The 144,179-nt window shown below is 41.2% G+C and overlaps 7 protein-coding genes across 13 annotated transcripts; 5 read left to right on the forward strand and 2 right to left on the reverse strand.

Annotated features, from left to right (window-relative positions):
* Nucleotides 1-6,032: 6,032 nt before the first annotated feature.
* LOC115051806 (lysozyme C) lies at nt 6,033-7,758 on the forward strand. Its single transcript, XM_029515476.1, has 4 exons — nt 6,033-6,159; nt 6,722-6,877; nt 7,502-7,580; nt 7,692-7,758. The coding sequence occupies exons 1-4, from the start codon at nt 6,033-6,035 to the stop codon at nt 7,756-7,758; spliced, it is 429 nt and encodes a 142-aa protein (XP_029371336.1).
* A 1,852-nt stretch (nt 7,759-9,610) lies between these two features.
* Nucleotides 9,611-39,972, reverse strand: mbd2 (methyl-CpG binding domain protein 2). 3 transcript variants are annotated; one of them, XM_029515121.1, is made up of 7 exons: nt 39,512-39,972; nt 35,937-36,096; nt 29,143-29,283; nt 27,950-28,040; nt 27,695-27,872; nt 21,496-21,627; nt 9,611-13,584 (listed from the first exon to the last, which is right to left on the reverse strand). In XM_029515121.1, exons 1-6 carry the CDS (start codon nt 39,622-39,624, stop codon nt 21,510-21,512), a joined length of 801 nt encoding a protein of 266 aa, XP_029370981.1. In that variant the 5' UTR covers nt 39,625-39,972; the 3' UTR covers nt 9,611-13,584; nt 21,496-21,509. The 3 variants fall into 3 exon arrangements, with proteins under 3 accessions (XP_029370981.1, XP_029370980.1, XP_029370979.1); XM_029515120.1 differs by having other exon boundaries at nt 21,501-21,627; nt 27,950-28,043; XM_029515119.1 differs by having other exon boundaries at nt 27,950-28,043.
* Nucleotides 39,973-43,846: 3,874 nt separating this feature from the next.
* Nucleotides 43,847-58,015, forward strand: c12h18orf54 (chromosome 12 C18orf54 homolog). Of its 5 annotated transcripts, none has more exons than XM_029516229.1 (14): nt 43,847-44,016; nt 44,964-45,099; nt 45,494-45,650; nt 45,895-46,062; nt 47,516-47,660; nt 47,755-47,818; nt 47,936-48,134; nt 50,824-50,894; nt 51,252-51,357; nt 53,132-53,263; nt 55,050-55,113; nt 55,197-55,446; nt 55,531-55,583; nt 56,798-58,015. In XM_029516229.1, the coding sequence occupies exons 1-14, from the start codon at nt 43,901-43,903 to the stop codon at nt 56,937-56,939; spliced, it is 1,803 nt and encodes a 600-aa protein (XP_029372089.1). In that variant the 5' UTR covers nt 43,847-43,900; the 3' UTR covers nt 56,940-58,015. The 5 variants fall into 5 exon arrangements, with proteins under 5 accessions (XP_029372089.1, XP_029372091.1, XP_029372088.1 ...); XM_029516231.1 differs by having other exon boundaries at nt 55,197-55,442; nt 55,528-55,583; XM_029516228.1 differs by having other exon boundaries at nt 43,848-44,016; nt 55,200-55,446; nt 55,528-55,583.
* Nucleotides 58,016-58,383: 368 nt separating this feature from the next.
* On the reverse strand, nt 58,384-60,733 carry spag16 (sperm associated antigen 16). Its single transcript, XM_029516395.1, has 3 exons — nt 59,774-60,733; nt 59,145-59,249; nt 58,384-59,067 (listed from the first exon to the last, which is right to left on the reverse strand). The coding sequence occupies exons 1-3, from the start codon at nt 60,731-60,733 to the stop codon at nt 58,384-58,386; spliced, it is 1,749 nt and encodes a 582-aa protein (XP_029372255.1).
* Nucleotides 60,734-62,644: 1,911 nt separating this feature from the next.
* Nucleotides 62,645-90,191, forward strand: wdr91 (WD repeat domain 91). The gene is made up of 18 exons (XM_029516548.1): nt 62,645-62,783; nt 65,683-65,819; nt 65,911-66,090; nt 66,185-66,392; nt 71,796-71,878; nt 72,797-72,906; nt 76,950-77,085; nt 79,853-80,041; nt 83,099-83,286; nt 83,443-83,497; nt 83,638-83,733; nt 84,183-84,277; nt 84,744-84,897; nt 85,002-85,110; nt 85,381-85,493; nt 87,141-87,248; nt 88,886-88,975; nt 89,866-90,191. The coding sequence occupies exons 2-18, from the start codon at nt 65,697-65,699 to the stop codon at nt 90,028-90,030; spliced, it is 2,202 nt and encodes a 733-aa protein (XP_029372408.1). The 5' UTR covers nt 62,645-62,783; nt 65,683-65,696; the 3' UTR covers nt 90,031-90,191.
* A 1,140-nt stretch (nt 90,192-91,331) lies between these two features.
* On the forward strand, nt 91,332-94,836 carry ccdc82 (coiled-coil domain containing 82). The gene is made up of 2 exons (XM_029515899.1): nt 91,332-92,167; nt 92,305-94,836. The coding sequence occupies exons 1-2, from the start codon at nt 91,595-91,597 to the stop codon at nt 92,464-92,466; spliced, it is 735 nt and encodes a 244-aa protein (XP_029371759.1). The 5' UTR covers nt 91,332-91,594; the 3' UTR covers nt 92,467-94,836.
* A 1,410-nt stretch (nt 94,837-96,246) lies between these two features.
* On the forward strand, nt 96,247-100,110 carry thap1 (THAP domain containing, apoptosis associated protein 1). The gene is made up of 3 exons (XM_029516242.1): nt 96,247-96,404; nt 97,585-97,777; nt 98,664-100,110. Exons 1-3 carry the CDS (start codon nt 96,334-96,336, stop codon nt 99,054-99,056), a joined length of 657 nt encoding a protein of 218 aa, XP_029372102.1. The 5' UTR covers nt 96,247-96,333; the 3' UTR covers nt 99,057-100,110.
* Nucleotides 100,111-144,179: the final 44,069 nt, after the last annotated feature.

Raw genomic sequence — 144,179 nt, forward strand, 5'->3', positions numbered from 1 at the left:
CACACACACATCAAAGGACCTGCAGGACTGCAGGAAGAACAGGTGGTGCAGGAAGAACAGGTGGCTCTGCCCCTTTCTATAGAGTGCGTCGGTGTTGGGGGACCTGTCCAGCTTGTCATCCACAAGGACCCATAGATATTTGTAGGTGTGCACCACTTCAATGCCAATTAGAACGTAGTTGTGTTAGTTTAGAAGAAAGGAGACGAAAGTTAATAGTTCATGATTGTGTAACTGATTTAGCAGCTAAAAAATTAATAATTTCATTTTGTGGACATAGGATAAAATACAGTAAATTGTAACTGTATTTTTGCTCTTTTTCTTAGCTCTTACGGTGTTTCCTCTGTGTTCACTCAAGTGCACGAAGTCTTAACAAGGGATGCTACACATGATTCTTACATAAGTGCCTGATTCCTCCAGATTAGAGAGGGTATGGTGGAGCATGTAAAGGACAGCATCATCCACTCCAATGTGTTCTTTCTATACAAACTGCAGGCGATCAGGTCGATCTTTGACCTCAGTCCTCAGCAGACTAGAATCAGCCGCTCCAGGGTTTTCATGATGTGCGATGTAAGGGCCACTGGTCTGTCGTCGTTTAGTTCAGCCGGATATTTTATTTTAGGTACCTGCACAATACAACATGTTTTCCACAGAGCTGGGACCCGCCCAAACTGTAGACTCAGGTTGAAGATCGTCTGCAGAGGTTGACACAGTTGGGCAGCACAGTCTTTAAGCAGCCTCGGACACACACCATCTGGGCCATTTGCCTTCCCAGAGCAAAGTCTCCCAAGCTCCAACTTCACCCACGTCTCAGTGACAGACAAGGGTGGAGGCACAGGTGTGACAACAGGAGTAGCTGCAGCAGTGGAGATGGACACGTATAGGTGGAGGGGAAGGAGGAGCTGTGGTGGAGAAACACACATGTGGAAGAGAAGGTGTTGCAGTGGAGATGGATACATGTGGAGTAGAAGGAGCAGCAGTGAAAGCGGGTGTGGCCACAGTGTCAAATCTGTTGAAGAACTGATTAAGTTCATTGGCTCTCTCCACATCACCCACTATTGGCTGTCTTCTTGTTGTAGCCAGAGATGGTGTTGTTACTTTTTGTAGATTTCTTTCAATTTTCTTTTTGTATTCCACCTTTGCCATCTTCAATCTCCTCTTCAACTCATGTTGCACCTGTTTGAGCTGTTCTTCGTCACCATCTCTAAAAGCTTCCTTTTTCTGGTTGAGGATTGTTGTAATGTCACTTGTGATCCAAGGTTTGTTTTTGAGGAAACATCGTACAGTCTTTGTTGGTAGGACTGTATCTCTACAGAAGTTGATATGCTCAGTATAACAATCAACCTGACTGTCAATGTCCATACTGTTCTTGTCTGTTTCCAGCAGCACATTCCAATCTGTGCATTTAAAGCAGTCCCTTAGAGCATCACAAGCCTCAGGTATCCATTTCCTGACTGTGAGGATAGTTGTAAGCTGACTCAACATACATAGCAGTTTGTAGCAGTTCTGCAGATAAAGCAGGCTTTGATCTGACCAGCCCAGTGGTGGTAAGGAAGTAGCTCTGTAAACATCTTTGACATTGGTATATGGTAGATCAAGTGTTTTACTTTCTCTGGTAGGACAGTTAACAAACTGTGTAAATCCAGTCAGGTGGGAGGACAGTTTCACATGGTTGAAATCTCCAGAAGTGCCTCAGGATGTTTAGTCTGTATTCGGGCAACAGTTTCATGGATAACTTCACATGGAACTTCAGCAGTCACCTTGGGTGGAGGGTTAGGGTTAGGGTTTTGAAGGTTCTAACTCTCCTCTTGTTTCAGAGCACTTGCCCTTCCTCATGTATCACCTGTGTGTCTACCCTGATTACCGATTGTCTCCACCTGTTCCCCATTTCCCTCCATGTGGTTAAATAGTCTGTGTTCCCCTTGTCTTGTACCAGACCAGCACCCGAGCCCCTTATCCATGCCCACAGCCACAGCGAAGTATCGGAGAAGTACCAGCGCTCCCTGACACTGAACGGGCCGGAAGCCTGAGGCTCGACATCCGAACAACCTCCATTCTTACCCACGACAGGGGAGACTGAACTCATGCAACTGCAAAGAACTGTTTACCATAACTCGCATCACCGAAACTCTGGAACTGCACACTCACGGACATGAAGAGTGCATGTACTTTACCTTTTCAGTCACCATCGCAGACACTGATTCTTGGCTATCCCTGGCTGTGCAGATACAACCTTCACATTAACTGGAGAACTGGAGAGATCTTAGGATGGGGGGGGGAGACTGTGCTGTACATTGAGTACAACCTGAACCAGAGGAATAACTTGTCTATTAACCATTTTTCTCTCCGTGTTGCCACAGACTCAGAGACTGACCGAAAATCCATGCCTCCCTGTTACCACCACCTCCAGCAGTTTTTTGGTTTTGCTAACTTTAACAGGCAGGTCATCAGAGGCTTCAGTGCAATAGTGGCTCTACTGCATGCACTCATCTCCTCAAAGGTACAATTCTCCTGGACACCAGAGGCTGCTTTCCAGAACCTGAAGACCCGCTTCACCATGGCCCCGATCCTCACAATACCGGACCCCTGGTGGCAATTCGTGGCAGAGGTGAATGCGTCCGAGGGGATCGGGGCCGTCCTCTTGCAGCGGTCAGAGCAGGATGGGGAGATTTTCTGTCAGACTGTCCAGGGCGGAGCGGAACTATGACATCGGCAACCAGGAGTTGTTGGCAGTTAAGGTCGCTTTGGAGGAGTGGAGACATTGGTTGGAGGCAGCTGAGCACCTGTTCATTGTCTGGACTGATCACGAAAACCTGGAATACATACGCAAAGCCAAGAGACTCAATTCTCGCCAGGCCAGGTGGGCACTGTTCTTTCAAGGTTTCTTTTTCTCTTTCTTACAGGCCGGGGTCCCGGAACGTCAAGCCTGACACCTTGTCATGTCTCTACAACCCTGAACCTGTTGCCAAAGATCTAGAGCCTATCCTTCCACTGACCCGTGTGGTTGCATGTTCTCCACATGCCTGCATTGGTTTCCTCCCACATAAGACGACATATTTAGGTTAATTGGTGACTCTAAATTGTCTGTAGGTCTGAGTGTGAGTGGTTGTTGGTCTGTCTGTCTCTGTGTGTTGGCCCTGCGATTAACTGGTGAACCAGTGCAGGGTGTACCCCGCCCTGATCCCAGTGTGAGCTTGGATTAACTCCAGACCTTGAAATGGATAAGCGGTAGAAGATGAGTATAAAGAAATGTACACTTTCAGGTGGTTTACAAATTTTAAGTTGCAAACTTCGTCATTGGCTGCCTAGAAAAACTAATATTCATATGTGTAAGGTTTGAGGTTACTTCAGATTATGCCAAGAACCCAAAGTCCTCAGCAGATCAGTGTCAGAACTCCTTGAAATATCACCCCAAACGCATATTAGAGCAAGACGTCTCTGTGAGTTTCCATACCTGGATGAAGTAAAAATGTTTTTCTTTTTTTCCCTGGCAGTAATGCAGCTGGTCCAGAGTTTAGTTATTTTCAAAACTCTTGCCCTAAACTGTCATGTTTGCTGTTTCATCATTCTGGACAGGCCTCTATTGCAACAGGATCTCTACAAGCAAAGGTTTATTGAGCAAAACAGTCAAAGATTCTGAGGTAGTTTATCACACCACCCCTTTTTATTGTTGCCTTATAAAACCAAAGTCTTTGGAAAATTCTGGTTAACAGCCCAAAAGCATCAACATAAAATACCCCAACAAAGCACACCAAGTCGGCTGCTGTTAAGTCATTAGATGGATAAAGTTATTTTTGATCAAAGTGCAGTTACCCAATGATTTGATATGCTCTATTGTACTTAGGACGTCTGGATTTGGATCCAGTTTCATGAAATGGGTTGAGAAAATATGGAATCTACTACTGTAGACATTGAAATGGAAGAAGCTACGTTGGGTATACAGGAACCCTGCTACAAGGAAAAGATTTTGGGAGTCTATTAAAATGTAAATAATTAGAAAATGTAATCTATTCACAAATGTAATAAGTGAGCTAACCATAGATCATACAAATAACCAGCTGCCAGTGTTGGCAGTTGTACAGAAATATCCAGAGACAATGACACTACAACTTATAAAGTAGGGATATAACTGAAAGGGCAACAGATTCTTCTACAAAAGATTTTATGATGACTGTTAAAGAACAAAAAAAGTTGTAATACAAAGGGGTAATGAAAAACTGAAGTGGGGAATATTAAGGGAAATTAAAGTAAGTGCATAAAATTAAAATTATATAGACTTTCTACAGCAAATAAGAGAAATTAACTGCTTGAATAAACATGCTTTCTAGTTATACAGTAAATCTAACAAACCCTGCATTGTTTTGGGGGGCTTCTGGGAAACACTGGGAATGATATCTACCAAAATTAATGATGAAACTATCTCATTTGAATTGGTTACTGAAAATAAGTCAATTATACAAATGTGAATAATGGATTCTGTAACCACATGTAATTTATGGTCGGACAAAATGGCATCACAACAGACAGCAAGAAGGTTCTGAATTTGACCCCTGCGCCTGGGGCATTACGTGTTGAAATTAATTTCTTCTACCACTTCTTCTACCACTTATCCATTCCCAGCTCACACTGGGTGAGGGCGGGGTACACCCTGGACAGATTGCCAGTCCATCGCAAGGCCAACATGCAGACATGGACCAAGACGAATAACCAATCACACTTATACTCTTGCCTATGTGGAATTTAGAGTCACCAATCAAGAATAATTCCTTTTTTACATGCAACAGTTTGGAAAGCATATTTACACTTTCCATTTCCCATTCTTCTTGTCGTCCGCATGCTCCTGTGACGTTTCAACACAGTCAATCACCATCTGCATATTTCTAACCTTCCTGATATTACTGCTTTCAGCAGACCTGAGCCCTGCTACGAATATTCATATAAAAATATTCACTTTTCACTTACTTCCTGAATTGTCATCATCAAGTTACAATTCAAATTCATAATTTTTGAAGAATTTGATTTATTTTAGATTTTTTTTTTTTTTTTTTTTGGTAGTACATCAACAGCTAGTTGTATACTGCTCTCTATAAATATTATTTGTATCGTCTCATTCTGTAGTTGTGGTCCATACAACTCATCATGAACACTCCGGATTACTAGTAATGGTGCACAGTTCAGGTAAAATCAGAACTATATTCTGCTGGAAAGTGCAAAGGTTTCATCCACTTTGCACTTTCATCATGTTGTGTCACACACTGTTTGCTATGATTGTTTGAACAGTCATAGCAAACAATCATAACCCTAACCATTATGGAACACTTTTCTTTCAATAGTTCAGTCACACTCTGAACTTTCTATTCCAGCTTTGTTTTAAGATAAGATGCACTATGATGACCGTCATTGTTGTCTTCCTTTTTGTTAAGGAGAATACTCAGAACAATAGTTGGCAAATATCTATTTATTTGTGCTGAACACAAAGTATATCAGAGGCTGGTGGGAATGTCTTTTGTTTTGCAGGTATTTGAACATAAAGTATTGGTTACGTTTAGATTTTGAACTAAGGATGGTGGCCTGGAGACCATTCATGCCTGCAAAATATATTCCATCAAGCAATTGAGTTATTTGCTTGGAGGCCCAAGTAACTGGCATGTGAGCAGCCTGAACTACAGCATGAAAGCACCTAACAGCATGCACAGCCAACAGAATATTTTTTGGGCCAGATGCCAAGGTTTTATCAATTAACTTCCAGTTACTTTTTTTTTTAAGATTCTCCAGCAAAGGGCGTGTGCGTGTGTGTGTGTGTGTGTTCGTTCCAGGGAAGACGTGAGACCAGCATGCTTTATGGGAAGAAGAAAGTGTGATAGTTCTGCCTGACCTTTACCTTGTCAGTCCTTCACCTCTGTAGAAAGACATCACTAACAAAGTCCTGGCAAATAAACAGCTTCAGCCAACAAATCTGTCAGCAGTTTTTCCACTACAAAAGGACCATCAGCAGCAGCAGCTGTAGAGACATTTGATCCAACAGAGAATCTATCATGAAGAGCCTGGTATTCTTCGTCTTTGTGGCTTTAGCCAGTGCTAGACACTACGAACGGTGCGAATGGGCCCGAATCCTAAAGAGCAATGGGATGGATGACTACCAGCGAATCAGCCTAGCTGACTGTGAGTACATGCCTGTCAGTCTTATTCTATACCTTTAAATGTCTTTGCCGCTCAGGGATAAAAAAAAAAAAAAAGTTGACCTTGACTTTGACAGCAACGCTTTACATGCACCAAAGCCAGCCATTAATTTCCTTTTAGTTCAGTAGGCTCAAATGTTATCTTGAGAAACAAATGATGGGATATAAACCTGTTAACCATAACATTATGAGCCTCTGCCTCACATTGTGTAGGCTCTCTTTCCACTTAAAAGTTCCTTCAGACCGGGCCACCGTATTCCATTGTTCTGTGGTCCGGCTGTGATGCTCAATTGTGAGTGACACATTGGTTAATGGCTTCACTAATTTGAGCTACAATAGGTCTTCTGCTCGATCAGAGCACAAAGGCCAACTTTCACTCCAATCACTTTTAATTAAAAAAGGTATGAAAATTTATGTGGATGACATTGCTATTCTTTCACATTTTCAACAAGTTAAACAAAAATGATACAATGTGTTCATTAACTTTAGAGGTGATGGTAGGAAGGCCTTTCAGCTCCTCTGGGTTTGTTCTCTTTCTTCTGCAGGGGTCTGCCTTACTACACATGAATCAAGCTTAAACACCAGAGCAATTAACCACAACTCAGATGGCTCCACTGACTATGGTATATTCCAGATCAACAGCCGCTGGTGGTGTGACAATGGAAAACGCACTGCAAATGGATGCAACATCAGTTGTAATGGTCTGTGATGAACTTCCACAAACAAAAATTTCACTACCCTGAGACATCTTAATATCTTCACAACCTGTATACCTTACCTAGTGGATGTTGCATTTAACAATAATTAGGGAGAAACAAACTCTGTTGTATTGCAGGAAGTGAAGGTGGCTACTTCTTCACAGTTTGCTCTTTTTCTTTGCCATTCAAATGACAAAAAATAAATCTTGTATTACATTCCAAACTTTGAAGTTATGGACTTCAAACACTGAACCCTTGTGGATCCTAAACAGCCAGTCAGTATAATCAATCAAGGCCAGTTTGTGTTGATAGTAATGTTGACACTATTGATTCAGTTATTACCATGGATATCAGTTAGCACCTTTCAGACTACATTAGCGGCACTATTCTTGGACATGAGTGGAGTGGGGCCTTATGAGGCCTGAAAATAATAGCAGTTACACAACAAATAGAAACTAATCATTAGTAAACAAAATGAAGCAATGTTTTTGTTGTGGGGGAGATGTTAGTACAATATTGTCCGTCAAACAGTATCAGTATCTCTGTCAAGGAGAGCTTTTTCGCCTTTTATATTGTTCAAGCTGTTTCATTAATCCATTGAAGTCCAGATTTTCGTTTTCTTCACAGAACTTCTGAGTGATAATGTCAGAGTGGCAATCGATTGTGCCAAACGTGTTGTTAGGGACCCACGAGGCATCAGAGCCTGGTAAGACCTGATCAAGTGACTCCCAGATATGGACTCTGATGAATAACCACGCCTGGAGAGATGACTGAACTCTCTGCCTGTTTGTTTTTTATTTTTTTTTTTTTTTTCCAGGGTGGCCTGGGAGAATCGTTGTGAAGGCCGGGACCTGAGCCAATATCTTCGAGGATGTAATGTGTAATCATCAAGTGGAACCAGCAACTCTGTTCTTCAGCTGCACTTAAGCTTAGGTTTTAAATGACTTTCAAGTGTCAGCAAAATACGAGTGAAGCTACAAACAGCACCTTCACATCAAGTGAATTTAAAGCTTTGCTTTGAAGGTACTTTCTTTGAACCTTAGCTCTGTGTTAAATGAGAGAATTAGAGTAATTTCAGCCTGTACCTCTTGTTATTCGGTTTATCAAACCCAGAATAAAAAGATAATTTCCACTAATAAATGCTTGAATGTTGAAATGTAGTGTTACATAAGACCCGTTTGGCCTAAGGTGGTCACTGACAAGGTTCCACAACACATGTAGGCCCTCAATATACTACAACTTCATAAAGCAGATAAAACTCAAGCAAATTCAGAAAACGTGCTCATAAAGTTGACAGTATACAAGCTGCAAATGTCCGACACATTACCAATATGACACAAAACTACATAACAAAATAACAAATAAAAAAAAGATGAGGCAGTGCAATAAATGTAACAACCTGGGTTTGAGTCCAACCTGCTTCTCTAAGGCTTACATTATAGGAGTAAAAAGTAGTAAATTTAAAAAGTGAAGGACCCAAATGGGTCTGTTGCAGTGAGCTGGGTCAAAGCGAAGGAAACCAGCAGAGCAGACCCACTCCAGTGAACCGCACTCTGCATAGTTTCACATACTAACAGCTTTACGCTGAGGGGAAAAGAAAGTCCTAACTCAAGGTCTGCTAATTAGCTTCTTCTGGAAGTCCGTCTGGTCCTATTCAGTGGTGGGAATTACACTAGCTTTCTGAGATGTTCGGAAAGGTTTGACAACTACATGGTGGTCAGGCTACATTAATTGTACAACAAGTAAAATATGAGGACAAGCATTTTCTACTTTTGTACTGCTAAGATTTATTCATGTATGTATTCAAGGGAGTTGAATACTAATAATTATTATAGCGTTATAATAGTTGCTGGTGCTGTTTTGAGTTCTTCCTCAAAGACCGGTGTATGTTGAGTCTCACTGAATAAACATCTTCCTGGATATGCTCCAAAAATGTAGGTAACAAAACCTGGCAGCAGATTATTGTCCAAGTTTCCAAGTGACGTATTTAGGGCTGAGATGTGTGTGTAAATTCATCATTAGTAATCGGATCATCATTAGCAGCAGTAGCTTCATGCTTCCAGTTTAACCTCCGCTGGTGTTTTCTGATTCCAATCACAAGCAGAGCTGCTGTTAAAGAATGGAATCAGGATTTTCTGGACAAGGCAGAGAGGGAGAGAGCATCTGGCAAGGAAGCAGGAATTTAAATGTGTAGTTGCAGTGATCAGAAACTGGCATCATAGAGCCATTAGCAGATGCAAATGAGGGCAGAGCTGGCAGGGTGATTTGTCTCGCTCTTTCTTTCGCACAGACACATAAATATTCACCGCATTCATAGTGAACACAAACACATACAGAATCCAACATCTGGACTGAGAACCGTTTCTGCCAGACAGAATAAGATCCTGATGATTTTGATGTTCTCAGTGTCTCACCAGTAGAAGAGCTGGATGTTTTTTGTATAGTAAAGGATGTTGATGGGAGGTCCTTTAGAAATCAGGAATGTTTCATATTTATATTATATGATTATATTATATTTATAATCAAAAATAATCTTTTTAAGTCCCCTTTCATCTAATTAAATGTTACCTCAATGGGAAAAGCTTCAGGATTTAAAAAAAGAGAAGAAATAGTTTTATTACAAGTAACCTGGAGCTGAACTCCAGCCGGATGGTGGAGGGCAAGATGAGAATATTCATGTCAATTTTAATAAGAAGAAGAATTGAAGAAATTTTATTTATATAGCACATTTCCTGCCAAAGACAACTATACAAAGCAAATACACAAGTACAAAAATATAAAAATATATAAATAAATAGAGCAGTGCAATGTACATTTATACACAAACACAAAAAAAACAATAAAAAAAGTGAATTAGTGACTTGGGACTGGCCTATGGAAAACAAAGTGCGAAAAGGAACATCTTGAATCTGGTTTTGAAAGTACAGAGAGATTTCCACTTTTTGGGGGCATGATAACTAAATGCTGATTTGCCTGATTTGGTTTTGATCCTGGGGACGAAAAGGAGACCATTGGATGCTGACCTGAGATGTCTTGATGGTGTGTATGGATTGAGCAATGCTGTGATGTACTTCAAATTCATTTAGTGCTTTATAGACAAGAGAATTTTAAAATAGGTTTTTGCCAGAATAGGGAGCCAGTGCAGAGTCTTCATTACTGGGGTGATGTGAGTATATTTTTTTGGACCTGGTCAGAATGCATGCAGCAGTGTTCTGGATGAGTTGTAGACATTTGATTGATTAAGTTGCAGGAACATGTGGTTCTGTTCATGTCCTTAATGCAAACAATTGATGTATCTACCAGACTAAAATCGTCAGTAGAGAGAAAGATGTAGAATTGCATGTCGTCCGCATAATTATAGTATTGTATATTATTTTTCTTGAAAATCTGACCGAGGGGAAGCAGGTAGAGGTTGAATAGGAGTGGACCAAGTATTGAGCCCTGTGGAACGCCACAGGTTGGGGGAACTGTCAGATGATAAATGGTTGATGGATATGAAGAAATATCTATCCAGTAGGTATGTGGATAGCCCGCTTAAAACGGGACGAGACAGTCCTACCCAGTTGTAAAGTCCATTCAGAAGGATATGATGGTCAAGGGTGTCAAATGCTGCGCTAAGATCCAGGAGTACTAGGACTGAAAGTTTATCGTCAATGTTGATATGGAGATTGTTCGGGACGTTAATAAGAGCAGTTTCTGTGCTGTGATGGGATGTGAAGCCGGACTATAAAGCATCGAACAGGTCATTTGTTAATAGATATGTATTTAACTGATTGTAAACAATTTTTTCAAATATCTTACTGAGAAATGGGAGGTTTGAGATTGGCCTATTGTTGTTGAGAGGTAGCGGATCTAACTTATGCTTTTTTTAAAGTGGTTTTATGACAGCTGTTTTTAAGGCACTGGGGAGAACTCCAGACTGGAGGGAGCAGTTAACAATTTGTAGGATTGTTTTGTCTAGGGAACTAAAAACAGATTTGAAGAAGGAGGTAGGAAATGGGTCCAGACAGCAGGTGGAAGACTTGAGCTCATGAACAGCATCTCCAAGTGATGAGAGATCTACAGGAATGAAATGAGTTAAACTACAGCTTGTGCTTTGTAGAGTATTTAGCACATTATCAACAGGGTTCAGAGAGCTAATGTTTCTGATGGTGGTGATTTTGTGACAAAAAAAATGCAGCAAATTCATTACATTTCAGGGTAGAAAGTCGGTTTGCGTGAGTTGAGGATGGAGGATTCATGAACTGAGCAATAGTGAAAAACAGTACTTTTTTGTTTTTTAGATTGTTGTTTATGTTTGAGAAAAACAGTTGTCAGGCTGTTCTTGTGGCCGTGTTGTATTTCGCTAGGTTGTCTTTGTAAATGTCTTGGTGAATATGAAGTTAGATTTTTCTCCATCTGAGCTCAGCCTGTCTACTTTGCTTTTTCAGCTGTTTTACAGCATTGTCATTTAACCAGGGAGTTTTCTGTTTACCAGCTGCCAGTTTTGATTTCAAAGGTGCAATATGAGGAAAGTTTGTAACAGGACATCAGAAGAGGTTGGTGTGCACAGTAATGAGTTGAGCTCAGACTTGGATTTTTGATTGTCTGTATCCTTGTAAGTATATGGGGGGTGAATGAGGCATGGCAAAGGATGCAGAAATTATCTGATACTCAGATTTTCTTAATTGTGTCTATGGAGATATTGAGACCTTGTCCAATAATTAGGCCGAGAGTGTGACCTCGATTATGGGTGGGACCAGATACGTACTGGAAGAAGTCAAAAGCCTACAGCAGGTTTATGAATTTGCTAGAGTTATGATCATTAGGGTTATTGGTGTGGATATTGAAATCACCAGGAATTACTGATGTGATCACAGTCTATGGAAATTTCAGATAACAGTTCAGAAAATTCTTCAATAAAACCATGTTTACATTTTGGTGGGCAGTAGATGATGATGGAGAGAACAGACCTTATAGTACATGAATCATAAAGGTAAGCATTTCAAAAGTGGAGAACGTACCCAGATTTACAGGACTGTAGTTAAAATGATTCTTGAAAACCACAGCCTGTCCACCACCGTGGCCAGAGAGTTCAATCAATTGAGTGTGCTCATTGTAGCTTAGCCAAGTTTCTGCCAGAAATAAAAAGCCCCAATTATTGGCGAAAACAATGTCATTAAGAATGAAGGACTTGTTAGAGAGTGATCATGCATTTATCAGTGCCATTTTAACACTAATGTCACAGAGAGCAACAGTCTTTTGGTCACCCTCTAAATCTGTGAGGTCTGGCAGGTCTGGTAGTTAGTAAGGTGGAAAATGTTCAAGCTGACGCTAGTCACTTCATCCTTTATGCCAGAAGAGGTGGCGGTATTTACTCCTGACCACAAGGGGGAGCTAGTAATGCTAGCAAGTGGACTGTCACAACAGAACTGGAAGTTGGTGTGTCTTTAGGTAAAGGCAACAGTGAAATTCAGTGTTTTTCAACCTCCATTCCATTTACAGGCCTTGAAAGAGTCATGCATGCAATTACATCCTCAAGACTGGACTTCTCTGACCCTCTGTGTGCCTGAAGAAGCCAGCCTTGTCTTGCCTGCAACTGCTCCAGAAAGCTGTGTCTCGACGCATGACAGGGCCCAGCTTGAACAGGTTCAGATTTTTCACTCCTTCAGTTTCCAGTTCATTACAGAGTAGATTTCAAGGTTCCCTTGTCTGTTTTAAAACCCTCAGTGGTTCACCTCCACTCCACATTGCAGGCCTCTTGATCTCCACACTACATCTAGGCCCCTCAGATCATTAAACATGGACCACCTTAGATTGTGCAATTTAAACTACTTTAGGAACAGTCTGCCTGTTGTCATCATCTCTGTCTCCATTTAGCTGGAGCTGGAGGCTTTGCACGTGAAGCTTTCCAGCTACATAGTGAGTGTGTAGAATACTGATAATCATCAGACACAATCAAAATAAAAACTGTATCAGGTTTTACATAAAGGATCATCAATAAATTGTGAATATAATCATTTATTTACGCCAAGAAATGTACATGTTCTCTTAAGCTACAAAATTTGTCTTAAATAAGCAGTTGCTGTATTTTATATCAATGTAAATCTCATTATTTAATTAAAACCCCTGAAAAGATCCGTAAAAGCAATGGCAGTCCAACACCACAAACAACCAAACTCATTGAGAGCACATTGAAATTAAGAAGTTAGAGTTAGCAAAAGCCGTCCAGCAGTTTGCACCTGAATTTGGGTTTAATGAGGGCATTACTGTGTTCTTTTTTATCATTATTATCAGCATTTTATAAAAAGAAAAATAGGTTATACCTGAATTTGAAAAAAGTGAGACAAGGTAAGTGCTTGTTGTAAAGTTTGCATCGGTTATATATCACAGAGAGAGATTCAAGGCTTCAGTTGCTGAACTGAGCTGGTCAACCCGCCATTTATTGCTGCTGTAGTTCCTGTGGTACAGTTTACTTTGCTGCTGCATTTGTCTTTTGCTGGTGGTTTTACTGTTGCTGATCATTTTAATTGCTTTGGCTACTGTCAATCTGCAAAGTGTGATGTCATCCTGAAAAAAAGGTATCCTTAACAGCAAGGCCAGGACAAACCCCCACTTAACACAGCGGATCAATGCAGGTGATGCTTGAGTCTGTGGGTGGTCTGTTTCTGGTTTTTGTCTGGATTAAGATGAAGATGTTGATAAGCCTGAGGCTGGTGATCACAGGAACTCTGCAGAGACAGACAGAAACGAAGAGTTATTGTTGAGCCCGTCTGGGGAGTTGTTGTTTGTTTACAGGAAAGTATACAAATAGACCTCAGATGTGGCTCAAGCATCTGCAACTGTCTCTGACAATAACAGTGCCCTTTCTGCAAAATAAGGCCAATGCTGATGAGCCCTAAACCTGCAAACCAGCTTTTCACCATGAGAGAGCGACCCCACTGGTTGGAAAACTTTATGAGTTTATGGTCTTAGTCTTGAAGTCTAACAAGATGAATACAGATTCATTCATCTTCCATGGTTTCTGGGTCACAGGGGCTGCTGGAGCTAATCCCAGCTCACACTGGGCGAGGGCGGGGTCACATACTCACACCCAGACCAGTTAACCCAAACATGGACAGGAGGAAACCACAGTACCCGGTGGAAACATGGAGACTCCACACAAAAAGGTCCCTGGACCAGGAATCGGGCATGCAACCTTCTTATTGTGGGGCAACAAATGCTAACCACTATTTCAATACAAGTTCATTTTCTTAATTTTTTCAAATGATGGTGATATTTAGAGGAAAATAGACCATTAAGCATAGTGTGCATGGGGGGACAGACTGTGAGACAGGTCAGATTTAGGCCTCACTCCTCCTCAGCTCCACTCCAACTGTGGTTTCTTCTGGTTTTAAAAAAAGTAAGCTGGCTGGTAGCCAAAAAAATAAATAAATAAATAAATAAATTGGCGAGTCAAAAGCCTAAAGGATGTGTCAGTCAACCAGCGTCCCTTAGTCTTATCATTTGTTTTCTCTTAAATTGAATTTCTCAAGTACGCGTTAAACTTGGTCCAACATTATGGAATTCTGTCAAATGATTTGGGTAGATGAAACCACAGAGGGGCAAGTAGTATGAATGTAGTAGAATGTAGTATGTCCAGTCAGACTGTCACACTTATAAAATATGTATGTTAATAATGATTCAGGCCCATTTTAACATCATCTGCTAAGAAATAAGATGTGAATATAATCTGCCTCCTTCCACCACTGACCTTTAATGGACTCCTTAAACTGGTAATAATGAAAGCCACTTAATAAAAACCCTCTACAGCACAATCCCTCTCTATAATGTTCCTCCACCTCCTGAGGAACAATAAACATCAGTCTCTGGACACAAAATGTCTAATTAATGTGAAGATCTGCCATGCTAATTATTAGCTTCTCCATTAACCCTTCTAACCCTCCTCCCTCCTGCTGCATTAACAAGGAAAACAGGCGCACAATTAGGACTGCTACCCTGATATATATATATATATATATATATATATATATATATATATATATATATATATATATATCTGAAAGAGAAACAAGTCATCCTTTTTTTCTCCTGACTGAGAAAATATGCCCTAACTATGTTCATCTCATATACTAAATTGTACTGTTTTGTAGTTTTGTAGCCTTTCTTACATCATTTGAATGCATTTTGAACCCTTCATCTTAGATAGCATTGTGTTGTTTTGAAATTTTCTTTTCTATTCCAAATCCTTTTCAATCGGTTGTATACATTGTGTATACAATTTGGAATCCCTTCTATCAGTTTGGAATATTTCCCATTTGAATCCTTCTTTAGAACTAAATTCAATCCCTGGATAAGGCATTTTAAACATCCCTATACTTTTTTAAACACTTTTTGAATCCTTATTTGATTAATTTTGATCTCCTTTGCTTCTTTCCAATTTGAATTCCACTTTACATTCCCCCTCCTACAATTGGTATTCTTTTTGCCATATATATATACATATATATACATATATATATATATATATATATATATATATACCATTTTGAATACACAATTGTTTCAAACCAGTCTTTTCACTATCCTTCACCATGCCATTTGAATCCGTCTTTCTTTCTTATATGTAAATACCCATTACATATAAGAGACCATTATTTATGGATCCCTTTCCATCACTCCATTTGAACTGAAGCCAATAAATATTGAATTGTTATTTTAATTGCCTCCTTGTATTATCCCTTGGCCTTGCAATTGGAAAACGCAGGTGTTAAATCCAAAAAGACTTTCTACATTTTTGTGTTTTACTGTCAAGATAGTTCGATATCTAGATGTTTTTTTCTTCAGTGTTTTAGAATTTTAGTGTTTCAATATGATAATCATTGGCTCAGTTTTTAATTACTCCCTAATAATTAGAAAATCCTGATAATCTGCTTCTTAATCGAGGCAATTCAAATGACTGACAGAACACACATTCATAAGAGTGCACACACATTCTGTCTCTGCGTTCACTAATTAACAGCAGCTGAAAAATGCTGCAGGAGTCTGAATCAGCTCCTCTGGAAATTACAAGAAACAACCAAGTTGACAAGATGCTTTCTCAGCCAGCGGTGTGAAGCTTCAGTCTCAAGCAGATGGAAACAAAGCAGATTCCATATGTTTAAAAGAACACTCAAATGTTTAGTGAAATCCTCCTCTTGGTGGATCGATATCAGTGTTGTGTAGGAATGGTGTCGGGTTTTCATGGACCATTTTTCCTTTTGCTTTTGTACTTAGAATTGGAATTGTTATTAAATTCAATAGAAGAAAACCTATTGGTTTTTCCCAAAAGATTAGTGTACAAGAATTCTTGGTTAGATAGATTTGCATATTATAATTCAGTACAATCCTGTGTGTGTTTGTGTGTGTGCGTGTATGTGTGTGCTAATTTGAAGCAGGAAAGTGTTTGAGGCATATCTTGATTTCTAATTCCATCTGTTTGGCCTGTGGAATTGTCCTGCAATTGTCCTGTTCGATCAATCAATCATTGTTGTTTTCTGCAAAAGGTGAGAGAATCCATTTACATGGCCATCTGGTTAACATGAGGGGAAAGAAACAAAAACAATTCATTAAAAATACTGTAAATTAGAATTACAACAGAGTTCCTCACCTCTTGAATAAAGTCAACAGGCAGATTTTCACACTCTGTTCAGTGTTAAAAATAACCGATTAGTGTTGAGTTACAATTACCTTCATGATTTATTTAAAAGACAATCTAACTTAAAATAAATGACCATGAATCACAGACAGGGAGCGTCACAGTAAACACAGAAACCCTCTCTGAATTATTGCTAACTTTGTCCAAAGAACTCTCGACTGCTCTGTCTTGTGTTTCCATCAATGTCTTATTGTGTAGTTTTTCATGTGTGTGACTTTCACCTTAAAGACCAGATACAAAAAGGAAGGCAAAGAAAGGTGCTTATTTCACCATAAATACACACAATTAAGATTAGTTTATTTAGAAATAAGGATTTTAAAACTACAGAGCAGAAGAGTTTGACTGAATGTTGCTGTTTTACTGTAAGAGACTGTAGACCGACGCACTGATGAGGTGTGTATCTCATACATCATACAGTGTAACTACACATTATTCACTTACATACATGTGCATTAACCATTTACAAACTAACCGCAGGTTATTAATAAAAGATTTCTGATTCACTTTCTGGTAACTGCTGGGCTGTTATATTATAAAAACAGGAAAGGTCTGAGGCCCTGACTGGGCTGTTGTCTGCCAGTATAATCAGGCAACATAGTATCAAAACCAAGTACATCTTTGCAGGTACTTGCAATTACTTTTATTGGACTTAATAATTATTAATTTATAATATTGTCATCTTAGCAAATGTTGTAACTACTTCTTACTTGACAGTATTTACCTGACTGATAAAGACCAGATTAGGATTTTCCATCCATCAATTATCTTGTACACAGATACACAGACTGGATAGGCCAGAATTCTATCACCATTCAAACAAACATTCAGAGTCCAGGCTCAAGATTTGCATTCATAACCTTCTTGCTGTCCAATGATAGTACTCACTGTGCCTCATTGGGTTTTACCTGAAAGATAAATCATTAGTCATTCTCTATGTGGTCTCTCAGCAATAACACATTTAATTCTAAAGGTGAATGTATAAAATCATGGCTGATTTTGCCAGAAATGTAATTTAAACAATTATAATCAACTGTGCACAAGAGATGCAGTGCTGATCATGATGGTCATGTCCAAGACCTCCATCTATTTGATTTCAGAGATATCTACTGAAATTAGCACTAGTTAGCTCAGTCCTGTCCCGTCTTGTAAAACCAGAGACAAAGTAATACCACACATGGCTATGATGGTAGTAACTTGATATTTCATATTAAGTTTTTAGGAACAAAAGGGGAGTGATGCACAAGTCTCTAACCATAGAGTCAGTAAGGCTGAAACAGAAAATCAGATAGCAAAATATAAATAAAGTACCCTGATGAAGTACTTTATACTTTATAATGTGATGAAGACTTGGACCTTAGTAAAGGGTTTTAATGTTACTGCTGCTGAAAACAGACAGAAAGCATTTTTAGCTCACAGAGCAGGAAACAAACTGAGCAGTGGGCTTTCTGGTTGTTTCAACAGCACAGACACACACATTCTGGCCACTGTCCTCTCTCTGGTCCAGCTATAAAAACCCATTAGTAATCACTACTCAACTCTCAGCAGCTCTTTTCACCCAAACGACTTCCATCCAGCCAATCTGCATAAATCTGCATTAATGGACAATTTTCTCTTCGCAGAAAACAAATGTGCTTAAAACCCTCCTTGTCGGTCAGCTTTTAGAGGAATCATCAGAGAGCGGACACACACACACACACACACACACAACTGTAGTTTCAGTGGGTACAATATCACAGATAAACTTAAATGAGGGCTCTTAAGATTATTGCTCAGGGACGCTGACAAATAAATCCAACATTTTTAGGTATAAATCAACCTTTGTAAATCTGTAAAATAAAGTGCCAAGTACAAACTTCAACTAAGTGTCAACCCATCATGACATCACTCATTGGTTTGTAAACTGCTTCTTTGCAGCCTTCAGTTTGTAATTTGGCCAGCAGCTATCTTGATTTTTTGAAAGCAGAAATTTGAGTTGAGGAGGACTGAGGACTGGATCTGACCTGCTCTGTACTCTGTCCTGACTGTTAGATGGGTTTCCAAGTGTGCTACAGTGTATAAGTCTATTTTAGACCTGAAGACTTAACACTAGAGACTAAGACTATGAATTTATTAGGAAAACGTTTACAGAGCTAATAAATCAAGTGAGAACTAGAGACCTTTTCAGATAGACTTCACTACTCACAGGCCATGAGACATGCCAACAGACTGTGTCCCCTCACCAGACAGTACATAACCCTACAGCTCTTTGACAGATAGTCACCTGCCAACACAATAAACCGGACATGATCTCATTCATGTGTACACTACTTAAGAACCTCACTGAGAATGTTGGGTAACATCTAAGTAGAGAACGTTAACGTATACATTTTTTGCTCTGCTTCATTTTGTTTATGCCTATTTCTCTTGGTTTTTAGGATGATGTTTGTGGGTTCGATTGTCTGGCCTAGGTCCCCTCTGTATGGAGTTTACGTGAGTGTGACTGTGAAGGATTTCTTGTCTCTGTATGACAGCGTGTGCTGCAAGTGGGTTTCACCATGTCTGTACGTCTCTATGTGTTGGCCCTGTAATGGATTGGAGAGCTCTCCTGGGTGTAGCCCCCCCTCACCTGTAACATTGGCTGGGATTGGCTCCAGCACCCCAAATGACCCTTAAGGATAAGCGTTAGATTGTTACATTCAAGATTTACTGTCTCACTCATTTTCTGACTTCTTTTTGCAACTAGTGGAGTCACCACCTGATACTCATTAGGTTAAATGAAGGTTTAAGGCTCTTTAGGATTTGCTTCACTTTTACTGACCCAGAATCTACATCCAATTTTGCAGACAGTTTATGGTCTGATCGGGCAACATAGGGCCTCTGGGAACTCCAGCTTCCTCACACAGCAAACAAGTTCAGCATGTTCAACAGATTCATTGGTTGCTCTATATTACCCGTAGTTTTGAATGCGATCTTGTCTGCTTGTATGTTTTCCTGCAGTCCACCCAATGTTACCACGGATTAGGTGCAGTCCCCCACCACATGGATAAGCAGTATTGATAATAGATACAGTACATGGATGCGTTCCTGCTCCAGTGTATGCACCAGTTTTATATAATCATCCCCAATCTTTCCCCTAGCACCACTGACCCACACCAGGACAAACTGCACTCTGCTCTTTGATTATCTTACATCAAGAGTTGAACTGAACCGGACTCTGACATATGTTACACTGATACAGGATGCAGTAATCAGAAGAGATTTCACTTTCTCTGAGGGGGAAAAATCCTTCAGATCTCAAACTCTGCAACAAAATGTTCATAGTGAAAGCTGTCTGGTGTACTGTGCTACCCTGGATAAACAGTGAAGAAATAGAAGGATGATGGATGGATGTGTGAATTTGTGAAAGTAAATGATTGTGAATGAAGTGAATGATTTAATCTGGTTTTCTTTATGGGCTCTGCAGAGTGAAATACAACCAATAACCAAACAAAGTGTAATACAACACGTGCCTATACCCAGATCTGATTAGTACACACAACATGCCCACAACCCATCAATCACACACAGACATGCACACAGTCTGTTAGTCTGCTCCATGGCTGACTTTCAATCAGATGCATAGAATCCCATCAGCATTCACAAGAAGTCACATACACATACACCTACATGCAACACACACGCACACAAACACACAGACAGATAAACAGACGAGGATTCTGTCAGAGCACATTGGTTCTGTCTCTGCATTGTTCAAGACACTGGAACTGCAGCACAGATATTTAGTCAATCATTCCACATCAGCCATTCTTCAGTGATTTATAGTTCAGTACCATAGTAAGTTTCTGTATGTACAGCCCTATCAAGAGCAGACACAGAAAGACTGGTTCAGGTCACTAGTAAAGTAGCTAACTAGTTCAGTAGTAAAGTAGTTTAACAATAGAGCTGTTGAGCAGTTTAGTGAATACTTAGCTTTATACTTCAGTGCTTCATTTAACTACTTGGCGGTTTTGTAGTTTAGCAGTTCGACAGGAATGTTTATTAGTTTAGTACAAGTCATCACTAAGTCAGTGGTTTCCTGATTCCATTTTAGCCGTAGTAATCCCACATAAGCACAAACACTTCCAGATATCAAACATTACTTTTAGAGCCTCATATCTCTGTGATGGTTTGAGCAGTTTTGTTGTCTTTAAACTAGGGAATCAGTTCTTTCCCAATTTTTTTCTGTGTTTATCACTTACAGTACTTCAGTAAAAGATGTTTGGTAAGATTTAGATAAATTGGACCCAAGCTGACCCACACAATGGTTTGTGAATTGCTGTTTTGTGGCCTCCAGGTTGGAATTTGATCATCAGTGAGGTTTTTTTTAAACCAGAAGAAACCATATTAGGAAAAGGCTGAGCTGAGAAGGACTGAGGTCTGGAACTGAGCTACTCTGCACTCCGAAAAATTAGTGAAGCTGTAAATTCACTCTGCCCATGTATTTCTGGATTACATGTGTGAGAAACAAACTCTAATAGCAGGCAGTGATTGTGTGAGAACAGGAAGTGTGCCGGAAGACGCATGCACACTTGTTAAACCATTCCATCACTTCATACTGGCTTTTATTATTCCCTTTTACTCTGACAGAGCTTTCATCTTTTTATGTCTTATTGTGTTTGTGATGATGTGCACCTCATCTCACCTGCCTAAAAGCGGTTATGTTACCATGACAACTGGCTAATGTCAGTGATCATTTCTGTGGTCCTATTGGCACCTTATCTGCACAAAGGAGAGGGGCCCTATAACATGTTTGCCACTTGTTTCCTCAGACTGCAGATAGATGAGAAGTCATGTTATTCAACCTGTAAAAGGAAATGTAAAATTCTTATGGAACAGCTGTTTGCTTTGTACAGCAGACACCTTGACAAGAACATGCTGCAGTAGAACCCATGAACATTGATTAAAAAAAAAAAAAAGAGTCCCCTGCCTCACGTTCTGTCTTCAGGTCATCTTCCACTCCAACAGCTCACGGGTGTTTTCGGCGGCCCGCGCCAAACCATCAGCCATCAGTGCCTCCTCCAGACTCCTCCTGGCCTGGAACACTTTCACCTCCTGCTCCCTGCACACACACACAAATGTGGGAGAGGAAGCCTTATTCTATGTCCTATTCAGTCAAACTTAACAGACCAAACCTGCACCTAAGTCTTACTGATCAATAGTGGAGCCCTTTAACCCCCTAACTCCGACTGTCGCAAAAATTTGCGTTACATTGCGTTACATTACAGAAACAGCCGAGATAGCGTTTGTATTCCCCCAATGCCGGTTTGTTCATATTCAATACGTACCTGTTTTGTTTCCTGTCAAATGTTATGATTCATTCATTTTAAGTTTGAAATGAGTTTAAGTTTGAGTTCTGTTTAAAATTAGACTATAAAATAGTTATAATAGTTGGTGCTATATATTCAGGACACTGTAAATGATTTTGTGGCATCACTGAAACTATCTCCATCTCCTCCTAAAATCTGTTTTACTACTTTTTCATTACTATTTACCATCATGGCCTATTGTTACAAATTTGCAACACACCCAAATTTCTATCAATTTCATGTGCTATAGTCAAATTAGCAATCTCCACTTAATTTAGCATCTCCTTGAAAGCAAAAACATATTAATTTTTAGCATACTTGTATATAAATTCAGGTGTTAAAGGATTAATCCTCAGCAATAACTTCCTCCATTAATCTGAATCAATTTGACATATTTATCTCAAATGATACAGCCAGCATTTAAAGTTTGTCCCACAGATGGTACTTGGGGAGAGGATGTGGTGGCTTTTAAGTCTGAAAGCAGAAATAAGGTCACAAGATACACAATAAGACCAACAGAATGTGGACCGGATTGGACCAAGTGCACTTGGTATGAGCCGTTCTATCTTAGTTTGGTCCCAACAATGAGAAATATTGATTCTAAAGAGGGCAGCACAGCAGCATAGTGGTTAGCGCTGTTGCCTCACACTAAGAAGGTCATGGGCCCCTCCTGTGAGAACCCTGCATGCACTCTCCATGCCCATGGTGGCCTTCTCCAGGCGCTCCACATTCCTCCCACTGTCCAAACACATGCATGTCTAGTTTGACTGATGATTCTAAATTGCCCTTAGTATTGAGTGTGAGTGGTTGTTCGTCTCTGTCTGTCTGTATGTGTTGGCCGTGTGATAGACTGGCAACCTGTCCATGGTGTGCCCTGCCATCGTTTGGAACATTGGCCGGGATTGGACAAGAAACAGAGGAGTGAGAACTGTTGTAGCAACAATTGACGATCAGGTGATAGTAAAGGCATACTCAACACTTCTGCTTCAAATATAGTTCCATGTTGATGCTTGTATTGACAGCTGCAGACACCACAGATTGTAGTTTTTTTAGTTTACTATTTTCTAGTCAATTTGGAGGAGCACGTGTGTAATTGATGGTGGGTAAAGGGACATCTGCAAATAACAAATCAAAACAGATTTATTTATATAGCACCAAATCATAACAAAGTTACATCAAGGCACTTTACATATAGAGCAGGTCTAGACCGAACTCTTTATAAAAGGATTTAAAGAGACCCAACAGATCCCCTGATGAGCAAGCAAGCATTTGGTGAAAGTGGCAAGCAAAAACTTCCTTTAAGAGGCAGAAACTTCGGGCAGAACCAGGCTCAGAGGGGATGGCCATCCGCCTCAACTGGTTGGTTTGAGAGAGGGAGAGAGAGAGAGAGCGGCAAGGAGGAAGGGAAAGTTGGGTAGAGTAGGGAGAGAATGAGAGCAGGAGGAGGGTATATTCAAAACAGGTGTAGGCATATGATGCTGAATGAAGTTCATAGAAATTATGCTGTATGGAATTCATACATAAACACCAGTATAACAGAAGTATAATACCCACAGGACAGAAAATTAAAAATTAATGTTTTCACCCAGGTGTTCTATTCACATCAACGCTGGCTGGAGCTGGAGCCAATAAATACTTCAATCCTGGTCTGAATGCTGATTGCGGGTTTTTTCCTTTTACGACAAAAGCTTAATGTCGAAGCAGGTTTTTTGATCAGGGGTAAAAGAGATTGAATCCTCACTTGCACATATGGTGGGAGAAACTTCATGTGCTTTGGCTGTTGGTCAGCCCAACATCAGCATCCTCAGGCACCACCTCTAATTGATCACAATGAAAAAGGATAAATAAGCAGGTTAACCTCAGATACAGTCTAGCATGTTAGCAGGTGAGCGCAGACTCCTCCTCACAGAGGAGACACCGGCTTTTCAAAGCAGACGCGTTTGCTTCTGCTTGCTCACAGACCAAGAAAAGATGTCTGCTGCCTTTTGCCAAGGGCTGTGTGGTGGGGGAGGTGGTGGTGAGGAGTCTGTAGCAGTAGACGAAGAGAGGGAGAGAAGATGAAAAGGTGGAGGAGGGAGAGGAGTAAGAGCGATTTAAGATGACAAGCACATTCAGCTGGAGGAGGAAGGAAGAGAATTGGAAATTAATGGAGGGGAGAGATAAGAAAAGGAGGAGGTAGGCTGGAGGGAGGGAGGAGATATGGGAGGGAAAGGGAGAATGAAGGGAAGAAAGAAGGTAATATTCAAGAAAGGAAAAACAGAGGAAGGAAAGCATGGAAGACAAGGAAAAAAATCTAATGGGGAAAGGAATGAGTAAAGCAGGAAAGGGGCATATATTTAGGGAGCAGAAGGGAAAGGACGCAATGACAAAGAAATTGAAAGAAAACAGTGAGAAAAAAATTGGGAGTGAAGATAAAGTAAGAGCAGGTGAAAGAAAGAACAAAATGTAGACAACAAAAAGCATGAGAGAGAGAATGAGGAATGCAAGAGAATGGGTGAATGAAAACAAGGGGAGAAAAGGGAAATCAGGTGGTTAAAGTATGGAGAGGAGAGGAGAGAAGGATGCAGTGATGTATTCCAGTGATTCTGCAGTAATGGCTTCAGCCAGCTGTTCTCTGCTCAGTTTTGCACTGGACACAGACAAACAGACAGACACAGAAACAGAAACAGACACACACACACACACAGTCTGAATGTGCCCCCACAGTGCCCCCTGCTGTTAGACTAATGTTGTTCTCTAGATTACAAAAAGAAGGGGGGATTATCAAATGACAAACTTCATTTCCCTTTGACTTGTGTGGAGACAGATTATCAACATAATCTCTGGAAAGGGTAAAGAGTGTGGGACTGTTTCATGTAAATGAAGTGAGTTCATACAATGCTGATTACCTCCATCAGCTCCTGGTGAATCCCTCTGCCAATCAAAGAATATTGGGCTTTTAAATGTCTTGTCTGCCAATGTTCCATTGCTGGCCCAATGGCAGTAAGTCATTCTATGTCAGCCAGAAACGATTGATTTGCCTGGGCTGAAGAGAAAAGCAACTATAGTTTGTGGAGATGACTATTACTACAACGGAAAAACCTCTGAAGAATCCAAGGAAACTTACGAATAGGAAAGATAACAAATTAGGTCAAAGCCTAGTTTGAGGCTGGACAGCCACTATATTGTTATTTTGACAGATCTATGGTCGTACTGTGATTTTAGTTGATTATGATGAATGACAGACAAAATTAGAATTGAATGTGGGGCCTGAAGTACCCATGGAGGGAAATACAGACTTGGACTGCTTGCAGGGCAATTTTCACGACTCTCTTCAACTTAAAGAGTGTAAGAATATTAGTAATTTAACTCAGAAGCTGAAACTGCGCAAAACAAAAAAGTGTATGTATATGCATTAGGGCTTTCAGTGTTCAATCACGGTCAATTAAAAGGTCTAAATTCATTTAATTGCGTTAGGTTTTTTAGTGGTTAGCGTTGTCGCCACAGACGGTTGTGGGTTTTCTGTGTGGAGTTTGCATGTTCTCCCCGTGCCTGCATGGGTTTCCTCCAGGTACTCCAGTTTCCTCCCGCCATCCAAAGACATCATATTTGCTTTAATTGGTGACTCTAAATTTACCATAGGTCTGAGTGTGAGTGGTTGTCTGTCTGTGTGTTGGCCCTGTGATGGACTGGCAACCTGTCCAGGGTGTACCCTGCCCTCATCCGGAACGTTGGCTGGGATTAGCTCCAGCACACACCGCAACCCAGAAACAGAAAAGCAGTAGAAGATGGATGGATGGACAATCACATTCTATTTTATCCCTTTGCTGCAGGCTTCACTTGCTGTCTCCCCGTCAATAGCTTCCTGCTTCCTGACGCTAGCCTATGATTATTCAAATAAAAAATTTCAATCATTTAATAGCCCTAAAATTTATGTAAAAACTATAAGCAATATTTAGATGCATATTTAGATGACATAAGCATAAAAAACTGATGAAACTGACTACTCAGGTTGAGGCTGAACTGAAAGTAGAGCCTAAAGCCCTATATAGCCTGCATTCTGAGCTGTACAAACAAAAGTGGCCAATATATATGTGAATATACCCAAATGTTAAAGACCTGATCCATAAGACCATATTCTGAGGTAGTCTGTCCCACATGTTGACACAATCTTTAAGCAAACAATACATACTGTCTAACAACTTTTTGAAAGATTTGGTGTTCCTGAAACTGGCCAGGGAACAGACCAAGCAAGGGGCATTGTGATTTCTTCCTAAAACATACCCCACTGCTTCCAGCCGGTTGGAAACAAATTGTTTGGAAATGATGAATGTATTTAGAGCTTAAGTGAGATCTGATTACAGAGGGCCGATGGACATTCCTAAGACAGATTTTAATGCCATGTCTACACCATAAAAGCTGAACTGACAGAGGTAAATGTGACCTGTAGCTAACATGCTAATGTTCCTGTATGTTAACACCCAATGTGACACAGGACATTTAAAGCTTGTGAACTGGACACTAGTGCACGTCTATTTTTAGACTGATTCAACTGCTGCTGTTTCCTTTCTTTCAGCTACCCTGCATGACTGTGGTAGTATCTACTTTTCTTCATCCTCTTCCTCCTCTGTCTTCATGCTTCATTACTCTTTATCTCTCATTGTCTGTCTCTTCTCTCTTCACCCTCTCATCCTCCTCTCTCCCCACAGCTGATTACTCTCCCTAGTGAGCACACATCAGTCATCTGCTCTGCTCCGATCTGTCACGTGCTGGAGAGGCAGACACTCTTTTATTCCCTTCAGGGTTTCATCAGAAGGTTGGAGGGAGAGGATGCCACATGTTTTATGCGTTTCTGTGACAAGTCAGCTCACACATCTCATCACTTTTTAACTAAACACTATAACACACAACTTATAACAAGTACATCAACCTGAGTAAATTTCAACCATAGCTTCTTCATCTCCTCGATGCCGTAATAGACTGGAAACCTGTGCAGGGTGTACCTAGTTTTCATGCAGAATCTTAGCTGGGATTGTCTCCAGCACCCCCCATTGACCCCGACAGATAAGCAGAATAGAGTAGATGAGTTCCCCTGGATGACCATGATATATGTATACATGAGAGAGAGGGGAATGACCTGCAGCATAGCTAACTTAGATAACATGCGCACTGACAACTGAACTATCTCCACTGCCCTTGATGACCAGTTTTCAATGGAAACGTGCTTATTGCTGCTGGTGAACTTGGAAACACGTTGAAGCTACAACTTTTCACTTGTTAGCAACCTAACTGGAGCGTGAGGTCTGTTGAAAAATCTGCTGGCTCAGTAAACTCTGGCCGTGTTTTTTCATGGGACCCATGACAAATTCCAGTGCTGATTGGCAATGATTTCTTAAGTTATTTATCTTGGAGAAGCATTTTCTTTATTGTGACAGTGACTGAGAGAGAGACAGGAGAAACAGAGAGAGAGAGGTGGGAGGGGTGCTGAAATCAGCAAAAGGCTACATGTTGGATTCCCTTCTTGGCAACTGCAGTTAGGACAAAGCCCACGTGGTATGCACTCTAACAGTGCATCTTAATGTTTTGGGTTTTTTTATGTGGAAGGTTTATTTATTTAATATCTAACATTTCATATGACTCCTCAAATAAACAGTAAACTCTCCCACACACAGATCGGCTGCTCTTCAACATTCAAGTAAGATGCCAAGACACATTTTTTTTCTGAGTTAATGTGTTGAGCACTGTCATAAAATGCACTACCCAAAGAATACAGAAGTGAAAATTTTACTGTTAAGTGGAAAACAACTGAAGGGAAAATGAGCCGAGGCCTGTGTTTCTCACCGGATGTGGTCGTCTGTAACAGTGAAAGCCTTGCAAAGCGGCTGGGACGTATTCAGCCAGATGGCTGGGTTCTTCTCTGCAGCTACGGAAGTCTGTCCTGTGATCGGAGAAGAATTCATATGCAGAGCGCTGGCAATGGCTGACAGAAGAGTGTCATCACTGGAGTCTGGACCAACACCTGCTGACAGAGAGGTCGGAGGTCAGAGGTTATGACTAGAGGAACGGTGTACATTTAAGTTGGTACTGGGGACTCACTCTGCAGTCCCTTGGGCAAGTCCATGGCTCTCAGAACTTCCTCTGTGACATCTGAGGACCGAAGACCTTTCAACCTCTTCTCCCAGAACAGCTGCTGACGGACAGAGATAATGACTGCTAAGTGTTCATGACACACCACCAAAGAATAAAAATAAAGTAAAAATATTTTACATAAGATACGCACACATTAACAAATAATGGAAGTCACACATTCTTCTGTGTACACTTTTTTTTAGATTGAGAGTAGATAAAGAAAGTAGATACAGATACATAAAATTGCAAAACAAAGAGGAGACACTGAATTTAAAAACACATTGTCATACTCTATTAAGTAACATGTTGCAGAATTCACTTTTTACTGTCACTGTTTTTATAGTTAGTAGATTAATAAAGGACATACCCTGGGGTACCCTAATTACTAAAGTTAACCCCGAATAAACCTTAAGTCGTGCAAGACTAAGCAGATACAAACAAATTCTAGATTAGATTAGATTAGTTTCTATGTCTGTGATGGACTGGTGACCTGTCCAGGCTGTACCCTGCCCTCACCCAATGTGAGCTGGGATTGGCTCCAGCACCCCATGTGACCCGGAAATGGATAAGCAGTCAAAAATAGATGCATGAATGAATGAATGTTTCTTTGTTGTTGCAAGAGCAAGATTGCATGTGGGATAAATAAATCATTTTTTAATTTGGTATTGTATTCAGACAGAGACAGTATTTCTGGAAAATAATACAATCTACATTATTAGACTATGGAATAATGAATTGTGATGAAAAGGAAAAAAAATCACTCTTTCAGTCTTTCACTCACTTACTCCCTGAATCACACATACTAAAATGAGCATTCAAACTGTATTAATGTTTTACTTCATCAATAACTGAAGAGACACATTTTTTGCATATTATGAGGCAATGCGTTGTAGGTTTGTTAGAGTCAAATATAATAGTGGACTGTAAATATGTAAACTGGGAAATTTGAAGCTCAGATCCTGTGTCTGTGTCAAGCTCTTCCCATGATGCCTCAGCATCCTCTAGTGGTTATAGTCACCATGACAGTCAGCTGATTTTTTTCCAAGTCACCATTTGCTGTGTAACAGCCTGAGTTTATACTAAGGAATTACCATGGCAACACCCATAATGTTTGTGGTTTTGTGTGTGTGTGTGTGTCTGTTTATGCATGTGCCTCTCACCTGTCTGGGCTGCTCCGTTGCTCTCTGCAGGTCTGTCTTCACTTTGTTGCCGGGATGGCTTGTAACTTTAGTAACAGGTTGTTTGAAGATGGACGCTGTCTGTCTGATTGGCAGAGCTGTGTTAAGATCTGGTTTTCCTCCCTGGAAGACAAAGAGAGTTCACAACATTTTTCTTTGCTTTCAAATTTCCTCCCTTGTTTTGTCGCTTCTTCACCCCTTCTTTTCCCTTCCTCTTATATTCCTTCTTTCCCTGTTCTTTACTTCCTTCATTTCTTTCCTTGTTCCATTCCTCCTTCATGCTCTATTTCACCTTCCAAAACAGAGTGATAATGGACTGCAAACTTGCGTTCGTATATGTGTGCTAGTTGATCTAAAGGGTTAATTCTTAGTTGAGGTTTTTACAGACAACAGGAAGTATGTGTGTTTGCGTGTGTATATGTGTGTGTGTTCATACATCAAAGCAATGATGTGTGAAGAACAGCAGCACAATTAAAATTGCAAGTTGTATCAATACAGAACGTGAGCAGTTTCTCCTTTCAAACTCATGGGGGCCAGGCCACGCTCGCCATAAAAACTACACAAGAATGCATGAGTCAAAAAAAGTTCAGTGTTTCTACCAGATCAGGCCTCAAAGAGAGGAGAACATGTATGCATACAAGCACACACAGGAGGTTTATGTGGGGTTTTTGTCTCTGACTGCTGCTATTGGTAAATAATCATTAATGACAGACATTTACCGCTGCCGAGGTCTAAGCCATGCAACCTTTGTATAAGACACTGAGCCCCAATGCAAACATCCAGCATGCAGAGGGCTTTGTCTGTTCAGGTAGAAAACTACTACTCCCTTAGGCAACTAGCCACTCCAGCACTCCAGCTTCAGGGTGCTGGTGTTATCTCTCTTACTCTATCATGACTCACCGAGACACTGACAGAGAAGGTCCATAGAGGGTCCCAAAAACATTTTGGCTACCAGGAACTAATGGGTAAATGCAAGCCCTGGTTTACTTCCTGTTCCCCAGAGGCGGAACCTGTATACTTTAATGATCCTATGATCTTTCTTTCATCTACCTCTATTGTGTGTGTGTGTGTGTGTGTGTGTGTGTGTGTGTGTGTGAGTGTGTGTGAGTGTGTGTGTGAGTGTTTGTGTGTTTGTGTGCTTTTCTGTGTGTACAGGAGGGTGTTATCTCTGGTAGAAAGACTACAGAGTACGGACAAAGCAACACATACACATATGCATACGTTTACATGAGGCATGCAAGCAGACATACTTATCCCAATAAACATCAGTCTGATCTGTGTGGGAGGAGCTTATTATGGGAGCCTGAGTGAAAGTGCAGCTTGAACCATGGCAACAGAAAATCCTTGTTACAGTCAGACTAAAACGATATAAATGGATGGCTCAAACACAGATCTGGGGCCTCATTTATAAAGCTGTGCGTAGGATCGTACATAAGCCCAAAAGCCAAAATTTGCATACGCCAGAGAATATTCAGATTTCCAAAATCCTGCATCCACACACTTAAAGCAAACTTTCCTTTATAAATCACAGACTGACTACAAGTATGCGCACCTGTATCGGCTTCATTCCATGCCCTGTAGATGCCCATTTTGACCATAAATGGTCAATGCGAAGCACCTCCTGCATATAAAATAAGACTCAGATACAAGTGTTATGTCTTGTTGGAAATGATGACAGATGCAGGAAGAAAAGGTAAAAAAAAAAAAAGAAATTTTTCTGAGGCGGAAGTGGAGACACTTGTCGGTGAGGTGGAGGCCCAAAAAGCCGTCCTGTTTGGAGGTCACAGCACTGGAATCACAAACCAAAGGAAGCAAAGTGAATGACAACAGGTTGCTGCAGCTATGAGCACCATTAGAAGACCCTGACACACAAATTAGACCAGATCAAAATATTCACCAAAGAACAATGACACAGTGGCATCAAAATGAGACATGTCCAAGTGAAAACACTGAGAGGACTCAGACTAATAAAAACTACCAGGGGGCACACACAAACAGTATTAAAAAGTCTTGTTCTGTCATTCACCTACACATCACTCTCCTCCTCCATAATCAATGTTTCTCAGATGACCTGCTGAACTGTCAATCTGTTGCATGAAGAGCTGTGTTAGGTCAGAGTCAATTCAAGAAAGGGACAAGACAAAATGCTCCTCTGTTCCACAGACATAGGAGGGTCCTTTCAACACAGCCCTCCCGCAATTGGGATTTGGCACCATATAAATACATTTGACTTTGTTTTTGATTTTATGTGACCAGAATACCACCAACTGTAAGTCCAGGTGCTATTGGTTACTGTATGACATGTGACCCAGGTCTACAAAAACCTCTGTGTGTTTCTCTGTGTCTTCTTCTGAGGCTCTCGCTTAATTTGTGCCGACTTGGGCCCCTCTCTCTTGGTTCCTGGATCCTCTCTTGGCTTGAATCCTATGAGACCTCTCTTGGATTAGCTCCCCGACTCAGAGGTTGGCCCTGACCTCCTTTGCAACTCTTCACTCTTCGGGATTAACCCTCCCCCATTTTTACTTTGGCACCTCAGAACTATTCAGCTGGCTTGAACAAAAAACTACATAAGACATGTGGCCCCAGCAGCCATCTTGTTTAGTTTCATTGTCTCACTGTCACACACACACACAAACACACTCAGAGTTTCTCACCTACATCCGTTAGCCAACTGGGGAGACCTAAACCACCCCTCAGGATCCAGGCCAGCTGACTCTCTTGTGTCACCTCAAAGTACAGTTGGAAATGGAAGAGCACGTAGAGCGATTGTCCAGGTCTCAAACTTACTTCAAATCATCAGAGCACGAGCAATCATGCCGGACCACAGAGTTGGAAACAGTAGGGGAAAAACTTTAGACCCTTCGGTCAAAATATTGCACAGTCCAGCCAGAGCATGAGACCCTGTGGTCAAAATATGATGCACTGAGGTCAGAACATGACAGCCTGCGGTCAACATATGACGGTCTGCGTTCAAAACATGAAGCCCTGCAGGCAGAACATGAAGCCTGGTGGCAAAAGATAGCCCTGGAATAGGATTAACCGGAAGCTCAGTGAAGTATAGAGATGGGATTACTCACTCTGGACAGCACTAGAAGTGGCCCATCCTGGTGTGTGGCTTTCCCACCCAGGTGACACTATTATGTGCTGCTGGGGGAACTCGAAATGAACAGGGAAAGGGGGACTGTCCCACAACAGGAGCTGGGACTAACGACAGCACTACCAGATTCAGATCCATACTACTCCCAGTCCTCAGGTTTGCACCTGATGACAATAGACTCCTATGTAGCGCTAGGAGATCCCTGACCTGGCCTTTGAAGGAGGTGAGGTACCCACGAGCTACCTTGGGTCAGACAAGGCAGGCACATGCCTTCTCGGCACTAAGACCGGCCCGGGCAGGAGAACAGATGGGGCACTGCATCCACCTGGGCAGCCATAAAATAGGGGAAAACCCCACCTCTACCAAGAACCAAGAAAGGTAAGTAAACAGGACCAGAGGACACAAAGACCTTTGATGCACTGAAGTGGACCGCATTAGCCCTCGGCAAACCAATTCAGGTTGAGCCATGTAGCGTAAGTCTTACTAGCCACTAAGGATGCAACAATACTCAATATTTCATTGAACCATTCAATACGCCCTGTTCAGTTCAATACACAAAGGCAAACAATGGTATTTCGGTCCCAATCCCAACATACATGTGACATGCTTTCTTATGCCCAAGACAGGCTATGTGTGTATTGCGTAGACAGCCTTCACCCTTATCTTGAACCTCGACCAAGATGTCGCCAGGACATCCTGACTCTCATATTGACGCATGAACAGAGACAAGGTCTTTGGACCCTGTCCTTCTCCTACAATGACGAGTGAACGGGAAAATACCATCCTCTTACAAGTCTGTGGTGTGGAATCATTTTGAATTTAGCGTTGACTACAATGACAAACAAGAGCACGGTGTGCAAGCATTGCTTTGCAGTTGTTGAACTATTTTGAATTGATGCTGGAACTTAATGTCATTTTCACATTTGTTGATTGTTGATTATTTGTAGCAGTTAAGTAGTTTCTAATTACGGTGGCTACAATGTTTGCTGTTTATTTTTAATTGGATACTGCTCTGTTTTTTATGGAAGGGTGTTACATTTTTAGAATAAAGTGAATTGACTACATCTGTGCTTGCTTTTGATTATTTTTACATGCAATATATTGCCTTTTCTATAGTGTAGTTTTATATAAAGATATTGAAACCGTACCGTTACCGTGGCCCAAAAACCCTGATGCATACTGAACCGTGGGAAAACAGTTGCATTCCTACCAGCTACAGTCAGAATCAGTCCCACATCACCTCTTGGGTGTGGGTAGACATCACCTTCTACCCATCTAAGAGATGACTGTTGTACATCCCATCCACGTGTGCAGTCTGGACAATGAGCCTTTGCTGATTGGCCAGGTCCCCTTAGACCAGGTGGCCACCCCTCATTGATTGCAGCAAGGGGTTCATTTGGGCCCAGGTGGCAGAGCCCGAACGTTTCCTACGGGCCAAGTTGCTGCTATTCAGGGACCTCAAGAGTCACAGCCCAAGCTCCTGCCCTTCCTTGAACCATGTTCCAGATGTTTCAATCCTAGCAACCCTCTTCAGGACCACAGCTCATTTCTTTGCTAGCTGAAGATAGAGAATCCTTCTCTTTACTGCCCCTATTTGTACCTCAATGGCCATCTGGTCACTGAGGTAAGCATGGTGCTTTGGTTGGAGAAATTGACCATCAGCCGCAAACTATACGAGGAGTTGTGCCGGCGATCTTTCCCTTTGGGTCAACCTGTTCAGCCACCGTGTTCCCTTCAGAAGGCATTGTAGGGGAAAGACAAGGTCTAGAGGCCTTGTCTCTGTTCGTGCGTCAATATGAGAATAAGGTCATCAGGACCTGTTCTGGTGCCTAAAAAGTCAAAACAATAAGTAGAAGACATCTAGGTACCAGGAAAGATAACTACACCACACACAGACACATAGTGCTGCACAGTCACTATGGTTGAAGTTCAAGATAAGGGTGAAGGCTATCCACACAACACACAAGTAACCTGTCTTAGGTATAAGAAGCATGTCACATGTCACTTTCTGGTGGTTCTGTCTCTGACTACTTTGTTAGTAGGGCTGATGTGAATAAAGAGATTCTCCATATGACACCTGTGTCAGGACAAGCTGATTTCATCTTTTCCACCTCAACAGCATTGGATGTATGTCGCTTGGAGACCAGAGAAAAGACCAGAGTAGCACAACCCCTCACAGATCTCCTACATTAGGACGAACCCTTTCAATGGAGTCAACCCCAGACCCAATTATTTAGACAAATGAAGGAAAAACTTTCCTCGGGCCCCTGCTTGGCTTATCCAGACCATGACAAACCGTTTGACTTGCCCATTGTCTATTGTGCTCTGGCACAAAAGCAATCAACTTCTATAACTATGAGAAAGCACTCCTCGCCACTGTGCGGTCGGTGGAACACCTCTGCAACTACATAAGTGGCCAGTAAGTGGTCACTGAGACCTGATACCAGCCAGTTATCTTCCTGAACAGCCAGAAACTTCAAGAGGGCCAGGTTTCAAATGTGGCATTGCCTAGCCGAGTCCCTACGTGGATGGGTGCTCATTCCATCATGATAAACAAGTGAGGACCAGGGTCTGTATCTTTTGGGTGGGTGTTGAAAATCAGAAGTCAACCTACTACAAGCTAAGGTCTCAAAATAGCCAATATGCGTAGGTGGCAGCCATGTTGATCGTCCTTCAGCAGGCGTCCCATTTCACACAGCTGGTAATATGCTCATACTCCAACTTGTGTGCCTAGGACATAACCAGATGACGCTGATCTGGTTGTGATGCAAGACCAAGACCTGGTGATCACACACCCCAGGGGAAAAAGAGGATTAAGAAGTCTTGATTGGGTTTTGCCCCCACAGGGGAAAATGTAGGGACTCCCAAGAAGTATTTCCCCAGCTGGTCAAGGCCTTTTGAGATAGTGGGGAAGCTTGCTCCTGTAGCATATTGTATCAGGATTACCAAACCAAGCAAAAACCGATCCAACAAATGGGTCCACGCTAACCAGATCACACTGTAAAAGCCCCCCAATATCTGTCTGCTCCCCCAGCAGACAGATATTGGGGGTTCCCCTGAAAACCGAGAATGTTAACACCAAAGTGCTGCATGCATAATACATGCACACACTAACACAAACCCGTACCAATCAGCTCCTGAGATAAAGATATTTTACCACACAGCTCACTTGGATCGTGGGCATCCTCCTCATCCTTCAAGCCAGCGGTACCCGAGTGAGAGTCAAATCTGTACATCTCTCTCTGCTCTCTCTCCTTTGATCCTTCTTATTTTTCTCTTCCGTTTTCTTTTCTCAGGGAGTGGAACATAATTGGACCATAATTTCACCTGTTAAAAGGTGCGCACTGATTGGTTTTACTGAGCTGGCATCTAATCCAGCGTGGTGGAATGGAGCAGGTCCACATCTACAGGTGTTACCAAGGGCATTGATTCCCCACAGTGTTACACTCCCCTATTTCTCTCACCTCCTCTATTTCCTTCCTCTCTTGCATTCCCGAAACAGATATGTGGTTGAAGATGAATGAATGAATGAATTCACCTGGCCAATTATAGCTTTCTCTTTGTGAGCAAAAACTTCCCGGTGCATTTGGTAAATTATTACACAATAGATGTGATAATCTGATAATCCAATAATAAATAATAGGACCCCTGCCCAACAGATGTGATCTGTCTGACTTACTTTGGCCAAGCTGAGTGGGTCGTGTCGAAGCCTCTGTTTGTTTTTCTGCAGTTTTCCAGGCATCATCTTTCCCGTCCGGAAATCAAAACATCCAAGATCCACTGTGTTACCGAGGTAACGGGACAACTGTGGCTTACTCCTGAACTTCTTCCCTGTAGGACTGAAGGAAGGAAGGACGAGAAGACAGTGAGACAAATATATTTTGGTAAATTGTGGCTTCGGCAAAACCATGCACATCATGTAATTGCCAGGGAGATAAACACATCTTACCAGACCAGAAGTTAATGTGAGACCAAAATCAGACCACTTGACCTTGGAGTTGTATTATTATGAATGGTAATCAGGTGGCAATGGTGATGTCACCCATTTGTTGCCTCCAATTTATGACTTGGTCGTTGGCCATCTTAGAAACCATATTTGGAGAATAAGGTGGAGCTGAGGAGGAGTGAGGGCTCGATCTGACCTGCTCTGCGCTCTACCTTTATTGTCAGGCATGTCGCCATGTGTGGTACAGTCTGTAAGTCACACAATAGCCACGCACTAATACATATGAGACATTTGAAAAAATTTAAAACCAAGTTGTATTGAAAAAGACTAGGGACATTAGACCACAAACTCATTAGGCAAACATTTACTGACCTAATAAATCAAGTGAGAAACAGGGCCATTTTCCTATAGACCTCCACAGAATCTGACTTCTCCATTAGAGTCGCCCCTCTCTGTGTTTTCATGTTGCCATCCCTGATGGTGGAAGGAATCACCACCACCAAGAGGAGCTGGGGCAACAGCTGGAGGCAACAGGCCTTTCACAAGCCACTTCCTGCACTTGGGTTGATGTGGTAGTCAAAAAAAAATAAATCCAAAAACCTACTAGTGTAACATTGCCCCCTCACACTTTATCTTCACTACCAAGCTAGTGCCGAATACCTACATGCATGAACAATTGGCAGTGGATGTAATCAAGAATCACATCTGTTAGAATTTTAATTTCAAAATAATAATTTTTTTCACAAAAGAAACAGCAGTACTTCCTGTCAGTGCAACAGAAAATCAGTCAGCTATGACATCACAGCTGACACTCGCAGCAACTGTCAGACATTTCCGCATTCACTGCTCTGCACACCCACATATACCTACTGCAATACTTTTATCAGTTTATCAAGTCCATAACCTGAACCTAAGTCTGATTTTAACCAAACTGCAACACCAAGCCTGAAACCTTAAGCAATGGAAGACAGAGTAGTCCTCACAAAGACACAAGAACAAAAGAAGTCAGAGTAATTTAGTTGTGTTCTACATCTTGGTCAGCAACAACGTTGCATGATTGTACGGCTTTGAAAGGAGACAATGTTTTTGATGAACAGCATTTGTTAAAAAAAATGGAGGCAGCAGCAGACACCTCAGCGGGGTGTTGCTGCTGTTCCAGTAAGTCTGCCTGCTGACCGGTTTCCTTACTGGAAGTGATGAGTCATATTACAAAGCAAACTGAAAGTAAAGCAAAGTCTCAGCTCTGAACTGCTGATCTGTTCTTCTCCTTCATTTTTCAGGGTCCAGGATAAGAGCAGGACTCTCTGACTCTGAGCTGGAGCCTCAATTGCTGATTAGCAAGAATGCAGCCTCTCCCATCAACACAGTACACTGAGTAAAGACATATAATCAGAACAAAAGGAAGTCTGATCTGCTGTTGGACTTACTCAAACTACTGCTGGACCAACTGGCTAAACTCTAATGTGAAAACTTAAAGCTGAACTGATGCAATAACCATGATCACCATTTTTTTATTTATCTCCACACTTATATAATAAACAGTGAGAGAGACGTGAAGCGGTGTTATTACAGAGAAAAACTCTGACTCACTATGTAAAACTAATACTTTAACTTTCATGAAGGAAAAAAACATAAAAAACAATAATAATATTAAGATTGTGTTGTGATTAATAGCTATTTCTGCACTGCATTTTCACTGGAACAACATTAAAATGATGATGAATGATGAAATAATAATGCTTTTTGTTCGGGTATGTACCAAACATGATTTGTAAGCTGGGGCATCTCTTTATGACACATTTCACCTTGATCAAAAAAACTGCAGCCCCTGAAATTCGTATATTGCACTTGGCTAAGCTGCAATTTAAATATTACCTCAGTTAATCATGTTGTTGTTCTGGAAATGTGTATATATCATGATTTATACTCACAAATGACAAGAAAGGAACACTGAATACTACATTTTGTGATGACATTGCCTTATTGTGGTCCTCACCATGAGTGACTTAGTGATTCAAATGACAGTCACTGAATTACTTTGTCAAAATATCTTTATTAGCTATTTCACAAGGTTTATTGATTTAATAATGTTATGCCAATGTCTTTTCTCTGGCAGATCATTGGTTGCTTCTCATTTTTGTTTGCCCAGATGTGGTATAAATCTTGTATGATGGCTGGTTACATGTGTATTTGTGACAGGTCTGCCTAAGCAGAGCAGTATTTGTCTGTATGTGTGTGGTGTAGGTGGGGCTGATCACCAACACATTGCTGCTGGCTCAGGACAGTACTGTTGCAGTCATTTGGTATTAATCCTCTGTGGCAAAATATCTCCAGGTGGTGCGATTGGAGTGGAGTGGTTGTGATCTTAGGCTGTAGCCTGTCAGTGTGTGTCACTGGTTCTTTTTACATTTCCTACTGAAGGCAGCCTACCAATCAAAATATAGATCACACACATGTGGAGGAAGGGCTTAGGTGCTTTATCAATGTCTTTTTGTCAATTTTGTCACTCCAGAAGTTGCAGCTGTTAGTTGCATAAACACATTAATAAATCCAGAGATTGGCCTTGTAGCTGATTGACACTTCGTAATGTGTTATTAGGTGTCTATAAATTTGTAAAAAAAAATGCTATTCAACAAATTTGTAGAGGAGCAATTTTTGATAAATTCTTATATATTTTGTTACGTTTGTTACTCTACAGCATCATGTGTTGTCCTGCCTATCTGAACACCATTATACACTCCTAAATTACTTGACTTTCATCAGAAGGTGATGGACAATACAGTGGGTGCGCACTGTCGATTCCATCTCAAGGTTGGGCTGCAGTTTAGGCACTGGGTGCGTCCTAGTTGTACGTTTTCTGTCAAATTTTAATCTAAAAACAAAAAAAGAGTTGGACTGCAGTGGAAAAACAAGCAGCGGTTGTTTAGAGTGGCCTTTACCATATCACAGATATAATATAGTTCAATTGCTCAGAGACATTTGCTTTAGAAGGATGTGTCACTCATTCATAAACAGAAATAAAAGCAGACCCAGGGTCAGTGTCCCTACAGGAAGAAGACTTCACTCAGGGTCCAGGTTGTCCTTACATCACTCAGTGACCCTGATGTTGCCCTGTCATGTTGACTCTGAAACTCTAGTGGACAGAAGCTACAATGTAACTTCTCTGAGTACAACTGATCACTTCACAAAATGTGAGCGGCATAACAGAACAGCGCTGGTGTCAGTCGGTCTGATGTGGCAATGATGCAGTCGATCGCCAGTTTCCAATGAGACCGATCGGTGACTGATCGATGAGTGTGACGGAGTACCTGTAGTAGTAGACATCGCTCTTCCCTGCGCTCAGTCCTGACTTCCTGATCACTTCTTCTTTCTTCCAGCCGGGTGGCAGAGCTGGACATTCCGTCCTCTTCCTCTCCATCATCACACACTTATCGATCCCACGATTAAGCCTCGATCAGAACAATCTATCACTCTGTAAACACGATCGAGACCTTTTGGACAAACAGCGTGGTGGTATAGCCTGCAAAGCAGCAGCCCGGGCGGACCGACGTCACGGATGTTACGTGAAAGGCGACTCTCCCTCCCTCCGCCCCGACTCTCCCTGACCGTGGAAGCAGTAGTCTGGGGAAAAATCAAATGTAAACAGAGTCACGGTTCAGACTGAGAGCTAAAACTGTCTACACGTCCGGTTTTAGTTAAGTTTTCCTCCAGAGGACCAAGAGTTCCTCTGACTTCAATCGAACTGAACTGAACTCAACCAACGGTAGGTTGTGACGTCTGATATAGCGCCCGCCCCCCCCCCCCACACTCACACGCTCACACACTCACTCACTCACACACTCACACACTCACACAAAAAAAAAAAAAAAAAAAAAAAACAAAACGCGCGCGCACACACATGCACACGCAAAGGTCGTCTGTAAGAGATGATGCCTCACTCTGTTAACTGATTCAGTACGTCGGAAATATGGAAGCCGAGGCAGCGTTTAAGAACGATTCTTGAAGTTTTAGGCTTTTCATGGTACCATAATATTTCAAATATAATTTTTTTAATTTTAAATTATTTGAATGCAAACAAAGTACTCAACAGATTAGCCAATACTGAGAGGTAAGAAAATATTTCTTAACTCCCCACATGGATATCCGCTTTGTTGTTTGTTTGCTTTATTTCTTCATTCATTCATTCATCTTCTACTGTTTTTCCGTTTCCGGGTCACGGGGGTGCTGGAGCCAGTCATTCTTCACACTGCCCAGGGTACACTCTGGACAGATCGTCAGTCCATCACAGGGCCAACACACAGACAGAGACCAACAACCACTCACACTCACACAATTTAGAGTCACCACTTGACCCAAACATGATGATGGTGGGAGGAAACCCACCCACACATTTGGAGAACATGCAACCACTATGCTGCCTTGCTGCCCTGTTTTATTCTTTGTTCATTTAAATATGAAATTAAATATAGTATTTTGGTTTAATTTTTAAAAATGATTTACACCTTTCTTGTGATTTCAAGGATTCAAGCAAAGCAAAGCAACTGTAACTGTGTATGTCAGACTAACCAAACTTTGGATCATGTAGTAAAACAGACTCAAGGTACCTAAAGAGTTTCAAGGATAGTGAGACATTACAGCAGGAGCAGGTGTGAAAATTTGTTCTCTCAGTTGTTGTGTTTCCATTAATGCTGATTGGAGCTGGCGCTGATGAATTCCTGTGATCTGATCAGGTCTGAATGCTGATTGTAACCTTTTCCATTTATTGCAAAAGCCCAATATTAGCAGGTCCAAGCAGGTTTTTTTTTTTTTATTTGTCCATTTGAAAAGGGTCTAAAGACTCGTCTCACTGAATATCACATGGTCAACCAGAAGGCTAAACCTTGGTAGAATTTAGACACCAACATTAGTAGATTTGTTAATGATAAGGTCATCAAATATTCTGGGTAGAAACAGCCATGTAAGGTAATACAACATAATAAGCCAGTGCTGGAATGAACAGTCCAATTTTTTTTTTTTTTTTTGCTTTGAAGACCAGACCTAAGCAGGTATATATAAAAGTATATTATATTTAGGACTCCTTTTAATAAGATTTTTGTTTCTAAAAGTGTAAAATGAAATATAAGTCAGCCAATCATGTTTTCCACCACTTGTCACAGCCAATGTTACATAGTTTGCAATCAAACTACATAAAAAATCCATGCTATACAATAGCATGAATTTTAGTATAACCCATAATATGAATTTGAATGCTTCATTATGTTTTAGTGATGTTATATGTCTTGGAATGATTAGCAGGAAGAAACTGGTTTTCTTTATTTTCTTTGAAGATGTTTCGCTGCTCATCCAAAAGGCTTCTTCAGTACTTCCTAAGAACTGATAAAAGCATCCAAGATTAAGATGACCTGGATCATTGAGAACCTTCACAGACACATGATGTTGTGTGTTTTTGTTTCTTTGCAGCTTCCAGAACCAGAGCTCCATTCTGGGTAGCAGATCTGGAGGATGATAATTCTCTCAAGACATGTTCATTGGCGAGACAACCATATCATGGTGCTATTTCATTTCATAATATGAAATTAACTTTTACCAACAACATAAAGAAACAGATTTGGTTAAATTAATTTAAGAGATCCAAACTTATAAAACAATTTTTTAGTTTAAGAAAACTATGGATCAAGATAAAACTGGTCTTATACAATTGGTTAAAAATGGACAGTAAAGCGGGCTGTACTCACAGATGGGATATTATATGTTTACCAATATTTTCTACAGTGTCATCAAACATAGTTTATTTAACCCACGTGAATCTTGAAAGAACCCACTGTGTGGCATTCTTGAAAATCTATAATACTTTTCAGGATCTGAAGACAATGGAAACTTTTTGATTGGATTATTATTGTCAACTTAAAGTCAGGATTCAGGAACATCCATCCATCCATCTTCTGCAGCTTTTTGGTTTCTGAGTCGTTAGGGGTACTGGAGCCAATCCCAGCTCACTCTGGGTGAGGGGTGGGGTACATTCTGAACAGGTCGCCAGTCCATCGTAGGGCTGGATTCAGGAAAACAGGATCAAAAATATTCTGTACGTGCACAATTCAAATATAAATATTTTCTATGAATGTGCAAACATGCCTTTCTTCAGTTTCTCGTGCAAGTTTTTGTACAGGTTTACAAATCCAAAGTAGTTTAAACATCAATTTTTTTTTGAGCCTCACGTTTCTGGTGTCTGCACTTGAAGACAGAGTTATCACTAGTGTTTTTTTTTCCTTCAGGCCTCTGCTTCAGTCCACCAGTGACATCACAAGCACTGGGTTAAAGAGGCCTGCTGCCACCATGAATCCTGGAAATACATTTGAAAGAACCGCAGATATGGTGATATCTGCCCTAGGATTTTCATATAGGTTATTTGAAATACCTCTGGAGCTTAAGCTCCAGACGATTCACAGTAAAATGAGCGGGCCTGAGCAGAATCAATCAATGACGATGACTGAACCATGCAGCCAGTTTGGAGCATATGTTTATGGTCCCTTAATATATCTTTGCATGATCTTGACTTCCTCTGACATTGTTAAAACCTTAACATTAACGTTTCATGCCATTCTCGCTAGGAATATTAGTGATTCAATCTTTTAAATGTTTCACTCCAGAAATGTTCTTGATGCGATCCCTAGGTTTTAAAACATCTGTTAAGCCATCATTAACAATGATTGATCAAATTTTTATTCTGGATTGACAATGAATGCTTACCTTTTATTTTTTTTTTTTCTTTCTCCGCATATTTTTACTAGTGTTAACTAGTGTTAACGCTATGGATAATGAATTTGAGTCTTTTTTTTTTTTTTTATCAAAGCTGAGTTCCAAATACATTTTTTTTTCTTGAGGAAATATCACATTAACAAAGATTTACTCAAGTACTTTTTACAAAAGATTTTTTATGTTGCGGTTCACAATATAGCTGGGAAAGGTTTTTAATTTACAATGACTTTTGATTAAACAAAAAAAGTTACAAATTCCCCTGACCCCCTCCTTAAACCAAACCTTTATCTCCCCACCCACCCACCCACCCAATCCGACACCAAGTAAAATTGAGGCAGGTATCGGCGATACTGATATTTTAGAAGAAAAAAAAAAGGTATAAATAACTAATTTATGTTTAGAAAATCAACATAAAAAGAAAAGTTGTTGTTGTTTAATTGAAAGTTATAGATTCATAATAAATACAAGAGATCCGTTTATTTGTTGCTATTGTGTAATTATGAATTATGAACATCAGACGCAACGCTGACTGAGAGTGAGAGGGCAGTGCGCAGTGCTGCGATGCATTTATACTGCCACATCACGCGTGCGGCGGAAGAACAAGTAGTCCTTATCAACTGGCTATCATTTAGATCCTGATAGTGTCGTTACTTGTTAATGATAAACCACACATTTGTATCCAAGTTAATAAAAGAAAGAAAATATTGTAACATGAGAAACAGTTCTAGAACATAAATGTATTAAGACTTCAGTATCGATCTGCACGCCACTACTTATACTTTATTCTCATTTTTCAACACAAGTTTATTTAGGTTCTGCTCCAGCATCAAGAGGCCCCGCTACCAAACTTTATGCATTTTTCTAATTCTTCCCAGGTTTACCCTCGTGGTTCCCCTCATACATTCAGCTCTTGCCGGTGCACTGCTCAGCTCAGGCATTGGATGGCGGTATCCGAGGTGCCGGTCGGTCAGTTGGTCTCCAGCCGTGTGGAGCTAATGTCCTTCAGGTTCCGAGGGGCCAGGAGATGTGTAAAGGATCACCGACCTTCGAAGCAGCGGTAGGATTCAGAGAATTCGGTGCTAAGGTCTTTTCGGACATTGACGCAGAGGCGCTAACTGTTCGCTAGCTTTTTCCTGGGAGTTTTGAAGCGCCTACTCGGCGCAGAGGGAGCCGGACAGGAAATACATATGAAATGAGGGAATTTGAAACAAACATGTAGGCGTGTTGCTTCCTTTTGACACGGACACACACACATCTGAAGGAGCATTTGGTTATCATCGCCTGCCTTTAGTCCGGTCGAACTACCAAGTTAAGTTTAACACCAGAAGTGCGTTTAACTTACTTTTTCGGAGTTGTGAAAGTGTGTCTGGATGTTTTCAGATATCTTTTAGGCATGGTCTGTGCACCAATTCACATTAAAGTCCAAGACAGCAGTCAGTTAAAATAGCCAGACCTCTACAGCATTGTTTACTTGTGTTTTGGTTGTTGTTCAGCTAGCTGTAGTAGTTCAGGACAGCTAACTGGTGGTTAGGCTAAAGCCACAATTAGCATAGTGACATTAGTCAGTGTTAAAACGTTGGAATAACTTGAGTACGACCTCGAAGTTATTTTTTAAAAGCAAAGCTTAGACAATATCCATTGTGCATGTATTTTGAGATACTTTGTTAAAATAAGTGTGCGTCTTTACAACTCTTCATCCAAAGCATTGGAAAAAAATCTGACGAAGCTGCCTGGTTATACTGAACTATGTGCGCCATCACACTGGATGGCCTGGATAGAAACATTCTGATAGTTGTTATTCAGAAGCTCTTCCTAAGACAGTCCATCGAGTCAGAAATGTGGTTGGACACTCATGGATATTCACCTCTCTGCTTGAGTTGTAGTTTTCATCCTTCTTCTTTGGATGTGGAACTTAAAGGGACTCTTTCCAAAGTGACCAAGTTACTTCCAATTAGTAGTGTATAATTTCAGAATGTACTTATAGTCGTACTTCCTGTTTTGCAGCATGGAGGATGGCAGCCTGGTTGGTGCCCCTCTGTCTCCAGAGTCCACGGTCACCTCCCTGCTGTCAAGCTCAGGTCATCTGAGGAGCAGCCTGAGGGCACCTGAACACAGCACCTCTTTCAGATACAGAAACAAGGTTCACTCTTCTCCCACTCTTTATACCTATGGGTTCATTTTTCATGCTATTTAATGTTGGTGCTCTGTGGAGTATATCTGCCTTTTTTGCATTCTCGTCTGTTCTGTTCCGCAGGATTATTCTTTTATTAATGAACCAGTTTACGATGAAATTGGTTGAAGGATCAGGCGGGAGGCCATCAAACCTTAGAGCAGTTGTGAATCAGTGAATGATCTTTGTGAAGGGCCCTGCTAGTTTCTTAATGATTTCAGTGTTTTGTGCAAAAGCCTTGGAACTGCTTCATACTGAAAGTCCTGCAGTGTTGCTTTCTGACATAATGTCTTGCTGTTCAAGTTTTGGTCTAGACAAGCCCCCAATGTCTGTTCACTGATTAATTGTGGAAATTATTTTACAGGAGTATGAATCGGCCTCAGCAGCATTGGAAGCCTACATTGCAGACTTTGAGAAAATTAGTCAAAATAGCTGCCCATTCATAGGAAAACTAGTTCAGCCAGACAATCTCTTATCCACACCGAGCAGAACCCGAGTGGGGACACTCAGAAACCGAGATGGTAGGTCACCATGGGTGTCAGGTGTGATCCTGTTTTAATCAAATCAATCAAGTATGGACACACCTTCCAATTCAAATGAATAGGAAACTGTATGTGTCATAAATTCTTCCGTAATCAAAACACTTAATCACATACCTGTGTTTGTCTGATTCATCTTACTAAAGTAGGTTTGTTTTATTTTTAGACAAGTAGTCTGTTAGCCTTTCTTTTACTGTACATATGTTTTGTTTGTTTCCACTGCTAGTTCTCAAGGAGAGTTTAACTGAAAGAGAGCTGGACTTCCTGGACCTCCCAGTCAGCTCCCTCCATCATGCCAGCAACCGAGACAGACTCTCCATGACCACAGATGAGTTGCTGTCTATCCCTCATGATGGCTCAATGCCTGTTACCCACACCTCTGCCTTTATCCAAGGTCTGTAAATGCATCGCCTACACCTTTGCCTTCATCTAAGGCACATTTGTCAAACTCACGGGCCACATCCGACCCGGGATACAGTCATATCCAGCCTGCAAGATCGTTTCAATTGACGAATTTTTAATAGCCCGGCTGTGTTAGGCGCCCGTAACACTTATACTACAAATCCCATAATGCAACAGCTGCTGTGCAAAACAATAGGCTGCATGCGAGAACCTTAATTTCAGCTTCCCTAGAGACACACCAGGGCAGCACGGGCAGTGGCTAGCGTTGTTGCCTCGCAATAAGAAGAACGTGGGTTCAGTTCCCAGGCATGCATGTTCTCCCCATATCTCCCCATGTGCTCCTGGTACTCCGGTTTCCTCCCACCGGCCAAAGACATCATGTTTAGGTTAACTGGTGATTCTAAATTGCCCGTAGGTCTGAGTGGTGTGTGAGTGGTTGTTGGTCTCTGTCTCTGTATGTTGGCCCTGTTGACCCTGCCCTTGCCCAGTGTGACTCCCCGTGACCTGATAATGGATAAGCAGTTGAGAATGAATAAATGAATGAATGACACACAAATCAGGCATCTGCGGATATTTTTAATTGTGTACAAAATGTGTCTTGTTTGTGGAGTTAATGTGGCTTTAATTTCAGAATTTAAAAATTTTAATTTTTATTTATGTTTTCACTCCAGAACATCCTACATTAACCCAAATATCAACATAGAGATACTTTATCCAGGGGTAATTTTTGACATTCTAAACAAAAAAATGTAGTAGGATTACACTTTTGTTCTCCAGATAAAATATTTTCAAATAGAAGAATCCCACAAAGGGAATAAAAAAAAATTAAATAAAAAAAAGAAGTCCAGCATGAGATACAGTATGTGAACCTAACAGTACACTTAGCAATGCATCAAACACTGCACACTCTTTTAGATCTACACCACTGATATGTAAGTAATTGGCCTCTAATCAGTTTCCCACACATGCCTTGTTTTCATTTTCTTTTCTTGATGCTACATTTTTGCACTTTCGACCATTTAACTCTACAATATGTGAAGGTGCAGCTCAGGAGGAGTGAGGACTGTTGATAGCTGCTCTAGGCCTTCTGCAGGTGACCATTTCTGGCAGTAGCAGTGCCAAATATGGAGAAAGATAGAGAGATGCAGTTGTGTTTCAGCTGCATCTCTCTTGTGTTATGACTCGTAACTTATACAATGTCTGGAAGAGTTGGTGCTCAAGGAGGCCATATGTTGGATTTAGTAGAATTTGTATTAGGACATAATAATTTTTGCAGCACCTGTTTAACTAAAATGTTTTATATTTCTTACCATTAGCAAATGGTTTGCTCATTTATGCTAAGCTCTTTACTTTCCTGTTTGGACTTATTGAATTTTTAATGAATTAAAAAAATTATTAAATTAATTATTTTTTTGTAAGTCTGTCTTCTGTGTTTACTGGTCCAGGCCTCCTTTCTCAGTCTGCGTCTTCTCGGCAGCACTGTTCCTTCTCAACTCCGGGACATAAAATCTGTACTGGACTCAGCAGGAGCAACATGTCCAGACAGAACCACCAACACCCTCACCTCGGTTGGGGCCCCGGGAGTGACAGGTTCACATTGCTGGCATCTATCCTGTGTTGCAGACGATCAGGTTTATTACAAAAAGTCTCCCTCATTCACAAATCTCTCCCCCTCGTTTTGCAGTGGAAGACCAGGAGCAGACACAACTAAAACACTTGATGACATATGCTCTGTGAGCAGTTTCAAGGTGACTGTCATTCACACTCTTGTCTCAATGTATGGTTTGTACATTTCATGATTTAGTTTTCAAGTCTGTGTAAAGCTGTATCTTCTTCTCATTGTTCCTTTTCTCTGTTCTTTTCAGTCTGGACGTAGAGCAGCAGGGTCAGAATGGACAGAGCCATCCTCGTTGCGATTTTGTCCAGACCAGTTCACTAGCAGCAAGGCAGACATGGAGCACTCTGGAATGAGTGATATGCCTGACCTGAAGTATGACTCCAATGTGGAAGCCTGGATCCAGTGTTGTGACCGCAGCAAGGTGTACAAGCTGTCTGATGACCACGGTAAGGAACCTATGAGGAAACTGTTGTTTAGTTCCCATGATATGGTCCTCCATATTATTAAATCATGGTCAAATATTAACACAATATTTAAATAAGGCGAATCAGCAGCATGTAAATGTCTTTACATGGGTCTTTGAGAAACCCCTCCCCAAGGCTTCAATCATAGCAAAGCAACAGTAACTGCGTATCAGATTCAAGGTATCCAAAGAGTTTCAAGGATGGTGAGACATTACAGCAGGAGCAGGTGTGAAAATTAGTTCTCAGTTGTTGTGTTTCCATTAATGCTGATTTGAACTGGAGCTGATAAATTCCTGTGATCTGATCAGGTCTGAATGCTGATTGTAACCTTTTCCATTGATTACAAAAGGCCAATATTAGCAGGTCCAAGCAGGATTTTTTTTTATTTATTTATTTTTTTGTCCATTTGAAAAGGGTCTAAAGACTCACTGAATATCACATGGTCTAACCAGAAGGCTAAACCTTGGTAGAATTTGGACACCAACGTTAGTAGATTTGTTAATGATAAGCTCATCAAATATTCTGGGTAGAAACAGCCATGTAAGGTAATGCAACATAATAAGCCAGTGTTGGAATGAACAGTCCAATTTTTTTTTGCTTTTAAGACCAGAACTAAGCAGGTATACATGAAACTATATTATATTTAGGACTCCTTTTAATAAGATTCTTGTGTCTAAAAGTGTAAAATGAGATATGTCAGCCATGTATGTTTTCCACCACTTGTCACAGCCAATGTTACATAGTTTGCAATCAAACTACATAAAAAATACATGCTATACAATAGCATGAATTTTAGTATAACCCAAAATATGAATTTGAAATTGAATTTGAATGCAACATAATAGGCCAGTGTTGGAATGAACAGTCCATTTTTTTTTTTCCTTTTAAGACCAGAGCTAAGCAGGTCTACATGAAACTATGTTATATTTAGGACTCCTTTTAATAAGATCCTTGTGTCTTGTAAGAATGACCATAATCACGGCTAGATGATAACAGCAATGTCTGTTGTGCAATGTCAACGCAATGCGTTCTTTAGCTCGGTCGAGCTGTCTGTGTTATCCTCAGATAACGGCGAATTGAAAAATCCCTCGGCGGCAGCGCGGAAGACCATAGAAGACGATTGTTCTATGCTAGCTTCAGGTAACAAGGTGTGCTGGTCTTCTCAGCACGTGGATCAGCCGCTCGCGCGGCAGTCCGTGCTGAGTTTGAGGAGGGGGGGAAGCAAAGCGATAAAAACAGTCTGCGCTTGTCCCATGAGTTGAAGACTGTGACCCAGGATTTTGTGGTGGCAGGATCCAAATGTTTGGTGTTGCTCCCTTCGGTGATCCGGTTGAGACGAAAGCTGGGACAGCTCCCTCCTGCAACTGGGGCATGGGAAAAAGCGAAGATGGAGAGCCACGGAGCGTCTTAATTACCTGTGTGACGTCACTGAGGACCTCTGCTGAGGGCGCTTGTGTCCAATCAATGCCCTCCTGTTCAAACTCAGAACCACATCCCAGGGGTGGATCCTGGCGTCATGGCGCCATTTGCAAACAGGCAGACAACTCTGGCCCAGGTTTTTGGAGGGACATGTAGCCCTCTCTATTGTTCCTATCAGAGCACATGGGAGGCGATCCCAACAGGTCTTTTATTGATATGTCGCCAACACAAGGCGGCCATCCTCCACATCAACCAGCAACAACCAACACTGATGACAAAATGGCGCCTTATATATATATATATATATATATATATATATATATATATATATATGAGAAGGAAGAATCCATTTACCATTCTGACACCATTCTGACACACTCACATTCTCCTGACATACACTTTCTCTTTCCTAGTTACCCACATAATCTTAATCCTATCTACATTGCGATATTAACAAATATACCCTCATCCACAATCCCAATACATTACAATAATCAAATACCCCTTCTTCCAATACCCCCACACTTAATCGCATTTGGGTGCTCCAGAACTATAAAAATGGTGCCTGTTGCATGGGGAAGCCTTTTGCCCGAACACCCTGGATACAGAGACTGTTGATTACCATTTCTCATACACACTCCCGATTCCCAAGTACTTATGGCACAACATATATATTAAATTGTCTCACTACTTCATCCTCGTTGGGTTGAGAGAGAGATAGGGACAGAGGGAGGGAGAGAAAGAGAGAGAGACTGACTTAGCTCTCTTCAATTACCACACAAATGCACATCAAATTTCATGTCCCTCTCTTGCAGGTAGAACCATGTGGCCATCACAGCACCTACCAGCACAGTTACAATTTTAAAAGGACAACAAATATAGAAAGCAGTCAATAAATATGATAATGTTATGTATATATCAAGTGTGCAAAAATGCAATGTGCAAACTGTGTGTATGATGTAACTTTGTTATGATTTGTCGCTATATAAATAAATCTGAATTGATTTGAGCTGTCTTGTGCAAATCCAATAAAGTGCAAATGCTTTACCGAAGTGCGTGTGTGATTATTAAAATGCATATATCACCCCGCCTCAAACTCCCAACAACGAGGTGCTCTTTGCTACATATCAAAAAATGTTCCATAATTTACAAAGAGACTAAAGAAAAAAAATCATGGATTTTAGTATAATCCATAGTATGCATTTGACTGTTTTATTATGTTTGTTAGTGATAAGTATTTCTTTCCTTGCAGCTTCCAGAACCAAAGCTCCATCCTGGATAGCAGAGCTGGAGGATGATGATTCTATCAAGACATGTTCACAGGTGAGACAACCACATTATCATTTCATTAACCCTCAGCTTAACATATAATAATAAAAGGGTTAGGGTTAGGGTTAGGGTTAGCCCTAACCCTAACCCTATTCCTCCAAGAACACACACTTGGCGACATTATCAAGGGCAGAAACAGGCTAGGGGGGTAGCCATCTGCCTCGACCGGTTGGGTTGAGGGAGAGAGGAGGGTAAGGGGTCAAGAGAGAACGAGAGCAGAAGTAGAACATTTTTTTTCTCATTTCACAAGAGGTGTTGAGACTTCTTCATGCAGCTGTATAGTTACCAATGTCAAGAATAGCTTTGAAGCTAAGTACTTTGAGTGATACACTGTGTGTTCCATGTCGTCAGGTCAATAGCCAGCAGACTCTCGGAGATCTGAAGCTTCAGTTTGCGGAACAGATTTTGCTGCTAGTAGAGAAGAAAAGCTCTGACATCAAGGATACTATGCTCAGAGGTAAAATACATACATTTTGTTGATGTTTTGCCCATCACCACATGTTGGTCAGACTAGCCAGCAGCAACAATGTGACAAATCATAACAGACCATTCCATAAATTCAAAAAGACAAATGGTGGCACTATTAATTTTCCATGGTGATGGCATTCTCTGTCTCATTTGTCATACATTTTCTATGAATCTAGCAAAACAGACAAAGTTTTTTTTTTTTTTTTTTTTTTTTCAAACAAACATTTCTCAGGTCTCTATGCAAGATGCAATGGCACAAAGGAATTTAATCTTCGGCAGCACCATGATCATGATCACAAAATCCTACACAACCATGACTCTTCTCACTGTCCAAAGACATTGAAATTTAAATTCACATACATACAATTCCCAGACAAGTTATGAAATTAGTTCTTTAAACATTTTTCTAGGCCTGAATTGGTCAATTCATTGATATATTCATTCATCAAAATCCAGCACTGCTGCACTCGCTACATGAACTTTATGTTCTTAGTGTTAAATGATAAACAAGTACAAAACTTGGTGGTTGGAATGTCGAACCGCCAAGTGAAGTTAGCAAGTTTAAGTGGGATATTCATGCGAAGAAATGCCAGACAAGTTTGATTTTAATGATATGTGGCTTTCAAAAGATAAATATTAGTCAAAATAAGAGAGAGGCTGGCACTCACCATGCTGCATGAAAACTTTGTTGTTGCCAGCAAAGGGGCAGTGGCTTTGGATATCTATGCTAAACAGAAAAAGCATCAAGACAACCTAAATTTGCCCCACAGACCAACAATGTTGGCACATCTCTCACACTTGGTTTAGCCAAGCCAGATGTTACCTGTTCTACAAGCATGGCAAGCATTAGTATAGCTACATGATCTCAATCAATTTATTGCTGCATCCAATGATCTCTTGGGAGCTAAAGAGCCTAATTTCTCTACCAGGTTTCCCAACTCTCACACTTTCATTCTCAATCTCACACCAAAAACAATGGCGTTGTATATCTGCCACCATTAGTGAGCACACAGTGAGACTTGTACCTAAAACAACAGGCACTCGGCGCACTCTCTCACAGCATCTATTTTCACTCAGCACTTCCTGTGTGCTCGAGTCTCTCACAGCATATGTATATGAACCACAATGCCTGGAAAATCCAGACAGGGATGGGAGGAAGCGGCCTGACTGACTGTTTAGCATTCAATCATACTAGTTAGGGCATATCCTTAAATCCCTGCATGTGTTAGCAGCTGTATACTTTTTTTAAACCACTATAGGTAATTCAGCCCAATATATCTGTGTGCAAGTGATTTAGTTGATGCCATCATAATCTCACTCTAGCTAGCTGGCAACCCTGCTGTACTTTAATCACTATATGGGCTAACTATGTAAATCTACCAAATTAAGTCATGGAAATTAGGCAAAATATGAAAGTCTAAATTTTTGTGTGTAAAAGTCAGTGTTGACTGCGGAAAATTGCCCTGAAAATTAAAGCTTGAAGTTTGCAGGCCACTGTTTAATATATGTTGCTGGCCACCATCCCTGCTACTTTGTAGCAAATATTTCCTATAACTCTGGATAAATAGGCACAAGCTTCTTGAAAAACTTACCTTTGTGCAACGATATAGATATAAATTCCCAACTGTGGAATCAGAAAGGCTACAAAACCAAGGAGGAAACTTCTTGTTATATTACAGACCTCTGATTTGTGTGTATATATATATATATATATGTGTGTGTGTGTGTGTGTGTGTGTTTGTTTGTGTTTTTATTTCTGTCAGACAACAGGATTGAATCTCTGATTCAGAAAGCAGACCAGGTATTGAACTCTCTGTCTCTGAGATGTGAAAGAGCAGACAGTCTTTCAGGTTCAAGTGAGACCAGCACATCTAATAAGCAGAAACAGAGCTCAGGTACGGAAATCTCTGTTTTATCCTTATGTGTGTCAGAGTTGAGTCCACAAAGCTTGTTTTGCCCATAATAACAGTCATTGAAAAAATGAAAATGCTCATTGTTGCTTTAAGTGAATTTTTTCATTGTGTGTTAGGAACAGTTGTAATGGAGACCATTTGCAAAAATGCTATTTGGCTATTGTTATCACAGAATAAACAGCAGGTCACTCCATTCTTGGCCTCATCTTCAGTCATCATTGGTTACAAGGCAAGAGTTTAGCTTAAAGCTCTGAGCAGCTGCCACTCCAGGGCAGTAGGCTCCAGTGAGTAGCCCACAGTCCCACTAGAAATTAGCTGTTCAATTAAAATCTTCATTAGATGTGAAATGACTATACTAGAAGCAAAGTCAAAGTTAACTGTTGGGGACAGCTCTCAGTGAGTAAAGGAAACAAGTTATATGCTGAGCTCAAACTTTCCTCTGCACTAATCAGAGGTGGAAAGCGTACTGAAAATGTGTACTCAAGAATAAGTACTGTTACATTTATTAAATTGTACTCAATTACAAGCAAAAGTACTGGTGTTAACAAAAATACTTAAGTAAAAGCAGAACATACTCTTCTCAAAAACTAGTATGAATTACTTTGACCGATGGATGTTTTATTGCGTGGTCACTAGATTTGATTAATCTGTCTAAAATATCCCCATTCAAAGCACATTGCTGTGACAATGTATAGAAAAATTACATTTGTAAACAAATGTAGATATAAAGCAGGAATTTTGCTTGACAAAAATGTTTTTGAACCTGCACAGAACCAGTTTAACAGAGTCTATCCGGCTTTCTTTGGTGTGACTATTATAAGGAGCGTTAAGAGTGTAAACACATGGCACACACTGACACACATGAATAGCTCACTGACTCCACAAGTCACACCATTCCAATCAGCCTCAATTTATCCAACTGTAATACTGTTGAAGGACCTCAATAAGCAGAAATAATAAATTAGAATTACATAAATACCTGCATGCAAAATTTTGCACAAAACTGCAAGAGATTAGAGTGAAGTGGATGTATCTGTAAAGGGTTAGGCCTGACGCTTATCATACGAATACATTTTCTTTCAGGTATCTTGAAGAAAGAGAAAAAGGGGCCCCTTGCTCGTTAGCCTATGTTGCACGTCTCAGTTGTTGCCTCCATCCCCTTGCTTGGCAAGCAGGAAAGAGCTGATGTCCGTGTGATGTCCAACACTGCAGGTCCCAAGGGCCAATCAGATATACAATCAGATTCTGGTGCACAAGCTGTAGAGAATTTTTAAGTTATTTCATTCACTTATTTTTACTCTGTAATTGCAGTTATTTCAAATGCAGCAAAGTATACTCAAGTAAAAGTAAAATTACAGATTTTTTTTTAAATTACTCAAAAATGTAAAAATTACACAGAACTCTTACTCAGTTAAAGTAACAAGAGTAAATGTCATTCATTACTTTCCACCCCTGGCACTAATTAGTGAACAGCTCTGCTCCTTTCAGACACCCGTGCTAACATGACCTCTTGTCTTTGGTGTTATTTTGCTGCCCTTTCTCGGCTACTTGTTGACAGTTGACATTATTGTTATAATTACAGAAAACTGCAGTGGAAGCATTAATCTCTGTTCTCCTGTAAATGCTGAAAATGAACATAGTTGCTTTCTATTTCAAGCAATAAAAACTCAGTAACATTATTGTTTACATCGTTGTTTTTGGTTTGCACACATTTTCAACCACCATGCCTGATTCTTGTTTAAATATCAGTGTTGCTGTTCTTCTTTAGTGAGGCCAATGGACACTGAGGAGCTTCTGCTCACGTCGCCCTCGCACTATCCTTCATTTACTCTGTAAGACTGATTTATTCTCATGCTGTTCAATCTGATGCACATTGACTGAACCTGTGCTTATAGTTGCCTATATATTCAACCAGCAGGGACTCAGCCGCAGCAGCAGCAGGGGCCAGCACAGAACCCCAGAGTGAATCCAGGGATCAAGTAGTCCAGAATTTGAACTGCTGTTCCCATGCAAACAGCATGGAGAAGCAGCCTGGTCCAGTGGAGGCTCTGAAACAGATGCTGTTCCGATTGCAGGCAGTGGAGGTGAAGCTTCAGGGACAACAGCATGTGGCATCAGTAGCTACAGCTGACTGGCGACAGGCAGAGGAGACTCCAATGGAGCAGGTAGTCAGCCATTGTTTGAGATTTCAGGAACACACCACAGAACTCTTCAAGACAACATTATCTCCCCCCTCTGTGTTCCAGAAGACTGAAAGCGAAGTTGAGCTGGAGAATTATTCTGGTGGCCCATCCCTGCACAGGTAATAAAGTCTGAATGCACACATTTGATTTCTCACATCCAGTCCATTAACAGGTCCAGCCTTGAAAAAGACACCTTGGTGTCCATCAACTGAGCAGTCAAATTATTTTGCAATCCAAATGCTTTTGCTGATTTCTTTATTTTGCCTATGAAAAATAAAATTTTGTGTTAATACTCAGCTCAGTTTGCTGCAAAGAAATAAATGTTTGAAAGAAAATATCCCAAAACTGGATGAAGACCACAAAGAAAAGCTTAAAGACAACAGAAATGGTGGAGTAGTGGAGTAGTGGGGTCATAAGTGCCACAAATGCACTGCATACACTGGCCAAAAAACATTCTCTCATCACTGCTCTCTCCATAATGTCAGCAAACTACAAATTGTGTGCCATGTTTTCCCTTTCTTGTCATTGTGTCAGCGCGTTTTACTCATCAGTTGATTGTTCTGACTTTTTCCAAGCTTTCTACCAAGTAGGGGTATGTTTTCTGACTGCTTTTGGTTTGATTAAAAGAGATTAGAGCAGAGGAAGGTTTATCTGGTCGGAAGGCTTGGGGCAGTACTGAGTCCTTTCATGACATCACAAATTTTCATTAGTCCTGACAGTTAGTTTTATTGCTCAGTTTCTGAATACAGACGGTGAGCATTTCTTTGTGGATTGAGACATTTGAGACTTGAATAAAATAACAATATTATATAACTTACACTTGGCTACACAGGTGGTCAAGTGGTTTGAATTAAGGCATAAAACTCCTAATATATATATATATTCAAATACCACACAGAGGTTTTATACTGTATGGACCTTTAGAAATTTTTAGAAATGTTTCTTCTAATTATTCCAAGTTTTTATTGTAATAATTGTATTTATATAGCACCTTTTAACAATGAAAGTTATCTTAAGGCACTTGCTAAAAAGGAGCAGACCTTCTTAATGTGAAACTTTTTATGGACAAGACCTAACATCTCCTACCAGGAACAAAGATTTAGTGACAGTGGCAAGGAAAAACTTCCTTTTAGAGACACAAACCTTAAATAGAACCACTCTCAGGGTGAATATTTACGAAAAACAAAGATCGGATTTGTTCACATGAAAATGGCATTTTATGTGATATTTTAGTTTTAAGAGAATATTTTTTTACTATTATGGATGGTCTGAACCAATACACAAAGTTTAATGTGTCAGAAAAGGGATTTCTGATTGATATTTCCTTTCCTAGAGCTCTGCATCACTTGAACCGTCTGAAACTCCTGGTTGAAGAACCCAGTGAGAAACACAGAGAGGAGAAGGATGAAGATGAAAGATGCCACTCCTCTACTTCCACTGAGAGACTGATCTGTAGTCAGCAGAAACCTACCTGAGTCTGAAAGTCATGGCCCTACCTGTCATTGCTGTAACATGTTGTGCCCTTTGAAAAAAGTTGTCAGTGGGCATGAATGAATGTGTCTGTCCTGCATTAGTGCTCAAACTAAATACAGAGACCGCAGCTAACTTACATGAATTGCCTTTTGAAAAGTGAACAAAACTGTAACATTAGGAAATTGACAGAGCATGAAAACGATGTAAGTGAAACTCTCATTTGATGTTTTAACTGAAAATGATTTCAGCAGCTGCAATGCTATGTCACAACATTTATATTTTTTTCATCTGTTTGCTGAAGCAGATGTGGCATGGAAGTGAGAAATAGAGATGGTTGAAGAGGGAATGTTTTAAGTTCTGTCAGTGAGGCTAGCAGGTTCTTCTAAGCTACACACATCTAACACCTGTCTGTAGTGGTGCCATCTTTCTCATCTGACTTTTGAAAGATGAAAGATGGTGAAAAGAAACACATCAAGAAATACATGCAGGTCACCATTCGTTAGGCTGCTGACACACTTTCCAACTGGCTATTATGACTAATCATGACCAAATGCTTTGGTCTAACAACAACAGTCGGGTGTGTGTTCAGGTGGTCTCTCTGTCATATTCTTGTGAACACCATCTTTGGGTAACACCACCAGGAAACGTCCTCAAATTCATTTTGGCCAAGGAAGGTGTGACCCCTCCAACACTTTAACCATAACTTAAGACACACGTATAGTGGCAAAATGTCATCGAATGCCTCATAATTTCTATGATTCTGGACAAAGAAATGCAACCTGAAACAGGCAACTGTGAAGTGCTATCAAGTTCTGTACAAGTACAGTCTTGAGTCATCCACTAAGTATAAGAAGTTTTTTAAATGAATTTTAATTAATATAAAAGCATCTGATTATTGACCAAAAAGTATTTCTGCTCACATTTTGTATAAAACAGATGATTGCATTGTTTCCTGTACAGGTGACCACAATATGACAAGATATTTATTTTCTCCCAGTTCAGTATTTGATCGTCAGTGTCTTTATTTCATTTTAACAGAGTTGTCCCATGTTGGCGCACATTAAAACGTCTTGCTTTGCTTCCTGTTAGCTTGTATTTAATTTCTTGAGGTTGTTTTGCCTATTTCAGCAGACTGGACCTCAAAAGAGTGGTCTTATTTGTCCTCAACTGGTGTCTTTGCTGATACCAAAACACGTGCATGTCTGGAGTCTTCATACTTGCTGTGTTTTCATATTTTTGAAGCTTAAGTTGGTCGTGTATCTGCAAGGAGGTTTTCATAAGTACTAGGCAGAAACAAGAAAAGCATCTGTTGATCTACGTGTATTTAGTATGTAGCTTTCGGTCCTCAAACCGAATGAAAGATAAGGCTGCAGACATCATCGGGGTACAATTTTTCAGTCTGTCTTGATAAAGCTTCTCCAGAACCAGTTCATCTGAAACTTGGTTTCAGTTCAATTTTTCCACTTCCACATTCACATTCTGTTCTGACCACATATTTATCAGCCCGTCATTCCCTGAGGACATCACAGTCTCTCCCGTGTGGTCAAACGTCACACTCTGCACAACATCTCTGTGTCCTGCCAGTCTGTTGATCGCACAGGAATCCACCTCCACCAGTCTGACAGAACTGTCGCTGCAGGCAACTGCCAGCATCTTCCCCGACGGGCTGAACACCACCTGGTTGGTACTGAAGGGCCCAGCATCTACAGTGGCTACTGCTGATGCGAGCTTTCTTACATCCCACAGGTTGACGACACCCTGGTAGTCACAGGAAGCGAAAACGTCACCAGCCAGACTCACAGCAGCGTGGTTGCATGGATGAAGATGTCCGTTGATAGAGGTTGTGCTGACACCTAGACGGGTGTCCCACAGTGTGAGAGTTTTGTCAGAAGAACAGGTGAGGAGGAGGTCGGAGAAGGGCAGGAAGCACACGCTGTTAACCGAGGCGGTGTGGCCACGCAGCGTGAGCCCGCGGCATTGGCTGTTCAGGTCCCACACCCTGGCAGTTTTGTCGGCAGAGCAGGAAGCCAGAAAGTGACCACAAGAATGGAAGGAGCAGCTCCAGGTGGGCTGGCTGTGAATGGACAGGGTACACACGCAGCAGCCCTTCGAGAAGTCCCAGAGCCGCACCTGCAAGAGGGGTGAACCGACAGTGCAGGACAGGGGCAGCAGACTCTGATCTGTAGCCATGATTAAGATGAACTTACTGTTGTGTCTCCACTGGTTGTTGCTAGTTTTGATCCATCAGGGTGGAAACAGCAGCCTGACAACCAATCAGAGTGACCCTCACCTGTGAGCAGCATCTGACCAACCTGGCCAATCAGAACACATGTGACATCGCATGACAGCTCAGTGGCCAGGTGGCTTCACCGCGGATGTTTAATGGGTTGTTATCAGCTTCAGCATACGTTGTTTTCCTTCATGCGTAAGTTAATGAAGATCAACTCATATTTTATGAGCGACTAACAGAAAAGGAAGTCACTCCAAATGGTTCACTTTCCTTCCTACTCTGTCTCATGGATTAATCGTTTGTCCTTGCACAGTTTATAATTTTATTTATTTTTTTTTTTTTTTTATTTCGGGGAAGTTGCATTATGAAATCTCTTTTTAGTTTTTTTTCTGATCCGTTAACTAATTTTATTTCCTGGAATTTCATCTGGTAGTCTCTCATTTAGTCCCATATCCTTTGTCATTTTCTCTCTCAAGGCTTCTGTTAAAGCCTAGTTAAGTTAATCAGTTAAATTATAATTTGTCTTTTTATATGTCATATTTCACACTCTCATCTCATTGCTTGCATCAAATGTGACTTGTTTTGGCCTACCTTCTCTCCTTTGGCCGGCAGCACCCACAGCCTCCAGCTGCAGTCGTCACTAGCTGAGGCAAGGATTAATTTTTGTGGATGGAGACTGACACAACTGATGGGGAGCTTGTGGGCACTGATGGAGTACGACAAGCTGAAAGAAGTTGGATTTTTCTTTGTTGGAGGTTTTTCCTTGGCTGGGTTCTGTCTGACCTGGTTGTGGCAGAAAGGAAACTGTGAAAGCTTTAGATTTCTAGTTTGGATGCTCTTTACTTTATGATTGCTGTCATTCCCTTTGATGCCTCTGTCTTTCTTGGTGTGGGTTTTTTCCTGATTCTGTTGTGCCTGTGAGATGCTTTGAAGTCTCTCCTTTTCTAAACTGATCAACATTTTCTGCCTCAGAGCAGTTTGGTATTTATCATCCAGCTGTCTGAGAACAAGTTTAAAGGACTCCAGACTTTTTTCGATCTGTTTAAAGTCCTCAATCAACCTGTTTTTATCCTCTGCAACTTTTTGGTACTGCAGCTGGTGGAAATGTCTCTCCCTCTGCATCTTCACCAGGCTTTCCCCTGCTGCCAACATTTCCTCTCTAAGCTTGCGTGTTTCCTTGCAGACCCTCTCCTGCTCCATCTGGAGGACCTGCCTGTGTGTCAGGGCGTCAGGGATGAAGAATGGGGCTGTGGTTGTTGTCTCAGGCATCAGAGACTTTGTCAGGGGTCTCTGTTCTGAGCTGTACCACTCTGCCTCAAAGCTGTTCAGAGTTTCCCTCAGGGCAGCTCTGCGGAGGAAGTTCCTCAGGAAGTCGTCCACCACCTCTGGGATGAAGGGGATAGTTTTTAGTCGGGGTTCTTCAGACTTTTTTCTGGTGGCTGTGGAGGATGCAACCTCCCTCAGAGTCTCCTCAAAGTCCTCATCATCAACGTCCCACCTCTCCTCCTCCTCCATAGAGAAAACTTTGATCTCCTCCGTTGCAGTTTCTTTCTTCTGCGCCGACATTTTGTCTCCCTCTGAGCTTCTTGTTTACCGGTTGCTATGGTTACTCCACACAGCACATATGACCATTAGTTTCACTCTGCTATTACTATAGAAACCCTGTGACACTCATTTAAATGTTAATTAAACTGAGGTCAGTTTCCTGTTTATTCCAGAGAATATTAATTGTGTTTTGATGTATTCCGTTTTATGCTGTGTAACCTGTGCTGCTAATTAGTCTATTATTTAAATGACATTTTTAACTCCTTAGTGAACATTCATGGGCTTCTGCCACTTGTAGAGCACAGAGATGCAGAATGTGTTTAAAAATACGAAAGAAGATTAATATATAGGCTGATCCATTTCCAGCTTTTACTGTTTCTAAACCAGTAGCATCACAGTGTGTCATTTCTGACTTTTGGACCAGAAGTGTAAGCCAGGAGCAATCCAACCTAACATAGATGCTGCTGAACCAGATGAACTGTGTAGAGAGCTGGAAGGTGAAATAAATGGCTTTCTTACACTGTGATAAATGAAACATACATTTTCAGTACTCATTAATGTCTAGCAGCTGGGATTGGGTCCAACACCCCCTGCATCCCTGATGGATAAGCGGTTGAAAAATAAATTAATGGTGAAATGTTAATGATGCTGATGTGTACATCAGTTGCAAGCATATTAGTGCACCTGTGAAGTGTGGCCATGAAGTACATTTTCAGGCCTGATGTGTCACATCCTGGTTACTTTGCTTCTTTGTCCTATTGTGAAAAATGATCAGAGGGCAGCCAGTAGTGATGGTTGCATAGGTGTTCGGAAAACAAAGGAAGCAAACTGTTTATTGACTGTTCACACATGACATTGTGGTTGAGATCCCATTTGTTGTTGTTTGTGTGTGTGTGTGTGTGAGAAAGTTTTAGTTTTTGAAAAAGTATTGTAACACCCGTGGTGCTCAAAGACTAAAACTCTAATGAAGCAAATATTTTCTTGTGGATTTACAGTTATTCTGGAGAAGAAGTTGGGCTGACAAATTCTGTAACATAAAGTCCAGTTGAGAAAACACCTAATAGCAAATCCATTCATCTAATCCATTCATTTCAGCTTTAACCATTAGCTATTAAAATGTGTCATGGTAAATTATTTAGCACAGAGCTAAAAAAAACTAATCAAAAGCATGATGGCCTTTAGTTTGGTTGGCGCACTCAGTCCTCTCCTTTACCTCTTGTCTGAAGAAACATTGTTATTAGAGTTAGAGAGCCTTTCCTGATTTTAAGAAATCTTTTATAGATTTTACAGTGTCTTATGTTCAGTAGTTCTGTAGTTATGCTTTTATGCATTTAAGCTTGTGCATAAACCAAACTTGGTCCCTTCATCATTATTTAGGGTTTTTTGTTTGTTTTTTTTTGCAAAGCAGAAGAGGAGTTGAGTAAGGAATCAAGTGTGACGCGCAACCAGTAAACTTCAGATTGATGACCTGACTGGCTTATTGGTTGTGTCAGGGTGAAGCAAGTCTGATATTTATGCAGGTTCTCTGTTTGTCATAGTGATGTGGGTGTTTGAAAACAATCCAGCTTTGAGAGCCAGGTCTTTGATGTGAACGACGGGAGCTCTTGATTGGGAGCCGAATTTTTCTTCTAATTTTTCTGTTAGCTATTAAAATGTGTCACAGTAAATTATTTATCAGGGAAACTACCTCCTCCTAATTGTCTTTATCTTGCAGATTAAAATCAGTTGCAGTTTCCACATCTCGCTCACAAATTCTACATCTTTATATGTAGGAAGTGACACGTAATCTCTAAAGAATTTGCACTGACGTCAGCTCTGTGTGAACCTGTATTAGCAGTATATTGACGTGTGAAACAGAAGGAGGCGCTGTGTGATCACTGCAGCCATTTCACATGACCGGAAGTCGTCACATGGCTGTCAGGTGGCAAGCACAACAGGAAGGGATTTTTCTGCTATGGATGTGTGCTATGGAATATCACCTATGAGCCAGACTCCAGCGCTTCTCTTCTGGTCTGGATCCAAGTAACGTCCTTTCGTTCACTGTGGCTCCAACATCGTCAACACGCCTGAGGTGAGTACTGTTAGATCCCCGGTGAGAAGACTCACAACGGCCACCAAAAGCGTGAGAAATAAGACTCGGGTCGACGCAGAGAGACGTCAGTAGAGGAAGACAAACCGGGGCATTTGTGTCATTTCACGTTTGAAAAGACGCATTTAAGTGGCAGAAACGTAACTGAACGATGTAAGGAATGGGGGTCAGTAATGAATAACACTGCAAACACCCTTCAGATGAGTAGTTGTTACCTCATCTACAGTATATTAAGTGAAAATGATGTTTCCCAGATGTTCTCTCTTGTCTTCATAATGAAATGCGTGTGTGTCAGTCCAGGTTTCAAAGTAGCCATAGGTCTTTAAACATTATAGTGTCTTAAGAAAAAGAGTAGGACTTCCATGATACACAAAATGAAAACACAGATAGTCGTCCAGCTTGACCATACTAAACCCAATGCCAGTTATTCCAAACCAGGGTCACCAACCACATTTGATATTGTCAAGAGTAAAGTACAAAATTGTCTTTATTGCCCCAACAGCAGCATTACAAGGCCAAATGAATGTACAGGGTACCACAATGGAAACAAACTCCAAATAGCTGTGATTGGCTGGATGGCCGTTCAATCAATCAAAATTGGTAAATGATTTTCGTTTGACGCAAAACTGGATGAATGTGACTAGCACACAGCTAAAAAAAAACTTAAGACAGTCAGGCACCCAAAGGCCTGTTGAATAGATATGTCTTCAAGTGCTTTTAACAGAGGCCCACCTTGTAAATCTGAAGGAATGGCATTCCACACCACCAGTTCAAAAGCATGATGGCCTTTAGTTTGGTATGCGCACTCAGTCTTCTCCTTTACCTCTTGTCTGAAGAAACATTATTAGAGTTAGAGAGCCTTTCCTGATTTTAAGAAATCTTTTTATAGATTTTACAGTGTCTTATGTTCAGTAGTTCTGTAGTTGTGCTTTTATGCATTTAAGCTTGTGCATAAACCAAACTTGGTCCCTTCGTCATTATTTAGTTTATTATTTTTTTTATTTTATTTTATTTTCTTCTGCAAAGCAGAAGAGGAGTTGAGACAGGAATCAAGTGTGACGCACAACCAGTAAACTTCAGATGGATGACCTGACTGGCCTATTGGTCGTGTCAGGGTGAAGCAAGTCTGACATTTATGCAGGTTCTCTGTTTGTCATAGTGATGTGGTGTCCAGCTTTGAGAGCCAGGTCTTTGATGTGAATGATGGGAGCTCTTGATTGGGAGCCGATTTGTTCATCAAATTTTTCTGTTAAAGCCATGTGTGATTGGCTAAGATGTGTCTTCATGCCCTTGCTGAGCAAAAAGGGGAGGGGAAGGGTTAAAGACACACACACAGCAGCGGGTCAGAGAACTGATTTAGATAAATCATCTGATTCATAACTGTTTCTGGTCAGGGAACCAGTTCACTCGAATCATCTGGGGGCCCTATGGCAGATGGTTCGGTTTGGTGCCTGGGCTCTTCTGGGGCCTCATCACTGGCCTTTGTCTCCTGGCGCTGTGTGGTGATGGGTCCAATGGCGGCTTCTCCCAGTCCATGGAAGATTTTCTTCTCTTGCAGTGTCTTTGCTCTGTGTGCATCAGGGATATGGGTCCCCTTCAGGGGCATTGCCAAGGTTCCCGAGTAGTTCTCTTCGGGTTGTGGGGTGCCTCCGGTTCACCTGGGTTTGGGTTGTGAGATTTTGGTGGTTGGTGTGGATGACTAGGTGGTGGATGGGGTGTGTTGGAGGTGTGTGGCCCACCGGTACTGCTCTGATGTGCGCTTGCTTGGGCAGTTAAGTGGTGTTCGCCATAACCCACCTGGAACATTGAGGGCTGCAGCATGCCGCGTGGCTGTAGTGGCTCTTTGGAATTGGTGTTTCATGTGCTCCCACACAGAGGGTAGCAGGCATGGGGAGCCAGGCCTCTGACCCAACTCTCGACCCTGGTGATGGTCTCACTCATATTATAGGAATGCTCACGCATTGTGTGGTTTCACTTGCCAGCTCAGGTTGGGTCACATCATGAAGAATTGATGAAGCTGCTTAAAATGGGCTGAGCTGTTCTGTTATTCCATCACTACATACACCATCTTTGACTTGGCTCCACTTTTGGGACGCCTTCCCCTACCTGGACTTCTATCTCCACACAGATCTACATAGAAACCCTCTGAACTCTCTTAATCCTGAGTTAGGTGTGAGGAAAATCACATCATCCGCCTGCTTCCATTCTCCTGTCTATCCTTCTGCATCTTGCCTGTCCTTTGTTCCCCCTATTTTCATGGTGGTGTAGCACTGCCCTCCCTGCTTCACACATACACACAAAAAAGAACAGTTTTCATTGACTCTGCCAACTCGCGTTATGAAACCAGTTCACCCGAATCATCTGATTCAGAAATGTTAGTCCACTGACCTGGCGACTTGCCTTGTGTACTTAACAGCAGCCAACCAGAGACTCATGGGATCCATGTTAATGGAGACCTAAGACTGGTGATTTGTGATTCAGTATGAAAATTTGAATAATTTACCCAGGTGAATCGGGAACCAAATGAGCACACAAACAGAGAGGAGTCTCATCATACCAGTCCACTTAAACTCCTTAAAGTGTTGCACTTGAGCGGTCCCAATGGATTATTCAGCCTCGGTTCATGAATACAGCAACAATTTTAGCCATTTACCATGCAAACAGGTATATGTGCAGAATGTAACAGGGTTTGGCTACTTCCTGAAGCTGCATCTTCTTTCCGTGTTGCATCACAAGCCATTCAAAATGGAAAAATAAGTGTTCCAGTTATGTTACAGATGTGTATGTTTAACAGAAGACACCAGTATTCTGATTTGTACTGTATGTATTTATGAAATTATTGCATTATTCATATGGTTATGTGTTATCTTGTACTCGGCAGGGTCAGAGGTCACCATGGGCTCAGCTGTGGAGAGGACAGATGAACATGTGAGGGAGTATCTGATCTACCGCGGTTTTACCAGCACTCTGAAACAACTGGACAGTGAGATCAAAGTTGACAAGGAGAAAGGCTTCAGGGTACAAAGGAACATTTTATCTTGATGATTTTATTAATTGGTTGATGCTAATTTAAGAAAGGTTTTGAGTTAAAAAGATCCTTTTCCTGCAGGTGGATAAGATCATTGAGCAGCTTCAGCAGTTCATCCAGAACTTCGACCTGTTTGGTCTGAAGGAATACTGGCTTTACCTGGACAGGCGTCTGTTCTGTAGACTGGAAGATGTCTACAGATCCACCGTCAACAAACTGAGAACCAGCCTGTACAGATACTACATCATCAACACTATCCAGGTAACATCAAGCAGAGAAATGAGGTAGGTCATACTGTGTGCTTGAGAAAGAGAACTAAGGTTGAAACCATTCCTCCAATCTTCTCTCCCTCTAGAAAGGAAACCTGGAAAAGACTCAGGAATTCTTCCAGAAGCAGGCATTGGAGCTTCAGGGTCAGGCTGAGTGGCGTGATTGGTTCATCCTGCCTTTTATGCCTGCCCCTGAGCAGAACCCAGCCTTCTCCCCTTACTTCTCCCGCCAGTGGGCCGACACATTCTTGGTGTCTCTGCACAACTTTCTGTCAGTGCTCTTCCAATGTATGCATATCCTTATGTACGAAAAATTTTATAGCTGGAATAGATATCATAGAAAATATGTTTTTATTATCTTTAGGGCACATAGGGCAGGGCGAAAGTTTGTTGTTAGGAAGTTAGTCAATAAGTCTGGTCCATTTTTATTTTTATTTTTTTTTATATATTTTTTTTTTGTCGCACAAGTTTGTTTACTCTAAATTCAAAACTAGCATAGCTAGTGACTGCTGTAAATAGGGCAGCTGACAACAAGGGAAAGAACATGTGACAGGAGGCAAAGTCTCCAAAGGTGCTGCCATGGGCTAGCAATCCATGGTAGCAGTGGTTTAGCAGCCTTTTCACAACCAACGCAAGCTACAAGTCAGATAAGGAAAATACCCCAAGGGTCAGCGAGAGCAGGGTTGGAAGATGACTCACAGGCAGACTACGTGGTAACAGACACTGAAACGGATAAGACTACGAGTTGGACATGTGACTCAATGAATGATAGGGGCACAGACCTATTCTCTAGGACTAGAAGTATAGTATAGCAGAATAGTTTGAAGGGCAAAGTGATCATGGCTGGAGAAAATAAAAATGGTAGAGTAGAGGGAAAGAAGCTCCAGGTTTGTCCTTGTGGTTGGCAGAAAGTAACATCAGTTAGAGGCCTTAGAGTGCATCAGGGAAGAAAGAGATGTGTGGGAAAGGAAGGGCAGTGTGGCTGCATTGATCAGGACTTTTTAAGAAGTCAGTTGAATAAGTCAGATGAAATTCAGCGACAGGTAGAAACCACAGTTCGAAGGATATCAACAACACAGCCACAGAGGTGGAGGAGGAGGTTATAAGAATCGATGCAGCTGATAATATGGTGAATATAGAGAATAGAGAAATATGGAGCAGCTCAAGTTAAATAACCTAGAACAAATAGTAGCAAAGAATGGGAGACAGTCAACAGAGACTTAATAATACAATACAATAATTCAGAGCAGACTAGGAGGAAATGCAAGCGATTAGAGAAGATGGGACACATAATTTACTCTTATGGTGTAAAGAGCAAAGAGAAATGGAGAAATTAGTTAAAGGAAGAAGACAATTAAGAAAGCAGTGGAAAAGAGCTACAGAGGAAGAGAGAGAGGGAATTAATGTGTGCAAGAGGAATTGAGAAGTAGACTAGCAATACTCAGAAGGGCTGAATATCTTAGGAAAAAGAAAGAATATGTGAGGACAGCATTTTACAGGGACCTACTCAAGTTTGTTAAAGGATTGTTTAACCGGGAAAAGGGAGGCCAGCTTAAACCAACAAAGATAGAAGTAGAAGAGTACCTTAGGAATACATATTCAGATTCTGAGCAGAATAGAGTAGTAGGGCTTCCACCTGACATGCCACCATTAGGGGAGATAGATCAGGAAATGGATGTTAGTCCACCTAGGTGGAAGGAGGTGGAGGAGGTAGTCAGGTGTGCGAAGGCTTCTTCAGCCCCAGGGCCAAATGGAGTCCCCTACCGGGTTTATAAAAGTGCACCTGATATCCTAAAGATTTTGTGGAGGCAATTAAGAATAGTTTGGAAGAAACAGTCTATTCCCAGAGCATGGCGTAGGGCAGGAGGTGTTCTTATTCCAAAGGAGAAGGAGTCTTCAGACCTGAGTCAGTTCGGTATGATCTCTCTCCTGAATGTAGAGGGGAAGATTTTCTTTAGTGTAGTTGCATGGAGACTAGCAAGTTATTTAGAAAGGAATAGCTTAATAGATACTTCAGTACAGAAGGCAGGAATACCAGGTGTTTAGAGCACACTAGCATGATTTGGCATTAGATTCAGGCAGCCAAGAGTGAGAAAAGAGACTTGCGTGTGATATTCTTGGACTTAGCAAATGCATTTGGGTCAGTGCCACATAGCCTTATTTGAGAGGTGTTTCATTATTTTAGAGTGCCTGGAGCAGTTGTTAATTTAGTAAGAGCATATTTTCAAGATATCAGACTATGTTTAAGCCGGCAGTATGGGATGCGCCTTACACCAATTAGGGCATATATGGATGATATGACGTTGATAACTACATTGGTGCCATGTATGAAAAGAGTACTTGAGAGACTTAAAAACTTAAAGTGGGGTAGTATGAGAATCAAGCCTAGTAAGTCTAGAAGTATCTCAATAAGTAGAGTGAGATTAAGTGATTGAAAGTTTGCAATAGATGAAGAGGAAATTCCAATAATTAGGGAAAAACCAGTAAAGAAACTATGTAGGTGGTACAAGGCAGATTTGCATGACGGAGAACAGGTAGTGCAGTTTAGGAAGGATGTTGCTGAGGTACTGGACAGAATAGATAAATCAGGACTTCCAGGAAAGTTGAAGCTGTGGTGTTTGCAGTTTGGATTATTTCCCAGGTTGATGTGGCCACTGTCGGTATATGAAATTCCAATATCTGCTGCAGAGAAAATGGAAGAACTAGTAAGCTTTTACATTAGGAAGTGGCTCAGTGTTCAGAGATGTTTAAGAACTGTGGCACTGTATGGGAAAGGCATACTTCAGCTCCCACTATCTAGTCTAGTGAAGGAGTTTAAATGTACTAAGGTTAGGACAGAGCTCTTGTTATCAACCAAGGGGAGTAAGTGGAATCCAAGAATGGCAGTGCAGGAAGCGAAAGCAACTCTTAGGCATACAGAGATTGTGGGTAATGTACAAATAGGCCAGGGAGGCTTGGGGCTTGGCCCAGGTAAATTGGTGTGGAGTAGAGTAGGTCCCAAAGAGAAGAGGAAGCTCATTGTAGAGCAGGTTCGTAGACAGGAGGAAATATTAAGGAGTGCAAGGGCAGTGGCTCAGGCTAAGCAGGGACAGTGGTTGAACTGGGAAGGTGTAGAGAAGAAAGAGCTGTGGAGTATGGAGGAAAGTAGTATTAGATTTTTGATAGGGGCAACATATGATGCACAGTCATGGAAAAAATTATTAGACCACCCTTGTTTTCTTCAATTTCTTGTTCATTTTAATGTCTGGTACAACTAAAGGTACATTTGTTTGGACAAATATAATAACAACAAAAATAGCTCATAAGAGTTTAAGAGCTGATATCTAGCCATTCCCATGTTTTCTTGATAATAACCAAAATCACTTAAGTTCTAGCGTCAATAGCTATGGCATTGTACTGCCAAAAACAGTGCTTTTAGGCATTCTATGTTTTCTTTTCTGCCTCTTTTAGTCACATGATACACATAGGAGTTAGTACTTGATTGCATAACCATTGTTTTTGATGACTGGAGCCATACGTCTTGGCATGCGCTCCACCAGCTTCTGACAATGTTCTGCTGTCACAGCAGCCCGTTCCTGTTGCACAAATTCAAACAAATTTGCTTTGTTTTTGGGCTTATGGTTCTCCATTTTGAGTTTGATTAATTTCCACAGGTTTTCCATTGGATTCAGATCTGGTAATTGAGCAGGCCAAGGCATGGTTTGAATGTTCTGGTTCTCCATCCAGTCTTTAACTGACCTTGCCGTGTGGCAAGGGGCATTGTCTTGTTGGAAAGACCTGGTTCATTCGCCCTTCACACAATTGCATTTGCCCTGTGCAACCCATACTGAAACAACCCCAGATCATCACTGATCCAAACCCATGTTTTACTGTAGGGGCAAGACAGTCTGGTTTGTAGGCTTCTCCAGGCTTCCTCCTAACCAGTAAGATGGCTGGAGTGGGCATCAACTCAAAATTGGATTAATCACTGAAGAGAACCTTTGCCCAGTCATCAATGGTCCAATGCTTGCTTTTGATCCCTAGCAAAGAGTAACCGGGCCTTATGCTGCCTTTCGTTGATGTATGGCTTCCTCCGTGCCCTGTATGACTTCAGACCAGCTTCAAGAAGTCGGTTTTGAACTGTCCTCGCTGAACAAGCCACGTCTTGACAGTGGCCACTCATTTTTAAGGTCCCTGGAGGTCTGACAACGATTCCTGACACAGGAACGGATAAGTTTATGGTCATCTGGTGGGGTAGAAAGACGTATCCTGCCTCGACCAGCTAGCAATTTGGTAGTACCATGTTCGGCTTATTTTTTGTTGGTGTAATGAACGGCTGTCTTGGAGATCTTCAGTGTTTTGGCCACCTGTCTCTCACTCATGCCAATTTCCAGCAGTGCCAAGATGGCTGCTTTTGTGGCTTCACTTAATTCTTTTGTTTCAGGCATTATGTGAGAACTGACAACTTCTGAGTTGCGCCACAGCTTGAATGTAAGCAGGAAACCACTCCAGGCCTTTGCATGTGCAATGCTGCTGATGACATGACATGGCCTCTCTTATATACCCTGGGAATACAATTCACCTTAAGAATTTCAAATAGGACATAAAGTATTTTGTAATCAGCTGCATTTTAGTCGTGCGCATTGTATTCTTCAGGTAGTATACCTTTAGTGATACCAGGCATTAAAATAAACAAGAAATTGAAGAAAACAAGGGTGGTCTAATAATTTTTTCCATGACTGTATTGCCAACTCCCAGAACCTAAAACTCTAAAGCACATCTTGTCAGGTTGTAAGGTTAGTCTGTCACAAGGATGGTATACGTGGCAACATAACCAGGTTTTGAAAAGCTTAGCTGCAGGTATTGAAGATACACGGAGGCACGCAAATTTAGGAGGATCTAAGACAAAGAGAGTGGCAATTCAGACAGACAGACTCTTGGGAGAAGCAGAGGAAGTGCAATTAAGTGGAGGGTGTGGCCTGTTTGAGCCTCTTTGAGACCATGCGGTTAGTCCAGGTGAGTTGGCATTGGTTTGATTTGGTTTGAGTATAGGACTGTTCAGGTGAGTTTGGTTGCTGAATCTGCTAGTGTAGTTTGTCCTCCACCTCCTGCACCCTCTATACTTTCATGCCCCCTACCCGAACCAGGTCTGTATCCCATCCCTACATTTATGTCCACCGCTTCTATTTCTCCCCCCGACCCGAACCAGGGTCTGTATCCCATCCCTACTTTTCTCTCCACATCTTCTATTTCTCCCCCCTACCCGAACCTGGGTCTGTATCCCCACCCCGCTTTCACTGGTGCAGTTGGTGAGAGGTCAGAGTAGTTGATGGTAGTGCTGTTTGAGATAGTTGTCTTTGTGTGAGGAGTGGTGATGGCTGGCATTAGGGGGGTGACTCTGGGATGCCAGTCATCACTGTTTAGCCTCCTGGAGGTGTCGTGGGCCTAACTAGACAAAACACTAGTGAAAGGAGGTTCCCACCTGATGACCTCAAGGACATGATGGCTCTCACTGCTCACTGGCTTAGTTAGATATTAGGACAGGATGAAAGTTTGTTGTTAGGGAGTTAGTCAATGAGTCTGGTCCTTTTTATTTTGGGTTGCACAAGTTTCTTATTTTTACTCTAAATTAATGTGTCTGAAAGAGGCTGTGACACTGAGTGACCATGTCTGTCTGTCATTTGAAAATTGATTCTCTGGTCCTTAACTGGTTTCCACCTCAGCCTGTGCTGCTGAGTTTTGATGCTGAAGTCCAGAAGACAACAGGCCTGACAGAAGAGAACGAGCAGCTCCGACAGATGGTGAGAGAAAAACATAAACTTGCAACAGGTTTTAGGTAGTTAAAGACATAATTTTTGTAAAAGTAGTAAAATTTTATATTTAATCTTGGTTTCTGTAATTGTTTTTAATGTTTCAACATGTTATTTACTAAACCACTTGCGTACATGATCAGGTTTTCAAATATTTCCAAGATTAGAGCTAGCTGGGTAAGTGCCATACCTAAAATTTAAGTTGGTAAAAGATCCAACATAAAAACAAATCAATTCAAGTCCTTTCATATATATATAGCTCATTAAATCTAATGCTGTGCCCAACTTTAGAGGCTCCATCATTTGAAGGATGTGGTTTATAAAATAAGATGGTTGTGGTGTAGGCTACAAAAGCTAAGCCAAAGAGACTTTTGGCTCGATTTTCACTGTGTCATCAGCTGTTTGCGTCCTTACTGTTGCTTCAAAAAGCATGGCTCCTGTTGCCTTGGGTTGGGATTTTGCTTGATTAAGTCTTGAGAGCAGGCGATAATGATTTTATTTAAGAGTGTAGTCCTCAGCCTCTCTGTTGGTGTTAAGTGCTGCCATATTCTATTCATTACTGGTGCCCAGTGAAGTTGGCCCTAAGGCTCCAATTGTTGAAACTTTCATACATATTTGTCAGCCACATATGAAAGAGCCAACTGTGACACAATTGGTCTTCAAAAGCAACCGCCAACGGATGCAACTAATGCATTAGGATAAATTTATTTGTTTCATAGACTAGTAAAAACTTCCACTCTGAGGTCCTGTAGGCTCATCCGGATTCACCCAGTCCATCTTTCCATTCCAAGAAGCTTTATGAAAAGTTCTGGAACAATTTGAACTATCCTGTGGTTAGGTGGTGGATAGGTCGATGGATACGCTGTCTTGGAGTTATATCTAACCCCTCTCTCATCATATCTCGTCTAGCTGTTTGCCCTGCAGACAGAGAGTCGGGACCAGAGGGACGGAGATGAGATGGTCCACCACAAACTGCCAGCGTATGTTCAGAACATGGACCGTCTGGGAGACACTGAGCTGTGAGACACTAACACCATTGTCTTTACTGTTGACTGATTACAACTAAGATGGTTGCCATTCTGTTAGTTTTTAAATACCCTTTCTGTTGAATCTTTAAAAGACTGTCAACAAGATGTGCTTTTAGCTAAATTTATTTATTGATGGGGAAAAGTTGACATGATTGTAACATGCCTCCCCCATGAGCCTGGCTCCCCCGTGTGCACCCAATATGGCTGCCATGCTTCAAGTGAAGTGGATGAGATGATCAGGTTTAAACTGAGATCTGATCATTAGTGTTAGCAGTTACATAAATAACAAACTGTATGAAGTGTTGAGTTACAGATGGCAGCTGTCTTAACTCTTCTACCTAAAAAGTATTTCAAATGATCATTCTGAACAACAATTCTGTCTTCTCATTTTAGCGTTTGTCGTCCTTTTTTTTTTTTTCTTTTTCTTTTTTTTTTCCAAGCAGAGGTCATGAACATTTCTAACACATGCATGCTAAGCTCTTCCTCTTTACCTCCCTGAACTGACTGGCTGCATTTGTTTTACTTGGAATTTATTTTATTTTATCACATCATTATGACTTTTAATGTCTTATCAAATAGAACTATTTGTAGGCTGGATTTTCAACTCAGTCGTAGGCAACCTCCTGCTAACTGAAGGTTGGTAAAGTTTTAGCTGATGCTAAGATCATCTGAGTTCTGAGCTTTATGTCAGAGTTTGAGAGTGAAGTAGAGTAATCAATATCAAATGATGTGTGAAACTGAAATATGTTTACTGTGTAATGAACCAAAGTATTGATGTTTTTGGCATTGATTGCGCTCTGTAGAACAGCTGTATCATGAAAACATTAGTGACTTAAGAGGGAAAGAATGTGAGGATTTTTTTGAGTTTTAAGAAACTGTTACTCATAGACTTCATATCTTAATCTGATAATCACATTTGGAAAAAAATTTACGCACTTTGGAGTGGAGTGTTTGCTTTAGTGTATTTATTATCTGTACATTCATATAAATGATCTATTTTAAAGGCCTTTAACTAAGTTATTGTCATTGCTACTATATTTATCCTGTTTTTACACTGTGTGCTGTGATGCGGTTGATGTTGCCAAATAAACAATTCACCTGATGAATTGTTGTTTCTTGTCAGTTCGATCCACTTTTGGTTTTTCACACGCTGACAAAATACAATGAGATATTGACCAGAACAAACACGAACATTTCTATTAAATGTGCTGAGGGCACGGGAGAATAGCAGTTAGTGCTGTTGCCATAGCAAGAAAGTTGTGGGTTCGATTCCCAAGCTTGGGCTCCTCTGTGAGGAGTTTGCTTGTTCTCCCCGTGTTTGTGAGGTTTCTTCTGGGAAACTCAGGTTTCCTCCCACAGTCCAAAGACATGCATGTCTAGGTTGGTTGATGACTCTGAACTGTCGGTAGGTCTGAGAATGCGAGTGGTTGTTGGTCTCTCTCTCTCTCTCTGTGTTGTCCCTTCTATGGACTGGTGACCTGTCCAGGGTGTACCCTGCCCTTGCCTAGTGTGGGCTGGCATTGGCACCAGCATCCTCCACAACACAGAAACAGATTAGCTGTAGAAAATGAATGAATAACAGCCAAGCCATCTGTAGCCTCCCACTAGGCTTCAAATATTTTTTTCCCATAAATATATTTACAGGGATAACCAGCAAGTAAAACCTTTAGGACCTCAGGGTATACAGAGCTTAATGAGCAGAAACTGCAAATTCAAAAGGACCTGTTTACAATTTGTGCAGCAATGATGAATGTAGTTCTGGTTAAAAGCATAGAATGTGTCAAACCCCGCCCCCCAAAAAAAACCTAGACAGACACACACACACACACACACACACACACACACACACACACACACACACACACACACACACACACACACACACACCCACATATACACACATACGTGTGTGTTAATATCTTTTTCCTTTCTCTGTATGTGCTTATCAAATAGACCATATGCAAAGTTGACATACACGCTGGGTCTGAAAAGTGAAGCCAAAGTTTATAAGCCTTAAACCTGCATTCTATCTAATGGACATCTTGGGCGACTCTACTGGTTGTTAAAGAAGTTAGATTGTGTTGAAGTGTATGGGAAAATGGCTCTAATGGGTTTATACTTACCCATATATTCTGGGTTCTCATTTAGGAATTTCAAACTTTCATCCTGTCTGGTTTGAAGCTGTCAGTGGAATTGTACAGTAGAAGAAGTTAAATCAGGCAGTTATTTCTTAAATGGTAAAATAGAACTGGATGAAGTTACTAATGTCATCAACTTACGATTGATATTAGCTACCAGCTATTTGAGAAAATTTCCCTTTATATACTTGTATCAATTCCTATCAGCATCAACCATATAGAGTTTGGTGTCATCAGAATAGCAATTATAAATAATGTTATTCTGTCCCTCCAACAAATGGCACTTGCTGGCATGACTTATCTTTAAATATCCTTAGAACTCATGACCTCCTATGTTTTAAAGTATCTTTGGACAGCAAGTATTCAATATTATAGATAAGATACATAATCATGTTTGAATTTTTAACATATGAATATGCACTCCTTTCTGTGTGGAGTTTCGCATGTTCTCCCCGTGCCTGCGTGAGTTTCTTCTGGGTACTCCAGTTTACTCCCACCATCTAAAGACATGCATGTTTGGGTCGATTGGTGATTCTAAATTGTCTGTAGGTCTGATTGTGAGTGGTTATTTGTCTCTGTCTCTGTGTGTTGGCCCTGTGATGGACTGGTGACCCCACGAACCGGAAATGGATAAGTGGTAGAAGATAGATGAATGAATGAGGACGCAGACAAAATAAATTCCCTAAACAAGATAGATGAACTAGATGAAAAGTCACCAGAATTTAAAAAAGTTCATGACTATCTGCAAGAAATTAAATTAAGACATTTCACTTTGACCTACATATCCTGATATTGATGATGATGCTAGAAGGGAAGTCAGAGGCTCTGAATTGTCAGAGCAAGAAGTTACCAATATCTCTGGAAAGCACAAATCTTTGAGAAAATTTTTATGGTAATTCATGTTAAATATATTTAATCTGGAAATGTTGAACACACAGATGTTGAAGTTGTCTTAACTCTTCTGTTACTCCTGTAGCCTCACAGTCTGCTTTAACTTCAGTAACTGCGTATTTATCTGTGTGTTTGAAAATAGATGCGCAAAGAGCCTGTAGTCCCATTAAGTATACAATATAACAATGGCAGTGACCTTAGATGAAGATCTGGTTGGGGCTAACATAAAATCCAACATGTCACTACTAAGGTAAGTGACATGTCCTGTACATTATGAAATCTACTGCTACATAGCATTGGAATTGGCTCCAGCAGCCCCTGCGACCCGGAAACGGATAAGCAGTAGAAGATGAATGAATGATAAACAGTTTTCTGTGCCAACTTGGTGCTGACTTAGCAAACAAATCATGTTGAATGCAACTTAGACATCAATTAAAGCTTCAGAACCACTGATGATGTCACTTAAATGAAAACATGAAACAAAAGTTATATGTCAGTAACACTTTTGACATGGTTTTCCACTGACTGGTACTTCTCTGACTTCTGAGTTTTCTTTAAAACTGGTTTCATGCCCATTTCACTGAGCACCATCAGGTTTTTGTCTTGAGCAACGAACTAATGAAGTGCGCATAACTGTAGTAAATGAACATGCAAATAAGAATTAGAATTTGTGCAACAGTACAACACAGGTTCTATACTACGCAAGCTCATTATCAAGGACACCAATATACCTTAAACTAAGTCTCCTCAGTGCAAAAGCCTTGCAATTCATTTTGTCAACTCAAAAGAAACATCTTTCCTCAACTTTGCTGTTAGGCTCTCGCTTGTTTTTATTCTGCTGTTGGATCCAGTTGAAATGTTAGGAGTCATGAATGTTCTGTTCTGTTGAGGTCTTATTTTACCATGCTGATTCATGCTCTGCTTTGCTCCTTTCAATTCCTGAAATTTTTGTTTCGTACTCACTCAGTAGATTTGACTCTTTGTTGTCATCTTCCATCCCCTTAGGGACTTGGTGTCAAGCCAGCGAGCCACCAGTACCACCACCACACCTTCCAGAAACTTCTTCTTTACATTACTCCCGCAGGGCCGACGCACACCAGGGAAACCAGCTCAGATTACTGCTGGGTCTTCACCAAGCCAGGTAGATGAACAGTTTGGTTCAGACCTGCTCTTTGTAAAGTGCTTTGATGTAACTATGTTATGTATACTCTGTTATGCGCTTTATTTATACATTTTATTTGATTTAATTTAATAAGAAGGCTCATGGGTCAAATTCAACCCCAGACCTTTGTGGTTAGGACTAAGGTCACTTTCACACCAGAGCTGTTTGGTCTGCTTTAAATGACCAGAGTTGGTTGCCTTGGATAGTCTGCTTCATTTGGGCAGGTGTGAAAGCTCTGGTCCAGCTCATATGCAATGTAAATGCTCAGCAGACCAAACACAGGACCAAATGTACGTAGTGACGCTATATGCAGTGCATCTTGGGTAGAGGAAGTACAGCGGGCTCTTGCAAATTAAACAAATTATTTTCTATAGGTTTACTAAAATCATGTATTCTGTGCTAAAATCCAACATATCTTATTTGTATTTATAATATAGCTTGATTCTGCATCTCTATTTACAGCTCATTAGTCCTTACCTGAATGGTGACTGCTGACATTAGCAGTTGTTAGCTAGCTTAGCTCAATCATCTGAACAACAATAACCCATAAATTCACAATTTGGTATATTTAAATAAAATCAACCACAACGACCAACAGTCACAGTCCTTAAACTCTGAGCTAATATGCTAGATTGTCAAAGTCAGAAAAATAATAGCTTCAATCCCTGACAAGCTACAATAGCATTATAGTAACGGTTGCGCTCACTATTATGTAGTTAGGTAACATCGAAGCATTCCCTGAAATTAAGTAACTATGGCTGTTGCTATCAAATATTTTAGTAATCAAGTATTCTACTGAAAATTCTATCGATTGATCAAGTAATCAAATAAAAAATATTTTTGATTTATTGATTGATTTGATTTTTTAATTAGAAAACAATTATAAATATACATGAGAAAATAAGGCATTTCACTTAATAATGAACAATTCGTTTCCTTTTTTAGACAATCAACATTTATCTTTATCATTGCTTTCGTCGTTGTTTTCCTCCTTGGAGGCAGAGCGATGTCAGCACGTTGTGTTCTGTAAAAATTAAACGATTCCTCAAGGCAGAGGAAATTCCTCAATAATATTTTGTAATTGCGGTACTCAAATTATTTGAGGAATCGTTTCGGCACTAAATGTAATGAAGCACAATACAAGATGGTCAGTCCACCCCAGTTTGTAATCAGTGAGGTTTACATACCTTGCCCGCTGTCTGTGTAGCAACACTAACAAAATGTAGTCTCTCATCAGTCTTTAACTCCGGTGCCATTTCTCTTTCATTCGTGCAATTGTAAGAGCGAAATGGTCTTTGCCTCGCTGCCTTGCCTGGTGGTCATACTGCATGGCTTGCAGAGCCATGTGCGATAGATAAAGAAGAGAAATAAAATCCCCAAAACAGCTAACTTAAAATGCTGCTCCATGTTTACTGTTTGTTTTTCCGGGTTGGGAGGGATTTCCCCTCCTACTACCTCCAATTGACAAGCATCCCTTTCAACCGCATGATGCCGCTTTTGGTGCACTTCAGAAAGCAGAACTGACACAACCAATAAATGCAACAATGTTATGGCTTTCAGCCCCTCAATCAAACCGAGTCTGCTTGGTCAGGTGTGAAAACGACCTAAGGGTGCTTTCAGACCTATAGTTCGATTGCTTTAGTCGCTACAATGTAGCAAACATACGTTCGTATAGTTTGGTTTCACATATGCATATTTCTAAATGAACCAAAACAGACCGCAAAGACAGCTTCCGCATAGAAAAACGCTCCACTTTCAAGAAGTTAGCATGGAGTGACAGCTTTGCTATTACATTGTATGTGTCAGTAATTTTCTGCAAACAATTCAGCTCGAACATGAGTTGCGGCGGCGACTTAAACAATGTGATGATGCTTTGGAGTCGCCAATGGTGCATTGCAGGCCACTTCAAAGAGAAGAGACTGCTCCTGAATGACCATTTCATCATTAGCTGGTGATGAATAAACAAATAGGTCGACCATGGGGCCAACAGGAAATTAAATGAACAATTTTACCAACAATTCAGTATCCCCAATACCCTCAACGCATTAAAACTGGACCATTTTGGTCCAATTTGTTTCGGTTGCTTTCACACCAGAGACACCACACCAAAGTTATGGAGATGAAATGGTCAAATGGACAGGCTAATTTGGTGTGCACCAAAGTGCCATGGTTGCATTCACACGGACGCAAACGTACCAAACTAATTTCTTTCACACTAAATGCTATTGGTGTGAAAGCACCCTAAGTCTCAATGGTAAGCACTCTACTAGTGATTTACTCTTGTGCTGTAATGACTAGGGGGTTGAGTATGAAGGTCCAATTCATCCACTCATTAATATTCACAGCTGCCAATCATGACTTGACACACCCAGCTTTAATATGAAATTACTAATTAAAAAACAGAAAAAACACAATTTACCTTAACTGACAGAAAGACATAAAATATATTTGTCTTCTTTAAACCCCCACCCCCAACGGAGCAATGGGGGTTTTTCCTGTACTGCAGCCAACCAATGGACTGGAGATGTTTTGACTTCATTATTATGGACTTGCTATGCCATTTATCCCATTTATCTTTACAGAGATGTATTGGTTTATTCAGACACCTGTTGGCGAAAACACTGATATTTCAGTTGTGTTTGCCACATGAGCTTGTCATCTCCTCTGGCAGCCATGTTGGTTCTCATCTCTGTGATCTTTGACCTGAGAACACCATCTGCATCTGAAATGTATTTATCTTTTCTAGTTTGCAAAATCAAAAGAGACAGTCCAGAATAAAGAGGTGAAACCAGCTGCCAGCCACACACCGAGTAGCGACTCTGCAAGCTCCCAGTCAACTCAACAGTCAGCAAACCAGCTGGCACATCCCAGACACAAAAAAATCCAGGATCATGAGAAGGAGAGGAAGGAGCTTTTCTCCAAACCACTACAACAGGTACTTGATGAATGATTCCAGTTCCGGAATGACTGATTGCTGTCAGACCTCGCATATTATCAACAAATTAGATGCCTTTGCCTTTCTACTCAGTTTTATGAATAGAATTGGTGACCAGGTTCATATAGGACCAGACATGTTACAAACATATCACAGCCAATATTTAGACCAGATGGACTACACACAATGATGGTGGATTTATGCTTGTGATTATGTCCAGCCATTAGTTCCATTGTGCTCCAAGGTTACAGCATAGGATATGCCATAGCAATGTGGACTCCATACACACCCTCAAACTTAACTCTTTTTTGGATGGGTCAGGGGTTAAAGGTAGAGTGATACATTGCTAAATTAATTTCAGTTGTTCAACAATTCAATGAGTCTACAACCATGTTGGTATGCAATCAAAGGTGAAGATGTCTCATAGGAACTCAAGCTGGTGGATTCAACCCTATGAATTCAACTGGATAGGGGAGAGACAAAAAAATAGATGTCATCTGAATTATGCAAGTATGATGTCTGGGCAACAAGTAGTTGCAAATGTTTGTAGGTGTAAGTAGTAAGAAGAAAAGTGGGAAATAGCAAAGAAAGTAAGCCGACCAATGGGAGATGCAGATGCAGATGAGGTGGTCAAATCAAATCAAATCAGATATATTTGTGCAGCACCAAATCATAACAAAGTTACATCAAGGCACTTTACATATAGAGCAGGTCTCTAAAATTATTTAAAAAGACCCAACAGATCCCTCCATGAGCAAGCACTTGGTGACAGTGGCAAGGAAAAACTTCCTTTAAGAGGCAGAAACGTCGGACAGAACCAGGCTCGGGGGGGGCAGCTATCTGCCTCGACTGGTTCAGTTGGGGGCGGGTGTATTCAATACAGGTGTAGGCAGGAACATGATGCTGTATGTAGTTCATGAAGATATGGGAGCAGCAGGCATTGCGGGAACATGAGATGGCAATGATTCACCACTTGCAGAATGAGGACAGGGAGGGAGAGGAGAGGGAGAGAGGTGCTCAGTGCGACCTGCAGCAGCCTAGGCCTATAGCAGCATAGATAAAGAGTAAGTGAACTTTAATTTTTTAACTATAAGCTCTGTCATATAGAAATGTTTTAAACATCTGCCCCATGAACCAATACTGGAAGTTGGTCCCAGAGAAGAGGAGCCTGATAGCTGAAAGATTTGCCTCCAGATTTACTCGGAGGCAGAATGGCCTACTAGGACAGTAAGGAACTATGAGTTCTCTGAGATATGATGGAGCTTGGCCATTAAGAGCTTTATAGTTTAACAGAAGGATTTTAAATTCCATTTTAATTTTACTGCCAGCCAATGAAGAGCAGCTAACACAGTAGAGATGTGCTCTCTTTTCCTAGTTCCTGTTAATATTTGTGCAGCAGCGTTCTGAATCAACTGAAGGCCTTTCAGAGATTTGTTTGGATATCCAGATAGTAATGAGTTACAGTAATCCAGCCTAGAAGTAACAAATGCATGGACTAGTTTTTTGCATCCTTTTGAGACAGAATGTTTCTGATTTTCCTAATGTTTCTCAGGTGGAAGAAAGCTGCTCTACTTTATGTGAGGGACAAAGGACATGTCCTGGTCAAAAGTTACTCCAAGGTTTCTTACAGTGGAGCTGGAAGCCAAACTTATGCCATCCAGACTGATTAGATGATTAGATAGGTGTTCTCTGAGGTGCTTAGAGCCAAGTACATTAACTTCAGTTTTGTCTGAATTTAGAAGTAAAAATTTACAGGCCATCCAGACTTTTATGTCTGGATGACTTTTATGACGTCTGAAGTCTGACTATCTGACTAACTTCATTTGGCCTCATCAATAAATACAGCTGAGTGTTGTCTGCATAACAGTGGAAACAGATGCTGTGTTTCCTGATAATGTTGGAAGCTAATAAAGGAAGCAAATAAAGAGTGAAGAGGATTGGTCCAAGGGCCGAACAATTTAGAGTCACCAATTAACCAAAACATGATGTCTTTGGACGGTGGGAGGAGTTCCAGGAGGAAACCCACGTAAGCACAGAGAGAACAAACTACACACTGAAAGGCCCCAGGCCAGGAACCGAACCCGCAGCCTTCTTCTTATAAGGCAACAGTGCTAATCACTATGCTGCCATCCTGCCTCTCTGATTTGTAAACTATCTACATGGTTTTAAAATCTAACTGCGAGCCAGAGTAAAAATTTTAAAACTGGTGTAATGTGCTCAGATCTCTTTACTATGACTAAAACTCTCGCAGCAGCGTTTTGGATGAGCTGCAGCTGTTTAATGTTCTTTTTGGACAGGCAGGACCATTGCAGGAACTGAGTCTACAGCAGATGAACGCATGGATGATCTTCTGGTTTTTTTGGGTGACAAAACTTTTAATTCTGCTGATTTTTTTTTTTTTTTTTTTTTTTGAGTTGGTAAAAAGCTGTTGGTGACAACTTTGATATTGCTGTTGAAAGTCAGAGTGTCATAAACTGCAATGGTCCTTCTGCAGGAAGTTCATGACAGGATGTTCACGCAACCTGTCCATTAAAGACAAAGGTTGAATTCAAACATTTCAGCAGAGACATCCCATTTAACAACAGGAGGAACCAACATTTTAACAAACGAAGCATGCTCAGAGCAAGTTTGCTGTTATTAGCTGTCTAAGTCAGGCCATAGGAACTTAAGGAGGAGTTGTCCAGTGAGAGGCTAAACCAAACTTCACAGTGGTGAGGTTGGTAGGTGCTGGTGCTGTTTGCTAATGCAATTTCCAAGACTAATGTAAACTAAATGTTCACGCAACCTGTCCATTAAAGACAAAGGTTGAATTCAAACATTTCAGCAGAGACATCCCATTTAACAACAGGAGGAACCAACATTTTAACAAACGAAGCATGCTCAGAGCAAGTTTGCTGTTATTAGCTGTCTAAGTCAGGCCATAGGAACTTAAGGAGGAGTTGTCCAGTGAGAGGCTAAACCAAACTTCACAGTGGTGAGGTTGGTAGGTGCTGGTGCTGTTTGCTAATGCAATTTCCAAGACTAATGTAAATTTTACACCAATTCCTTCTTCTTTAGACACCAGAGAAGAAGGGGGAAACAGGAGAGGCAGACTCTCCTGCAGAGACCTTCAGTGATCTTCCTGACTCCTGCAGTAAGACCTGTGGAGGAGGAACAGAGGGGGGAGGTCTGTCACCTGAACAGCCCTTCATCAAACTCAGCCAGGAGGAATATGGGGAACATCACTCCTCCATCATGCACTGCAGGTGTGTCTTGAGCACTCCAAGTTCACTGGTATAACCAATTATGAGTCTGCTTTTTGTGTGAACAAGACAGCAAATTGAAGGGTTTTTCTTAAATACAGGTGAACCTGAGTGAACCTTCAATTCATTGTAATGAAAACAAACCTTTTGCCCTCTCAGGGTAGACTGTTCTGGTCGCCGTGTTGCCAGTTTGGATGTAGATGGAGTCATCAAGGTGAATCTCTATCATTTTTTGATGAGCTTGTACAGATGTTTTTTATAGTTTTAGCGTTTAGTTATATGAAAAAGAAAAAGACTAATTACATGCATAACTAACTGAAACACCAATGAAGCCTTTTTCCTCCTCTTCCTCAGGTGTGGTCATTCAACCCAATTATACAGACCAAAGCCACGATCATGTCCAAGTCTCCTCTTCTGTCTCTGGAGTGGGCTACCAAACCTGACAGACTGGTATGAACAACAGACGGCTCGTCACATGACTATGGAGACATTAAGGTCTAATGTTTCCCTTCAGTTCAATGGACCCACATCATACATAACAGTATCTTTTAACATTTTATTAAGACCTGATAACAGAAAGAGCAGTTACGTGATGATATTTCATTAAAATAACAGTTTTTTAATTAAATGAATGCACTGAATATGTGAGGTATTCTATTGATAATGTAAAATAATTAAAATAACCTCCTATTTTTGTTTGCCCAAACCAGTCACCTGTATCATACACAAATTTTCAGTGTGTGGATTTTAGAAATTACCTACACTGTTGCATTATAAAAACTATCAAAACCAACACATTATGTGACTACATTTAGAATTAAGACTTAAATAGTTACAGTGAAGACATTCACCTGTAAATTAAATTCATAACTTGTGTATTTGTATGTGTGTTTGGTTAGTTGTTACTAGGCAGCGGCGTTGGCACAGTGCGGCTGTATGATACTGAAGCTAAGAAGAATCTTTATGAGATGAACATTGATGAAACTCACCCACGGTACTGTATGAAAGACGTACATGGAGAATCAACATAATCAACATAAAGCTCATGTCTGTGTGGTAATGCTCCTAAAAATATTGCTTAGATTCCTATCTAACTGGTAGTGATCAGTTATTGCAATATCAAGATGCTAATATTTCCGAACATGCTAAAACCCAGCCTAATGATTTTTAAGATTATTTGCTCATAATGCAAAGTGTGTCACCACCTTATTGTCCTAGGTGAATAGTTGAAACATTAATGCATCCATTATTGCAATTCACCCTGCATGACCATGACGGTTCATTCAATAGCTGTCGAGAAATCCACAGCTGCCATCGTTGCCAATAAGCGTAAAGTAGTTGGTGGTTTAATGAATATATGCTGGAAATTACCTGATCCCTCCAGTTTTACAGCTTGTCGCTTGATATTTGTTTTTGAACTCCACATTCAGATAATAATGTGACATCTCTCTGTCTCTCAGTATCTTGTCTTTAGCCTGCAGTCCCAGTGGTTCATCATTTGTTTGTTCAGCGGCAGCTCTTAGTCGATCTGGAAGTGTTGAGTCTGTATCTCGGCTTCCTATCCCAATATCTGGACAACTGCTGCTCTGGGACACCAAGACTGTTAAACAACAGGTATTGTCACTTTGCGATGGCAAACTGGTTCTTCACCTCCACATCGTGCACCATTTGAAGCACACCTGCTCGTGGATTAACCCTTACTTCATTCTGTCTCTCAGCTACAGTTCTCTTTAGAACCAGAACCTGTAGCCATTAATTGCACGGCCTTCAACCACAATGGGAACCTGCTGGTGACCGGTGCAGCAGATGGAGTCATCAGATTGTTTGGTTAGTGGATTCATTTAATCTGAGGACTATTTTAAAGAGGCTCTTTACAGAAAGCTTCAAGTGATCACAAGAAGTTCCTGTTTCTGTCTAAAGTCCATCATGTTCATTCTGAGTCCTTATTCAGTATTTAACTGAACCAGTTCAGTTCAACAGTGATGTGAAGTCCTATACATATTATACTGTATATGTGTGTGACCATAGTTTTACTTGTTTTAATGGCTAATCAATAAGTGAGCAATCCTATGAATTCTCTCTCTGTCTCTGATGTAGACATGCAACGCTATGAAAGTGCCATGAGCTGGAGAGCTCATGATGGAGAAGTTTACAGTGTAGAGTTCAGCTACGATGAAAACACCGTGTTCAGCATCGGAGAAGATGGCAAGGTGTGTATGTATTTTATGCAGGATCCATCATCTTTGACAGAAAGTCTGCAGATCCTAAGAGCATCTATCAAGTCTAAAAACAGTGAACAGTGAATAAACCTTTGTTCCATCAGCTCACTTCGTCCAAAGTAGATGTCTGAGAAAAGAAGTTCCTTTTTAGTCGCTTCTACAAGGCTAACTGGTGCATGAACCATTTTTTCAAGAGAAAATATTCAGCGAGTCAGTAATCTCAGCTTGAAGCTAAGACTTGAAGTGATGTTTGAAGACGGAGGGATTTTACTGACAGAATGGACTTCAATAAGTTGTTGTATCACAGAGGGAGAGGTTCCTTGCCTCACAGTGATCATAGAACTATCCATCCATCTTCTACTACTTTTTCCGTTTCTGGGTTTTGGGGCTGCTGGAGCCAATCCCAGCTCACACTGGGCGAGGGGTGGGGTACACCCTAGACAGGTTGCCAGTCCATCACAGGGCCACCACACAGAGACAAACAACTACTCACGCTCACATTTACATCTACAGTCACCACCAGATAACCTAGACATACATGTCTTTGGATGGTGGGAGGAAACCCACACAGACATGGGCAGAAAATGCAATCTCCGCACAGAAAGGACCCAGGCCGGGAACCAAACCCATTACCTTCTTACTGTGGGGAGCCAGTGCTAATCACTACGCCGCCATGCTGCCCATCATAGGTTGGAGTTTATTTACAGATGGAAGTCAGGAACTACAGATCAGTGGGTGTGAACCGATTGATCTCAGTCAGTGGTGTTCAGCAGAGCACTAGTATCCAGCGTAGCTCTGTCATCTCTTTCTAAATTTCATTGATCATGTTGCAATTGGGGCAGCACGGCAATTAGTGGTTAGCGCTGTTGCCCCACAACAAGAAGGTCGCGGGTGCCCCTTTCCTGTGTGGTACTCTGGGTACTTCCAGGTACGCCGGTTTCCTCCCACTGTCCAAAGACATGCATGTCTAGGTTGATTGATAAGTCATAATTGCCCGTAGGTCTTAGTGTGAGTGGTTGTTTGTCTCTGTCTTTCGGCCCTGCGATGGACTGGTGAACTGTCCAGGGTATGCCCTGACCTCACCCAGTGTGAGCAGGGATCGGCACCAGCACCCCCTGTGACCCGGAAACAGATAAGCGGTAAAAGATGAATGAATGAAAATGTTGTATTCCTTGCTCAGTCATGCTGTCTTATCTGAATGACTATGCCTCTCAATTTCTTTAGCAGACTACTATCACATCCTCTTGGCTGGGCTGTTAGTATGCACTCAGTCAATGAGTCAAACCTCTGGCTCTCAACCAGCAATAGAAAATTCATGTCACGCCACTTGTGGATGCTCGCTTTAAGTTCACTCATGGCTAATGGCAACATAGTAGTCGCTGACACAACAATCAGCTTATTTAATTGTCTTATTAGGACTTTTCCCTCACCTCAATTTGCAAGTGAACTCTCTGACCCCTACTTATGTTACTCAGGCACAACTCCACAGGAGTTCTGCTCAGCCCTCACAGTCAGCAGATGGGCCTGTGTAAAATACAACCTCAGCCACAGGAGATTTGTCCAAATGTCATCCTCAAAGTGTGTGTGTGTGTGTGTTTCCATGTGTCTGTACGTGCATATGTGTGTCTGTTTGTTCAGGTTATCCAGTGGAACATCCATCGCTGTGGAGTGAAGCAATCGGAGCAGGCATTGGCTCAGGATGCTACTGGGCCCTTTGTCCTGTCAGGGTACAGTGGATACAAGCAGGTATGTAGTGTGTAGTTTTTTTATATAAGATATGATAATAAAATCCTTTATTAATACCTTAGTGGGGAAATTATCGCGTTACAGCAACGTCTGATGTAAGAGAGAGAATAGAAGTGCGCAGGAGTAACTAGGATAGCCAGATGAGATAGAAAAGAAGGTAATCATACAAACAGAGGATATATAAATAAATATAAAAAAACAGAATTTTTACCAAGAGATATGTACCATATTTTGCGGACCATAAGGCGCAATGTCAATGAACGGGTCTGTTTTCATACATAAGGCGCACCGGGTTATAAGGCACATGATAAAACGTATATAAAGCGAAACAAAACAGTCAGGTAAGTGGAACTTGACTCACCTCATTCACAATAACTCAGAATATTTTTCAGTCGTGGCAAATACAGAAAAATTCACTAATTTTAAATCATTCGTCTTCCACAAATCCATCAAATTTCTAATATGGATTTGAAACTTGGGTTTACGTTAAAAACCCACCGTTGGCTAGACATCTAATTATAGTAAGGTAACACTAACTAAATGTTGGATGGTGGTTGGTTCCCAGCACTACATAATTAGTGATCTAGCGTTGTCTGACGTTGCAACCCATATCCAACCAAGGACCAACGTTAATACAACGTCCCTGTGTCAGCTGGGAATGCGCTGACAATCGCTTACCAAAGGTTGTTCAGCAGAAATCATTCCACAAAGTTCTGTGTCAGTTCTCTATATTCTCTTTAGTCCCCATCAGCGATGGGGCCGACTGTCGCAGAGTCATTGGAGATCTTCTGCAGGGGGTGGGTGGGCGAGTTGTGAAAGAAGTCTGCAGTGTAAAGGGTGAAGAGAAACAGAGCCAGGACTATTACCTGCGGGGCCCCTGTACTGCAGATGACATGCAGTCCTGTGCCCTGACATACTGTGGACGGTTTGTTAGGTAGTCCAGGATCCAGCATGTGAGGAAAAAGTCCACTCCCTTAGTGTTCCAGCTTGTCCCTCAGTAGTGCAGGTTGAACTGTGTTAAAAGCACTGCAGAAATCAAGATCCTTACAGTGCTTCCAGGCTTCTCCAGGAAAGAGCTTGATTTTGGAGGAAGATGACAGCATCCTTTACCCTGATGCCAGATTCCTAGGCAAAGTATAGTGGGTCCATCGATGGGCTCACTAGAGGACAGAGGTGCATCAGGTACAGCATCTCCAGGGTCTTCATTAGGTGAGATGTAAGGGCCAGCAGCCTGTAGCTGTTGAGGTCCTTGGGATGTAGAGTCTTGGGGTCAAATACCGCACAGGGTGTTTTCCACATTTATGGGACTTTCTCCAGCATCGGGCTCAGGTACAACATGTGCTCAACAATTTTGCTTAGCTGGTCTGCATAGGTCTTGAGGAGCCAGGGGCTAATACCATCTGAACCCACAGCCTTCTTAGTCTTCAACCTCCTGAGCTGATTCCTCACCTAGGGTGCTTTGAGGGTCAAGCGGGAACAGTGGGTGTTGATGGTGAGGTAGAAGTGTGAAAGGGTGTCACGCGCTGTTGAGGAGGGATGCTAGTTATTTGTGTGTTGATATGGTTCTTAGGCCTCTCCAGACTCCACTGATGATATTCTGTTACAACTGATCCTCCAGCTTTCTCATTCTTTCCTAGGTTCAGGTTCCTCGGGGTCGACTCTTCGCCTTTGACTCTGAAGGACAACATGTCCTGACCTGTTCTAGCTCTGGAGGACTCATATACAGAGTAAATAACTCAGCTTTACCTTCAACATCAGTCCACTTCTCATTCAAACATCTAGTCATACATTAAATATTCTTTAATGTTTCTATTTGTATCTACACTTTTCGCAATAGCCTTTTATTTGTTTGTATATTTTCCGTTCTCTAATTTGTATTTTATATTTTAAATTTAGCATTATGTTTTGATTTTGTGATGTTTAGGTCAGTATTATGCAGAAAAGGTGAATCAGGAAAAAATTTGATTTTGTTTTCTGTCTGTCTGGAGGGTGGGGAAGTGGAATGGGAAGGGAAGGTAGCAGTTAATATAGATTTTAAAGATAAGGAGCAGTGTTGGGTGGTTTTAATTAAAGGAGCCAATCTGCGTTAAAGCAGAGAAGCCATCCCACAACAAAAATGGGCATCTGTGACTACATTCATCCCCCTCCAACAGTGCTGTCCTTTATTTTCCTTCAAATAGATTTGACAACCATTCACACTATTAAGGTGACTCAAAAAGTGAAGAGTGGCTTTAGTCAGCATTCAGACTGAGGTCAAATGACTGACAGTAGACACATGTATCTATCTGGTTATGAGAGTCTGCATGGCAGCCAACGGCTTATTTTTTCTCCCCTGTAACATTTTGTGCTCTGTGTAAATATAAAGGTAAATTCCGGCTTTTTGTGCAAATATGAAGTAAAATGATCATATGTGGTGCAATGTTTTAGTGGTTAAATCAACTTGAATATTTATATTTGTACAAATTATCACATACTCTCACATATATTTTAGGGTTTTCTTTTTAGTTGATTGTAATTCTTTTTGTTCATTCAGTTAGTTTTATTTATTTTTGTTTCAAACTTCATGCAATCATTGGTGTTTATTTGTTAACTAATTCTGCTTCTCTTGCTCTTTCAGCTGACCAATGGGGTACCAGCCCTGGAGAGTGTGTTGTCACTGGGCGGACACAAAGCACCAGTGGTGACGGTTGATTGGTGTTCTGCAGTGGACTGTGGCACCTGCCTGACAGCCTCTATGGATGGGAAGATCAAACTGAGCACACTGCTTGCACAGAAGCCATGATTGAAGAGAAGACTCAGAGACCATCAGACATTTCAGTTTGCCCTGCTCCTGATCGGAGATGTTTCCAGAATGTGTTAAATAGTTAAACATTTTCAAAGTGTGATACAAACAGGAAAAACTCAGAAATCTGTTATGAATTCATATGAACATTAAAATCACAGTTAAAGTTCAAGCAGAGAGTAGGTTTCTTTTAAAAGCTGTGTTCAAGAGAGGTGATAGATCCACAACAGTCCATTAGACTCAGAGCCTGAGTGCCAGTCCAATATAAGTTCACCCACTGGTCTGTTAGTGGCTGTTTTTATGCCTGAAGTTTATAATCTAGCTAACATCATCACTCTCTCTCTCTTTTTAAGGAGAATAAATCATGTGTGGAGGAGAAATGTAGCTATAGAGGAGTGACGACTGGCTTTGATCTGGTCTGTACTCTAATCTGACTGTGTGTCATGCTTTACCATGCTTGTCGTCAAAATGGGGCCATAATTTAAAAAAAATTAATATAATGTTCTGTAGTAGAAGACTTGAAAATAGAGAGACCATAACATTATAGAAAAACTATTTACTGAGGAAATTTATTGACAAAGATATAGGAATATTTTTACATCAACTTAAATGTTTTATGCAACTTCAAGATTTGCTTCATTTTTCAGTCAAGGAATGGTGTCAGGCAGTTTCTTTCTTTCATTATAAAGTTAAGTGTCTCCACCAGTGTTTGAGTCAAGAATATCTGGCTCGCTCCTAAAATCCCCTCTATCATATTTAGTGGGATTCTGTTTATGATTTCCTGCCCTTTGTTGTGGAGCAGGTTGTGAGTAGAAGATTTATCAGAGCTGGTCCTGAATACCAGCAGACTCCTGCAGCTGAGAAGGAGAGTGATGAGATAGACCAGTGAGACTGAACCACAGACTAAATCTACTGCAAAACTGAAACAATGAGCGGTTTTCACATGCGCCTGGATAGATTTCTTCTTCCTTTTTTTTTTCAATTTCTTTCTGAGTAGAAGGAAGATTAAGTCCAAGGAGTAATCGACACACAATCTGACCCTTAAAATAGTTTTGTCACAACTAAAGTACAGTCCAAAGCTTAGTAGATAATTAAGGATTTGTCAGATGAGGTGTAGGTGTTGACATGTTTCTGGCACATATCTTTGTATAATGCAGGCACAAATCATGACAGCATTATACCAGGAATGACAGAGAATGTTGGTAAAATGGGAAATGTTGATTTTAATGTGACCAATGAAAACTGGGGGTGGCGGTAAAGTTACATCTTGGACGCTCGCGGCCTAAAACGTCACAGAAGAAGACGACGAAGCAACGTAGAAGAAGAAGCTGGATCTAGAATCACCCTCAACTAACTGCGTTAGAATTAAAATCTCCGATATGTCAAAGACGTAGGTTGGTATTCTTGCTTTAACGCGAACGCTCAGAAGTTGGGGTGAATGGACGTCTAAGGAAGAGAGCGGCGCGATGTTTTGTTTTTAACACAGACGCTAACGGTTGTCGCCGTGACGCGCAGACATTCGCGTTAGCTTGTTTACGCTCGGTCTGGTCCCGTTTTGTGTTTGATGTCACTGGCCCTGGTCCCGCGTGCAGACATGGAGAGTTTGTACAAGCGGAAAATGTTCGCGTCGATGCGGAAAACTAAGGTGGATGCATCGAAGAAGCGGCAGATCGGCCTCCCCGCGTCGATACTGGACGACAGTGACGAAGGCTCCTTCTCCTCCTCTTCCTCCGGTTCCCAGTCCGACTTCCAGAGCTCCCCCGAAGACAGCGAGCAGGAGTACCGCGATCGGAGCGAGTCCGGGGCGACCTCGAGCGACGACAGCCGCTCCGTGACACGCAGGAAGCGTTCGTTCCTGGGGGGCGACGACAGCTCGTCGGCCTCCAGCCCCGGCGAAGAAGACAGCGAAGAGGAGGATGACGAGGAAAAAGACCGGAGCCAGCCGAAGAGGTTGGTGCAGCCCCGGAAGCGGAGCAGGCTGCAGCGGCAGGACGAGTCTGACTCGGACCACGCGGAAGAGAAGCTGAGAGAGGAGACCGAAAAAGCGAAGAGGAGGCAAAGACACAACAAACTGCTGGCGCTGTCCCGAAGGATGAAGGCCCGCATCCCGAGTCGAAGGAGGAGACGCTTAAAGCAGGTACATCTCTTGAGTCAAACCACACACTGTCACCTCGCTTACTAAAAGTTTCTCAGGGATCAGAGTTTACCTGATCATCATGGGTACTTTTCAGATGATGACAGCAGTCAAATCCTTAAATGTGTTTGTGTTGTCAGGGAGCTGGAGAGGGTGATGAGGAAGAGTCTCAAGAAGGTAAGGATGAGGCTGCTGGTGATGGAGGAGCAAACAGCAAGAAAGAGGCTGAAGCAGACCAAGAGGAGGAGGATGAGGAAGCTGAGGAGAAGGACAAAGAGGAGCAGGAGGAAGTGAAGAAATAGATTTACACAGTCATCAACAGATGGAGAGCTTTCATGTGAAGAACAAAAAAGTTCACTATTGTACATTTTCTTCTTCTTTGGTAGAAAGCAAACACACTCTAAATAGCTGTTTATAAGGATTTCATGGTCATATCTTGGTCCTACAGCAACAGACATTAGTATTAATGGATTTGGATGGCCTCAGTGAAGTGATATTCATGGCTGATGGATCTAAAGCAACTCAGCGCTGACGTGTCAGTATTCATCACTATCACTGATCCCTATTGTTGATTCCATGAAGGCAATACCTTTGCATTTACTTATGCTGCATTCATGTGACGTGGAATGCTTGGTGTAGATGATAAACATTCCCATGTTTAATTGTAAACCTCAATGTTTTCAGGCTTATCCAGATAGTTGTGTGACTTCAGTCAAGCAAGGGTTAAAATTCTATGCATTGACAACAAAACTGTTTGGCTGTTGTGATGCCAGTGGATCACCAGCGGCATCTCAGAAGGCTGAAAATGATGTCACTCATGACAAATGAAATTCTCCTGTTCAAACCATAACTTGGAGAAAATTTCTGTTCCTGATTAAGAGGAAGTCACAGTTAATGGGCTGTGTCCAAAATGAAGACAGAAGTCCTTGAACATGAAATCTCTAATACAAGAGTCGGCTCTTGCTGCGACCAAGTCCAATGACACTGATTTTTGGATGGACAATGCTCACAAAGGTTTATGGATGCTGTGGCACTTAAGACATTCAATATGTAACCCAACTTACAGCATTGACATTCTTCTTCATTGCACTTTCTACCTTCTTTTTTTCCTTTTGAATAAGAGATTAAATGAGACTCAGCTGCCAAGCAGATGTTTTGTTTTTTCAGACTTGTGAAAGACACCTTCAGACAGTTTAAATGCTTCTGTGTTTTCTTGTACACATTTTTGTATTGGTTTCAGTCTAAAGGTAGTGTTTCATTCTATCTTTATGAATAACTATTATCAACTATTATGACAATAGGCATACACTACTGCATGAGTCCTTGTCCCATTTGGACATGTTGGGCGGGCTGTTTTTTCTGATGTGGTACATGTTTCTAATTGATGCTGTGTTGCATAAACCAAATGGTGGAAACAGTTGAGGTGATAGAATAAGTTTGTTGTGCTTGGGCTCTGGGTCAGGGTTTTCCTGCACAGTCTCCACAAAGCAGTACTATGAGAGTAATGAGAACATAGATCTATCCTCAGTGGTTGTGCTTATTTCATTACCCTACACTTTAAACAACAACACCTGATGATTGATCAATCTTGATGTTGGTATTGACACATTGCTGTCAGGCCTAAACATAAGCTTGTTGAACTGAGCAGTCACGTTGATTACAAGATGACTGTTCTCAGTCATGTTTTCATTTAATTTTGATGATAATTTTTCAGTCTGAGGAATAAACTGTGTTTCTGTTTTGTATAGTTAGAAGCTTTATATTTTGGGTTTTTCATTGGATAAGACAAACCATTTGACCTCCCCCTGACGCTGACAGTCATTTTCACTAAATAACAATATCTTAAACAGATAATCAAATATAATTAACAGGTCAAATAATCATAGTTAAAATAACTTACCATCCAAAAGCGTGGATTTTTATATATGTTAGATGGGGCTGCACAATTTGCATATAAATGACATTGGGATTATTATTGGCAAATACTGCTATTGTGGTTTTCAATTTCAGTTGGTATGGTATTCTCTTGATTTTAATTTCCTCCGACAAAAGAAAGACAAAGATTGTGATTTTTATTGCGTTAAGTACCAAACATCTTTTTCATCTGGAGAATATTGTGTATAGGTGGGGACTTCTCTCTACCACCACGTTGGTGCTACACAGCAGCAATGTGGTGGGATTTCCCTTCAAAATGAGCATAATCTGTGGTTTATGCTGATGTCAGCCTGTTGTTGAAGCTATTCCAAATTTACAAAGCCCAAAGCCCTCGTTTTTTTTCTGCAACACTGAAAATACTTTCCTGTGAAATGGATCTTTGCTGGTGGAAAAGATGCACTAAAACTGTCAAAATAAGGTTTAGAATGAAAATGAGGGATAATCATCTTTCTGTTGAGTTCACATATGTTGAACCAGGGATTCTGTAAATGTCTAAGTTTATATTTTATAATCCAAAGTTTGATTTGGTCAAACACTTTTGTAAATGTTAAGGTCTAAATGTGACAGAAGACAATGTGTGTCTGTTATATATAATTAATGGGGGCATCAAGCAGAAAGTTTATTTGTGATCGTTGTTCTATTTCTTTATTTCTTTCTGAAGTCTATTAATTATGCTTTTGTATTCTTACATGTAAATTGAACACATAATGTCCTCAATAAGGAGTTTTCTCTTTTTATGCTCTTTTCTTCTTTTGTTTTAATCCTCCCTTTCTTCTGAACTTCTACGTCACTATGATGGTGTGTTAAAGGAAACTTTTACCAAATGGATGAAAGACCACAACATGACAAGTGAGCTGCCAATGTGCAGCTACTGAAAGTGAATCTATACACAGTGTTAAGTCTTGTGGCCTTTTATTGCTTTTCTCAACTAGTTAACTCAGTGTGTTGTACAGTATCATGATGATACAAACAAACCTGACGCCATAGTTATCAATGCTGTGTATTATCTTGCTATTCAGTGTGTCTTTGGACAGTTGATGCTGTGTGCTACTCTTCAGGCCAGACTGCTCTGTTGGAAACAGCTGTTTTATAAATAAAAATGCTTTTGACAGATTTGTTGAAAGTTGTACATTTAAATTTTACAAAAACGTCAAAACATATAATTTATACTTTATATATAGCTCCTGTGTTAAAGAATACATCTAACTACAAATGAAGCAACTTTTTTGAATCAAATCAAATTTATTTGTACAGTGCCAAATCTAACAGTTACATCAAAGAACTTAACACACAGAGCAGGTCTAAACCAAACTCTTTATGGAGTTGCTGGAGAGATCCACCATAGCCCTCTACAAGCAAGCACTTGGTGACAGTGGCAAGGTTTCAACCAGTGGTCCAAATCCAGTCCTGGAGGGCCACGGTCCTGCATGTTTCAGATGTTTCCTGCACCAACACATCTGATTCAAATGATCAGCTCATCATCAAATTCTGAAGTGTGATCGGGAGCCACTCATTTGAATCAGGTGTGTAGGAGCAGGAAACATCTAAAACATGCAGGACAGTGGCCCTCCAGGACTGGATTTGGAGACCTCTAGTTTAAACTTTCAGAGACACAACCAGGCTCAGAGAGGGCAGCTATCTACCTCAACTGGTTGGGTTAGACAGTGGCACAGATGCAGAGACACAAATGTGCATTAGTAAATATTAAATATTAACAGTGAGTTTTTTTTCATATGTAACTATGGTAATAGATAAATAGTCTGTACTGGTAAGTCTGGCACCATCAAAGACAACGAGTTATTTTCTTTTGTGTAAAACATGGCCCTAAACTGGAAGCATGATTACTAGCTCAAGATATATCTATGTAAAAACAAATGTTAAATAATTATGTAATTTCATTCATACATTAAAAAGCAGCACAGGGGACTGGACTAGTCCATAAACATCTATCCATCCACCTGATTGAAGCCCGGACCTAAACAGCAGCAGACAGTGATCTTGCTATCTGGGGATAGCTCCAGTGAATATGTGCAGTGTGGGCCAGCCGACACAGGACACAGTGTCTCCGTTAGATGGCAGTAAGGCGACGTTCAGGACCCAAACTGGCAGCAAACTGCGAAGAAGAAGGAAGTAGACGAAAGCAGTTTCGGACCGCCGCCTGTCAGGGCTCAGAGGTAACAGAGTAGCTCCAGGAGGGCCAGCAGCCCGGGCAGAGCCGTTCAGGGTCTGCGGCCATGGTTCAGACGTGCTCAGCGTACGGATGTAAGAACCGCTACCACAAAGACAGAGACATCTCCTTCCATAAGTAAGTTGTTTAAACCGCGAGGGAGCTAGTGAGCGTTAGCTGCCCAGACATGCTGGATAAGATTAAGATCCGTATTGTACTAAAACCACAAACACCTTATCAGTCTCCGTTCATTAAAGTGTCGCGGCTTTGGGAGTTCTAAACACGGCTACAAGACTTTTCCTGAGTGGGGAGATATTGTTGGGAGAATAACTCACCAAGCCCCGTTTATCCCGCAAATACACCTCAAGTATCAAGTGTGTCACTTTGTCCCTGCGCCGAAGTGCCAAATCAGCATTGTGCTGAAGCCCACAATTCATTTCGTCCTATTATTTCTGCTGAACCTCTTTTCACCCAAATTTACCAGAACATGATGCATGTTGATGGAAAGCTTATGTCCTCTGCAACACGTGTGTCGCCCAGTACATTCCCTTAAATCTGAACGGAGTTTGGTTGCACTCACTCGGGTTCTGATACAAAACCTTGTTTCAAACTTGTTTAGTCAATGGAAATAAAATCATAACTAACAAACAAAACATAACCTGCCAGGCATAGGATAAATAAAAAGGTAAGAGAAAAAAGAGCGTTTAAACTTTTAATATAACATGACACATACTGTACATTAAAGGTAAAAGTTCCTCATATCGTTTCACATCGTTGGTCCATTAAACACTGGGGCTTTGCAAAAAGTTTTGCATCAAAAGCAGTATATTATAACAGATGTTGTATAGCCCTGGCTTGCCTCCATCCTCATTTCATTCATAATTTAAATCAATCAAGGATGACATTTGTCTTTGTTAAAGGAATGGATCATTTTCATTGCCATTAAGCCGGTGTGAGGTACTTGCACACAGCTGGTGTGTTACCTGCAGTACACCTGAGCCAATTTTGAGAAGGAGCCTTCAGTTTTGACTCAAAGGCTGAGAAAAACTGATGTGAACAGGGCCATGTAATGACAGGTTTTAGCCATGTTTAGAAAGAAAAAACTGTTGCTGTTTTTGATGCCCAGCAGCAAGAGTGATGATGGGGAAAAAATGTCTGCGCTACCTCTACCACATGGGCCACCGGTGCCACTGTGAATTTGATCAGATAATTGATAAAGGTTGTGCAAATAAAATCATTATAATTAAATCACTTTGGTGTAGAAAAACCAAGCCAAGCGTATATATATCACAGTCTCCCATTCTGCTGGCTTCTTCAGGTTTCCTCTGGCACGTCCAGATGTTTGTGGCAAGTGGGTGGCAGCGATGAGGAGGAACAACTTCAAGCCGACAAAGTACAGCAACATCTGCTCACAACACTTCACCAAAGACTGTTTCAAGAGGGAGTGCAACAACCGAGTGCTGAAGGAGAATGCTGTGCCCTCACTTTTCACCTTCAGCCTCAGCATTAAGGTGATGCAGCACAGATTACTTTGTCCAGTGCAGAGTCCACGCTCTGAATACTGACTCAGGATGATAAGATGCTCTAAAATATTGAATTAGAAACTTTGTCATTCAAATTCAGGCCTGACTCATGATTTAAATGACATTATTTCTGATTGGTCTGTGGAGCTCTCATTCCATCTTGGTCTGGTTGTTTAGTTGGTTGCGTGAGAGACGCCAGCCAAACTTGCAGTTTCATCACACTTCATTAGAACCAAATTGCGTCCAGCTGAGAAAGGCAGTAATATTTTAAGTGTATTTCTTTTTATAACTAAACCCTTTGAATATCTAGGCTAATACATGACTGCAGAGGACAAACCTACAGAGTTTTCCTGGGTTTTGTTAGTAAGAATGATGACATGGATGGTTGACATGTCCTACAGAAGTTCACAGATCAAATTCTGTGTGTGGCGTGTGTCGAGGTAGACACAGGGTTGCTGTGTCAAAGCCCTGAGAGCAGGCAGAGAGCCCAAAACCAGCTGATTTTTGGCTCTGTGAAGCCCTCAAACTGGGACGACTAATGACGAAACGGTAACTTCCATGAGCAGACGGTGATCGCTGCTGTATGGTTCTTGGTATTTCCAAAGCCTAAAATGAGGAATTTTACTGGAGCGAATTGGAGAAATAGATGGTGGACATGTCCTTCATTGTCTGAAACAGGACAGGGAGCTCTGCTACTTTGGAGTAAAAATGGTGTGGCTAGCTCAAACTAAGGATAATTTATTAATATTTTTTCAAGGGTTGTCGTCAAACACAAATGCGTCAATCCTTCACTTGTGTTTAGTTGGCTGAGAATAGATCAGGTTGTTTTTTGTCAAATCAGCATCAGAACTTCTGTGTGCTATCTGTCCAACAGTCTGAGTCCCTGGAGCATCCCTTCCCATCAGAGATCCACTTCCCACTCTCTCTGCCTCTGACATCTGATCCAGTGGTGGAGGAGGAGCCTGAGCCCAGTCGGAGTCTGCCTGACACACACTGCGACACAGCATCCGTCTCCTGCGATCACAACTACACAGCAGAGGACTCAGCACGGCAGAAGAGACGCATTGAGCAGCTGGAGGAGCAGGTGGAGCGCCTGAGGAAGAAGCTGAAGACAACTCAGCAGAAGTGTCGGCGGCAGGAGAGGCAGCTAAAGAGGCTGAAGGCCACCTGTGACGTGCCCAGGACCAGTTGTGAACCAACTGCGTTTGGCGAGGGATATGTGATTTTACCTAAACAAATTTACTACACACTGAAAGGTATTGAGTGACAAGGAAAGGTGGGAGGAGCAAACCACTGTGGTCCCATTTAGCTGCAAGCTCTTAGTTCTGCTAGCAGCAGCCAGTCAGATTATTGCTGCGGAATGCAGCAACTCTTCAGCCAAGTCCTACAGGATTCACTTGATAGGAGGAAAAAAAACAAACAGAATGTGGGGAACTTCAGTCTGTTCTGTGGAGAAATCATTCTTGTATAACTATTTTTTTCTTTGCTGTGTTACTTGCTTTGCTTTTGTGTTTTAGGGTTTGTGTGAACTGAAAGGTGAACTCCCTTGCAATGAAACAATCTACATTTTGGGTTTCCTTGAAGTGACTGTTGCACTGCACAGCAGCATGGGACAAATGGACTAAAAAATGTTGGTTAAGAAATATTTTAAACCCACAAAACAAGAGTTGTTTTTTTTTTTTTTACACTAGTGCTTGTGTAAAATTAACATTCATTCTTCACACATTTTTGCACTTCAGTCATATTAATGGTTTCCACTAAGTGGCAATGTCCACAACTGAGAAATGAAGCCAGCATTGAAGAGCTAAAACTTGCAGTTTCTCTACACACAACAGTGAGTTAGTCCCAATAGACTGTCATGGTGAAGTGTTCAACTTTATAGCAGAAAGCAAGATGTTTACAGCCTTATACCCCCATTAACCTCTAAACTCTTGTGGTCCTCTTTAATGGCAACTGTATGGGGTTGTAATTTCATATATATCACCTGTTTACATTTTATTAAGGATAAGATATTAAAATTGTGTATAATCATCATAATGTGCTAATGGTGCTAACCAGAGTGCAGGCTTGCCATAAACCACCATGCTTTCTCCCCACCAAACACAGTCTTTGTCTTATTTTGGACTAGCTGGGGGTAAGTATACATACATGAGTCATTGAACAGCATTCTGTGTGTAATACACATAAAATATACTGCAGCCATGACATTACTGAGGCAATGCTATCCCCAAAAGTGGGGAAATTGGTATACTCAAAGAAGTTCTCAAACAGGATTAGGACTGTGAAACTTCACCCGACTTTCCTCATGATCCATAGTGCTATGGCTGTGAAAATTTAAATGAATAAATTATGTACTATATTTACATATTATTTCTTGGTTTCATTTTTGTTTGTTTTTTTGATGCGGTCACATTATGACCACTGACAGGTGAAGTGAAAGTGTCTATGGTTACCATGGCACCTGTCAGCTGAGGGGCTATGTTGGAGAGCAGGTGAACATTTGGTATGAAGTTGAGGCGCTAAGGCATGATGGTCAAATGTGAGGATGTGAGAGACTTTGACAAGAACCATACCAAACAATCAGTACATCTCCAGTACTGCAGCTCTATGGGATGTTCAGGGTCTGCAGGCACCAGGATCAAGCAAAAGTTATCCAAGAAAGGACAGCCAGCTCACCATCAAATGCTCCTGCAATGGACACATGAGTATTAGAACCGAGCCATGGAATAAGGTGATCTGGTCTGAGATCACATTCTTTTACATCATGTGGATGGTCTTGAGAAAAAAATTTAGCAGATGGGCAGAAGACAGGCTGGTTGAGACTGATACCTTCAAATTTAAACTGATTTGTTTGTATTGCACCAAATCTTAAAGTTGCATTAAGGCACCCAACAGATCCTCCCATGGGCAAGCACTTGGTGACAGTGGCAAGGAAAAACTTCCTTAAAGAGGCAGAAACCTCAGGCAGAACCAGGTTTGGATAAGGTTCTGACATTCATGTGGATGTAGCTAAGGAGAGGGCAGGGACAGAAGTAAAGGAATAGTCAATAACACAACCTGTTGTTCATTCATTCATCTTTCACTCCTTGTCCATTTCTGGGATGCGGGGGGAGCTGGAGCCAATCCCAGCTCAGAACAGGTGAGGGGAGGGTACACCCTGGACAGGTGACCAGCCCTTTGCAGTGCCAACACACAGAGACAGACAAAGATGAACAGCCATTCACACTCATACTCAGACCTACAGATAATTTACAAACATGATGTCTTTGGATGGTGGGTGGAAACCAGAGCAAGCACGTAAGAACATTAAATCTACACAGAAAGGCATCTTGCTGTGAGGCCACAGCACTTACCACTATGCTGCTGTGCTACCCACAACACAACCTAGTCACATCAAAAATTCTTCATTTAAACACTGATGCTGCTTTTAAACACATCCATGACTATTCGGCGTCAGATTAGCAGAGACAACAGCTCTGGTTGGACACGATGACAACCTGGCACACACTGTGGGGTAAAACAAGGAAAGTTAATTTTCCTTTTTACTCTGTCTCTCATGGAGAACAATTTAGTCATTTTGTGAAATGGGTGAACAGCAGTGATATCTGTGGCCAGCAGGTGGTGTTACAGAACTGTATAACAGAAAGCAACAATTTTTCCAACTGTGCTGAGAGTTTCCAGCACATTGCGCACCAGTGGGTGAGTGGATAGTACAGTCCAATATGCAGTGTATCTAATCCTAAATTGGGTACACACTTATTTCTCATTTCTGTCTCAAGATTCACTTTGACTTGCTCTGGCCATTATTAAAATTGATGCACAGATGGTGGTTGTTGCTATATATCTGTTTTTTTCAGCTGCCAGAGGCCTGAAAATTTAAAGGTATCTATAAGTTGAAAAGAACAAGTGAATTAAATTATAAAAAAAAAATAATAATTAAAATTAAAAAAAAAAACGAATTTGTATAAAAGTGAAAATATTCCTTTGATCACCATATCACTCTTCTTGTGACCACTGAAGATCATGCGGACTATTTCTTGAATATATCGTAATATAAGCTGGTGACCCCCCATCCTCACCCAATGTCAGCTTGGATTTGGATGGATGGACTTGCTAAGGTAAAAATTGAGGTATAATTGTGATCCAAATAAATAAACAATATTCTTCACAATTACATTCCACTTCCCCAGAGAGTGAACCCTGCAGATTAAAGGACTCCATGACTGTTTCTCTAAGCCCGTGGGGCAAATATTACATGATTTGTCCCACTAACCCTAACTTTAACCCAAGTACTGCTGTGAGGAGGTAGTTAAGTCTGTTTGTTCTGTCTCATACATGGCTGGAACGAACAGTGAACCCACTAAGGGATTGTTGCAGGGCTTGGATGCAGCCCACAATCCTCAGGTGAACAGACCTCTGTGGGGCTGTCTCTGATCCACGGCGACATGTTTGCTATGTAGTTCAGCCCCACGGCTCAACATCAAGGTCATCCTGTCTGAACTGAGAAGCGCCTCTGGCTGCAATCTGACTGCTCCCATTAAACACCACCTGGATCACCTCCTGCTCCCAGCATACTTTGCTGCTGCTGCCACCAGTCACCAAAACAGGATAAAATAAAATACTTTCTTAGATGGAAATAACATCATTGGCTTATGGTTAATTCAATTATTGGTGTAATTTCTGCACACAGGATATCAAAAATAGATTTGATTGAGTTTTTTTTTTACTGATACAAATTAAGGTAGTTAATATTCCGTGTTGCTTAGGTTTTAGCAGTGCAATGTTCTTATCTGAAAAAAAAAAAAAATAAAATAAATGAATCCAAGGTAAATGGGAAAAAAAAAACAACCTCACAAGAAAAGTTTCAAGAAAAACATTCCAAAATAATAGAAATTTAAATGTAATTTAAAATCTAAATGCACAAATTGTATCACACATATTTTTTAATGTGGGTAGATATGATTTTGAATGAACATATGTGTGTTTGTACTTCATCATCCCATATGTCCTGAATGTTTCTGACTCACATCAGAGTTTCTCCTTCTATCAGATAATTTTCTTCTGTTCAGACTCTACTACTGATGAATCTGTTCATATGCTGACCCAGATAGAAACTGGAAGGCTTCACTTCTCATTCTTTTCAGTCTGTACTGAGTATTCAACCTGAAGCACTGAGACTGTGATTCAAGTAAATGGAGGTTAGTGGGATGAACATAATGATGATAATGATGGCAATGTACAGTGTATAAATATAAACATTACCATAAGACTGAAATCTGCCCGGTAGCATCTATCAGATCTATAACGCTCTCTGATCTCTCTGCCAATAATCTGCTGCTTCCTCAAAATGCTGAAGAAATGCCTGGAGGGAGGAAACAGTGGAAGAGGAAAAGGAGGGGGGTGTGGAGGAATCCTGCTGTAACTGGAAGCAGATAGCTGTTAGTTCATATCCCAGAGAGAAGGCAAAGCTCAGACAGAGCAGGTGACTGAAACAAAGATGATGCTGCCAAAGTGGTGGGGGCGAACTACAACATATGACTGAAGTAAAATAAAATAAACAACATAATTTAAAATGATCAAAATTATTTATAAATTCTATAGACAAGTTATTAAAATGCTGTTCATGAAAGGTGAATGCAATTATTATTAATCTTTTTAATTCAAATATTTGCCCATACTGACAGTCATTTGTCCTCTGGAATTTCCCAGTTCAAATTTGAATGAATAAAACAGTTTTGGATTGCTGAATTTGTTTGTGTGAATTATAAATTTGCACTTTAGATCAATTTCAAGATAAAGAAGGTGGATGTTTAAGGTCAATAAAGTCTGAAAGTGGATGTTATAGGTCTCTGCTGAAAGAACTGCAAAATAAAAAAAATTAGAGCAGTAGTGAGGTTATGTCTATTCCAGAATAAAACGATATTGGCAAATTGAAAACAGAGTGTACTCAAAGATAGCAGATTGATAATAGACTGGTTCAGAGATATATTTCACACTACTTAACAGACTGAGTTGGATTTGAACTTAAGGGTGAAAATCAGGGGCCTTGCCATTAGGCTAGGCAACAGGACAGTATTTATACTTGTGAAATGAGTGAGGGGAGCTGGGCCAAGACAGGCAGGAGGACTCCAGGGTCTGGGTTGCGATGGAGTGAGGAAGACAGTAACAGGGACGGCCACTTGAGAGTTGATCAAGACATGGAAGAGGGGCTAAAATTGTAAAATTGTATGACAAATTCAAATCATAAAATCATAAAAATAACAAGACACTGCATGAAAGCCAGACTAAATAGAAAGATCTTTGGCTTACCTTTAAAAAACTCGAAGCCCTCAGACCTCAGACAGACTATTTTAGCGTCTCTGAGCTATGAGCAATAACTATGAGCAGCATCCCCAGTTTTTTTATTTGATTTGGTGGAATCAAAAGAGAGGACCCATTTGATGTGAGGGGTCTTCTTGTTTCGTAAACTTAAACAATCTCAGAGATGTTGTCAGGCACATAGCCATGTTAGATGTCCATATGATCTAAATGTAGATCAAGATCATTTATATTCAAATGTGCAGCTTAAAACATGAATATGAGAGTATTGCATTTACCGCAGGACAACAAACCTCAAAATGTATGCTATATTGGTATAATATAGCACAGCATCTGTCAAACACTGAACTCACTAACAGCAGGCAATATTGTGATGTAGTAGATGGAAGTTTGTGTTGAGCAGCAGTTAAATGAACACAAGTTGTTTGTGTTGAATGAGTTAAATTTACTGCCCTTGCATTAACTTCTATCTCAGCTGATGTGACCACAATCTCAAGCTCGAGACCTTCATGAACACACACACAAACACATAATGTGCATGTGTTCACATTAAGTAATTTGTTGTAATTACTAAATTATGTAAATTATGTAATTGCTGTATGCTAATTACTATTTCATTCTGAGGAATTTCTTAATGTGACATGCATTATGTATGTCACATTAAGAAATGTATGTATATACACGTTTTGCACATCTGAATTATTGTACTGATTGTGTTCACTACTTATATTTAAATGACCATGAGACTTCACAGTCATTGGTTTTACTGACAGAGAGCACTGTCCAACTTGTTGGTCCAAATCTTCCATGTAGTGTTAGACTGGGTTGGAATATTGTGATTCCAAAAGGTATTGCTCATGTAATTCATCTTCAGTCTATACAGTCTCCAAGACACTCCTGCAGCCTTCTGGGGAGTCATCATCATCACTAATTTTTCTGCCGTAAAATGCATCGATCACCGGCCTAATATTGTGTGAGCTCTACTTTTGGACTCAACTAGACCTGTGAGAGTGAGCTGTGGTATCTGGCACCAACTCATTAGCAGATGATCCTTTACATCCTGAACGTTGCTGTGTGTGTTCTGACACCTTTTTTTCAGAACCAGCATGAACCACCTCAAACCACATGGTCCAGCCTTCACCTCCCCAGTGAGTCTTTTGTTAGATACTGGTCCCTACAGACCAGGAACATCCAACAGAGCTGCAGAGGTGGAGATGATTTGACTCAGTCGTCTACGCATCAAAGTTTGGTGTGATGAACATTCAGTGCTTTTCTGCTTCAACATAAACTTCAGGATGAAATGTTCTCTTGCTCTCTAAGATATCCTTATTTATATATATATATGTGGCTGGACTTTAAGCTCTCAGTTTCATGAAATTGTTTCGTGTGCTTATTTGACCACTCAGTAAACACAGACATGTTATTTTGAGAGAGTTTCAGAGCGTCACTATGACGCACACCTAGGTGGAGACCATGTGACGTCACTCCTCTGGGGCTAAAGGGTGTCGCAACGACACACTGCAACCATAGCAACGTGGTTTTCCCCCACTCTGTGTGTGTGTAGCTGAGCGTCAACACAGTAGCAGTGTCTTGCTGGTTTGAGTCATGTCTGACAACTTAATTCATGCCTGATGTCATGAGGAAGTTTGTAAGAAAACAGGCATCAGGACTGAGTTTAATACACAGACTGGGTAACACACCACATCCCAAAACCCCAACAAACATACACACACACCACATGACATTCAACGCTTAAAGATTCAATAATTTCTTTGTACTTGAATCACAGATAAAAATATTTATTTATTGCTTATTAACTGATCAGAACAACTTTCCAGGCTAATCAACTGTGTGAAGTGTATTAAAGCATTTCCTTAATTAATAACAGTCTACATTAACAAACGCACATATCAGTCTATAGATAAGACTCAACTAAAAACAAATTCATGATTGAATCATTAAATGAGTGATAGAGTAATTGATAAAAATCATTAAATTGTAATTTGTTCTTCAGTTGCTAACATGCATTCGTCAAAACTCTACACACAGTGAATGAAACAGAAGTCCACATGGACCAAACTGTCAATCATTTCTCTCTGCTTTCACACAAAATGTATTCACTGGCCCTAATGATTGGCACCAAGCAGCTTAGAGAAGCATTATCGGCATTACTTGGCCTCCAGCTCCTCTGTTAGGAATCTTGGAATCATTTTTGATCAGAACATGTCCTTTGTCCCTCATATAAAACAAGTGTTTAGGACAGCCTTCTTTCACCACTGCAATATTGAGTCTTCTTCTTCTCCCCTCTTGCTAATATTTACTTGTGCACATTGTGCACTACCAGGTTGTATCAGTCAGTATACATTTTCTGGATGTTTTGTTTGTATTTTCCATGGCATCTGTGCCTCTTAAAGGAAGTTTTTCCTTGCCACTGTCACCAAGTGCTTCCTCAACGGGGGATCAGTTGGGTCTCTTTAAATAATTTTATAAAGAGTTTGGTCTAGACCTGCTCTATATGTAAAGTGCCTTGATGTAATTTTGTCATGATTTGGCACTATACAAATAAATCTGATTTGATTTGATTTGCCCACATTTTCCAAACTCCATCACCTCTTTTTGGCATCATACCCAAACCCCAAACACCATGTTTTCAAAACCTTTAGAAACACATCCAAAGTAGAATGACTGTTTCAGCAAATTCTATGCATTGCTACAGTAAGCATATTGATAATATGTGGAAAATCTTAGTAGAATATTCTACAGAATAAAACTGAATATTTTCCAATACGAAACATAAAATAAGCATGTAAGAGTTGTACCGTTTGAGAGAAATAGTGAACATGTGTAAAGAAGACTCTTCGAGAATTGGGAACAGCACGTGACACATCCATATTCACCTTGGTCCTCTGTGGCACTGTATTGAGTGTCTTCACTACAATAAATGCACATAACTTCATAACTTCATATGCAGTAACATCTAACTTTGAGAAAACCCAGGTTGTTTTCTTCATACTCAACTCGAAGAGGTGTTCTGTTTGATTCTCTTCTCCAGGTCTAAAATAGAGCTGAAGTGCATTCCTCTCTTACAGTACATACAAGCTACATCAGTTATGCGTTATGTATGAAGTGTTTTGGTGTGGTTAGAGTGAGTTGTGGAGGTGTGATCAACAGCTAAAATGCATGTTGGTAAGGCAGACTGTAAGAAGAGTTTTGAAAAAGCAGTTTTGTGTCGCTTGCTAACAATTGCAAAAAAATTTAATCCTTAAAAAATATGTTCAAATTAATATAGGGTTTATAAAACAACAAAATAAAAAATAAGCAAACCATCTATATATATCAATATGTATATTTGTTTAGCTGGGTTTTTACATTATGTTCGTCAAATGACAAATTATTTTGAGACTACAATGACTTTTACATTTACATAACATGACTTGATCTATGGTAGCACGATAGGCAGCTTTTACAGTTGCAGCAGCTCAGAGCTCCGGCTATGCCAAGTCTGTGATGACTCCAACCATATTTCATAAATTTTAAAAGCAATGATGATGAACGATTGAATTCAAATTAATTGAAACACTACTGTATGACTACTGTAAGTCATTACTATCTGGATGTCCAAACAAATCTCTAAAAGGCCTAATTCAGAACGCTGCTGCACGAATATTAACAGGAACTAGGAAAAGAGATCACATCTCTCCCGTGTTAGCTGCTCTTCATTGGCTGCCAGTAAAATATAGAGTAGAATTCAAAATCCTTCTTTTAACGTATAAAGCTCTTAATGGCCAAGCTCCATCGTATCTCAGAGAGCTCGTAGTTCCTTACTGTCCTAGCAGGCCACTCCGCTCTCTAGATGGAGGTTTACTTGTGGTTCCTAGAGTCTCCAAGAGTAAATCTGGAGGCAGATCGTTCAGTTATCAGGCTCCTCTTCTATGGAACCAACTTCCAGCATCGGTCCGGGGGGCGGACTCTTTCGTAATTTTCAAGACCAGGCTTAAAACTTTCCTGTATGACAGAGCTTATAGTTAAAAAGTCTACTACTCTACTCTTTAGCTATGCTGCTGTAGGCCTAGGCTGCTGGGGGAAGGACTGAGCTTCTCTCTCTCTCTCTCTCTGTCTCTCTGTCTCTCCCTGTCTCTCCCTGTTACCCTCTCTCCCCCTCTCCCTCTTTCTCTCTCCCTCCCTCTTGCTCACTCTCCTTTCCTCCCCCCTTGCATGCATTGATAAGAACCAGCCTTCTTAAAAAAAAAACACAGTTTCACCCAGTTCTAAGCATTTATACTGCATTTACTAACCATGCTCTTCCAAAGTCTCTGTCTCTCGCAGTTCCTCTCCTCTCTCTCCCTGTCCTCATCCTGCAGGTGGTGAATCATCGCCATCCCATGCAACACCTGCTGGTCCAATATTAAATATTCAGCTCAACTCCATGAACTTCATGCAGCAACATGTTCCGACATACACCCCCCCCCCCCCCCCCCCAATGCCTATCTCACTCTCTCTCTCTCTCTATCCCACTCTCAACCCAACTGGAGGCAGATGCCCCCCCCCCCCCCCCGAGCCTGGTTCTGCTCGAGGTTTATGCCTAGGAAGTTTTTCCTTGCCACTATTGCCAAGTGCTTGCTCATCAGGGGATCTGTTGGGTCTCTTTTTTGAGTTTGGTCTAGACCTGCTCTATATGTACAGTGCCTTGATGTAACTTTGTTATGATTTGGCGCTATACAAATAAATCTGATTTGATTTGATGAGGGCGCTGTTGATGAACGTCTCCTGGGACTGGTCAGCCCTGTTGGGCTTTTTGGTGAGGAGCCTCAAGGTTGTTGGTCTTCTCCTCTGGAACAGAATCGATGCTCTCAGTGAACTCTGATGGTTCCACATGCAGGGCTGATTCAGCATTGGAATATAACACTGCTGGAGGTAATTCGCAGGCTTGAAGTCGGTCTGAGACTCACCAGTCATGTATTCTTTCTGGGTAATTCTGGAAAACCTGGCAGGTCGTTCCAGACAGGGGACCTGATTGCATGAATGTCACATTACACAATATAATTAAAGTTCTTTTTTACACAGACCCTTTGCTCTTAAATTAACTAATTCATTTTCTACCACTTATCTGTTTCTGGGTCGCACTGAGTCAATCCCAGCTCAAATTGGATGAGGACAGGGTCACCCTGGACAGACAAACAACCACTAACACCAACAGACACGTTAGAGTCATGGATTAACATTCACATCTTTGGACGGTGGGAGGAAACCAGAGCACCCAAAGGAAACCCACACAGATGCAGGGAGAATCTGAAAACTCCACAAAGAAAGGCCTCAGGCCAGGAACCAAACCCATGACCTTGTTGAAGGGCAACAGTACTAACCGCTATGCCACCTTCTGAAATGAATATGTCTCAAATATTCTAGTCAGTGAAAGAGCAGTCTATCTGTCTGACTAAAAGTAAAGCTGCAAGCAGCCAGCACACCTGTGAAACTCAGACTGCTCCAAACTTAATCAAGTTCAAACCTAAAATGTTGAGGTGGCCTGTGTGCCATGTTTTGTGAGTGTCCACTATGTGATGATAACAACAAATAACTACATCCAGGAACATCTTATGATAAAATGATCCACAAAAACCAGCTGGTGTCAGCTGTTGTGGCTGAGTGGTTAAGGCAATGGACTGGTTCTACTACTAATCCAACACACTAACATCTAGACAATCACCTGTCAACCAAAAACTACAATTTTAGTAAATTAATGAACGCAAAAAGTGTCTTTAGTCAATTAAATATGTGTCTTCACATAACCATGCACATCACAGATATTATTTATACAAAGTTACTAAAGGCTGAGTATTATTTAAAGTGTTATTTACAGTTTCATGTAACCTGAGAAGTGCAAACTGTAAAAGCAATCAAAAAGAACCCTTCTCAGAGGTTGTTGTGCCTCAGCGGTTAAGGCGATGGACAAGAAATCCATTGGGGTCTCCCTGTGCAGGTTTGAATCCTGCCGACAATGACACTTTTCAACATTTGATTACTTTATGCTGATGTTTTTTTACAGCATCAGTGTTGCTAAGAACATGACCAAGCGGTGGTGGTGTCATGGTGACAATCACCACCTTCCAGACAGTTGACCTGCTTTGGTTCCCAACCATCCCAAAGGGTTTTTACTTCCTTTTGCTAGCTACCAAATGAAGGAACTGCTTCACTTGCTGCAGCGCTTTTACACATAGTATGTCTTCATCCACAAACTAGTTTTGTATTTTGTAAAGATGTCTAAAAGTTTCATGTTTCCCTGTGATGAGCCAGTGACAGGAGGATAAGATTTTGCTGCTCTTTCTCTATTCTTTGTAACAGTCAAGCAGAGAAATAAGTAAAAAAGAATTCCTGTCACAAAAAATCAGAAGGAAACATCCAGCGAGGCGTCAAACATGGAACAGTCAAACCAGTTTCAATGGAAGGAATCGCACCCAGGTCAACCGCTTAGAAGGCAGCTATGCTCATCATTATACCACCATTGATTGACAAATGCCAGGTATGAATGATAGTCCCTTGAATTGAACATCTGGATGATGACGAGAGGCTAAGAGAAGAGCTGTTTTGCAGTCAAAGTTGAAAAAATGTGCTTTTTATTTTTTGAGGTGCTCATTTGTGAATCCCAGTGCCAAGTGTCCGTTACCTCCATCTTACTGTCACATGACATTACTATTAGTTTCAATCCATGTCTGCTACATACACACTCATGTCCAGAGTGAAACCTCAGTCTTTTCATGAGGCAGACAGAAAAACATCATGTACAGTTTGGCCTCACAGTAAATGAGTCTTATGAGTGAGTCAGAATGATGAGAAATACCAGAAATAACAGTCACTTGAAGTTTTCACAACTATTTGACTCCTTCATATTTGGTCTGCTACAAGAGAAACTACAACAGGAAAGATAAAAATGCTTGATCCTAATGAGTCATGGCCCTATAATGGACCACTGTCAGCCCCCCTGTGAACCTGAAGGATAATATGTACATAATGTTTCATAATAATGACTAGAACAAAATCAGAGGTCCTGTGTTTCATGCACAGTCTTTTATTTATGAATAGTCTGCAGCACTGTACAACAGCACACATTTGTCTCTATGACCATTTTCATGATCATGGCAAATAAATATTGTGCCTCCAAAAACAGTTCCTTTTTCAGAACCATCTAAAATACATGGTTCTGTTTAAATATGCAGGGAGGCTGGAGGATCCACGCGAGCAGGAGGCAGGAAGAGGGGAGTCACACGTCTGAGTGTGAATGGTTGTTGGTCTCTGTCTGTCTCTGTGTGTTGGCCCTGTGAGAGATTAGCGGCCTGTCCAGGGTGAGTCTGCCCTCACCCAGTGTAAGCTGGCTCCAGCACCCCCTGCAATCTGGAAACAAATAAGCAGTTGTAGATGAATGAATGAATTACCATGTCCAGTTTCAAGTAAGATTCGTAAACTGACAATACTGGATGTGTCGCACACAAGCTAAATTCTCCAAAGACACAGTAGGTACAAGGCACACTGCAAACAATATAGCCACATTTATCATTTCCTGCAAAAAGCACTTCTGCAATCACACAAGCATGTGAACACAGAAAACTACAAATCTAACACTTGTACACAAAAATAGAATTTCAAAGCAAATGCTTAAATGAGATCAGCTCTAGGAACTGACAAGGACTAAACAGAGCATGGACAGAGCATGGACAACGGACAGAATCTGACAAGGACTAAACAGAGCATGGACAACAGACAGAATCTGACAAGGACTAAACAGAGCATGGACAACAGACAGAATCTGACAAGGACTAAACATAGAGCTTTTTGTCCTTCCTCCTGAGTCGATAGAACAACTACTTATATCTGTACAGAACTGGAACTCACAACATGAGTTAATTGTTTACAGTAGGCCACTATGGCCTCATCAACAAGAATTTGATCTGTAGACGTTCCAGTATGTACATTCTGGCCCATGAGCATATTCTTCCTGTTACAACTTCATGAGATGATAAACCTATGGAAGAAAGATGCTGTCCTCACATATACATTAACACAAGAGGAAGATAGGAAACCCAGTCTAACCGGGTATCTACCATCATTTTAGTTAAGTTTAGTTCTTTAGCACCCCATTTGCTCTTTCCACAGCACTCCCTCTATGAGGATGATAAGCACAGTGCTGTCTTAAATCGATGCCTCATTTCTTGCCCAGATATGAAAATTATCTGTCTGTTTTGTGACCATCCACTATGTGGTGATTATCAGTCTGAATATTGCGTTGTTATAGGTTGTTGTGGCTGAGTGATTAAGACAATGGTCTAGAAACCCTTTGGGGTCTCCCCATGCAGGTTCAAATCCTGCTGACAATGACACTTATCAACATTTGAGTTCTCATGAACTTCAGGTTAACATTTTGGGAAAACATACAGCGCAATGACTTTAAATGGACAACAAACATTCCACATCCAGTCCCCACAGAGATGTTAACTGTTTTATTCTGCAAATAATTCCAATCTGCCTTTTTTTTTTTGGTACTGTGTGTCCAAAGCACTGTCACATATGTGACACTTGATAGCGTGTGAAAGACATTTTAACATGCGTGCTATTGAGACGGCAGGTGGAGGATGTTTGTTTGGACTGAAAATGGGTGGTATAGTACCAGCATGTAAATGTCTGATTATGCCACCTGGGGAATTGCACCCCAGGAAATACTAAGCTAAGATTTTAACTAGACAAAGGCAAACAGAGTCGTAAAATCTGTGAAATCAGATGCAGGAAAATAAAATATAACTAAATCAATTTAACACAATAATTGGCACAAAAGGGAATAACTAAACTAATCAAGTGAACAAGTGAAATGAATGAAAAAGGGATTTAAAATATATCGATCATTATCACTAGGCGTGGGTCATCGTTTAGGCCCCACAACAGCCCATGAAAACAATCCAGGCCTCAGAACAGAGCAGGCCCAGGCAGCGGTCAGCGTTGGGCCCAAACGTGGTCCATTCCACAAAAACAAGTCAAAAGAAGTCAAAAGAAAAAGAACCAAAATAAACAGCTAAAACAGCAGTACCGCTTCCAGGTGTGATGGGAGTAGCCAGCCAGTTACACACAGGATTTGGAGTCCACAGCAATCCAGACAACAGAGGATGCGCCCTCACAGTTCATCAGCAGAGCGGACAGGTTGCTTGACACAGAAGGGCTCCGGCAGGCCACTCTCATCTCCCACGGACCACAGGAGTAAGCAAGGAGCGAAAGAGAGACCGAAGAGACACACCTGCATATAAAGGTGCGCATGATACCACCCAGCAATCAGTGGCTGGAAGACTGGCCAGTGCCAAACAGTGACCTGGAGGGAGGCAACCTCCGGCTACATAAACACCTTAGCTCGACTGGAATGGAGCTATCCATTGCTCAACTAAGACCCCCAGATAATTAGATTCCTAGTTGAGCTATTGCTGCATGCAAACATCTTATGGAATCGGACCTGTCGTTGTGACACAGAAGTACAAACAAACAATTGCTATGTAGAGGCAACATTCATGCTCTCACAGCTAAAGGAACTAAATATTTAGGAGTTTATGGATAGAAGGAAAACACTGATTTATTTAAGTGAATTGTTTAGTTCGTTCATTGTTAGCTTAGCCATTAGCTTCCTCATAGCATCAACTGGAAGTGTCTGGGGGGCTAGAGTTTTCTCATCAACCAAAGGGGGGCCCAGCAGAAAACATTTGGGAACCAGTGCCTTATGGTGTCACAAGCCAAAGACTCATCTCTTCTTAGAGTACCTTCTCTTCTCTCACATACGCCTCGAACGCCTCTCACATATCGAACTAGCATTTTATTTTTCAATACTAGCTATAATTCCATATTGTCACAGATGTTATGTTTGTTAGCTCTTTGTTTGTGATTGTTCTTTTTTATTGTATAAAATAATTAAATAAGAAAGTAGTCTGAATATGTAAAGTGAGAAAGGATGACCACAATGACCACGATCATTTACTGTTGCAGGAGAATTCTGATTTAGTTGTGGATCCTTGTTGAAACATTTTTTTCTGTTTTTCCACAGTGGATCCATTTGTAAACATCCTCTGAAAGCAAAACTAATGAATAATTAATGTGCATGTGTCAACCTAAGCCTCATTGCTAATAATAATCTGAAAGAACAGATAGCGTAACAAATCAACACTGAATGTATGTCAGCAACAACACATGCACACGTCTGTGTCAATCACTACTTTGGGATTTGTCGGCTATAATTCAGGAACATACGAAGCAGAAAATGGATGGATGGACAACCAACAACACAAGCTGAACAAACGTCAAATATTAGGAAGAGGAGGTGAGGTTTCTAATCTGAGGCTGCAGGTGCCTCTGAGACACAAACACTTTCAGTCTTGTCAGTGTTGCAGTCTGCTACCAGGTTTGCAGTGAGAAGGTTCTGCGTGTTAACATTGGGGGCCCACTTGCATTTTGCACATTCTCTCTATACCTGTGTGGGTTCACTCCAGGTTTCTTCCCCAGTCCTGACATGCATGTCAGATCAATCAGCAACTCTTAATAGAACTTAGTAGAATTCCATGTAAAACATGATGCTATGACCTGATGAGTACATGGATCAGGATGTGCGTGATTAGTTCTTCATGTCATCTGGTCCTTGAAGGTGTCAGTTTTCTCCCTTGAGCTGTCATTGATGCATCATTTTCATAATCTCGATTTGACCTAAAGTCATCAGAAGATCAAATGATCATGAACAGTTTTACCCTGAAGGTTTTGGTGTAGATCATTTTGATCAGTGAGTGACTTATCATCTAATACCTCAGTGATGATATTTAACCTTCAAGATAAAACACAGATCATGGAAACAGATATTGTCCTAATATCATCAAGAGTCACAAAATTAGACAGTAAATAAAATAGTAAAAGTAACAAAAAGTAAAATAACAAAAAAGAAAAGAAAAAAGAAATTACGTCTTAAATTAGTATAAAATGATAAATGGAGATTTTACAAAGAGGTTACATATAGACTTTTAATCTTTCAATATTTTTTTAAATAACTAATGTATTAGTGGGAAAATAATTTTATGGCAATCAGCCTGTAGAAATATATATGTTTGATTTTTTTTTTTTTTTTTTTTTTCTTTTGTCATTTCACTAAAGCTCTACATGCAGGACAGCTGCAGTAAAGAAGTGATAGCTATAGCTGATTCCAATTCTGACCTCCAGTTTAAAGATAAAACATGTGAGGCGTTATTATTTTTAGAAGAGCTGCGACCACGACTCTGGATGAAATTAGTTTATGGCTCCATGAATGTGCAATGTTCCCCCAGCACACACACATCTATAGTCAGCCCTGCACCGCTGGCCTTGTCCTGAATGTGGCTCTGATCAGATCTGATCAGTTTCCGCTCAGCTTGCTCTGCAGCAGCATGAACGCAAAGAAGCTGCAGCAGCATAGATTTCCTTGTTGTGTTTTTTTTTCTGTAATTTTATGCAGCAGAGCAGCTGTAGGGTCTTTTCCACTAACATCCATCTGTCTGACTGCCTGATCATGTTTCCATTCATAGCTGAGCAGGTCACAAGATGAACAACAAGAGGTTTATCTGAAATGAGGCTCAAGCCAACCTGCCCTGCTATCACAAAATGCCACTCACTCTTTTTGCTTCTTTTGCATTATATTGCTTTAATGAATACAGATATGTAGCTTTTTTAAATTGTTTAGAGTCTGCCTTCAAGACACTGGTTTAAAAAAAGACAGAAATTGTCTGAACTCCAATTCATAAATGCTCAGATTTATTTTATTTAAATCTGTCCAGATTTATCATCATAAAATCAAACTCATAAATATAATTTATGTATGAAGTATTGCATTACCATTATGAAAAAGCTCTACAAAAATGGTCAAAAGGAATTTCGGCAAATGAACCAATGTACAGTATTAAAGCCTGAAAAGTGCCAGGAAGCTCTGTATACTCAGATTTGAATATCATTTATGTAGACTTTTTCTGTGCCCGATTTTCATTTGAGTGTTATTTATTGTTATCATCATGACTCAGCAGTTTCTTCCTTTTTTTAAATTACTTATTCAATCATGTCTTTCCTGTTTGTTGTCAGGTTCTTATGAATTTCCCTTTACATCTTCTGTGAGTCTTGGCATATGGGCTCAATCTTACATTATTCAGCAACACAATATTTTGACACAATACTAAATTAACCCAAAGCGGGTGATGTCATGTGAGAGGTGAGGTGTCTGACTTTCTGTCATAATGATAAGTTACAGTCCAGCATTTCCAAGGAGTTTTAACTGTTTCAAAGCATGCACTGTCAGATATTAAGACAGTCCAGTGTTTGTAACTTGTTCTCTCACTCTTGTGATGGGTAAACTGTTTCACACACAGCTGCCTCAGCTTTTCTGCATCTTCGCAGTTGTGCACTGCTGTAAATAACAGTGCTACGTACCATTTACAAACATGATGTGTTAACCACATGAGCGGGCCTGTTGGGGGCACAGCTCATTAAAATTAAACACACAGCTATAGTAGAATAGTATATTAGATTTCCTCCCCTCATGTCAAAATGATCTGTATTGGTGGTGTTGACTGTGAGGCCCCAAATACTTTTGGGGCCCACTTTTGGGGAGTTGTTATGATATCTTCTTTGAATCCTAATCATCAGTGTGGGGGCAGTATGGGGACATTAAATGGCTGCTGTCCATCTCTGAAGTTGAGAACAAAGAAGCGGTTGTTTGTGAATGTGTGAAAATCCTTCCTGTGATAATTCTCTCGGATACTGTTTAGTGCACTTGAGTCCTGTGCATACAAGTTTTGAGTCAATCAGCTATATCCACTTTTTAATGGGGCCAGGGTGATACCCAACTAATCCTGCCTCAATTTTTACCTGTAGTGTTCTCAGTTTAGAAGATCACACTTGTTTGTGTCTTTTGAATACTGAATGTATACATTTGTTGTTCACATTCTTTTTAACATGTTTCACCTGCTGCAGAGGAAGGGTTATGAGTCAGTGAATTTGGGCCAATATAAAAAAAAAATCATGTTCCTTTCCTCCTCGTTTTTTCTGATCTTTAATTCTTCTAACTGTATCCCTAACTGCTTCCATCCTTCTCTTCCACTCATCTCATCTTCTTTCCGCTGTTCTCCCTTGTTCCTATTGAGAGGGTGCTCATCGGGGGTCCTGTTGATTAAAGGACCGTAGTTGTCATAGTCCTCAGGGTACTGGTCTTATTGTTCTGGTTAGTAATCCATCTCTATTCCTGCTCGTGGCCTCCGCCTCCAGGCAGCTACTGGTTTAGTGTCTTAATCCAGGGCTTTCTCTGTGAAATTGTTGGTGGTTCTATTCCTCTGCCGTCTCTGTGTTTTCCCCACAGAAGAGTATCCAGCCGGTGTTTGGTTCAGCTGCGTTTATATACTTAGTGTCTGCTGATTGATCACAGTGGATTGTATTTAACCTACTTAGGCAGAGTGCTAGCATGCTAAACTGAGCCCCCTGCAGGATTTAACATTTCCAGCTGTCAGGATGAATTAACCGGCACTAATACCACTTTCATCCCTCGCTGGATTCCTTCAGTGGAGTGACTCACAGCTCTGTAACGCCAAGCAGGAAGATGTTGGAGTGTTTCTGAGTGATTCATCCATGTTGATTAGACTCTGATCTACTCCTAGAGGCTTCAGAAGAAAAAAAAGGCATCTAGGTTTAATTTCTATCATTTCAGAAAATAAAATTATTAACCTTAATATTGCTACTAAATGTGTTTGTGATTACAAACTTTAGGATGTGAAGGTATGAAACACTGACTGACATGCTCTGGCTGTTATGCTTGGCTGTTCTGAACATCAAGAATTGTTTTCAAGAAAGATGATAATTTCTCACCTTGTTTTAGTTGGAGTAACATTCAGCAATTTTTATACATATATATTTAGATGTTAGCATGTGCTTATAACACATTATATACATCAACTGTTACGTACACTTGCTGGTCTGTCCATCACTTTGGGCCAGACTGTCTCCATTGATACGCATCTTTAAGTGCCATTTGAAGCAGTAAATTGCATTTTGACAACCTATTGCTAGACAGTCATGAAACTTTTTCTTTAATCTGGTACCATTGTTGACTGATAATTTTATAATGAATACTTTTTAGCCTTTGTTATTTTATGTGTGTTACATTAATTGCAAAATTCATTATTACATATGTACATGCAGTACAATTTCTATGAAAGCCATATAATAGATACGCATAGTATACTTTGTATATGTATTACAGTTAGAGGTGGAGCTGCAGAGGTCCCCGGTTCAAACCCCAGCCACAATACAAACCAGTGGTGGACTTGTTCCAGTTCCAAGCCTGGGGAAGATTTGCGATAGGAAGGGCATCCAATGTAAAAACTGCGGCCAAAACAATCATGCAAATCACAGAGCCGACTTGCTGCGGCAACCCCAAACAGGAAAAAAGCTGAACGAGAAATATGTACATAAAAAAATATTAACTTTTTTGATATAGACTTATATGGCACAAATACACTTTATATCATCCCAATAACTTTTTTCCAAATAATAATAATTTTTAATATATGTGGATGTTTATATGGTAGATTTGAAAATGTCATAAATTTTCCAGAGAAGATTCATGGCAAACAGAATTTCATTAAACATTAACATGATTTGGATGCTGTTTTCCACACACTGCTGCTGTGGATGTTACAATAGACTTGATCAAAGACAAATGGGTTTCTGCTGTTGGGGGGTATTAAGATTAAAACATAAAATTAAACATTAAAAGTAGTTTAATTACAGAGAGCCCCCATTTCCTCACACAAGCACTACTTTGCATTCATCAAACTGTTCAATTTAAATAAGCCGCTCTCTCCCTTCCAAATCCAAAAAAAAAAAAAAACACCTCCATGAATTATAGATGAGTGTGAAGAGGATTAATTATAGCACAGTAAAACCTGTAGCTAATGTGCTGCGTTGAGACTGACACTAATGCTAATGATAGAGACAGAAATTTCACCATGCAGGAGAGGCTTTTCATATTCTCACTTTTCACTTTTTTTAACAGGGATTTGATTTCTGGTTTTAATCTCTCCTGGACTGACCTTCTGTTCCTCCATCAGAAACCCAGACCTTTCATATTTCTACGACAGGCTGTACCAATAGTTCCAACCACCTCTAAATATATTCCAAGGAGTTTTCTTAAAGAATATTGTAAAACATTAAAGGCTAATTTACATGTTTTATGATGTAGCTTTTCATTTAATGTGAAAGTGAATCATCTCTATTAATCATCAATCATCATCTTTAAATCTTAAATCTAAATTTCTTGGTTTTCTGACATTCAGATTCTGACATTAAGCATACTTATTTCATTCTTAACTTCTTAACAAATGAAGTAAAGCAACTTGTAGTTCAGGGAGGTGGTTTTTGCAACAATTGGACCTCAGGATCTGAGGTCATACCCATACCATAACCAATCAGGTTAAAAAAAAAAAAAACCCTGCAAAACGCTGTGTTGGTCCCTATTGCACTATACACCGCTATCACCATCACTACTATCACTGTCACTGTAACTCCATTCCCACCACCAATGACGAATCCCTCCATCCATCCAGCCATCTTCTACCACTTTTCTGTTTCCTTGTGCTGGGGCCAATCCCAGCCAATGTTCTGGGCGAGAGGCAGGGTACAGCCTGGACAGGTCGCCAGTCCAATGACGAATGTGAAAGTTAATTTTACATTTTGCAAGTTATGGACTTTTTATATCATTACAATCATGAATATTGTAAACACAGGTAAAGGGGGAGATTTAGTCTATTTCATTTACTACTGTTCCAATTCTGTATTCATGCTCCACGAAACAGAAAGAAATAGTTTTCATCTTTTTTTTTTTTCATGTTTCTGTGGGAGATATCTGTCATATATAACCTGTCAAATACAGGTTTTCCAAAAGTCAGAATAATGCCTGTTCCCAATTCACCAACATGACAATGACTTCCCATGCATCGCATTTCACTGCCAATTCCCTCCAGTGTGACATTTCTACTTTTGGCCAAACTCCTCTTTCCACACACGGTTCCTGTTCACTATTTTTTTTATTTCTTTACTGCTTTGTATAAATATAAAAAGTGAACTGGAATGTTTCTGTAGCCCTCGCTCTCCTGGTTTTCTGATTGCTCTCCATTTTCTTAAAGAAGAAGGTTGAAACACTGCCTGCAAAATAAATAATTGTAGATAATAAAAAGACAGTGATGATACCGGAATGCCTCAAATCCTCAGACTAGCATACACAGTAAGGAAAATTAATTTTAAGGTTGCAAAGGTTTTTTGATAACCTTCTTTTTCTGATATTTTTGCACACCACATCGGGTACACACATGTGAATTTGTGAATTTAGGATCTGTGTGTGTGCATGTGTGTATATCTGCAGGCATCGACCTGGGTAGCCATGAGGAAACGGCAGCTGTCTAAACGCATCGATGAACACTGCTGTGAGGCGCCCTTGCACACACACACACACACACACACACACACACACACACACACACACACACACACACACACACACACACACACACACACACACACATACACATACACACACACACACACAGAATATATAAAAATTAGGCTACAGAATGAATCAAAATGATTATTTACAATATATATATACAATATTTGCTTACATGAAACTAAAACTTAAAAAGGCCACACTTTGATTATAAAGCATGTTTAGGTTCTATATTAACTGAAAGTCACTGAAAGTCTTAAAAGTCACAGTTTACAGACAAATGCTAACAGCCTGGATTCAGACAAAGCATTCACTGCCCTTAGCCACATCTGCAAGCCTAGACACCCAGATCAACTTAGAAGAGAGGCTGTAATCCTCTCTTGACTGATTGACTGATTAACGTGTTGTTTCTAAAGCTCAAGAGAGGAGCCTGCGAGAGGAGGTGTCGGACAATATTCAGATGTTTTTGTATAATTGAAAGCACAAATATACCCTCTTTTGGATAGCAAAATTTTAAATAAATCATCAGGTAATCAGTGTAAAATATAAAACCATGAACTCTATTGTGACTGTATTGTGATCTTACTTTTCATAATTTCTCCTAAAATATCCAGCGATGGGAGCAACAAAGTTTTAAGCCCTGTAATTAATTTATTAATTAATATTAATTAAATTTCATCAGCCTACTTGTATGTACTTACACTTTGATAAATTAATACGGGATTCACATCAATCAGGTACTTCAATTACAGTGCCCTGCGCCTCAGGCACTTCTATGGATCTTCCATACACAAAAAAAGAATTTCCATTCCCCCTGAATTTCATGCAACTAATATTTCTTTGAATCTAAATCAATTAAGCTGAAAGAAAAAACTCTATTTACTGAGATACTGAACATTCCTTCTCAGGATGCAGGTAGGTCCACTTTTTGGTCACAGTTTTAATGATAACTAAACTCCTTAATATTTACACAGGACAAATAAAGAGTTGAGCAGCTAGTAAGCCTGAGGGTAAACTCTGTCTCTGCTAAGTGGACTCTTCTTCCAACATGTACATTTTGGGAGCACACTGTGTGATTCTTGCTGGTGCCCTGAGGTCAGAGCCAAAATGAAACTCTGGAACTCATAACAGTTTAATCCAGGATGACGTTCTGGCACACAAATCTGCTCCTCAGACCGAAGCATGAACTGCCATTGTTATTTTGAGAGAAAAGACCAAATGCCCACAGAAGATGATGAGTATGGACAAGAAAGAGGAGAACATTATCTGCTGTAACCTCCTGACCTCTTGTCTCAACATGAGGCTATGCCACCACAGGTCAGCAGAGGACACACCCTCACCACCTCACCATAAATATATACAGCCAGACAAGTTATAGTTATAGCAGAAACTTTAGCGTTGGTGTGTGTCTTGGCTCCAAAGCTGAAGACAATGATGCATGAGCTTTCTACATGAGTAAAATATTTCAAAGCTAAATTATACCACGTTTAAAGGTCCAATATTCAGTAAAGAGAGAAAATGAAGATAGCAAAACTAGAAGTAAAAGATTTAGCTAAAAAAATTATATTTACCATAAACATCACAAAGAAATATAGTCAAATGTATGTGCACTGACTGGTTGTGATTGATACATTTACACTTCTTTTTTATGTTTGTCTGCTTGCTACTATTTGTGACCCACAACATTGTGTTGTGTTTGTAAATGTCACAACCAGTGACACTTTTTGCCTGGTTCCTACCTAAAGAGTATTCAGATACAATATTAATTTCATTGTTTATTAATGAGGCTCTGTTAGTAAGTGTTTTACTTTACAGTTCAGTTGCTGTTCCAGCTCCCCTGACATTCTCTTGTCTTGCTGATGGAATATAAACTGTCCTACACTGTCTTAGGCTGCAGCTGGTATGAACCATTACTGTTCTGTTCAAGTAGAGAACTGGTACTATGCTAAAACTGCAGAGGCTGCAGGCCTTACTCTAAGGACGCAGGAGTAGCTTGTTCAGCTCCTGTGCTGGTACTCCTGGCTAGTCCAATTTGTAATCCCATTATAGTGCATTAGATTGACAAGGACTACAGAGTCAGCCAGCAACAGAGAACCTGAGTCACAGGTTGCTGGAGTCAATCCCATCTTACACTGGGCACACCCTGGACAGGTCGCCAGTCCATCACAGGGCCAACACACAGACAAAGACAAACAACCACTCACACTCAGGGGCAATCTCGAGTCACCCAGGCGGGCACAAGGAGAACATGCAAACTCCAGGAACTGAACCCACAAACTTCTTATTGTGGGGCAACAGCCCTAACCACTATGTCGCCGCACTGCCCGAGTAACAAAGTACAATTCAGCAGAAAAACAGCAGATGAAAACCACAACAGTAACATCGTACTTTAGATCCAAGTCCTGTTTGAGGACTATGATGACTGGAAAACTGCGTTCCGAATAAACAGCTCTTACACACATGGGTGCTATATGAGTGGGGAAACCATGACAAACCAACATTTTGGAAACTCTGGTGATCAAGTGGTTAGGGGGAATGCCACATAAACCCAGGGCCAAATGTGGCATGGAACATGTGCCGAATCGCAACCTATCCGCCCCCAGCCAAAAATATAAATGAACATGTCACATAAAACTGAGCTATAACTCTAAGATGGTTCGATGCGCAAAGTCTTCTATTTCCAGTCTCAGGTAGTTTAAAGCTGTTCACTTTTGGAGGGTTACTTTTTACAGCATGAAAAACGAATCATGGCATCACACTGAAGCTGCATCTGATGAGCTGTGACAGCCGATGAGCATACCTGTTCAGGGCCCTCTGTTGCAGCCCCACTGACACAGGAGCTTTACATAACCTCACAGTTTGAGCTCATTATACATGAGGAGTAACAAACAACAACTAAAGATAGGCTGGAGATGACCACAAAGTCATGAGGTTCATGTGAGGAAATTAACCTAAACTCAGCGACTCATGGTCTTCTTTGTGGAAAGGCTCAGGAGAAATCCCATGAACAAAGGCTGATGATGAAAGTAACATCAACCTGTCAGTGTGATGCACTACATTTCAACAGCATCACAATCTGCTGTCTCTGTAGAATTGAACCTTATTCATGAGGGAAAGGTCTATTTCAGGATTTTTTTTTCAGATTGTTTTTTCACCTAACTGAGTGTATAATACATATGTATAAGACTCCTGTAATTTTGCACAAACAGGTCATCTGGGTAGCAGTAATAGCAAGCATGACAGGAAAAAAGTAAACATCAGGGGATGTCGGACATGGAGTGACATAATGAGGGGGTTGAGGGGGACCCAAGAGTATCTCACAAGGGTTCTCTTCCTGTATGATGGGGTTTCCAGAGTTGGATCACCTCCCTGTTTGGGGGAGCCTAAAGCCTGGAAATATAATCATGACTATCAAGAACAGTGAAAAGTATGCATATACTATAAGCAATATCCTATTCATGTTAAATAGGAAGTTCAGGCAAACTGGAGGAGTACTGAGAGATGTCCACTGCTGATAATACACAGTGTAGCCTACCTCAACAACCCTGCTTCAAAATAGCTGTCAATTTTTTCATTAACATAGATGTTATTTTGGAGTTTGTACATAAAGTAGTATCCCCATTTACATTCAAACAAGTGGTAATTTTAATGGGACATTTTTTCAAAAATATTTTCCATAGACAAATAGATATTAGATGAGTCAGCTGCCACCATCGTATTATCAGTTAATGCAAACTTGAACTTACCAGTCTATAGACCTAAACAGACTGCAACTGCAGCTATCAAATCAAATCAACATTATTTCTGTCTATCTTTAATAAATTCCTGTTGTGCATCATTTTATAGCCTGTTTGATACATCAAATTATGCCTGATGCAGTCATAGATTACTTGACATTCTGTATTGTTAATCACATCAACAAGGTGCTAGCATAACCAGCTAGCTAGTTACCACCAGGTTGTTAGAGCCAACCAACACTACTAATATATTCTACCATCTTTTTGGCAAATTTGAGCAAGCCTCCTGATAACTAAACTATGAAAACAAACAAGGCCAACATTTATTTTAAGAAATATAAGAAATATAGAAAATCCAATCCTTCAAACAAACATGTTTAAGTTACATTGAAATTTGAGATTTTTATAACCACCTTAACAAGTACCAGAACACAAAAAACTACTCAATTTCGGTAACGCAAATAAATAAAATCTGTTATATTCACTACAAATTTCTCCCTTCTAGTCCCCAATCAACGTGGAGCAAGGGGGTCAACATGTTTTTGCCTCAGTTCATGTGAGAGAATTTACAGTAAGTGTGCGTTCCAGCTGTAAGCTCTTAGAATCATGTCATCCAATCGAAGTAAGTGAGAGAAACTGAGAGAAAGAGTCAGACGTTCACTTTATTGACATTTAAGTCAGGTACATCACACATACACACTTCTGTACTTGGCAGTTTGTGGTGACTCAGCGTGTCTGTGGGCGGAGCATCTGAGTCATCCACAAACATCCCCAGAGCCAATAATACATTCCTCCATCCATCCTTCTATCCCTGCACACCTCCATCAGCCCTCTCTCCTTCCTCCATCCGACTCTGGAACACTCTTATTATCAAATGGATTCTTAGTCAATTTTCACTGAATGTTTTGCTGTTTTGAAGAGCAAGTTGTTTTCTTTGGCAAAAAAATAAATAAATACATGCTTACATAAGAGCTGAGCCTGTGTGATCAATTCATTTTCATACTGCAACCTTCACCTCCATTCTCAGGCATTCATTCATTCATTAATTTAATCCGACTGTTCTTTCCTCCAAACATTAATGTATTTCTTTGAATGAAGGATTGTTATCAGATGTGTCTTCTTGTTCTCTACCTCTGTTTTTGTTTCTAGTCAGTGTCACTGTAGCAACATCAAACACAAACACAAATTAAAGACACAGCTGAAAAGTGTAACTGTGTGTGTGTGTGTGTGTGTGTGTGTGTGGATTATGTAACTGACAGTAACTCTTTGAGTCAGCCAACAACAAACAAAGAGTGAAAGAACATGAAGGAGAGCAAACCAATCAGATACCACCAGCCAGTCATGTCAGTCACTGACAGTGATGTACACTGAGGTTATAGTTAGTGTACAGTAGAGATGGGTCTTCCTGGGCTTCCTTCTTCCCTTCCTATTGATATTAATTAATGACTGGTCACTGAAATTGGTAGTGTGAGAGTTAAGACATAGTGTGCACTGACAACAGAGCTTCATGGTGGAAGCAAGTCCTCCTCCATTTGACATGCAGATCTAAATCTAAACAACACCAAGTATAAACCATGGGTTATCTACAATAGTAGAAATCATGGCTGTAAAGTGCTTGAAAAATATACTCATTCATACTCTGCATTCTATCTGAATAGGGTGCAACCACTGGTTGTAAAAATAGGGTCACATCGTATTGAAGTTGGGAATCACAGCAGCAGATTGGTTACTGCTGTCGCCCCACAGTAAGGTTGCAGGCTGGAGCCTTTCTGTGTGGAGCATGTTCTCCCCTTGCCTGGGTTTCCTCCCACCGTCCAAAGACATCATAATTTGGGTCCACTGGTGACTCTAAATTGTCCGTAGGTCTGAGTATGAGTGGTTGTTTGTCTCTGTTTCTGTGTGTTGACCCTGCAATGGACTGGCAACCTGGGTCCAGGGTGACCCCACCCAGTGTGAGCTGGGATTGGCTCCAGCATCCCTCGCAACCCAAAAACAGAAAAGTGGTAGAAGATGGATGGATGGATTAACAGATGGAAGGCTCTCTGTGAAGGCAGCAGCAGCTGGGAAAGATGGAGTTTCCCCCCAGCATGCTCAACCTGGGAGACCAGATCTTTCCTGGCAGTTTTAAGCCTTCATTCCACATTCACCCATGGCCATGTCCAAGAGCTGTTAAGGTCTGTAAAAAACTTCTGAAGAAGAGCAATCATGCATCTCCACTCTTAATGCTTCAACCCACAAATCACCTGGAAAAAAAACCCCATTATGTATTATTTGAATTCTGCGAAAATCTCTTTTACCTGCAAATAGCGGTGTAATGTTATGCTAAAGTCATAGTTTGGTTTATATACCGCCATTTAAAAATGACAGTTTGGTACATTTTCAATAACGAATAAGTAAAAAAAAAAAGAAAAAATCCTGTTTTTCATTTATTGTCAAATAGAAAACAAAATAGGGAAAATAAACAACGATTCTCAAACAACACAAGAAAAGAGGATTCTATAAAATAAAAATATACCTGGGTTTAGGTAGGAATCTAAAATAAATTTAAATGTGGCATGTAGCCTTACGGACACCTTCAATTCTTCAATGTAGAACAGAAAATGCAAGCCTCATGCTCCTCTGTGCAAACGATAAGCACTTAAACAAGTTGCCAGATGGCTCCACAAGGGTTGTCTTTCCTAATGTTGGACTGGTTTGTTAGATTAATTAACTCAAATTTGTTTGGGTAGCTCAAGTTCATTTGGGGTTGCTAGGATGGCTCGACAACAACATATGGGGCTTTGCGATAGTGTTCCGTCACGTGGAGGAAACAAGCAGTGTCAAGTTGTTCAGTTTTGCTTTAGCATGGTGATATTTTCAGTACATTGGCTCTGGCCTAGTTAAAAAACTACTTCACATCTAAGTAGTCTTCAGACACCACGGGCAGGTCTAGGAATTCCAAAAGGAAATTAGCAGGCTTGGAAGGACCGGACAGAGAGAGGACACAGGATGACTGACAGACTTGGCTCCACCCCATGACCATTCCTGTGACCCAGTCAATCAGAGGGTTGTGTCTACATAGCTAGGGATAACCCAAGATAAGAGGGTACTGAGGAGACTCAATAACTAAAAAAAAGCAATGGTCTCATTATGGTATGGTGCACAGACAGGGCTGGTGTCTGGCAGGTGACCCAGCTGAGAAGATGACCATCAAGGGCGTGGGCTTAGCATGGCTTTGGCAAAGTCTGTAATTGAAGATGGAGCTGGCGGACCAGGTTCCATTCCATGAGGGAGTGCAATCCACAGGGGGCTTCATGGCACGGTGCTGCCTTCAGCGCTGGCGAGCTGCACATTTCGTTGACTCACGGAGCCGCTCACATTCCTGCAGCCAGTTGTCAACTTTAACTGCGAGTTCCACAAGGGCTTCAAAACTCGCCTGTCTTTAATATCTTCTGATAAGCTTTGGGGAAAAAAAAGGTGTCAGCAAATGCCTCATCGTTCCACTTGCTTTCAGCAGCTAGTATGTGAAACCTGATGGCATGATCAAAAACACAGTTCCTGCCCTGTCTGAGACTACCGTAGGCCACTTGACGGACTGAGACAGGTTGACCAAAAAAAACACACTAAAGCAGCAGAGCAACAAATAGTCAAAAAGGAAAGGCATGTTTCAGGATTACCATTGTACCTCTCGATGGGGGGGTTCTCTAGCCTCCGAACAATGAACTGGAGAAGCTGGAAGAGCAGGAGGTGGCACATGGGCAACTGACACAGCAACGGCAGGAGTCATGGAGTTGAGGTGAGTTATGACAGCTAGGGCTTGAAGCTGCTCAGATATTGACTAAACTCCTGCGCCTTGGCTGGAAAGTGTCTGCTCTAGCTCGGTCACCTGCCAGTGCATGGCAAAAAACATCTCTCTTTGCTGGGTCCATCATGGCCACATTATACTGTGATCCCCAGGTGTGTGCGGACCAAAATACAAAAGAGAAGCAAAGCAGAAGTACTAAGTCTGTAAAACAAGCTCTTTAAACCAAAAGGTAGCAAATGGGCAAAATCCAAAAAGGCAGGCAGAATCAGGGAGACAAATCAGTCGGGGAATAAGCAAAGATCCAAACGGTAGAAAATACCAAAACCAGTCATTCACAGGAGGCAAGCAAAGATCAGAACATGAGAGAGCTTGTCCACAGAGGTAACTAAGACAATCTGCCACAGGAGTGAAGGGGAGCACAGTTTAAATACACCAGGAGAGGGGAGCCAATGAGACACAGGTGTAACACAATAGGACTGGGAAGTAATCAAACAAAGGAAAAAACAGGAAGTTAAACTAACAGCAATGCAACAGGACACTGCAAACAAACAGCAAAGTACAAAATAAAACAGGAAATACATACAAGTAAGCATTAGAGAAGTAACGAGGGTGAAGGTGTTTCAATATTTTATCCTCAGCATCCCTAACAATCTTCATATTGCTTGAGCTTTGTGAAGATCAGAGTCGGAATGAAAAAGGTGCAGGTTACAGAGCCATCTGATCCTGCAGGCGATCGTGTAGCTTAGGTAATCGTACAGTTTTGACGAAGAAGGTGAAGGCGATTGCTGTCAGTCCGATGCTGTCAGGCTTCCTCCATTCATCAGATACTCTCTGACACACAACATGCTATATCATTTCTGCCCTAGAGACCTACTCACATCAAGGACGTTCACCCTCACTTCCATTAGACATCACTGCTCAGGGCAGCAGGTAGGTTCAGTAAAGCCTCAGGTGACTCTCATGAATATTTAATAAGGCAGAAAAGGGAATGAAAGAGGATGCCTGACTGGAGTGGATGCTGTGGGGGATGGGGCTCAGAGCTGATGTGTTCCAGTGTTCTGACCTGAGGTAGGGAACTCAAACGAGTCTGATTTGCATGTATCTGTACCAGAACTGCTCTCCTAAACACACAATTATATATTTATTTTCTCTAACCATCTTCTGATCTGATCTCTAACTTGAATGAGAAGTTGCTTCTTAAAAACAAATAACACTCCACCGATATAATGTTTTAGACAGACTAGATAAGAGAAAGAGTTCAAATCGCTCATTTGAGGGATTTCATTTTCATTCTATATTTATAACAACAATAATACATACAATGGTTTAATACCAAATCCTACTACATTAGAGCTTAGTTATGCATTGAAAATGTTACTACAAGTATAATCACAATATTTAAGTATTAAAAGTGGAAGAACTGGTAGTCTGGTTGGAGGCTGATAGTGCAGACTGAATCTTTCTGGAGGCTGAGCATGAGGCCAAAGCCAAGGAGCTGATTCAGGATTAGGTGTCTGGGGAGCATGACCCTCGACTAGACTATGGACTATGGAAATCAGGAGTAGATTTGATGTGGACACCCTAACACAGGAGCATTTTGGCTGTAGGCCAGGACCACCAGGTCTGTGTTGTTGGGCAGCCCAGTCTCCGAGGCTCAACCAAGAATTGTGTAGGGAATCACCCCAAGCGTCCCAATAAGTGGTTCGAACTCTACATATTGTTGGGCCAAAGCCAGGCAAGATCAAAACAAAGAGGTTCTCGGGATCATGATCAAAATGCGAGCCAGACTGAAGGATAGCCATGTTAAGGAGAAAAATACATAATAAGTATATATCATGGGCAGAGCAGGTCAGTTCCACCCCTCATGCTTACTCAACTCCACGTTTCTCTCCAAATATGGTTCTTTGGGTTTTAAAAAAATGACAAACTGGTGGTTTCTGAAGAGCAGTTCACGAACCAGTGGATGTTGTCATGACAAGAGGCCACTTGCACCAGACACATGCTGACATCATCGCCATGTCAACAGCCTTAACTACAGCTCCACTAATGTCCATGATCGGCAGTAACATAGAAGCAGGGCCCCAAGTCAGGCCAGCAACCTTTGTAGTCTGGGGGTTATAGACAATTTGTAAACTGCAAAGGCTTTACTGAAATGAAACAATCTGGCCTACTCTGGCTTGGTGTGCTTCTCTTGTAGCATGCTCTTGCCTAGTGTTATGACTGAGGTCATTATGTTTGTCAAAGGTGGGTGGTGGTGGTGTGTCTGTGCGCCCTGTGTCTGTGTTCTATTCAATATGTAAATAGGGGTGTGCCATAGCCGTGAGCCGATTGGTGGATGAGTTCCAGCCTGGCCTGTGATAGGCTGACCACCTGAGATAAAAGGAGGCAAGGTGGCGGACAGCAGCTGGCATTTGCTCATCTTCCCCCTCTCCCAACCGGACACACTAGATTGCTTTGCTTATCGATACAAATTTGTGAGCAGTGGGGGTGGACTGCTAGTTTTGGTTTATGGTGTTTTCTCCTGTTTTTGTTAGGTAGGGAGGTAAGTCCTGTCTTTTGTTTGAGTAGTTTTGGATGGGAAGCCTTTGTTTTTATAGTTATAGTTTTATAGTTTTTATAGTTAGGTGTCTCCTTGGCTGAAGGCAGCTTCGGTAAAGCAATGAATCTGGCCATCTTGGAAAATCTAACCACCACCGTAAGGACAGTGGTGTTACCTTGTGAGACCGGGAGCCCTGTGACGAAGTCCATGGAGATGTCCGACCAAGGTCGGGAAGGGATGGGCAAGGGTTGCAGTAGTCCCATTTGTGACCTGGAGGACGCCTAATTCCTGGCACAGACCGGGCACGCCTCGATGTACTCCCGAACCTCCGATTCCATGGCAGGCCACCAGAACCTCCGGGAGATGACGAACATCGTCCGCCGGACTCCCGGATGACAGGAAAGCAGCGAGGAGTGGGCCCAATGAATCACCTGTGGGCGTAGGTTGACCGGGACAAACAATCGATTTTCGGGACACCCACTAGGTGACGGAGCCTCACCATTAGCTTGCTTAACCTCATTTTCTATCTGCCAAGTCACCGCTCCAACCACACAGGTCAGTGGCAGGATAGGCTCGGGTTCCTTGGCAACCGGCTCAGGGTCGTAGAGACGTGACAAGGCGTCCGGTTTTATGTTCCAGGACCCTGGCCTGTAAGAGATGGAGAAAGAGAAGCGGTTAAAGAAGAGCGCCCACCTGGCCTGACGGGAATTCAGTCTCTTGGCCTTGCGTATATATTCCAAGTTCTTGTGGTCCGTCCAGACGATGAATGGCTGTTCGGCTCCCTCCAACCAGTGTCTCCACTCCTCCAGGGCCACCTTGACCGCTAGCAGCTCTCGGTTGCCAACGTCATAATTGCGCTCTGCTTTAGATAACCTTCGGGATAGGAAGGCACCCATGCGGTGCATTTTCCCATCCAGCTCGGACCGTTGGGAGAGGACGGCCCCAATTCCCTCATTGGAGGCATCCACCTCTACTGTGAACTGTCGTCTGGGATCCGGCATTGTGAGAATGGGAGCTGTGGTGAAGCGGGACTTCAGGGTCTGGAAAGCCGTCTCTGCCTCTGGAGACCAGGAGAACCGTACCTTGGATGAGGTTAGTGCGTGCAGAGGGGCCGCTATGGCGCTGAAGCCTCTGATGAACCGCCTGTAAAAGTTAGCAAATCCGAGGAACTGCTGAACCTTCTTGTGGCTATCAGGTGTGGGCCAGTTGGCCACAGCGCTAACTTTAGCCGGGTCCATCTGTACTCTCCCAGGGGCTACGATGAAGCCCAGGAAGGAGATGGTGTCGGCATGGAACTCGCTTTTTTCAGCCTTAACATATAACTTATGGGTTAATAATCGATGAAGAACTGCGGTCACATGCTTTCGGTGGGAGTCTATATCTGGAGAGTAGATAAGGATGTTATCTAAATATACATATACAAATTGGTCGAGGAAGTCCCTGATCGAGGAAGTTGGAGTCCCCCAAATCATCCCCCTCCCTGATTCTTACAAGGTGATAGGCATTTCGGAGGTCTAATTTGGTGAATATTTTGGCCTGTTGGATCTGGTCGAAAACGGAAGACATGAGAGGTAATGGGTAACGGTTTTTTATTGTTATGTCATTCAGGGGGCTGTAATCAATGCAAGGCCTAAGAGAACCATCTTTTTTTGCTACAAAGAAGAATCCGGCTCCAGCAGCTGACGAAGAGGGGCGGATCAGCCCCGCCTTCAGTGAAGACTCAATGTATTCTTTCATGGCTGCCTTCTCCGGCCCGGAGACAGAGTAAAGGCGGCCCTTGGGGATGCTGGAGCCGGGGATTAGGTCGATGGCACAGTCATAGGGTCTATGAGGAGGCAGCGACAAGGCCTTGGCTTTGCTGAACACTTCCCTCAGGTGGTGATAACAGGGGGGGACGGACGTAAGGTCTATTTCTGAGTCAGTAGTGACATGGAGAGAAACATGGTTAATATTTGACAAGGCCGTTTCCGGGTTCTGGACACATCCAGTGTGCTCCACACATTGGTTGGACTCGGGGCCGCCGGGACATCCGGTCTCGGGAAACGGCGGAATCTCCCCGACGACGGCGTTGGTCCTCGATGTTGGCGGAGCTCCCTCATCTGGTTGTCCGTCCGGATGGCTAGGGCGATGAGTGAATCCAGATCCCCGGGTAGGTCCATCGGAGCCAGCCGTTCCCGTATGGGTGTAGATAGTCCCTTGAGGAATACGTCGTACAATGCCGCGGAATTCCATCCACTCTCTGCCGCTAAGGTGCGGAAGCGGATGGCGTAGTCACTGACCGACCCATCGGCCTGTGTCAGCCGGACTAGTTCTCTGGCCTTTTCCCGGTCTGTGGTTACTGGGTCGAACGTTCTCTGGAGAGCCGCTTAAAAATCTCGGAGTGAGTGACAAAGTGGGGTTTCACGACCCCATTCCGCCGTGGCCCATGCCCTTGCTCTCCCGGTCAGATGGGACACCATAAAGGCAATCTTTGCTCGGTCAGTGGAAAAGGCATGGGGAGAATGCTCGAAGTGAATAGAGCAGTCCATCAAAAATGCCTTGCAAAGTCCGGGCTCCCCCGAGAATTGTTCTGGAGGCGCCAGTCTGAGGCCGGCCCCAGCAACGGGCACAGCCTGAACGGCAACCGCGTTCGGAGCCGAAGGTTCAATGGGTGGTGCGGCGGCTTGCCGCGGATGTCCGGCCAGGGCCTGCACCTGGGTTGACAGTTGGTCCTGCCGTGCAAACAGCGCCCCCTGGAACGCCTCCTGGTGGGTCAGTCGCGCTTCCTGGGACCGTAGTGTGGCCATCAGCTGGGCCGCCTCTGCTGAGTCCATACTGGCCAGTGTGTACTGTCAGGCTGGGACTCACACAGGACTCAGGAGCAGAGGTTTTGTCAGTCACAGACTTTATTCTCGGTAGCAATGACCTCAGAACCGAGTGAATAAAGGAAACCAGGCTATGAAACCTTAACTGTAGTGGGGAGTCACGAGGGAAAAAGGGGAACAACACAAAACTCTCCGTAGGGAGGAAAACCTGACTAAACAAAAGAAAACTCACTCACGCTATTAAGCGGAGGATCAAGGTAACTCTATAAAAATGTATAAAAACTCAAAATCACTCTCAAGGAGGAAAAACACAAAAGCTATGAACATTAATCTAAATAACAGATTGTACAAACAAAAAAAATCGCTCATGTAGAGGAAAAACAAAAGGCTATTGTTGGAAACGAGCTAACTCGTATAGATATAGAAGTTTACAAACAAAAATTCACTCCGTAGATGATCAAAGGCTTACGCAAGGAGACGAGGAATGTGGCTTGGACGTACGCTGGTGTGAGACATGAACACACACTGGCACAAGACAAGGGAAAGACAGGCTATTTGAACTGTGGGGGAAAATGGGGAACAGGTGGAGACAATCTGTAATCAGGAGGACACACCGGAGACATGAGGAAGGGCAAGTGTTCTGAAACGAGAGGAGAGTTAGGCATTTCAAAATAAAACAGGAAATGACGAGACACAGTGAGCCCAGACAAGACAACCTCACCACGGTGTGACAGTTAAAAATCTTTTATTTGTTGTTTTGGCCTTGGTTCACCCTGAAGCCTAGCGCTCACCTTTAGTTTATCTTTGTGTATGTATTGTGCATAGTGCACTTTGTAAATAAAATCACATCCATCCAACAATTGTTTCATCAGTGGCTACTTGGGACTTGGGGAAGATGGGGCCTTATCATGTTGTGCTCTAGGCACCCCTAGACTGGGGCATAACACCTAGCAACCTACACAACACAAGCATTTGCAGGACAACAAAGTGGGGAAAACTATGATTAATGCAAGAACCTGGAGATATGTAAGTATCATAATTAAAAGTCCCAAATTAGTTTAAAAGTCCTTGAATTGGAATTGGAACATTTCCATAAAATGCATCATATTTTGGTGAAATAACGTCTTGTAGTTTGATTTAAATATTTCAGTTTTCATCACAAAATGTTAGCAGAGTGTTGAACTGAAGTTTTCTCAGCAGACATCATGTAAAGCTACAATGGCAGGCGCTGACGTTCACTGTCAACATTCATTTATTCACAAACATTTATATTTTTTAACAAACAGAATCATCAGATAGAAGAAACCTAGACAAACAGCAAGACAGCAAATACACCAATAGAGCTTGGTCTGTGTGTGTCTATGTGTTTTGTGTTTGTGTGTGTTGAGGTGTGGGTGGAGGGGGTATTAGTCACCAGAAATGGCACAGAGCCTCTCTCTCAGTAAGTGGGTCACTCCATCTGGAGTAGAATATGGAAAAACAGCAACACAACAACGTTTTCTGTTGAACAGTTACACATTTGATTGTGTTAGTGTGAATTTAGTACAACGTATAACAGTAAGAGGAGTGAAGTGTCAACCAAACCACTGGATAGATCATATGTTATCTTCCAGCTTTATTAAGAATGATTATTCTGTCACTGAAATGTCCTTCATGTGTTTTTATATACATATAGTGTCCTGAAGTTTTAATTTCATTTTAACATTTTAATTTCCAACATATATTAACCCAGTCTCTCTATTAATCAGTATTACTTTGGAACATTTAATCTTAGATCAACAAAAACATCCTGTCTGCTGTGAAAAAAAAAGCAACAACATTTTGGAAATAATAAATAATTGCCTTGCGTCACCCTGAAGTGTTTTTGTTGTCAGTGAAGCGAAGCTGACATCTGACTCTCTGGATGGAAAATGTTATCATTTAATTTTAGAATTTGCAACATTTTTGTTCAATTTTGTCAGGATTGGAGTCAAAACAATTTTTTGTGAAATCACAGCGACCTTGACCTTTGACCTTTAATAAAAAATATGGAAAGCACCATAAATCCAAGTGTTTACTTGGACTTAAGGTATAACCAATTATATAAATTCCCTATAGGCGTTACAGAAATATTGTGCTCATGAGAATGGGGTGGACAGATAAGTCCTCCAGCTCTGGCTGTCACTGGCATTAAGGCATAACTAGTTTCATTTTGTCTAAAGGAAAAAAGGACAACTCAGTGTTGTTTTATTAGATTTATCTTGAGCTTTCCACAGCACCCCTTGATCCTCCTCAGCTTGTAGATTTCTTTAAGCTATAATGGATATAACATAATAGTGTTAATATACCTTATAATATACTATAATTGTGTTATATTATACAATGGGCAGCACAGCGGCATAGTGGTTAGTGCTGTTGCCTCACAACAACAACATCTTTGATCCAGTTCTCGGGCTTGGGGCCTTTTTGTGTGGAATTTGTATGTTCTCCCCGCGCCTGCTTGAGCTTCCTCCAGGAGCTCTGGTTTCCTCCCACCATTCCAAAATCATGTTAGGGTTAACTGGTGACTCTACATTGTCTTTAGGTCTGAGTGTGAGTAGTTGTTTGTCTCTGTCTGTCTTTGTGTGACAAAAAAAATTGGCTCTAGCACCCCCAACGACCCAGAAAAGGATAAACAGTAGAAGATAATTGAATGAATGATATAATATGATATGATGGTGGAAAACACCATTATATTTCACGAAAGTACTAAAGTAAAGTAAATAAGGATGTTCTCTAAGCTTTGTTGATGTTGTTGTTCCCCAGTCAGGGCAGGTTGCAGGACAGAGGTGTGCTGCAGTCCTCTGACTTATCCCCTCCCTCCTCTCCTTTCCCCCAATTTTAATGCATCACACCACATCCAGGGTCACAGGGTCATGGTGCAGGGCAATGCTTTCCCGACGGGGATTGAAGCAGCACAGGAAAAGGGACACTTTGGCCCAGTCCCAATACACCCCCTACCCCTACTTTTTAGCCCTAACCCTAAATGTTGCACATTCCCACGAGGGTAGTGGCGTCCCAGTTCCTTTTGTCACGTAGGGATAGGGGGTGTAACGAGGGGTAGGGTCTGTGAATCTAGCCCTTAACATTGAGGGTTTTCCGACGCTGACATGCCGTGGAAGGGCCTGATAGCAAGCCCCAGAGAATGAGAGGATGTGGAGAAGTCGCAGAAGAAAAGCTACAAAAAATAAACGAGAGACAACAGATGTCGATGGTATATTCTTCTCCATGTACCTCTTAGTTTTTTTATTAACCGAAGCATGATGAACGCAAAAAAACCGATCGCAACCAATTGCGACCGTAGACCACGAGACTCGTCATGTGATCCAAGCCAACCATCTTGACACACGCTGTAGTTTACCTGTTTGCCTTTACACCGCTACTGTCTTTATGTGTTTTTCTTTGGTTGTTTGCAATTGTTGGCTTTGTTAATTATTGTGGAAGTTAATAAATACTATTAGTAGCTTTAAAGAGAAGTCTTCTTGTCATTACTGTGCATATTTTATTTATTTATTCATTTATGAGGCAACGTTTATAGTTTGGTTACTGGTCCCGGTTTCCAGGTGGTGCCCCGCATTATTAACTGAATTTAATAATTTCAGATATTATAATTTAAAATTATCTCTGATAATTCAGAATTATACCTGATAACCAAACACATCCTTTTCAAACCCAACACCATTCTGCCGCGTCTTGTCTGTCCTTTGCTCCCCCCATAGTCACTCTGGTGTAGCGCTGCCCTACCTGCCACACAAAGGTCATTCCATTGAATAACAATAAAGAAACTAGCTTTGAGGGAGGTGATGGTCACACACAAGCAATGAAATAATGAAATATTTAGCTGCAAGTCTGTAACCGCATCAATCTCATAAATTTGTTGACACCCTGTGGTGTTAAACTGTGAGGACAAATGCACCCCCCAAAAAAAAAATAAAAATGTTTTAGACATCAAACCCCGTGTTGTTTTCACATTCTACACAGTCCCCTTGTCCTCTGGGTCAGAAATGACTCACCTCCACTAAACCACTAAAATAATAAATTAATAAATATTAAAAAGTATTTTTTGCCGTAAGGAGAAACCTGTCATTCATCACACACTTTGTCAGTATCTGGGTTTAACCCTTTGACAGAAAGACTGATATTTAATTAGTCGATGGCAGCCATATTTATACAGCACCTCTTTTAATTCAGATCATTTTCATCCTGAGAACAACCCATGGGTTTAACATGCAAATAAACTACAAATATCAAGTAATTTTCAAAATTCTTCTGAATGTTTCAGATTTTACCTACTAAGGATTGCAAGACGGTGTATGCATTGTGCTCATCAATAATTTGAGGTGGTGGAGGTGCTGCTGGAGGAAAAGGGACTGGGCTGAACAGATTTGATATGAGACACATGAAAGGTGGAATGGATGCATAGGGAAGCAGGGAGCTTCAGCCAGACAACACAGGGATGAATGACATGGTAAATCTCAAATGGACCTAAAACCGTGGGGAAAGCTTGCGAGACTCCACTCACTAAGTACGATGTCTGTTGACGAAAGCCATAACTTCTGTCCAGGGGTGTAGGTAGGGGCTGGGATCTGACGACGGTTGGCCTGGGTTTCCGCTCTGTTGGAGGATCGCAAGAGATTTCCACAAGCTTTTTCCCAGACACGGCGGCAGCAAATAAGTAGTCCTGGACAGAGGGTACTGTCCTCTCCTCCTCCTGGGTAAGGAACAATGGCGGATAATAACATTAGTGAGGGAATTGTGGGCATCCTCCACCTGGCGCAACTCTGAACTCCCGTGGGATTGGTTTGCAGAAACCACACAACATAATGCTGCCTCCAGGACTTAAGTTTCCCCGCTTGGTCTGGCCATTTGTCTGTGGACAGAATCCAGAGGAGAGACTGACAGTTACACCAAAAGCGGAACAGAAAGATTTCCAGACTTGCAAAATAAACTGGGGTCCTCAGTCAGACATTATGTCTGAGGGTATGCCATGCAACCGCAACACATGATTTACCAAAGGTTTACAGTAAGTTTTGGAAATGCAATGAAGCAAGCAGATTTGGAAAATCTGTGATCCGGCACAAGGGGGTGTGGTGTTTTATCCTTGTATTTTTATATTTTGTTTGCTGTGATTTTATTATTTGCTGTGTATTTATGATTTTATTGGTTGCTGTGTATTTGCATGTTTAATAACTTGTCGCCACCCACCTGCCATTGCCATGACCACCCACAATCATATGACTTTCTCCCCAATCACTGAGTAATCGGCCTCACCTGCGTTGTGGCGGCAAACTAAAGCACAATAGAGCCACCAGCCGACTGCACTTTAGCCCCCGCTCAAGGACAGTGCTGTTTTAACCCTCTTCGAACATTTTAACGCTTATATTGCACATTTTAGCCCACTTGTTTTATATAAATTTTATGGACTTTTAGCATAAATACTACTTTTATTTGTGGGCATTTTTAACTTATTTTTAACCATCTTCCTCTTGTCCTCCTTGGCAATTTTAAAGTGTGTTCCACCCGGTCACTATTCAAAGGTTTACAATAGCATTTGGTTTATTCATTCAACTTTATCCATAGCCCCCATTACAAATCAATCAAAAATTGGAGAGAATTCCCCTTGGAAGGTTGAAGTCCACTGACAAAGTCCAAAGCTATATAAGACGAATTTCAGCTTGGCACAGGAAGAGGACAAAGTAAACCGGAGGTGCGTCTGGTAGAAGCCTTATTTTGGGCACAGACTGAGCAGACAGGGACCAAATCCCATGGTGTGCCACCAGAAGCACTGACAGAGGAAGGCAAGAGTTCTACTGAACCCAGGATGACAGGTAAGCCTGGTTGAGTGCCCCCATTGTAAGACCTCAGAGCGGAAGTCAGGAACAAGGTAGGGTGTTTGTGGGACCGTTACCTGGATTGGCCTGACTCAATTTCCCAGGGGACAGAACAGGGACAATAGGTAAAGTAGAACCTGCCGAAAAACAACGCCCACCTGGCTTGCCATGAATTCAACCTCTTAGCTGTTTGGATGTATTAAAAATTATTGCGATCCGTACAGACTGCAAAGGATTGTTGGATGACCTCCAGACAATGATGCCACTCTTCCTTTTCACTGCCAGAAGTTCTGGGTTACCAATGTTGTAGTTTTAACTTACAGGGAAAGAAAGAACACAGATGCAGTTTTTGATCAGCTGGAAACCATTGAGAGAGTATAGCACCTATTTCGGTATCAGATGCAGATCCTCAAGGTCTGGTTGAATGAGGACAGGAGCTGTAGTGAAATGGGATTTGAGTTCTCAGAATGCCGTTTTGGCCTGAGGGGTCCAACGGAATGGAGTAGAGCAGAAGGTGAGAGCTGTGAGAGACTCAGGGTAAGGCTTTCAAAAGATTTATAACCAGAGTTTGGTCTTGGATTGATAATTAAACTGGAATGAAATATCGCATAATATGATCAGTGACCAGATCATTAAGGCAAGACATCTTTATTTATATAGCACATTTCTTACATGGGGAAACTCAATGTGCTTTACATGAAACCACAATATCAGGTGATTTAAAAGAAAATTAAAAACGAGATTCAAACTGGTGGTAGTTCCTTCTGTTTACTTTTGGTTTAATCGGTCTGCTAAATTTAGAAGGCCGGGTGACACACAGTTTCTATAGACATTGGTTCACTTCTATTCTGAACAGGTAACTGCTCTGACTGAGGTGCAGAGTAGAGTGTTGAACTGCAGCTCTTCCTCCTGGTCTGGACTCAGGAATGTCACGGGTATTACTTTCTAGTAAATTCTTTCAGATACCTGGATGTGAGTGCAGCCCCCTCCACGGTGGGAAGGATGCCATTTCTCCGAATCAGACCGGGTCTCTCTCAGAAAGTCTTCCAGTTATCTTTGAAACCCACATTGTTTTTTGGTCACCCTAGATCCCAGCAGCTCTCAAGCTGCTGGGGGATGTAACTCTCTGAGCTTCTGCTGCTCAAGTTCACCCTGCACTGACTACAGGGGACCAGCTAGCTGCACTAGAATAAGTTGGAATAGCTACAGTGCAGAGCTGCACCTCCTACTCTTTAACTCTGTCCTCCATATCTATAAACATCCTACATTTATGACATGTAGCATTATCACAAAAGGTGGCAGAGGAGTAACTGAACATGAAACACAAAGCAGGAGGAAGTGGGAGCAGGGAAGGGATAAGGAGAGTGTGAGGCCATTGCTAATGGCTAAGCTTAGTTGGAAGGAATCGCCTGAGTGATTTAGAAATTAGTGAAAAAGAAATGCTTCACTCACTATCCATAATATTAGTGTGTGCTTAGTGTGAGTTGAGTGAACTCTACAAGTTTGAATGAGTAACTGGTTTAAACCACTGAAACACAGAGATAGGAGACACAAAGCCAAACAGCAACACTAGTGATTGGAAATGACATAGCACACTTATCACTTGGTATGTTAGTATATAAATAAACTATATTAAAAAAAAAAAACATTTGATATAATGTATTTTTTTACAGTAGTGATTAATTTACACATCATTTTACATTATTACTGTAAAAAATTAATTTAAGCAACAAAAAACTTCAAAAGAGATGGGTTCTTTTTAGGGAGCCGAGTCAAAGGAGTCAATTCTCGGAAACAGACAGAATTCCTATCACAAAAAAAACACAAAACAGTTAAATTCTTTGAATGCTGACTGGGATTTGAGGTGGTGGTCCCCATGACCTGTGCCCTGATTTTATATCTTTCTTTATCAGGACCTTTATAGTTTCTCACGCAGAGAAGGTTGCTTTCACCCAGTGCTGCAGATAGCACTGATCCATCTTACGTAGAGCCACGTCTTTATGAATTAGGGAAGGATAAACAGTTTAATGGAAGGATTCACATCTATATGCATTTTGTAAATAAATAAACTAAATTAGAATGGCTAAAACTTTGGTCATGAGTCTGACAATTAGAACTGAAGTTGAAAGGTGATGTCAGCATGGTTTGATTGAAGGTTTTAAAAGACTGTGTGTGTGACTGATAATAAACAGACTAATGTATCATTAAAGGATTCACATAAACACTGTAATTAACACACAGGGCTCAGTTTAGCTCCATGTTCAACAACAAAACCAAGAGCAGTCTGAGCTTTGACCTTTTAGATAACTGTTATATTGAAAAGCATTCTGAGATTTAAAATATTTGAGTCATAGTTTTTTGTTGGAATTGTATGAACACAACTTTCTAGCGAACTTTGTATTGAAATTGAATTATATATTATATCAAATATATAACTCTTAAAGCAAAAATCTTAGAAATTGAAAAGGGAGTAGCAGCCCAGTAACGTAGATGAATTTTACTTGTCCTGCAAAGTAAAATTTAAAATATATAGAAAAACTCTTTGCATTGTCCGAAGCTCCTACCATTCAGCGCTGATAGAAGAAAACAAGAACAATTTCAGGTATCTTTTCAGTACTGTAGCCAGGCTGACAGAGTCATAGCTCTCATAGTAACCATTGATTCCTTTAGCGCTCAGCAGGGAAGATTTTTATCGACTTTTTTACTAATAAAATAATAACAATCAGCCAAAATTCTCCAGCTTTTACCCACAGTTGGGAGTCATTTCTATCAAATACCTGCTTTACAATTGGAATCTCTTTTACCTTTAATTCTCTCTGAGGTAATTCCTTTAGTCTCATAATTTAAACCATCAACCTGTCTTTTGGACCTGATACCTACCAGGCTGTTTAAATTTGTTTTTCCACTAATTAACATGTACATTCTGGATCAGTTTATCTCTTGGTTATGGATCACAGCCTTTCAAAACTGATGTTACTAAGCCTCTCCTCAAAAACTATAATGTTGGCCCAAATGTTTTGGCAAATTTTAGACCCATGTCTAATCTCCCTTTCATTTCTAAAATTCTTGAAAAAGCATTTGTAACCCAGTTATGTGAACTTCTCAATGTCCTGTTTGTAGAGTTTCAGTCAGGTTTCAGGGTAAATCATAGCACAGAAACTAGATTGGATAACCACATTCTAATTGCTTCAGACAACAGATTGGCCTCCACACTTGTCCTGTCAGATCTTAGTGCTGCTTTTGATATTTTTATTCATTGCTTTAGTCTGACCAAAACTGGACTTTGGTACTTGGAAACACGTTAGCTTGACTGAAATCTGAAAAGTTTCGCGCTAAAATATGACCCAGAAATCGAACGGCATTTATAGTGTAAACTCAAACGTAGGAGGTCGGACAAAAGAAGGTCACTAACTGCTATGCATCGAACATGGCAAAATCTGCAGCAAAAGCTAATTTTTGTACGGATACAAATCCGCTGACTTGCTTTTTTTCTTTCTACCTCTGTTGTCATCTGTGACATCATAGTTCAATCGGTAGTGGCCAATTACCCACAAGCCAAAAGAGTGCATATTGCCATCTATCGTAGTGGAGGCAACATGATTTCACTCCTGTGCATGGATACTGGGACAAGGACAGAAGTCCGATTAGATGGCTTTAAGTCAAGCTATTGTTGTAGCTCGACTTAACTGTGCATGTAAATGTGTTTAGTTTGAGTTGCTGTTGGCTTGTCTCTGCGTGTTGGCCCTGTGATGGACTGGTGAACTGTCCAGGGTTTGCCTTGCCCTCGCCCAGTGTGAGCTGTAATTCACTGCTATAAGGATGGCCCAACAATTCTCTGAAAAGCCTTCAGTTTACTCAGAATGCTGCTCATGTCGACCTCATGTCGCTACCATGGGAAGAGTGAAAAGTTGGAAAGGAGGTCAGGACCAACCTCTGAGTCAGAAGAACTAATCCAAGAGAGGGCTCAGAGGATTCAAGCCAAGAGAGGATCCAGGAACCAAGATAGAGGGGCCCAAGTGGGCACAAAGGAAGTGAGAGCCTCAGAAGAAGAAGAGGAACAAACTGAGGTTTTTGTAGACCTGGGTCACATGTCACACAGTGACCAATATCAGCTGGACTTAGAATTTGTGGTTGTTTTCTCATATAAGTGTGAAAAGATGAGCATTGTGGAGGGCCAAGTTCAAAGGAACCCGAACCCCATGTTGTCTCGTCTTTTTCTCGATACGGCTTTAGCCCAGCAATACAAATCAAAATCCTTTTCCTAACACATAAAGCTCTTAATGGCCAAGCTCCATCATATCTCGGAGAGCTCATAGTTCCTTACTGTCCTAGCAGGCCACTCCGCTCTCTAGATGGAGGTTTACTTGTGGTTCCTAGAGTCTCCAAGAGTAAATCTGGAGGCAGATCTTTCAGTTATCAGGCTCCTCTTCAATGGAACCAACGTTCAGTATCGGACAGACTCTGCTCAGCTTTCAAGATCAGGCTTAAATCCCTCCTTCACAACAAAGTTTACAGTTAAAAAAGTTACTGTAACCGTCAAATTACTGTTTCTTTGTCACAATGCAAAACGCGGTGCAAATGCGTTGCAGGGAGGACCCAAATGCAGGAGCCAGAAAACCAGGTAGGTGACAATGAAAAACACTTTACTAACGAACGGACAGAGCAGGAACAGAATCTGGCAAAGAACTGACAAGGACTAGACAGGGCATGGACAGAGCAAGGACAAGGCAGGAGCAAAACGACAGGGCATGGACAAGGCAAGGCAAGGACAAAATGACAGGGCAAACAGCAATGATCCGACAAGGACTAGACCGAAAACAGGACTTAAATACACAGTGCT

Source organism: Echeneis naucrates, chromosome 12 (genome assembly GCF_900963305.1).
Source record: "Echeneis naucrates chromosome 12, fEcheNa1.1, whole genome shotgun sequence".
NCBI lineage: Eukaryota > Metazoa > Chordata > Actinopteri > Carangiformes > Echeneidae > Echeneis > Echeneis naucrates.

Excerpts from the sequence above, each read along its gene's own strand:
- LOC115051806 (XM_029515476.1), top strand. The coding sequence starts at position 6,033 with ATGAAGAGCCTGGTATTCTTCGTCTTTGTGGCTTTAGCCAGTGCTAGA. Across the intron at positions 6,160-6,721 it reads GCGAATCAGCCTAGCTGACT|GGGTCTGCCTTACTACACAT; the intron begins GTGAGTACATGC and ends TTTCTTCTGCAG. Across the intron at positions 6,878-7,501 it reads ATGCAACATCAGTTGTAATG|AACTTCTGAGTGATAATGTC; the intron begins GTCTGTGATGAA and ends TTTTCTTCACAG.
- mbd2 (XM_029515120.1), bottom strand. The coding sequence starts at position 39,624 with ATGATGGAGAGGAAGAGGACGGAATGTCCAGCTCTGCCACCCGGCTGG. Across the intron at positions 36,097-39,511 it reads AGCGATGTCTACTACTACAG|TCCTACAGGGAAGAAGTTCA; the intron begins GTACTCCGTCAC and ends TCCTTCCTTCAG. Across the intron at positions 27,873-27,949 it reads CTTGCCCAAGGGACTGCAGA|GTGTTGGTCCAGACTCCAGT; the intron begins GTGAGTCCCCAG and ends CTCTGTCAGCAG.
- c12h18orf54 (XM_029516227.1), top strand. The coding sequence starts at position 43,901 with ATGGCGGTATCCGAGGTGCCGGTCGGTCAGTTGGTCTCCAGCCGTGTG. Across the intron at positions 48,135-50,823 it reads CAAGCTGTCTGATGACCACG|CTTCCAGAACCAAAGCTCCA; the intron begins GTAAGGAACCTA and ends CTTTCCTTGCAG. Across the intron at positions 53,264-55,049 it reads TAAGCAGAAACAGAGCTCAG|TGAGGCCAATGGACACTGAG; the intron begins GTACGGAAATCT and ends GTTCTTCTTTAG.
- spag16 (XM_029516395.1), bottom strand. The coding sequence starts at position 60,733 with ATGTCGGCGCAGAAGAAAGAAACTGCAACGGAGGAGATCAAAGTTTTC. Across the intron at positions 59,250-59,773 it reads GGAGGCTGTGGGTGCTGCCG|GTTGGTCAGATGCTGCTCAC; the intron begins GCCAAAGGAGAG and ends CTGATTGGCCAG. Across the intron at positions 59,068-59,144 it reads CAACCAGTGGAGACACAACA|GTGCGGCTCTGGGACTTCTC; the intron begins GTAAGTTCATCT and ends CCCCTCTTGCAG.
- wdr91 (XM_029516548.1), top strand. The coding sequence starts at position 65,697 with ATGGGCTCAGCTGTGGAGAGGACAGATGAACATGTGAGGGAGTATCTG. Across the intron at positions 80,042-83,098 it reads TCTCCAAACCACTACAACAG|ACACCAGAGAAGAAGGGGGA; the intron begins GTACTTGATGAA and ends CTTCTTCTTTAG. Across the intron at positions 84,278-84,743 it reads ATTGATGAAACTCACCCACG|TATCTTGTCTTTAGCCTGCA; the intron begins GTACTGTATGAA and ends TCTGTCTCTCAG.
- ccdc82 (XM_029515899.1), top strand. The coding sequence starts at position 91,595 with ATGTCACTGGCCCTGGTCCCGCGTGCAGACATGGAGAGTTTGTACAAG. Across the intron at positions 92,168-92,304 it reads GGAGGAGACGCTTAAAGCAG|GGAGCTGGAGAGGGTGATGA; the intron begins GTACATCTCTTG and ends TTGTGTTGTCAG.
- thap1 (XM_029516242.1), top strand. The coding sequence starts at position 96,334 with ATGGTTCAGACGTGCTCAGCGTACGGATGTAAGAACCGCTACCACAAA. Across the intron at positions 96,405-97,584 it reads AGAGACATCTCCTTCCATAA|GTTTCCTCTGGCACGTCCAG; the intron begins GTAAGTTGTTTA and ends TGGCTTCTTCAG. Across the intron at positions 97,778-98,663 it reads CCTTCAGCCTCAGCATTAAG|TCTGAGTCCCTGGAGCATCC; the intron begins GTGATGCAGCAC and ends TCTGTCCAACAG.